The following is a 123,016-nucleotide window of genomic DNA, read 5'->3' as shown; positions in this document are numbered from 1 at the left end:
AGAAACATAACTATGAGTCTATAAACCTCAACATCTATATAAGATATTTGATATGTCTATATATTTGATATTTGATGTGATATATCTATATATGATATTTGATATGTCTATATATTTGATATTTGATGTGATATATCTATATATGATATTAGATATATCTATATATTTGATATTTGGTATGACATATCTATATATGATATTTGATATATCTATATATTTGATATTTGGTATGACATATCTACATATGATATTTGATATATCTATATATTTGATATTTGGTATGACATATCTACATATGATATTTGATATATCTATATATTTGATATTTGATGTGATATATCTATATATGATATTTGATATATCTATATATTTGATATTTGATGTGATATATCTATATATGATATTTGATATATTTGATATTTGACATGACATATCTATATATGATATTTGATATATCTATATATTTGATATTTGGTATGATATATCTATATATGATATTTGCCTTTTAATGGTGAGAGCCAACCATGGCATTACTCATCCGTCACAATTCCATGAAAACAGCCGGGCTTAGATACGGCCCAGTGGCTGATTTTCCAACAGTCATCTGAAATCTTCATGGAAACCCAGAGGAGCATCCCTGAGCTGCACAGGGGTGCAGGGATGGATGCAGGGATGCATGTAGGGATGCAAGGATGGATGCAGGGATGCAGGCAGAGGCACAGGGTGCAGGGGTGGTTGCAGGGATGGATGCAGTGATAGATGCAGGGATGCAGGGATGGATGCAGGGATGCAGGCAGAGGCACAGGGGTGCAGGGATGGATGCAGGGATGGGTGTAGGAATGCAAGGATGGATGTAGGGATGCAGACAGGGGCACAGGGTGCAGGGATGGTTGCAGGAATGGATGCAGCGATGCATGTAGGGATGCAGGGATGCAGGGATGCAGGCAGAGGCACAGGGTGCAGGGATGGATGCAGGGATGCAGGCAGAGGCACAGGGTGCAGGGATGGATGCAGAGATGCATGTAGGGATGCAAGGATGCAGACAGGGGCACAGGGTGCAGGGATGGATGCAGCGATGCATGTAGGTATGCAGGGATGCATGTAGGGATGCAGGGAGGGGCACAGGGATGCAGGGATGGATGCAGTGATGGTTGCAGGGATGGATGCAGGGATGCAGGCAGGGGCACAGGGATGCAGGGATGGATGCAGTGATGGTTGCAGGGATGCAGGCAGGGGACAGGGGTGCATGGATGGATGTGATTTGAAACGATTTGAAGAGGTTTGAAGTGGTTTGAAACAGTCTGAAGTGATTCGAAGCTATTTGCAGCAGTTTGAAGCGATTTGAAGCAATCTGAAGTGCTCTGAAGCGGCTTGAAGGGATTTGAAGAGATTTTAAGCCGTTTGAAGTGGTTTGAAGTGACTTAAAGTGATTTTAAGAGGTTTCAAGTGATTTGAAGCGATTTTACAGCAGTTTGAGGTAATCTGAAGCGGTTTGAAGTGACTTGAAACAGTTTGAAGTGGTTTGGAGCAACTTGAAGCACTTTTAAATAGTTTTAAGGGATTTGAAGCAACTTAAAGCGGTTCGAAGCAGTTTTAAGCGGTTCGAAGCAACTTGAAGAGGTTTCAAGCAATTTGAAGCGACTTGACATGGTTTGAAGCGACTGGAAGCGGTTCAAAGTGGTTTGAAGTGGTTTGAGGCAGTTTGAAGTGGTTCGAAGCGGTTTTAAGCAGTTCGAAGTGGTTTGAAGTGGTTCGAAGCGGTTCGAAGCAATTCGAAGCAGTTTGAAGCGGATCGAAGCAGTTTGAAGCGGTTTGAAGTGGTTTGAAGCGGTTTGAAGTGGCTCAAAGCAGTTCAAAGTGGTTCGAAGCAGTTCAAAGTGGTTTGAAGCGGCTCAAAGCAGTTCGAAGTGGTTTGAAGCAGTTCGAAGCGGTTTGAAGCGGCTCAAAGCGGGCGAACCCGGCGGCGCTCGCCGCGCCCCCTGCCGGCGGCTCGGCGGGGTGGCGGGGGGCGTGTGCAGGCCGCGGGACTACAGCTCCCATGCGGCGCCGCGGCGGCGCCGCGCGCGCGCAGTGCGGCATCCCCCCCCCCGCCCCCCGTGCGCGCCGCAGGCCGGGGCGGCCGCCCCGGCCCATCATGTAGGTGCAGCCGCGCCGGCCCCGCGCCAGCCGCGCAGGGACCCCCCCCCCCCCCGCCCCGGCCCCGCCCGGCCCGGCCCGGCGCGGCGCGGCGCGGCGCGGCCCGGCGCGCCCCGAGCCCCGCGCCGCCCAGGCGGGAGCGCGCGCGGCGTTCCGGGGGGGGGCAGCGCGCGGCTCGCATCTCTTTTGTGTGGGTGCGCGTCGGGCGGCTCGCCCCGCGGCGGGGCCGCGCGCCGGGGACGGCTCTTTGTGCGCGCGCCCTGCCCCCAGCCCGCCGGGGGACAATGGCTCAGCCCCGAGGTGAGAGCGCGGCGCGCGTGCACGCGAGCGCGCGCCTGCAGCCGCGGGTGGGTGCGCGCGCGCGCGCGGCCGCGCGGGCAAGGGCTCCGCGGGCGCGCGTGCAACTCGGAGGGCGCGCGGGTGCGCGCGCGGCCGCGCGTGCAAGCGCGCCTGCAGCCGCGCGTGCACGGGTGCGGGTGCACGCGCGGGTGCATGTGCACGCACGGTTGCACGCGCGTGCACGGGTGGGGGTGCACGCGCGGGTGCATGTGCACGCACGGTTGCACGCGCGTGCACGGGTGCGGGTGCACGCGCGTGTGCGGGTGCACGGCGCGTTTGCACGCCCGCCTCGCGCGGGGGTCGCCGCTCCCGGTGCCGGTGCCGCTGCCGGTGCCGCTCCCGGTGCCGCTCCCGGCGCCGGTGCCGGTGCCGCTCCCGGTGCCGCTCCCGGCGCCGGTGCCGGTGCCGCTCCCGGTGCCGCTCCCGGTGCCGGTGCCGGTGCCGCTGCCGGAGCCGGTGCCGGTGCCGCTGCCGCTCCCGGTGCCGCTCCCGGTGCCGCTGCCGCCGCGTTTCCCGCTCGCTGGCGGGACACGCAGCCTCTCCCGGGATGAGCGAGCCCCTCGGCTGCCTTTGGCACGGCCCGGGACGAGCGGGGGGTGTTGGAGGAGCAGCTGCAGCCGGGGCTCGGCGCGGGGTTAAAGCAAACTTTTAAACAAGTCCGCGAGGGAGATGAAAGGTGAAACTGGAGTGGAGTTAGCAGGAATTAAATATATACCTATGTTTCCATGGGAAAGTATTGTTCTCGTGCCAGCGCTGAGATCATTTTCCACCCGTTTCTCTCCCCCCCCCCCCTTTCTCTTTTAATATTTGGTAACTTTTGGTCAGAGGCAGCGGTGGGGTTTGTCACACCAGCACGCCCCGAGCGTGCAAAAAGGCAGGAATGGAGCGTTTGGGAAGTGCAGGAGTTGGGTGTTTGGGAGCTGCAGAAAGGCAGGAATGGAGCATTTGGGAAGTGCAGGAGTTGGGTGTTTGGGAGCTGCAGAAAGGCAGGAATGGAGCATTTTGGAACTGCAAGAACGGGAGCTGCAGGAATGGAGCATTCAGGAGCTGCAGAAGGGCAGGAGTTGAGAATTTAGGAGTTGCAAAAGGGCACGAATGATGCATTTTGGAGCTGCAGGGATTGTGCATTTTGGAGCTGCAGGGATTGTGCATTTTGGAGCTGCAGAAGTTGAGCCTTTAGGAGTTGCCAAAGGACGGAAATTGGGCGTTTTGGAGCTGCAGGAGTTGAGAATTTCAGAGTTGCAAAAGGACAGGAATTGGGCATTTTGGAGCTGCAGGAATTGAGCACTTTAGAGCTGCAGAAGTTGAGAATTTTGGAGTTACAAAAGGGCTGGAGTTGGGCATTTGAGAGCTGCAGGAATTGAGGATTTTGGAACTGCAGAAGTTGAGAGTTTAGGAGTTGCAAAAGGGCAGGAATTATGCATTTTTGGAGCTGCAGAAAGTCAGGAATGAGGTGTTTAAGAGCTGCAGGACTGGAGCATTTAGGAGCTGCAGAAGGGCAGAAATTAATAATTTAGTTGCAAAAGGGCAAAATTTGAGCATTACGGAGCTGCAAAAGGGCAGGAATTGGGCATTTTGGAGCTGCAGAAGTTGAGAATTGAGCTGCAAAAGGGCAGAAATGCATTTGGAGCTGCAGGAGTTGAGGATTTAGGAGCTGCAAAAGGGCAGGAATGATGCATTTGGAGCTGCAGAAGTTGAGAATTTAGAAGTTGCAAAAGGGCAGGAATGATGCATTTGGAGCTGCAGGAGTTGAGGATTTAGGAGCTGCAAAAGGGCAGGAATGATGCATTTGGAGCTGCAGGAGTTGAGGATTTAGGAGCTGCAAAAGGGCAGGAATGATGCATTTGGAGCTGCAGAAGTTGAGAATTGAGGAGCTGCAAAAGGGCAGGAATGATGCATTTGGAGCTGCAGGAGTTGAGAATTGAGGAGCTGCAAAAGGGCAGGAATGATGCATTTGGAGCTGCAGGAGTTGAGAATTTAGAAGTTGCAAAAGGGCAGGAATGATGCATTTGGAGCTGCAGAAGCTGAGAACTTAGGAGTTGCAAAAGGGCAGGAATGATGCATTTGGAGCTGCAGAAGCTGAGAACTTAGGAGTTGCAAAAGGGCAGGAGTTGAGTATTTTGGAGCTGCAGGAGTTGAGAATTTAGAAGTTGCAAAAGGGCAGGAATTGGGTATTTTGGAGCTGCAGGAGTTGAGAATTTAGAAGTTGCAAAAGGGCAGGAATTGGGTATTTTGGAGCTGCAGGAGTTGAGAATTTCGGAGTTGCACTCTGAGCGTTTAAGAGCGGCAGAAGGGCAGGAGTTGAGCGCTGAGGAGCAGTGGGAGGGGGTTTGGGAAGGGGACAGCAGTGATTTATTTCTGCCAGCGTGCTGGTGATGGCAAAGAGCGCTGGCTCTTTGCTTTTTAACTCGCTGCTTCTTCCAGAGTGGCTCTGCCTTGTGCCCTTGCAAGGGCGGGTGGGGGGGCAGGCTGGGAGGGGGTGGAGAATTTAATATTGCAAAAATGCTGCGGGAATGCAACAGCCCCTGCAAGAGCAGGCGGGGAGAGCTTTAAGGAGGAGTAGCTGCGGCCATTCATTGTGAAAATCCATGCCCCGTGTCAGCGAGAGGCCACACAGATGCAGCTTTTGGAGCTTTTGGAAGTGCTTGGATTGGATGTTGCAGCTTGGCTCTCCCTGCATCCTGCAGCCCTCGCACATATTTGGGATTTTGGGGGTGAAAGGCAGCGCGTGGCCCGGCAGGAGCAGGTCCCAAAGTGGCTTTGGAGCTCGTGTTGTGTTTAGTTATTTATTTATTTATTCAAACTAAGCCTTCCACAGTGATCCTTGCAAGGGAGGACGTTGGGAAGGAGGTGCCTGCACAGCTCTTGCCACACAGTTTTCCTTTGTAAAAGAAAAATGTAAAGTTGTTGTATAATTTATTCCTAATTTGGGTTTGCTGCAGTCATCTTTTCCAGCCGAGCAGGGAATTGTAAAAGTTTCCGATGCAAAGAGCCAAGGAAGTTTGATAATGCAGGATTGAACCCGGTGATACCCAGAGCATTCTGCCACTGCCAGGAGGGTCCTTGGGGGGACATGGGGGTCCCCAAAAACCCTCGGGGTGGCAGAGGCTGAGCGTGCAGAGGTGGTGACAGGCAGGGACCTGTGCTGGTGGCCCTGCAGGGGTGCTGAGTGTCCCCCAGCACAGCCTTCTGCGTCCTCCCCAGTACCAGGAAAAAGGGAGGATGGAAGTAGCCAACCCACAAAACATGATCTCAATGAATGGCATCATTCTTGACTCCCTTTGCCGTCCTCCTCGCTCTCTGCAGCACCAGTGCCTGCATTCCTGGCACAGATAACTTTTCCAAGCTCAGCTGTTCAGGCCCAGCTTTTGCTCAGGAAGGGGTTTCAGCTCCGGGGTTTGCAGCAGAGGTGTCGTTCTTTGGGATAATCTGAGTTTTGGGATCGGGTTCTTTGGGATAATCTGAGTTTTAGGATTGGGTTCTTTGGGATAATCTGAATTTTGGTGTCAGGTTCTTTGGGATAATCTGAGTTTTGGGATCAGGTTCTTTGGGATAATCTGAGTTTTGGGATCAGGTCCTTTGGGATAGTCTGAGTTTTGGGATTGGCTTTCATGTGTTGCACAGGAGGTTCCTCGGCAGCTCTGGAAATTACAGCCCAGAGCCACAGCCAGCTGCTGAGCCCTCTCCCTGCTTTGAATCCTTTCCAGAGTTGTTCTGAGAATTTGCCAGAGATTATTTTTTTGATGCAGCGTGTCAGGGGGACATGTGAGCAGCAGAGTTGTTCTTACTCCCTGCAAGGAATCCCACCTGGTTCAGGGAGAACCTACCTGTGCTATGCAAAAAAATGGGGGGAGGGATCTGCTTCCTGCACAGTCTATAAAGGTTAAAACTCCCCGTGGAATTCAGAAACAGCACTTTTCTTCTGGCCCTTTTTGCAGCAGGAGTGAGCAGATGCCTCCAGCATTGTGCTCAGGGAATTGTAAAATTCTGAGCCACCTTACCTGTCCCTGATGGGCTCCCTGAGGGTCCACCCAAATACAAAACTCACCTGAAGTCAAAGACCCCCCTGCAGTTCACCCTGTGCTTGTTCATTCCCCCTTTCAAGATGCAGACTGGTATTTTTTTGCTGGATGTAGCAACCCATAGCAAATGAGCTTTTCCTGAGCACAGCAGGTTCCTGCAGCGTGATCCTCACCTTCAGAGATGGGGCTGCTCTGGCCAGGAGGGCCTTGATGTTGATGGGAACTCAAAAGTTGAATCCTTGCCCAAAATCCAGCCCATTTGGCTGTCATGACTAATAGGATATTATTTTGGAAGAGGAGTGGGGGGGAAAAAAAAGAGGAAGTCCATATTCATTTCAAGCCAAGCACAGTTTGAGGCTGTAAATCTGGACTCTGGTGACAGCAGATGTATTCAAAAGTCTCCCATATTCCTTGCAACAGGGGCAATTATTCCCTGGCAAAGCCCACATGGGAGAAAACACCTGCAAATATGCAAATTTCTCCATTGAATTAAGAAAAGGGAAGGGGGAGCAGTACCCATGAGAGCACTGATTCATAAATACATTGAAATGATATTTAAACTAAGCATTGCTGCCTGTTGATCTCACACCTAAAGCTCAGGCTCTTGTTTCAAATACAGTTTTCAGTGCTCCAGCTGCAAAGGGAAGCTGAGATTATGAGCAGCACATCCCACGTGATGCTGGCTGAGCATGCACCCTATGGACTTTGACCAAAGGCCCTGCACCTAGTCCAAATACCACAGTTTTATGTGAAACACTCATGTTTTCCCCAGCCAGAAGTCTCAGTGGAGCAGCTGTAAAGCTGCAGTATTCCTTGTTGTTGACTTTTTTGCAGCCCTAGGTAGGTGGCAGGTTGTTGCTGGTGTAGGATTAACCTGCAAGCAGCTCCTGTGGGTTGTGCAATGTGCATTTTGCCTCATCAGCACCACCTCAGCTTCTCCCCACTCACACACTCCCATGGCACAGGCACTTGGCAAGGGCACAGCCAGCAAAGCCGTGGCACGGTCAGCCAGGTGCAAGCCTAGCAAAGCCTGGACTAGCAGCAAATTTCAGCTCAAGTCGTTGATTTATTTTTAATTACTTCTTTTTTTTTTTTTTAAGGGTGCCCTGTTGAATTAGTTTAGGAGCTGTGCTGCAGTGCTGGAGGTGCCTGTGTGCCTGCTTTGGGTTAAGAGGGGGCAAATGTTTATAAAGAGGTTTAAAAGCCTCGTGCAATGCCAGGCTGGAGGAATCACCCACCTTGGGAAGGGGAGAATGTGATTGGGGCTGGAGATGAACCAAAGCTGTGCCCAAGTGAGCCAGGAGAGCTGAGACACCTGGGTGAGCCCCTGCTCTGCCCTGTCCCCATGTCCCAACAGGTCCCAGCATGTCCCAACACCACTGCTCAGGCCAGCAGCTCTCTGCTGCTAGCCAGCACATATTTAATATTTAAAAGCTCCAACTAGGAGCAATTCTAGCAATAAAAGTGCTAAGTTGCAGGAAGGAGGGAGCAGAGAGCTGAGTGCTGCTGCCAGGCTCCTCAGTGCCACCCCGAGTAAATCACCAAAACCTCGGGGCTTCCTTAGGGCTGAATTCCCTCCCCTGACGCATCCACAAGCTGCTAAGGTGAAGCAAATGATGCTCCATGAAAACCACAGGAGTAATTTGGAGAGATGAGACACTTCATGTGGAACGTGGTTACAGCAGGTTTGCAGATTCTGGGTCCCCTCATTGAAAATACACAAGGTGACTAAAAAGTTGCCTTTTCCCCCCAAACAGTGCCTGTGTTGGTTGTCACTTGGGCTTTTTCTCTTTCTGAAAAGAGCTGTGACAGCACCTCTAGAAGCCTCTCCGAAAAGGATTGAAAGCCAACACACCTGACAAAAGCTGGGAAAAGAAGAATAGTGTGGGAGTTTTGTTAGCACAGGAGTGGGGATGCTTTCCCAGCCCTCTGCAAATGCAGAGGCCCAGAGCTCCTTAGCCTGGTCATTGTGATGGTTCCCAGCCCTGCCCCAAGGGACTCACCCCATGAACTGGCATTCCTGATGCTGCTCCAGAGGCAGAGCTCTGCCCTTCCCCGGGAGTGAAGGCACAGGTCAGGTCACAGCTGTGATGGCAGCGGTGGCACAGCAATTCTGGCTAAGAATTACTCACCAGGAGTCCCTTCCTGCTGTCACTCACGTTTTGGGGGACCATTTTGGGGTGCATTTCCAAGTTGGCAGCATCATTAGATGAAATGTTGAGTCAGCCTCCAGTGGCCAGAGAAATTGCAGGAGTGTTCTTTTGGTTTGAGACGTGGACAGGGCTATAATTAAAAAAAAGCAAAATCTCTTTCATTACCTGTGGAGTTCCTCAGCTCCCTTCCTTAGGGCCTGTCTGGGAATAGTTTAAGGGATTAGCATTATCAGCTCGAGCAGTGTTAGCAGGGAAGCAGATCCAGGAGGCTGGAGCTGTGCCATGGCAGATATTATGGTCTGTGGTGGCCAAGTGGTGAAGGCCGTTGGGTGCAATCTCCATATCTGCTCATTGCGCAAAAAGTTCGGGGTTTTTTGGTTTTTCTTTTTTTTGCTTTTGTCTTCCAAATCCACAGTATTCTGCACATGACAAGTGTGAATGGAAAACTGCCTCCTGCTCAGTGGCCTTGGCTCAGTGAAGAGCAGTTTGGAGAGGGGAGGTGTGAGGCTGTTGCTTGTAGGGCTTTCTCTTGCCTCAAAGCCAGAATTAAACCCATCTTCCAATGTCCCCATCCTTTTAAACTGGGCATTCCAAACGCTGAGGGTTCATCCCATCAGGACAGTCTCTGGGGTGCTGAGGCATTTCTGAGTCCTCTTTCCTTTGGACATGGTGCAGAGGGATGCTGAACATCCTCTGTGGGAGCTCCAGGAAGCCTCTCGTGCATCGCTGGTGCCGTCAAAGCTGTGGCAAATCCCCCTGGATCTGCATCCCATCCTCAAGCAGGAGCTTGGATTTGGAGGGGCAGGGTCAGAGATGGCATCAGGGAAGGCTCAGGGGTAGGAGCTGCTCTGGCTGCATCCCCCAGTTGCTGTTGGAGCAGTGCCTGTGGCTTTTTGGGCTGCAAAATCTGAGTCCTGTGAAGCCAAATGCAAACAGCCTCTGCAGCTGGGGTAGGGTTTCAGATCTGTAAGAGAAAAAGCATTTATTTTTCCCCTACTCGAGCAGGAAAACTTCAGAGAGCTGAGCTGATCCAGTTTCTTGCTGGTACTGTTTTGTTAGCCTACTTAGCCTGCAATTTTATCATCAAGGCTGGGTTGTCTTTGCCTGAACCCAGGCAGCTCAAAAATCGTGAGAAGAACTGAAGCCACTTTCACTGCATTCAGATGAAAACAGTGGGGGGAAAAAAAAGGAAAAAAAAAGAAAAAACCCAGCAGAAGTTGCAGATGAGATGCCAAAGATAAGGCAGCAATAGGAAATCAGTGCAGGAGTCAACACTTGACTGTGTCTGCAAGAAGAGGCCTTCAATGAAGGCTGAATCAGCACGGACTTGGGAGCTGCTTTTGAAGGAGCATCTTCTTCTAAACAAAAATATGTAATTGCACTCAATGCAAAATGCTCCTCGGTGCCAAATGGCCTCAGAGCATCGCGTGGCTGCTCTGTGCCAGTCCCAGGCGTGGTGGTTTTTGTGCCTGTGCTCACCCTGCCGTGGGGGCTGATCCCCCACTGCCTCACTCCTGGGCTTTCAGCAGGGCTTATTCCACACTCAGGCAAGAAGTTATAAAAATTACAGCTTCTCTCCGTGGTGTCATTCCTCTTAGGAGTGTTTATTGCTTCTCCAGTAGTTCAAGGTCGGATACAGAAAATGACTCAAAAGTCTTTTGTTGCTTTGAGAGCACTAAGGTGATGGAAGGCCCAATCCAGCAAGACAAACCTTCCCAGAGAACCAAAAGGGAAAGGAGAAAGACTATTTTAAAGGCAAACTCAGCATTGATTCCTGACATTTTAAAGTAGGTTTGGATTAGATATTAAGACAAAATTATTTCCTGTGAGGGTGGTGAGGCACAGGGTGCCCAGGGAAGCTGTGGCTGCCCCACCCCTGGAAGTGTCCAAGGCCAGGTTGGATGGGGCTTGGAGCAACGTGGGACAGTGGAAGGTGTCCCTGCCTGTGGAATGAGATGAGCTTTAAGGTCACTTCCAACCCAACCCATTCCACGACTGGGTGATTTTTCCCTGGATTTGCTCCGCTCTCTCTGCTCTCACATCTTTGGTGTGCAGCAGCCCCAGGCAGAGCCCGCTGCAGTCGCTGCCTCGAGTCCCTGCACGTAGGAGGGGAAACAATCCCTGCCACAATCCCTGCCAAAGCAGGGCACACGAGCTCAGAAGGTCCTTTTGGCAGCAGCTCTGCCTGCAGGCTTTGTGCAGCACCAGGCACAGCCCTGGGCACGGCTCCTTCTCGCAGGCACCTCTCCAGCACTGGAGTTAGAGCCACACTTCCCAGCCTGGATTCCAGCACAGCCCCTTTTTCCTAGGGCTGCTTTAATTGCCTGCAATTAGGGTCTCCAGTGCTGCAAAAGTATGAAGAAATAAAACCCAGCCTGGCTCTGTAAGGGCTGGGATTGATTTCTCCTCTCAACCAGCTGATGCTGTGACCTTTCAGAAAGGAACTGTCAGCCTGTGACTCTGGGGTTTGTGCATGTGGCTGCCCAGGGTTGAAGCACAAATATGGGATATTCATTGTAGTTTTATCCAAGGAGAGGAGCACCTGTAGGAGCTGAGAGCAGCTCAAGGAAGAGACTTTACATGCTGTCATCAAAATGCCAAAACCCCTTTGGGCTAAGCTATATCTTAAGTAGCTTTGTTTAAGCACTTGACAAAAACGCCTGGAGCAGAAGTCCAAGGCACAGCACGGGGCTCTGGCGGCCCTGAGGGTGCAGGGGGTCACCCCAAGCCCTGCAGAAGGAGGTCAGGGTCTGGCCAGCTGGGTGCCAGAGGTGCAGACACAGCTCTCACCGTGATTTCCTTGCAGCTTTGGCAGCAGCAGCAGCAGGACAGGGAAACTGCTGCAGCCAAATCTGAGCACCACTGAGGTTTGGGATGGGGAGAGGAGGATAAATCCTGCAGTCAGTCCCCCCTTGCAGGTTTGCTTCTCTGAAGAGAAAGATGCTGCTGGTTAATGCAGAAGTTCCCTCCCAAGCAGACCTTGGTACTTAACTGTGTTAATTAAATGCTTTCAAAAACCCACAAGATTGACCTTCACTGCTTGCCCACAGATTTTTCTCTCATTTAACAAGCAGAAGGTTGTCAGAGTAGCCTATTAAAGGAGAAGAAAGGCAGTGCTCTAATACTGTTGGGTTTTGACCTGTGACAAAGTGCTTTTCTGCTTTTTAACTCCTAAAAGATGAAAACCACAATCCCTTAACAACCTACCAGGAGAAACCAGGCTGAGACAAGGAGTTCTTGGCTGAAATAAGGCATAAAATCTGATAAAATAGTGAACAAAGTTAAAATCTAAGTTTTTTAGGTATCTATGGAATATGCCAAGACAACCATCATATCTACAGGTCCTTGTGCAGCCGGAGGCTGCTGCTCTGTGACATGGAATTGTCCTTTGGGAGAGACTCTCTAAAGAAAAACAAAGGCAAATAACACAGACTCTGACTTCCTTACCTTTCCCAAGGACACCAGCAATTTGCTCATTGCTAATAAAACTTTGGAACATACCTACAGAAACCTTGGATGCCTGCCAAGCAATCAGTTTTATAAATTAACCAAAAGAGCAGATCGTGCGTTGCAGGGAAGGACATCCCACATCCCAAGGCAGCCCCTGACAGCAGCATCAGAGCTGGAGGGAGAGCCCAAAATAGCCCCTGGCAGCTGGGGAGGGTGACACAGATGCTGCATTCAGAGGTGATGAGAAACAAGTTGCTTTCTGGAGACGAGAAATGAACAAATTCTTCACTGAAAGAGTGATTGGGCACTGGAATCACCTGCCCAGGGAGGTGGTGGGGTCAGTGTCCCTGGACGTGCACTCAATGCCATGGTTTAGTTGATGGGGAGGTGTTGGATCATGGCTTGGACTCGATGATCTCAAAGGGCTTTTCCAGCCTGGTTCATTCTGTGGTTCTGTGGAGTGAGACGGGCTGAAGTGGCAGTGTTTGGCAGAGAGGAGGAGCCCAGGGCTTGCACCTCTGCAGGTCCCTGTGGGGTGACAGCAAGGGAATGTGCCCTGGCAATGTCCCCTTGCTCAGAGCCACCTGAGCTGGGCAGCACCTCAGGCTTCCTCCCAGCATGACTTCAGCTCCATTCATGTCATCAGGCAGCTTCCTTTAGAGCCAGGCATGCCTTTTTTTTTTTCCTTTCTTTTTTTTTTCCTTCCCCTCAAAAACATTTGGTACTTCCCCCGCAAGAAATCAGGAGCTTTCTGTCTGATAAGGGGCTGGAACAGCTTCCTGCAGTAGGAGAGAATTTCTCCTCTGGCTCTTCCTGCAGAGAGCCAGAACAATGCCAGTGCTTCCAGCCTCGCTTTACCTCGGATAATCTCATTTAGGGTCCATCCTGTGCGAGCATCTCCTGCCAAGGGGGGCTCCTTTTCCAGCAGTTTGCTTTAAAAAGGGTTTTAAAAAAGCTTTTAAAATGGCATTGCCACAGCAGAAAGGCAGGAGCAGTGCTGAGGTTCACTCAGGGCTGATGCAGAGCAGGGCCCTGTTTGGAACAGTAGGGGCTGAAGAATTTTTTTAGTTTCCCTTAACAGAGAGGCTAAATAGGATTTTTTTTTTTCATGTCTTCAGGCTGAAAGGGTACGTGGTAAACTCAGAACATCTGAGTCCTTTTGCAGGACTCAGTGGGACTGAATGTGCTTGGTTGGGGTTGAGCACACACATAAAAGAATTTACAAGGTTGGGATGTATTTTGTCCTGGTTGCTAAGTGGGATGGACATTATGGATCTGTGTTGGTAATTTATGTTATCCTGCTTATCTTGGTTCCTTTTTTCTCCCTGATTCTGCTTTCCTTTTTTCCCAATTCTGCTTATCTGCTTGTGGAAAGCAGTATCCTTTTTGGGAGTGTGTGAGTAAAACTACAGCCTCAAACCTCTCATGGGGAGTTCTGTGGAGGCTTTGGCAGAAAGGCTCATAAAGGGAGGTTTGTATTTTCAGCTTCTGCTTTAGAAGGCTGGGTGGAGAGATGTGTCCTGACGGGCTTTGATCCATGTGGACATATGTAGCGAGAAAATAATCTGCCCACTTGTGTCACTTTATAGGGAGGACAAGACTTGCTGTCACAAGTCTGTCACCGTGCTGTGCTGTCATGGATTTCTTCAGTGTGTTTTCCAAATTGAGATAAAATTGCGTGATAAAACCTGGGGAAAGGCTTTTGTTCTTTATAAATGGCTTGTGTTCTTTATATGCCAGACAAGCAAATGTGTGTTCCTCAGCCTGGAGGAGGAGGAGATCTCAGCACTTCCAGCTTCTTCCCTGGGTACAGCTCCAGCCTCTGCTCCCTGTGACAGGGACAGGCCATGCTGGGGCTGTGTCAGTGGGGTTGGGGTGGATTTTAGGAACAGGTTCTTCCCCCAGAGGGTGCTGGGCACTGCCCAGGCTCCCCAGCGAATGGGCACAGCCCTGAGGCTGCCAGAGGTCCAGGAGTGTTTGGACAGTGATCTCAGGGATGCCCAGGGTGGGATTTTTGGGGTGTCTGTGCAGGGCCAGGAACTGGACAGGATAACCCTGATGGGTCTCTTCCAGCTCAGGTTGTTTTTAGGATTTGAGGGCATTTGAGATGGTGTGCTGGGAGGAGTGGAAGGGAGGCTTGGGCCACCTGTGAAGTCAAGTTGCTGGGTGGAAAAACAGTTAAGGAGGTGTCTGGCAGGTCGTGCTCTCTGACCTCTGACTTAAACAGGTTTGAACTTGAAAGAGCTTCCCTGGAAGCTGCATCCACCTTGCCCTGCACAGCCTGGAGCTCCTGGAGTCTCCCTCGTGTGCCAGCCGGCACTGCTTGGGCGTTGGCAGCACCCAGACCTGGTGGTGGTGGTGGTGGGGCAGCACCCAGAGCTGGTGGTGGTAGTGGTGGGGCAGCACCCAGAGCTGCTGGTGGTGGTGGGGCAGCACCCAGACCTGGTGGTGGTGGTGGGGCAGCACCCAGACCTGGTGGTGGTGGTGGTGGGGCAGCACCCAGACCTGGTGGTGGTAGTGGTGGGGCAGCACCCAGAGCTGGTGGTGGTGGTGGGGCAGCACCCAGACCTGGTGGTGGTGGGGCAGCACCCAGACCTTGTGGTGGTGGTGGGGCAGCACCCAGAGCTGGTGGTGGTGGTGGGGCAGCACCCAGAGCTGGTGGTGGTGGTGGTGGGGCAGCTCCAGTCCTTGTCTTTCCGTGCCCTGGTGGCTGCTGGCAGTGCCATGAACAGGAGGGCAGTCCTTGCCAGGAGCTGCCTGTGCTGGGGCAGTGCCCAGAGCTGCGGGGCTGGCACACAGAGGGGACACAGTTTTGGTTTTCCTGCAGTTCCCGTGGCTTCCCCCTGGCAGTGGTGTTCCTGGGTGGTTTTAAAGTAGGACCTCCACGTTTGCTGGAGGCATTGCCAGCAGAGGGAGCAGGAGTTGGTTCTTCCCCTCTGCACTGGTCAGAACTATAAAAAACCATCTTTAATAACCGAGATATAAAAATCAGCAAGTCAGCTCTTGCATCGTTGAAGAATAGCAAGAGAGCTGTGTGATGGTGTGGCACAAAGGCAGGATAATCAAAGCCTTGACCTTCACGTGTTGAAACTTAATCACAATATTTGGCTGAACCTTTGCCACAATTCCCAATGACAAAATGCAAGGAAGCAGATCCTTTCCTACCATGCTGGTGTTGTGGTGTTCCTCTCAGGAAGGAAAACTCTGGGCAGAGTTGCCGCCCAATTTCTGACCTGCACCTGGGTTAACACAGCCCTTCTGTTCATCAGGGCCTTCTGGAGAAGGTGAAGATGCTCGATAAAGAAATGGCTTGTGGCACATTCCTCTGTTTCCATGGGTATTCCCATTTGGCTCTAAAAGTTATTGATATTTAATAACTCAGAGAATGACCAAATCAATGGGCAGTTTTCTCCCATTTTATCCCAAAGTATCTTTACTCGTGAGCAGAAAATTTTAACCTCCAAGTTTTACATGCAGAGCATCAGCAGGAGATGTGTGCTGGCAGTGCAGTTGAAATGTCCAAATTTACAGTGTGCTGAACAAACCCAATCTGTGCTTGGTAAAACAAGGCTCCCGAGGCTGCCTGGAGCCCCTGGTAGCAGAAATAAAACTGTACCTCACATTGGCCTGGTTGGATTTTATTCCAGCCTGCTGTGAGGGTGATGGCACCAGGACAGGGATCCCACAGGGAGGGTGCTCAGTGAGCAAAAGCAGCTCTGGGGGGGAATGGGGCTGCAATAGGGGTGGGAAGCAGGAGCTGGAGCAGAAATCTCTGTGCATGCTCTTCTGGGGACAGTGCCACCCTGAGCTCCCCAGGCGAGCCCTCCCTGACCCAGTCACTCCCTTGTGATATCCAAGCCCTGCTTCTCCCAGGTTTAATCCTCCTGACCCCTTTAGGCTCAGCACTTGCCCACGGGGCTTTGCCAGTGGGTGCCACGAGGCAGCATGGGGAGGGTGGTGGTGAGGAGCCACTCTGTCCTTTTTGGGGCTGAAAGCTGTAACCAGGTGCTGCAGCTAAGCCAGGAATCTGGCACTGCCTTTCCAGCCCTGGTCCTGCTCAGCCTGGCACTTAGGCCAGCCTGAAGGGGAGCATGAGCTCAGGCTGAGCTTTGATCTGAGCAGCAGCCAGGCCCAGAGCCCTCCCAGGTGTGCCTGCAGCACAGCAGGTGCCAGTGTCACCTTGCTTTTCCAAAGCCCTTTGCATTTCCCCGTGCTGGCAGCACAGCTGGCAGCTCCAGGAGGCCCTGGCTCCTCGGGAAGTGGCGCTGGCACTGCCAGGCTGGCTGCCCTGCAGCCAGGGCAGAGGCAGGAGCTGGGCTGTGTGCTCAGGGGAGATGCAGCTCTGCTGCAGAGCTCCCACTGGGCTGCCTCAAAACCCCTGTGCAAGATGTGCTGGGAGGAAATCCCAGCTGCACCGAGCACGTTAAAAACCTGAAAAGCAATATTGGAATTGGAGAGAGAGCTTGGGCAAAAATGCGTCTGTGGGGTGTCTGATACAAGTGCATCCTGTCACCCTGAGAAAATTGGGGTTTGAGGCTCCACGTGGCAGTGGGGAAAGGAGTTGAACTTGATAATATGGGTCCCTTTCAACTCAGGATATTTATAATTTATAATTTATAATTTATAATGAGGTGGATGCTTCACTGTTGGGAGCAGTGAGTTTGGGAAGTGCAGAAGTGTCTGTAGCTGGGCTGGGCCTCATGGATTTAAGGCAAATCCTGCTCTTCTTGTGGCTGAGGCAGATGGAGCACCTGCTTTTGTGTTAAATATAGGACAGTTGCTGCTGCCTGCTGGGGATTTGTGTGGGAAGTTGGCTGGAACCCTGTGGTCACTCACGGTGGTGTTCAGGGGGGAAATCTTGGTGGGTAAGGGGAAATAAAAAAGTAAGTGCAGTACTGGGATGATGCCCAGCTTGTGGATGAACCCTCAGCATCCTCTTAGCCCACATCCTGGTCTGGGAGCTTATCCCCTCATCCATGGGGCTATGGGGAGCACCCACTGGCATGGCAGGGTCCCCTGGGAGACTTTTTAGGGTGCTGCTGCTACTGCCCTGGGGAGCAGAGCCCTTTTCCTGCTGCCAGAGGGGCAGAGCCAGGCACAAAGGCTTGGGTGAGCAGGAATATTTGGGAGGCTCTTGGCCCTCTGTGCTGCTTTGGCACTGCTGGCAGGTGTGGGAGGTGTCCGTGTCCCTGTGCCCGGGCAGAGCCCAGCCCCTGCTCTGCCCACCTCCTCCCCATGCCACCTCCTGCTCTGCCACGGCCAGGTGCTCTTTGGCACGGGGAAAACAGACATGGAGATAGAGCAGTGAAAGCAGCCTCGTCCTCCAAATCCTCCTGCACAAAAGCCCTTTTGTTCCCAGGGTGAATTCCAAGAGCTTTTCTCCACTTTTGATTCCAGCAAACTCCCACTGCAAGAAGACAGGCGAGGGCTGAAAACAAAGTGGCAGCAAAATGAAAAGTTCCTTGTAAAAAAACCCTGGCCAGAGCTGGAGGCTCTTTTCTAACAGCTTCCCTGGCCTGCATCTCCTGTGGATTTCCTGATTTGAGATAAGCAGCGAAGAAAGCAGGCTCTGGGATGGGGAGGCAGGGAAGCCAGTGGGCCTTGGCAGAGGGAAAACGGGGGTGTGATTTATGATTTGTGGTGTGCTGCTGAGTGGGGGAGTGCCTGCCCCATGCACTCACTCCCAGAGCTCCAGTGCTGGGATTTCTCATGATACAGGGGAAGGGGAGAGGCCACGAGGCTCCAGTGGCCTCTGTTCCTCCGTGGGATCTCCATCACTCTCACATCTTTCCCAGAGCAGCAGGAGGATGTGGCCATCCACTGCTGGGAGCCACAAGGGATGCAGCCAGCTCCAGTGACCACGAGGAGCAGAAAACCAAGTCCTTTAGGAGGGCACCCCTTGGACCCCTGTAGGATTTCCCTGAGCCTTGCCTTTGTTTCTTGCAGCTTCCCTGTCGTGCAGCTGTGAGTGATTTTTGGGATTTGAGGGCGTTTTAGATGGTGTGCTGGGAGGAGTGGAAGGGAGGCTTGGGCCACGTGTGAAGTCAAGTTGCTGGGTGGAAAACCAGTTAATCAGAGGAAGGTGAGAAGGAGTAAGAGGCTTTGGTCCTGATGCCTGTCAGGCTGTTGGATGGGAGGGTGCATGGACAGGGCATGGAATTCTGCATTTCGTGGGCTGCATCCTTTGGCAGCTGCTGAAATCCTCATCCATGGAAGTCCCTTGCTCTGGTGGATGTGCCTCAGAGCCCACAGCAGCAGAGGTGGTTTTGCATTAATTCCTCACTCACTGCACACACCAGGCAGAGGGGACACACAGGCAAGGCTTGTGCAACTCAGGGAGTTGGTGGGATCCTTGTGGGTCCCTTCCAGCGGGGATGTTTGTGATTCTCCATGTCACCCATGGCCATGGATGGGGTTATTAGGGCTGAAATTTGCATGTGCATGTCCTGGTGCTCCATCCCTTGCACCACCACCTCCTCCCATCTTCATCCCATGGATCTGAGGCACTGCCTGTTCCTCCCAGAGCCTCCTGCAGCCGGGGTGAATCAGGAGAGAGCTGAGCATTCCCACTTGCAGCCAGCTGGGAGAGGGTGTGTGGGATCCCCGAGGTGCTGCTGGGGTCAGCTGGGCCAGCCTTGCCCCAGGTGGGTGGAATTCCCTGGGATCAGGTGCTGCTCCTGCAGGCTGCTGCTGCCACTGTGTGCACAGAGCTGCTGCCGTTTGGGGGGAGCTGTGCCCTTTCCCCCAGGCCATCAGAGTGGGAGCAGCTGGACGCACACGCCAGGTGGGCTCAGCCGAAGTGTTGTAAGAGGGATTTGAATATTCCCATCTCCCGTGGCCTGTGCTGAAAGCTGGAGGCAGGCAAAGCACTCCTATCCCCCATCAGCGCCTAAGGGACGATGGATTTGGGGCTGCTCGGCATGGCAGCTGCTGTCTGGAGGGAAGCTGGCTGATGCCCAGGCTGCCTGCCAGGGCAGGGTGTCAGGGCAGGGCTCTGTCTGGCCTTGTCACATCTGCAGATGCCAGCGTGGTGCTGGCAGCAGCTCAGCAGGAGCAGGACGGGAGCCCACACTGCTCCCTGCACAGACTGGAAGTGACGCCGTGTCTGGGCTGGGAAGGGACGTTAACTGGGAAAGGGACTTTAACTGGGAAAGGGACTTTAACTGGGAAATGGACATTAACTGGGAAAGGGACATTAACTGGGAAGGGACTTTAACTGGGAAGGGACTTTAACTGGGAAAGGGACATTAACTGGGAAAGGGACATTAACTGGGAAGGGACTTTAACTGGGAAAGGGACTTTAACTGGGAAATGGGCATTAACTGGGAAAGGGACATTAACTGGGAAGGGACATTAACTGGGAAAGGGACATTAACTGGGAAGGGACTTTAACTGGGAAGGGACATTAACTGGGAAAGGGACATTAACTGGGAAGGGACTTTAACTGGGAAAGGGACTTTAACTGGGAAGGAACTTTAACTGGGAAGGGACTTTAACTGGGAAAGGGACATTAACTGGGAAAGGGACATTAACTGGGAAGGGACTTTAACTGGGAAGGGACTTTAACTGGGAAAGGGACGTTAACTGGAAAGAGACGTTAGCCTGGAAGGGACATAGTCTGGTGAAGCTGATTGTTGTCACCTTCCCATTAGCATCAGGAGAGAGCATGTGGCTGCTCTTTGCTGATGTGTGAGCGTCGAAATGGGCACTGAGGGCCCTGTTTCCTCTCATGTTGGTTTTCCTGCAGGAATGGGGTAGAGGAAATGGGGCAGAGCCCAGTTGGGAAGTGGAATCCATGGTGCTGGGATGTCCAGGCCAGTGTGGGAGCCCGTGAAACAGCTCAGTGAGGTGTCCATGACTTCCCCAGGACACAGAGGATCCTAAACACCCATACCTGTAGGATCATCTCCATCAGACAACCAGCCTTCATCTCCACACTGGCCCTGGGTGCTGGTGTCCCACAAAACCTGCTGGATGGTTGCTCCAGCCTGTGATTATCCCAGTGCTCCCTGCAGGGGGGCTCAGGTCTCTTTGGTGGGGGGTTCCAAAATTGCCCCAAAGCTGTATCAGCTGCCTGTCCTCTCCCCAGGGTCCCTGCAGCCCCCATCCAGGGCATGGCTCAGCACAGGATCCCACGTCTGATCTCTATCAAAAGTGTCTCTTCCGCTTTGCACTCAGCAGGTCTGAACTCCTCTGAGATTTGGGAGTGCACTCTTACCAGGGGGACAGGCAGACTCTCGTAACCAAAATGTGCAGATAAACAAGAAAAAATTGCATCCTCTGGTTTCAGTATTGTCATGAGTAACCCGGCAGCCTGCAGCCCTTTTGCAGGGTGTGTTAAGAGGAAAATGGGCAGAATAAGAGAGATTAGCAGGAAATTACCTTCAAAATTGAATTACTGAAACACAGAGCTTGCTGAAAGGCGGGCAAATAGGTCCTGATATTTGCGGAGTTTGGTGACATTTCTGTCCATGTCTGCACCGCAGGGTCCACAGATTAAATCTGCTGGAGTCCGTATTGCAGAGCTCTCTGCTCTGCCTTGTTCCAGCCTTTTCTTCTGGTGCTGTTCAGAGCTGCTCCTGCTGGAGGCCGGGCTGAGGCAGGCACGAAGCCCTGACCTTGTGATTTTACCTGGCAGCAAAGCTGCAGATCTTTGTCTCGGCGGCGTTGGTGCCTCAGCAGGGCTGGCCTGCGTCAGCCGCCGGCGGTCGGGAGCGCGGCTCCGGCAGCAGAGCCGGGCCTGGGACACAAATAACCCTGGCATTGCTCAAGCCTGCCCCAGTTCACCGGGTGCACCTCACAGCTCCCTGCACAGCCCTGCTATTTTGGTTTGGAGCCTCTCCTGCCCTGTGTTTATTACAGGTTGCAGGGTTGAGTCAGAGCAGCGAGTTCAGCCCTGTGACAGAGAAACCCCGGGGCAAGCACTGGTGCTGGGGCACGGCTGGGTGCTGGGGACATGGAGAGGTGCTGGGGACATGGAGAGGTGCTGGGGACATGGCTGGGTGCTGGGGACATGGAGAGGTGCTGGGGACATGGAGAGGTGCTGGGGACATGGCTGGGTGCTGGGGACATGGAGAGGTGCTGGGGACATGGCTGGGTGCTGGGGACATGGAGAGGTACTGGGGACATGGCTGGGTGCTGGGGACATGGAGAGGTGCTGGGGACATGGAGAGGTGCTGGGGACATGGCTGGGTGCTGGGGACATGGAGAGGTGCTGGGGACATGGCTGGGTGCTGGGACATGGCTGGGTGCTGGGGCATGGCTGGGTGCTGGGGACATGGAGGGGTTTTGGGGACATGGCTGGGTGCTGGGGCATGGCTGGGTGCTGAGGACAAGGATGGGTGCTGGGGACATGGAGAGGTGCTGGGGACATGGCTGGGTGCTGGGGACATGGCTGGGTGTTAGGGACATGGCTGGGTGCTGGGGCACGGCTGGGTGTTCGGGTACAGCTGGGTTTTGGGGACATGGCTGGGTGCTGGGGACATCGCTGGGTGTTGGGGACATGGCTGGGTGCTGGGGACATGGCTGGGTGCTGGGGACAAGGATGGGTGCTGGGGACATGGCTGGGTGTTAGGGACATGGCTGGGTGCTGGGGACATGGCTGGGTGCTGGGGACAAGGATGGGTGCTGGGGACATCGCTGGGTGCTGGGGACATGGATGGGTGCTGGGACATGGCTGGGTGCTGGGGACATGGAGGGGTGTTGGGGTACCTCTGGGTGCTGGGGCACAGACAGGGGCTGGGACACATCTGGGTACTAGAGCACATCTGGGTGCTGGGGCACATCTGGATATTGGTGCACATCTGGGTGCTGGGGCACATCTGGGTGCTGGGGCACATCTGGGTGCTGGTGCACAGACAGGGGCTGGTGCACAGACAGGGGCTGGGGCACATCTGGGTGCTGGGGCACATCCGGGCGCTGGGGCACATCTGGGTGCTTGGGCACATCTGGATGCTGGGGCACATCTGGACGCTGGGGCACAGACGGGCTGGGCATGGCACCCTCGGGACAGGACAGTCACTTCCATCCCCACCATTCCCATGCGGGTGCTGATGGTGCCGTGGCGAGTTTGGGATCAGCTGGTGCCTGGTCACTGGGGCAGCTGTGCCCAGGCCATGCCAGGCTGTGCTCTTCTCTTCAGGAGCCCTGGGAATTTGGATGGGATGCCGGTGCAGCATCGTCTGCTCCTGAGGTGTGCCGGTGTTTCAGGGTTTCCTGCTGTGCTCTCCTTCTGGTACACATTGGAAAAATTCACCACAGCCATAAAAATGCTCTCGCCTTTCCTGCTGCCTGACCCAAAACACGACTCCTGGGGTACAGAAAGGAAAATAAATAATGATTTAATTCAGACACTAAGGTGTGAGTTGCAGTGTGGGCACCGTGGCGCCGTGGTGTGCTCCAAGCTGGATGTGCCAGAGGCCACCAGCTGTGCCAGCAGCTCCATGGCATCCAAAGCAGAGGAGGAAAGGCTGGAGCTGGGAGCCACCTCGCCTCAGGACCGGGGCAGGCTCAGCTCCGTTCCCCAGGCAGCCCAGGAATGTTGTTAAGGAAACACATCTCAAGTTGGCCGTTTCCAAGGAGTTGTTGCAAAGAGCCATGAGGCAAGACACAGATAAAGGACGTGTGGGGAATGTCCCTGTCCTGCACAGAGGACACGCCACCATCCCTGGAGCATCTCCATTTGCTTCCAGCAGATCCAGTTGCAGTGATGGAAGAGCAGCCAGTGGCCCTTGGCCATTTACTGGCAGGGCTGAGGAGAGAGCAGCTCCCTCAGGTTTCAAGGAGAGAAATAAAGCACAAATCCACCTCATCCCATCCCTTGGCCTTTGATTGAAACTTCTACAGCTTTTAAACATCTCTTGCATATTAAATTCTTTTTGTGGCTTAATGAGGGCTCCTAAACCACATTTCCAGACCCACTTTTCCACGTTGTTGGTGCTTACATGAAGACCTGGCTTTTGGCTTTCTCCAGAAATTAGGGCTTGGCTAAAGCTCTGTGTTTACAAACTGGATGGTGAGCACAGCTCAGCCACTCACCCAGCCTGTCCCTGGCACAAAGGAGATTTAAACACCTTTACCATAATGTTGCCAAGGCACACAACCCAACCACGGGGGCAGAAGTGCTGGGAGAACTTCCCTTGAGCCTCCCCACCACAGTCACCACTGTCACCAGCACCTGTCACCTGCTGCTCCATCCCACAGGCATTTAAATCCAAAATCCATTGCCTGGTTCCACACTTGGACTGCCCAAAGGGCAAATTTCAAAATGTTTTCATTTGGAGCCTGTGGGAGGAAGGTGGATGTAGGAATGTGCCCCCTGTTAACGGAGTAAACAAGTTCCCCTTTGTCTCCTTCAAAAGGACAAAAGCCCAGAAGTTTCTCTCCTCATTTTGGTTAAAAGACACCTCATAGGACCTTGGGGACTTCACCTCAAACTTAAGGACACCCAATAGGGCAGCAGCCAAAAAGCCCCACCTGAGCAATTCCCTAGAAAAAGAAGAGGAAAAAGAAGTGAATCGCTTTTGTGAAGTGTTTCAGCAGGAGCAAGAACTTCTTGCCCTGGCTCAGTTTTTCTCTGTAAAGAGCTTTTTTTTTTTGCCTTTTATTAAAACTGTTCTGCTTCCAACACTGTCACAGGAGCCGTCCTGCTGCTTTTATGCCACCTGAGGTAGCTGAGCTACCAAGGGTGTGATGTTTGTCTCTGAGGGCTTATGAGACCTGGCTGGAATAGACAGAACATTAGGTGGTGGTGCAGGAATCACTGTGGAGATGCCACATGGGGATGTGGCCACCAGGGTTTTGTACTACAAAACCCACCAGAAGTGGCTGCTTGAGGAATGTACCCCCATTTGTGTTCTCCTTGAGGGCTTGCTTTCCATTCCAGCTGGAGTGGAGCCAGAAGGAGTCCTGGTGCAGCTCCAGCAGCACGGCTTCTCCTCAGGCCCACTCATTGAGAATAGACTTTGTTATCTCTGTGTATTTGAATTTTTCAGCTCGGCAGGGAGCCCCGGGCTGTGCTCTCGGGTGTTGTTTAGTCTGGAGTGGGCAGTGTTTGACCGTGGGGACACCAGCAATGCTCCTCTCACACTGGGCTGGGGTGTCCCCACGTGTGGGGGAAGAATTTAATTCCTTGGGGTAGAGACCTGGGCAGAATAAAAGGCTTCAGACCTTGAGCACTGAGCAGTGGTGACGAGCTGGTGCTGAGGCAGATGACAGGACATCCCCAGCCCTCAGGCTGTGCCAGGATGGTTTGTGTAACAGCCATAACAATTCACAAATAGAACTTAGGAACCCATGAGACCATTTGTAATACTTGTTAAAAATGGGCTTTTTTCACTTCTTTGGTCATTTTTGGTCATTCTGTCAAAATATTTTTAAACACAAGGTTGCTACACCTACAGCAGCAGTTGCTCCAGGTGACCCTGCTGTGCCCTAGGTGCTGCTTTATCAGTGTTTGTGCCCAGGAGGGTTAATGAGTGAATTTCTCAGAGATTTGGGTATTTCCAGGTGTCCTGCAAGGCTTAAAGTTCTCTCTTACAGCATCAAACCCAGCATTGTTGGTGAAATGTGGGCTGGAGCAGAGCTGTGGGTAAAAGAAGCCCTTTGCACTTGCACACCAAGGCTTTGCAGGAAGAACTCTCTCCTGCTCAGCATCTCCAGGGTGGCTGGGACACAAAAGAAATATTCTTAATTCCTTGGTTTTGCCAGAACCATCTGGGTTGGGAGTTTTGCACCTGAGCCATGGCCAGGTGCAAAGTGGCACTTCAGGGTCAGGCCAGACTTTGGTTGTGGAGCCTTGGGAGCTGCCCACGAGCTGCCAAAATTCACTTTTCTTCCATGGAAACCCATGAAACATTCCCATTTTGCCCTCATTTTAGGGGTGGGAGTTTGCTCACACAGAGACTACAGCTGATGGGGGAAAACCAGATCATTTAGCTTTCAAAACCTTCCAAGAAATCAGACCAAAAATCCTTGGGAGAGACAGGAATCGTAAAGGAACCGCTTTTATCTCCTAAAAAATGGGAGAAAGAGGCATTTCCTGCCTGTGAAATTTTACCAGCAAGTTATAAGCCTAAGAGTGTTATTTGAAAGGAAATGTTGCTGCATGGCTATTGAACACATTTTTAATAATAAATTGTGGTGAAGACAGAACTAGTTAATATCCTTTAAAGGAAATAGGAGCTTTTTGTGGCAAGGAACCATTTATTTTGGATTAAATAATAAAAAGTTTTTAACTGCAGTGAAAAGTCTGGAGACTGGGATTTTCCTTCAGAAGCCGAAGTTTTTTTTCTGTTGCAGCCCATGTGGGCAGCAAATTCCTCTGTCATCCCTTTCTTTGTTATTCTCTGTTCTTTTCACTGTGAAACGTTGAAGTTTCCTTTTTCAGTATTGATATTTAACTAATTGAAGGGGGTGAACAGCATCCATCCCTGTGCTCTGTCGGTGGGAAGAGGTTAAGGAGCCCCTTGGAAGTGTGCTTCCCTCCCCTCCCTCAGGAATTGGGTTTAAGACCTTCACAGGGAAGTGTTCCATGTGTGTTCATTGAGTCAGGGTTTCTTTTTCCTGTTCCAGTTTTGCTCTCGGGCTTGGTTTGGTTCTTGGGCTGGTCCAGGCCCTGCAGGAGCACTCGGGGTCGGTGCTGGGGCACGGGATCTTCGAGGGATGCTGCAGCCAACTGCTGCCATTAGAACCCGAAAATCAGGGAATCACTGAGGGTGGAAAAGCTCTCCAAGCCCATTGAATCCAAACATTAACCCAGCACTTCCAAGCCCACCACTGAACCACGTCCCCGCGTGCCCACATCTGTCGAACCCTGCAGGGATGGTGATGCCACCACTGCCCTGGCCTTCTCCCAATGCCTGGCCACCCTTTTGGTGAAGAAACTCCTCCTAATTTCTAATCTGAACCTCTCCAGGGACAACTTGAGGCTGTTTCCTCTCATCCTGAGGGGGAACTTGCAAGAAAGGCTTTGTAAAAGGTGGCACTTCTTTAGCACCTATTGGTTCAGTATTTACTATGTTGGTTTTTTTGGTTTTTTTTTTCTAAAAGAAAGTAGATTTAAGCTTCTCCTTAATGTCACAAATATCCTGGAAGTTTTGTTTATCAAAACTGGGTTCTGGAGATGTCTCTCAGCATCACTCCGAACCAGGCTTGCTTTTTTCTCTCAGTTATTCTTAAAACTTGGCTTTTGAGTCAAGTGCTTGTGGATGTCTCCATGTGCCAGATTGCAGGGAGAGCTCTCAAATGAGCTTGTGCTCGAAGGCTCAGGGACCAGCAAGGCTCCAGGGGTTGTTTACCCAGAAAATTCATGGGTTTTTGGGTGCTGGGGAGCAGATGCACCATCCCATCTGCTGAGCCACCAGCAGAGCCTTCTGCAAAGGGAGCCACATTTAGACTTTGAGCTGTGTGTGGTGCTTCACTGGGGCTTTCCTTATTGCAAATCCCAAGGGATTGCAGGAAAACCCCTCTGCACTGGTGGGTTGTGCCCCCGGCTGGAGCCCTGTGCTGTTATTTCGGTGTCTGAAGCACCTGGAGCATGTGTGGATATCTGGTACCTGCCATGGGTGGCTTTTGTCTTTCAGTCCCTGAGATGGGGACTCCTTTATTGAATCACCTGCTTTTCTCAGATTTGCAATCTCCAAAAGCTCAGTTTCTGTGTCAGATGGGGCTGGAAGGGGCCACAAGCAACGCAGACCAGCAGATAAACACACACGGTGGTTTTGTCCAGGAAACAAAGCTAAAAAAAGTAATGATTCATAAAAACACTGTGGAAAATACTGGTTTTCTGGTGCATGGAACAGGTACCATCCAATTTTGTGTGCTATTAAGCTGCCCCCACATTTGGAGCTCCTGTGCAGATGATTTTAATACGGCGTCATCTCCCCGAGCCGACGTCTGCTCTGGCAAACTGGGGGATTTTATTTTGACAGAGAGACACTTGCTTGGCAGTTCCTATTGAACAGAGCTGATCTTGAGGCTTCCAAATACTCTTTTCCTTTTAAAAAAAAAAGCCTTTTAAGTGTGTTTGTGTTTGGGGAAAAAGTCAATCTTGTGAGCTGGCCGGTTGAATTCTGGAGTGAAGGGGGATCCTAGTTCCTGCATCCCACTGCTGGGGTGGTTCTGCTGCTTATTTTGGTTCCAGAGCAGTGCTGTGCTCAGGATTGCTGATGCTTCCTGCAAACCACTCACAGACCTTGGCCCCAGAGGCTTGGAGAGGCGAGTGCTTTGCATGTTGGAACAAAAGGAGCTCAGAAATTTGGCCTGATCCAGTTAAAAGCCATGAAATCGCCTGATTTCAGCCCAGGATTCATTAAATAACCATAAAGTCAGCACATCCCCCCACCATCCACACACCTCTGGGTGCTGCAGGTGCAAGTCCTGGCCGTGGCAATTCCCATTTCCCATCCCTCCTCCTGGTGCCATCATGAAATCCATGTCTTATTCAAGCTACTGTTGTTGCTTTCTGCTTTCTTGAAAAGAAAACCCCAAAGAATGTTAAACCCTGCCTGTGCTTTGGCAGCTCGGAGGCACGGACAGATTGTGCTTCAAAAAAATGGCAAAGTTTCAAAATATTGTGTTCTGTGAAGAAGAGACTAGGAAAATAAACTCCCCAAGATGCAGATTTTATTTCCCTGGGAGGAAAGGCTTTTAATGTTTATTTGGGTTTGGCGTTTTGCTCCCTGCCTCTGCTGACACCGCTCGTGAGCCACGATAAGGTTCAACGCTGCACAGCCTGTTCTGGGCCCAGTTCAAGTCAGCTTCATTCCCAGTAGGTTCATTTTCTCCCTCCCACAGCAGGTTCCTGAGCCTCGGGGACAGCACACGGGGTGGTGCAAGCAAAGCCACGAAGGACAACATGGAAAAAAGGGAAGAACAGAGCAAATTAGTGCCTGTTTCTTGCTTGATTTGGGTTGTGCCAGTGTGACTGCAGCAGAGTGAATCCTCTGGAGGAGCTGCTGAGTGTTCACAGGGACAGTTGAGCCCTAAAAGAATCAGTTCCTCCATAGGCAATTTGGTGGATTTTTGTGTCTTCTTTTCCACGTGCAAAGTCAGTTTGAAGATGCTTTTCCTGTGCCTGTCGCATTTCCTTGAGGATGCAGAGAGGTGGCAGGGATGGCAGCTTGGAAAATGCCAGAGGAGCAGGGAATTTCTTTGCCTGCCCTGCCAGATCTGTATTTTTGAAATTCCTTTTTTTGGGTGACGTGCCAACATCCAGAACAGCTCTCCCCATTAACATCCTGTCAGAACCCAGAATGTCCCTTGGACACTCGTGGATGTTCCGGGCCCAGGTCAGAAGCATTTGAGACCCTGGAATGCAGCCACAGACCCCTGTGGCTTTGGACCTGATCCATGGAACAATTTACCAACCTTGCAGGAAGAACAAGGAATCACAAAAGTTTAGATATTATAGTAGAAGTAGTCACAAAGTGAATGGAAGAGTTTTTGAGTGCTGTACAGGGGGGTTTTAGGCCTTGTACAGAGGGGTCTGAGTTTTGTACATGGGGGTCAGAAGTTCTAAGATGCAGGGACTTGGGTGTGCCCTGTCCTCTTTCCTTCTCCTTCCTAACCTCCATGTTCTTGGTGATGTTGGCACTCACAGATTGGTTTAGAGTAGAAAGTCACTGTTCAATACAGGTGATGGGCATTGGGTAAAACCATAAACATCTAACACGTAATGTGTGATATAAAAGAGGGCACCAGCCCCCTGGGAGTCAGTGTGTGCCCTTGCCTGACTGCTGAACGGACCGCAGCAGTTCAGGGAGAAATCTTTTAGATAACACACAATAAACTACCTTGAGACCGGACGACTGAAGACTACTGAGCCTTTCTTTGAAGACACGGGTTGGAGGAGAGACTTTTCTACCTTTTGGGGTCACCCCAATGTGGGATTGAGCCCTGTCAACATCCCACAGATCTGAGGTGCACTTGGCACAGCTTGGGCAGGAAGGGGGATCTGGAACATCCAGCACAGCAGGGCTTGCTCCTCACTTCTGCCTCCTGGATACAACCAAAAAACTGGGAGGAAAAGGGTCAAAGAGCAGCTCTGCTCCCTGGAGGAATTCCTCCACTGGGTTTTAGAATCGTTTTTGCTTCCTTACACACCAGCTTTTACTTTTTGGGAAAACTCAGAGCTGTTCTTTGTGCTCTCCATGACCTTGCTGCTTTTATTTTGCTTTTCCTGTGTGAGCTAGGGAGCTCCTGGGAGCAGAGAATTGGCTTTTTTTTTTATTTTTATTTTTTTTTCCCTGTGTGCGTTAGCAGCTCTGTTGATTTCTAATCCCAGCAGCGAGTGTGCACAGGGGTTTCCAATAAATGCTCTTCCCACGAGGTGTCAGCTGGGTTGTTGCAGCCTGCCCCATCCTTTGTCAAAAGGAGAGAGCATGATCCCATCTTTTGGAGCAGATGAAGAAAAAAAAAAACCATACTAAAAAAAGCACCAAAAAAACACTAAAAATGAAAAAAAAACCTAACCCACCAAAACCCCAAACCCAAACAAACAAAAAAAAAATCTTTTAAAAACCCCAAACAAAAACAAAACAAAACAACTCAACAACAGCAACAAAACAACCCAAAACCAAAATCTCTTTAAAAATTGCTAATCTGAATTGATTAATTGATTAATAAATGTAATTTTCCATCCTGGGTGCCTGCCCTTTGATCCAGCACCCCTCTGGCACTGGGATGCACAGGCATCTATTGATGTGTCAAAATGAAAAACAAATTCAGACATGTACAGGTGAAGTTGGAGAGAGAGGGTTGGGAACTGAGAGTAAAACTCCTGCTTAAAAGAAAGAGTAATTCACATAAGTTGTTAGATTAAAAATGCTGAATACCTCAATGAGATGCAGAGAGTAAAACTCCTGCTTAAAAGAAAGAGTAATTCACATAAATTGTTAGATTAAAAATGCTGAATACCTCAATGAGATGCAGAGAGTAAAACTCCTGCTTAAAAGAGAGAGTAATTCATATAAATTGTTAGATTAAAAATGCTGAATACCTCAATGAGATGCAGAGAGTAAAACTCCTGCTTAAAAGAGAGAATAATTCATATAAATTGTTTGATTAAAATGCTGAATACCTCAATAAGAGGTATTTTTGGGGGGTGGACCAGGGATTTTATTACCCAGCCAAGCAGGCAGATGTTTCCCTTGGGGCTTGGTGACATGAGTGATGTTTCCAGGTTATTTTCTCCATGAATTGGAGCCCCCGTGCTGAAATGGGGCTGGGGCTGTGCAGTCATAAAAAGGTTCTTGTGTTTCTCTGCTCTGCCTGGCTCTCGTGGCTGCTGCTTTGGACCCCCTTTCCAGGAGAGCTGCCTCACATCTTGAGCTGCCTCCAGCTCAGAAAAGCTTGGCTGGTCAGTGGGAATAGAAACAAATGGCTTTGAAGCCTGCAAACTTGAATTCTGCTTTATTTTTGCTGGGTTTGCATAGCTTTAGTGACCAGGAGATGAAACGTGCAGTTAAACAGAATCACAATCTGCACTTTCAGATGCAATTTTAAGAAGATGTTTCATCCTGCCAGGGTTTGAAGTTCTGTATCTGGAATGGTTTTAAATCTGAGAAATGTTTGAAGCGATCCCATGGGGGTAGGAGGAGAAATACTCTCCCTTTGCATGTTCTCGTGGCCTGCCTTTGCCAGAGCTCTTGCCTGCTTTCTGGACCGAGCTGGCAGGCAGAGCTCGCAGGTTTTAATGAAACCTTGCTGAACAAAGGCACTTTATGTTTGAACTCTGTGCCCTGAGTCTGCCCCACCAGCCTGGCTGGGCATTTCTGTTAAATGAGGTCAACAAATATAGGCAAGCTGTGTTTTGCAAATTAACCCCAAACAAATCATAACAAACAACAGCAACCAAAAAAGTGCCTTTCTTTAACTCTGCCTCTTTCTTGTTTCGCAGGCAAGAAGAGAAACCCTGGGCTGAAAATTCCTAAAGAAGCTTTTGAGCAACCACAGACGAGCTCCACGTAAGTCTGCAGACACTGAGGCAGAATGAAAAGCAAACCACGAAGCCCAGCTGCCTTCCAGCCTTGGCTGGCACCTGGCAGTGCCCAAGGCCAGGCTGGATGGGGCTTGGAGCACCCTGGGATAGTGGAAGGTGCCCCTGCCCGTGGCAGGGAGTGGAATTAAATGATATTTAATGTCCCTTCCAACCCAAACCATTGTGGGATTCTGTGATAATTTCTCAGCCCTTGCATTTCCCAGGGGGACTCAGCCCCATCTGAGATGCATCGTTCAGTCTCATGTGCAGTAAAAGATAAAAAGATAAAGACCAGAAGAAAAAGATTAAAAAAGAAAAAGTTAAAAACCAGAATGGGCCCCCAGTTTCGACTGGTGTGGCACTTTGGCCACCAGTTTGAGTAGCAGGCATTTGGTCAAGGCACAAAACCTCATCCCTTTCCCGGCCTCCTCAGCCTTGCAGAAGGATTCTCTCTGCTTTTAAGGCCCTTTGTGCAACTGCAGCCTGCTTGGCTTTCTTTGCTTCTGTGGGTTGAGTGTTTTTAGCCTGTCAACCTGTGCTGTGTGACTGAGGTGATGATTTACAGCAGGTTTGGATGTTCCTGCCCATTTAACCCATTTTTCCTGCAGGCTGGCAGAGATTTGGTGCTTGATTTCACAGTGAATCCCTCTGGGATCCTGCAGGGGCAGGCTGGGTGTGAGAAATGCCAATTCCAGTGGCTTTTCCCCTTTTTTGGGGGCGACTTTGTGGATCTGTTGATCCAGCAAAGCCAGGAGGCTGCTCAGGGCTGCAGTGAAGGTGTGAGGGGATGCTTTGGGGGCTGAATTTAGACACTGAGGGAAAATTGATCTTTGTAGGGAATATTTCAAATCTTTTCCCTTTTCTTTCATGCAGGCCACCCAGAGATCTGGACTCCAAAGCCTGCATCTCTATTGGTGAGGAGGTAAGACTGAGAGACCTCTGGGACCAGAGACCATCCTGGGCTGGCTGCTTGTGGCATTCACTTCAACCCCCCCAAAAAGGGCGGAGAATTAAATGCCAGCTGTTACAATTAACACAGTCCATTTCACCCAAAAGAAAAAGCAGTTGCTGGAGGAATAAAAGCTGAGAAGATCCAACCTGGGAGCTCAGGAGGGCTTGTGAGCCACATGCAGCCATAAATATCCAAGTGGCACCTGGTGCTGGTGCTCCTGCAGCCAGGGCTGTGTGGGTGGGAACTCAGAGTGGCCCCGTGGCCAGCTGGAGCTGCTGCTTGGCACTGCCCTGCTGAACGTGCCCCCAGCACCCACCCTTTGCCTCCCCTGGCACGTGGGCTCCCTTCATATTTTCCACCGTGGAAATTCCTTCCTTGCTGCACTAAGGTGCAGCTAATCCCCTGGAAATAACCATTATCAAGCAAGGAGCTTGCTAACAGAGTTGTTTTACTCTGCTCTGCAGCTCCTTTGCTGATTTAAAGCCTTCACCCCAAAGTGTTTCTCTTTGCTGATATTGAAGGTCATCTCCTCAGGAGCTGAACTCAGGGTGGATGTTCCTGCCCTGGAAGCAAATCATCCTGACAGCATGGAAACCAGTCCACCTGGATTAAATAAAAAATATCAGGGAGAAAAACAAACCCAGGGACAGTTGTTTTGATAGGGGAAAAAGGCAGAGCAGAATTCAAAAAAACTCTTTAAAACAGTAAATGTAAGAGGTGCAAAAGATAGGCCTTGGTGTCAGTGAGGTAATTTGTGCAGTGAAATGCTAATCCAGCAGTGGTTTGAAATGCCTGATTTTGGTGGCTTTGCTTTCATTTTGGATTTTGTGTTTGGAGCAGGGGCTGGGAGTTGGAATCATGGTGCAGCAGGGAGGCAGAGCAAATGCCTGCTCCAAGAAAATCACCTGTCCCCTGCAGTCCCAGGGGTGAGGGAAGGCCCCAGGGCTCCCAAAGGCTCCAGGAGCAGTGAGGCCAGGCTGGATGGTGCAGAGGGAACCCCGCTCACAGCCCCAGAGCAGGGAACCCCACTCACATCCCCAAAGGGAACCCCACTCACATCCCCTAAAGGGAACCCCACTCACAGCCCCAGAGCAGGGAACCCCACTCACAGCCCCAGAGGAGGGAACCCCGCTCATAGCCCCAGAGGAGGGAACCCTGCTCACAGCCCCAGAGGAGGGAACCCCGCTCACAGCCCCAGAGGAGGGAACCCCACTCACATCCCCAAAGGGAACCCCACTCACAGCCCCTAAAGGGAAACCCCACTCACATCCCCAAAGGGAACCCCACTCACAGCCCCAGAGGGAACCCCACTCACAGCCCCAGAGGGAAGGCCCCACTCACATCCCCTAAAGGGAACCCCACTCACAGCCCCAGAGCAGGGGAACCCCGCTCACAGCCCCAGAGGAGGGAACCCCACTCACAGCCCCTAAAGGGGAACCCCACTCACATCCCCAAAGGGAACCCCACTCACATCCCCAGAGGAGGGAACCCCACTCACATCCCCAAAGGGAACCCCACTCACAGCCCCAGAGGAGGGAACCCCGCTCACATCCCCAGAGGAGGGAACCCCACTCACAGCCCCAGAGGAGGGAACCCCACTCACATCCCCAGAGGAGGGAACCCCACTCACAGCCCCTAAAGGGAACCCCACTCACATCCCCAGAGGAGGGAACCCCGCTCACAGCCCCAGAGGAGGGAACCCCGCTCATAGCCCCAGAGGAGGGAACCCCGCTCACAGCCCCAGAGGAGGGAACCCCACTCACATCCCCAGAGGAGGGAACCCCACTCACAGCCCCTAAAGGGAACCCCACTCACATCCCCAGAGGAGGGAACCCCGCTCACAGCCCCAGAGGAGGGAACCCCGCTCACATCCCCAAAGGGAACCCCGCTCACAGCCCCAGAGGAGGGAACCCCGCTCACATCCCCAAAGGGAACCCCGCTCACAGCCCCAGAGGAGGGCAGCCCCGCTCACAGCCCCAGGGCTCCGGCTGTTCTCCGGGCACAGATCTGTGCTGCCTCCCAGGGACTGGCACGCCTGGTTTTGCATTCCCCCAGGCTCTGTGACCTGTTCATCCGGCCAGGTTCCTTTAGGATGGGCACCAGCATTCCCACACTCCCCCAGTCCCGAGGAGAAGCCACTTTCCCTCCTGTCCCTTTAAACCCTGCTGCTCCTTTGAGGAGAACGCTCCATTTTTGGAGAGGCTCCTGGTGAACAGGTCAGGCACTCAGAGATGCCCAGATCTCTGCTGGCATTCCAAAATGTTGGTCAGGGCTCCTTGTGCACATTCCAGAGTGGGTCCCTGCTCTCTGTGGCATCCCCAGCTGGCTCCCTGCAGGCTGCAGGGATTTTTATGCTGTGCCAGCAAAAAGCCATGTGGGGTTTTTCCCTGGGAATCAGCTCATCCTCACCCACTGCTGGATGATTGACTGATTGATGGGGCTGTGCTTGCAGCAGGCAGAGTGGCGAGGCAGGCTTGAAACATCCAAAAATTATTATTATTATTATTATTATTATTATTGTTATTGTTATTATTAGTCATCATTATTATTAGAGTGGCTGCACAATATTGTGTCAGAAAGGAGAAAGGCAGGGATGCAGGGTCCATAGAAATTCATCCCTTGTGTAAAGGTAGGAGAAAATGATGATGGACAAAATAAATCCTCCCTGATTTAAAAATTCAGCTGGTATTTGGCCCATCTGCAGGTCAGGAGAAATAAGCTTTTAAATACCTGGCGATGTTTCCATGATTGTTTGGGAGGAGATGAGGATGGAAAGAAGATAAATTGAAGTAAGACTGAAGGTGATTCCCTGGGGAGAAGCTGCTGTGGTGTTTTCCATCCCAGCCCTCACAGGAGGGAGAGCTCAAAGAGCTGCCAGCTGAAGGTGGCTGGGAGGGACAAGACAAGAGCATGGAGTGACAGGACAAGGGGAAATAGCTTCAAAAGGAGAAAGAGTAGGGTTACACTGATAGCACAGAACCACAGAATCACAGAATGATGAGGTTGGAAGAGACCTCTAAGATCATCAAGTCCAACCCATGCCCTAACACCTCAACCAGACTACAGCACCGAGTGCCATGTCCAGTCTTTATTTAAACACATCCAGAGATGGTGACTCCACCACCTCCCTGGGAAGATAATTCCAGTGCTTTATTATTCTTTCGGTGAAAAATCTTTTCCTAATATCCAACCTGTACCTTCCCTGACGTAGCTTGAGACTGTGACCTCTTTAGGACACAGGATATGAGGATATTGGGAGGAAATTCTCCTCTGGGAGGGTGGCAGGCCCTGGCACGGGCGCCCAGAGCAGCTGGGGCTGCCCCTGGATCCCTGGCAGTGCCCAAGGCCAGGCTGGATGGGGCTGGGAGCAGCTGGGACAGTGGGAGCTGGCCCTGCCATGGCAGGAGGATGAAATGAGGAGGATGAAATGAGCTCTGTGGTCAGCGTGGGGCTGGCTGGCCCTCCTTGCATGAGATTTTCAATGTATATATAAAAATTTTTAAAAATTATATATATATATATATATATATATATATATATATACACATATACATATATATACACACACATATATATATATAATTTTAATTTTATAATTTTAATTATTTTCATTTTATTTTTATTTATTTATATAAAATATATATGTGATATATATATAGTTTATCTATTAAATATATGATTTGAGAGATATAAATATCATGCAAATATAAATGTAAAATATGTATAGATGTGTAAATACATATATAAATTATATATGTTGAATGCAATTTATATTTATCATATTGTTATTTATATAATATATAAGTAATATATAGTATATAATTTATCTGTTAAATATTATATTATTCAAATATAAATATAGAATAAATAAATATAAATATAAAATTATATATAAAATATCCATAAATTACATAACTATATTGAATATTATTTATTTTTATTACTTTATTATTTATGGAATATATATGTAATATATATTATATTATTAATCTATTAAATATTATATTATTTAAAATATATAAATATGGAAAAATCATTATCAATATAAAATTAAATATATAAATATATAAATATATATATATAAACTATATTTATATTTATATTTATATTTATATAAATATTTCTATTTGAACTACAATTTATAGTTCAAATAATATATAATATACTGTAATATATAGTTCAAATAATTCAAATAATACAGAATATTATTTAAATTTTTATTATTTATATCATATATATGTAATATATATGATATAATTTATCTATGAAGTATTATGTCATTTAAAATATATAACTATAGAATAAAGAACTATAAAATTCTATATATAATAATATACATAGAATATAGAAATTATATAACTACATGGAATATCATTTATCATTCATTCTTTTATTCTTTCTATCATATATAGATAATTTTTATATATAGCTAAACTCCCAAGGCTGGGGGTTTATCCCAGATGGGGAGGGGATGCACGGGGGGGAGGATGTGCCAGGCAGGGCTGCACTGGGGGGCTGCAGGGCTGCAATTTGGGGCACAGCGTGGGGGGGGCAGCAGGGCTGCAATTGGGGGGCAGCAGGGGTGCAATTGGGGGGCAGCAGGGGTGCAATTGGGGAGCAGCAGGGGTGCAATTGGGGAGCAGCAGGGGTGCAATTGGGGAGCAGCAGGGCTGCAATTGGGGGGCAGAAGGGCTGCACTTGGGGGACACCAGGGCTGCATTTGGGGGGCAGCAGGGGTGCAATTGGGGGGCAGCAGGGGTGCACTTGGGGGGCAGCAGGGCTGCAATTGGGGAGCAGCAGGGGTGCAATTGGGGGGCAGAAGGGCTGCACTTGGGGGGCAGCAGGGGTGCAATTGGGGGGCAGCAGGGCTGCACTTGGGGGGCACCAGGGCTGCAACTGGGGGACACAGCACAGCACGTGGGGAGCAGCAGGGCTGCAATTGGGGAGCAGCAGGGCTGCACTTGGGGGGCAGCAGGGGTGCAATTGGGGGGCAGCAGGGGTGCAATTGGGGAGCAGCAGGGCTGCACTTGGGGGGCAGCAGGGGTGCAATTGGGGGGCAGCAGGGGTGCAATTGGGGAGCAGCAGGGGTGCAATTGGGGGACACAGCACAGCACATGGGGGGCAGGCAGCAGGGCTGCACTTGGGGGTCAGTGGGGCAGCAGGTGGGGGACACAGCACAGCACGTGGGGGGCACCAGGGCTGCATTTGGGGGTCAGCAGGGGTGCACCTGGGGAGCAGCAGGGGTGCAATTGGGGGACACAGCACAGCACGTGGGGAGCAGCAGGGCTGCATTTGGGGACAGTGGGGGTGCATGTGGTGGGCACAGCACACGGGGGGCAGCACGGCTGCAGGTGGGGGACACAGCACAGCACACGGGGGGCAGTGGGGCTGCAGGTGGGGGACACAGCACAGCGCACAGGGGGCAGCACGGCTGCAGGTGGGGGACACAGCACAGCACACGGCGGGCAGGCAGCACGGCTGCAATTGGGGGTCAGCGGGGCTGCAGGTGGGGGACACAGCACGTGGGGGTCAGCGGGGCTGCAGGTGGGGGACACAGCACAGCTCAGCTCAGCACACACACCCAGGGGCCGCTGCTGTCTTTTGTCCCCCAGAACTTTGAGGTGAAGGCCGATGACCTGGAGCCCATCTCCGAGCTGGGACGAGGTGCGTACGGGGTGGTGGAGAAGATGCGGCACATGCCCAGCGGGCAGATCATGGCAGTGAAGGTAGAGTGAGCCTCGGGGGCTTCTGTCCTTTCTGGGGTGCTGGGCACACTTGCAATCCCCCTTGTTCCTTTCCTGACATTTGCTGCTTTCCTCATCCTCTTTGCACACAGGGAGATTTGGGTGGTTTAACCAAGAAAATGGGGGAGTTTTTAAAGCGGGGTGCTCCAGCATTGTAGTGCATCAATCACATTGTTCACCTTTATCCACAATATTCCTCTTTGCCTAGGATTCAATACATCATCATTTTTTAAATACACACATACATATAAAGTTACATGTTTTTGACATATTTTTAATATATCTACATATAATTCTACATATTTTTTTTTCTGCTGTAGCCCCTCAGATTCACTTCATAATTATAAAGAAGAATAGATCCAATTGCACAAGAGACTCTTCTTCATCTGGGACTTTTTCAGTCTCCTTGGAACAGGAAGTTTTTGTTGGGATTTTCACGTTTTGCCTGCCACAGTGGGATCTTGACTCATGGCAGGCTTGTAGATACTATCATGAAAAGTTTTCATAACAACAGCTTAGACTCATAAATTTGGAGATAAGGGAAATGGTCATGGGAAAAACTGTAGTTTGGGAAGGACCAGTTTTTGCTTGGCTGAATTTTAGTTTCCTTTCAGAGTAAGAGAAAAAGATCTGGAAGCTCTGAGCAGACTCTTTGCTCCTCAGCTGTGGGTAGATTTTGCTGTGGGTAATGGCTGGGCCAGGTCCCAGCACCTCTGTGCTCTGCATTTGGTGTTTTTGTTTGCTCTGGTGTTCACCAAACTGCCAAAGGCCTCTCTGGGGGCGATGGAAGATCTCAGCTGCGCGTGGCAGGAGCATTCAGGCTCCCTGTGATGCTGAGCAGTTTGATTTGTCCCATAACTGCTCAGGTGGCTTTGGCCAGGAGCCTGCAAGGTGTGTGTGACCTGTGTGTGCCCTGCTGCGGTGTTTGGCAGCCGAGGGTCTCCAGGTATTTCACATCAAGGACATCTCCTTCTGGGGGGCTGGGAAATGCCCCTTGTCCAAAGCCATGGGGAGCCCACGGGCTCTGGAGGCCTCTCTTGTGCCCAAAACCTGCTGATGGAACAGAAGTGCACTCCAAAAATCCCAGCTTTCCACCAGCCCGGAATTTGATTTCCTGCTCCCTTCTCCTCTCCAAGCCACTTCTTTCTTTTGGCTCTTGCATAAAGAGTGGTGTTTGCAGGGAAGAGCAAAACCACCAGTGGTGAGAAAACCCCTGGGTGCTCCTGCACCAAAGCTTAGAATTAAACCCAGGATTTGATCTGAGACCTTGGAAAAGGCTTCCAAACTTAAGTGCTAGAGGTGAGAATGTGGATTTATAGTTTAAGGCAGAGACATGTTAAGTTAAGAAGAAGAAAGTTTAGAGTTTTAGAGTTTAAGATATAGAAAAAATAAAAGTAGTTACAAAGGTGAACAAGGAGTTCAGAATGCACTACTGTAGGTTTGTGTGTCATAATGTGATTGGCTAAGAAAGCTCACACTGCAGCATGAGTCTGTAAGACAAAATATTTAAGGATTGGGTCAAAAACATAAATATCCTTGTAAATATCCCAAGGGTGCTGGGCTGGGGATGTGGCTGTGACAAAGGTGGTGACAAAGGGGTGGTGTGGAAACCCAGGGCACCAGGATATTTCTCTGTCTGCTCTGGGGTGTCCTGACCCCCAGGGGAGCACTGACTTTGACCCTCATTCATGCAGAAAACTTCCAAAGCCTCGAGGTAAACTAAAGACCAAAAAAGTGTGAAATAGATTGTAGAGATTGTAGAGAGTAGTGTAGTATGCCACATGGGTGAGAAATTTAGGTTTTAGGATTTTTAGGATGTTGTAGATGGGTTCAAGATGGAGGATATAGGGTGTTGTCTTGAGTTCCCTTCTTCTTTCTTCCTCTTTCTTCTTGGGTTTAGGTGGTATCTTGAAATTGGGTAGAAAAATCCACATTGCAGGTCTTTAGGGGACAGTTATTGGGTTAGAAAGGAAAATAATTTATGTGTCACTTCTTAATTGGGTGGCTTAGTTTTTGATTAGACTTAAAAGGCCTTGCGACACGAGGTCGTTGGCCATTTTTTTGCTGCTTTTCCTGCACGCAGAGTCTGGTGCAGACAGCGTGCTGAAGTTTTGATAAGATAACAATAAACAGAAGCTGAAGACAGAAAAAGTCCAATGTGTCTCTGGTTCCTGACACAGAACTGCTCCAGGAGGGGCTCCCCTGCCAGGGGAGCCCCCAGGGAGTTGCCCAACTTGGGGCCCGCAAACTCACAGGGTGGCACGAGGGGTGTGGGAGGGTCCAGGTGTGGTGCCAAGGCCTGGGGCAGCACCTGACCCGCTCTGTCTTGCAGCGGATCCGAGCCACGGTGAACAGCCAGGAGCAGAAGAGGCTGTTGATGGATCTGGATATCTCCATGAGGACGGTGGATTGTCCCTTCACCGTCACCTTTTACGGGGCACTCTTCCGAGAGGTGAGGCTTCCTGGGGCTCAGTTCCCACTCCTGCACGTCCTGCAGGTGCCAGGGATCTCATCTCCACCCGGGCACGGAGGTTTGCTCAGTCCTGGCCTAAGGGGGTGTCACTTACTGTGGCTGGGAGTGTGGGACAGCCTGGCCACAGCCTGGTCCCACAGTGTTAAAATTGCCCTGGCTTGGTTTCATCCGTGTGGAGGAAAAGTGTGGAAAGCTCTGGAAAGGTAGATTTATTGAAGAGCTGAACTTTTCCTGGCTGGGCATTGGGAGCCTCAGTTCCTGATAACTTTCTGGGCTCCTAAATCTCCATGGCTCTGCTTTGGGAAGAGTACACCCTAAATGGTAGGGAATGTGCACAGCACTGAATTCCAGAGCAGGGAAAAGAGAGCCCAGGACAGCTCTGAGTGGGTTTTTAAAAAAAAGGAAGGGAAGGGAAGGGAAGGGAAGGGAAGGGAAGGGAAGGGAAGGGAAGGGAAGGGAAGGGAAGGGAAGGGAAGGGAAGGGAAGGGAAGGGAAGGGAAGGGAAGGGAAGGGAAGGGAAGGGAAGGGAAGGGAAGGGAAGGGAAGGGAAGGGAAGGGAAGGGAAGGGAAGGGAAGGGAGAAAGGAGGAAGGGGAGAGGAGAGAAGAGAGGAGAGGAGAGGAGAGAGGAGAGGAGAGGAGAGGAGAGGAGAGGAGAGGAGAGGAGAGGAGAGGAGAGGAGAGGAGAGGAGAGGAGAGGAGAGGAGAGGAGAGGAGAGGAGAGGAGAGGAGAGATGTTTTGTTCAAATATCTGGGTATCTGCTTGCATTACTCTCCAGGGAGATGTGTGGATTTGCATGGAGCTGATGGATACCTCACTGGACAAATTCTACAAACATGTCATTGACAAAGGCCTGACGATTCCCGAGGACATCCTGGGGAAAATCGCAATCTCTGTGAGTAGCAGCAGGGTGAGGGGGGAGGGAAAGGGGTTTCTCTTCTAAGCCAGGTCCTGCCTGACCTGAGCTCCCTGCTCTGTGTGCAGCAGGAAGAGGGTGGTCCATGTGCCAGCCCATGTGGCCATTCCCATGTCTGGTCTGAAGTGATGTTTGTAAGCCATGCATGTGCCCATGCATACACATGATGGAGAGCTGGCCCAGTGTGAGATGTGGGGAGGCTCCTGCAGCTCCTTTCCCTTCTCATCGGGGTCCTGGAGCCCCCAGGAAGATCCCTGGGTACCCACCAACACCTCAGGCTGCTGGCAGGGTGCAGGACTCAGGGGGGATGTGGTTTTCCTGCCCTCCTGGTGGCTCTGGGGGTGAAGCCAGCCATCATTTTTTCTTCCTCATGGTGCTGCCAGCTGTGATTGACTCTGGATTTGTCGTTTCAGATTGTAAAAGCACTAGAACATCTCCACAGTAAGCTCTCCGTGATCCACCGAGGTGAGTGCCAGGCACACACTGCCCTGCTCTCAGCCTGGCAAGGGCTCCCAAAATACCTGAGATAAAGTGAGCCTTTGACAGCAGAAACACTCCCCAGCATCTCATGACTTGTAGCAAAACCCAGGCAGAGGAGGTGGCTGCTGTTTGCTCCTGAAAATCTACTGCTCCCAGTGTTTCCCTGAAGGGGAGGAGAAGGGGCTGGCAGAGGAAGGAAGGGCTGTTTCCCTAAACCCTAAACCCATGGTCTGCTTCATCACCTGGCTGAAATTCAGGCTTTTCCCTGTTTCTCCTTGGAAAGCTTTGGAGCAGGCTGTGCCCAGGTTTGTCCCCCAGCTCCATGGCTCTGTGCTGATGTGCAGTGACAGGGGATGTTGGAACCCTGGCTGCTGAGAATTTGAGGCTTTCTGTGCTGCCAGGCACTGACCCTCAGGAGAACACTGCATTGACCTGAGGCCATGGAGAAGCTTCCAAAATGGAATGATGGAACTGGGATTGTGGGTGTGGAGTCTGAATAGAAGTGTGTAAAATCACAGGCTGAAAAACCCAGAATTTAAGGTTTTAGAATATAGTAATATATATAAAGTTTTAGATATATAAAGTGTGAAAGTTTTACATATAAAACTCCACAAGGGATCTCCCTGCCAGCCTCTTCCTCCTGCACTGCTCCAGCCATCCTCACCCATTCCATGAGCTTCCCTGAGCACCAGTGCAGCAGAGCAGTCTGACACCTAAAGCAGCCTCAGATGAAATCATGAATTCCCTCCTTAAACTCTTCTGATGTTTACCCCTCTGGAGGATCTCAGAGCTGCTGTGAACACAGAAACAAATCTGCAGTTGCTGCTTGACACCTATATTTTTAAAGGGTCATTTTCAATTTGTCCTGAGGAGGAAGGAGCCCTCCCTGGAGGGTGTAAGTGCCTGGGAAGCAGCAGAGTTCAGCTGGAGCAGGAGTGGCACTGGCTGTATTCTTCCTGTGCCTGGGGCTTGAGTTTCTGCCTTCTGTATCACTTACAGGACATGGGAAGCCCTTCTTGGCTGCTGGGTTTCTGTGTGTACTGGTTTGATTGCCACTGAAAATTGTCTTATTTCAGTGTAGTGACAGATGGGTGAGAGGATTTTGGATGCCTGATTGCAGAATGCTGATTAGAGAGCAGATGTTAACGAGCTGTAAACCCACAGTTCTAATAAGCAGGACTCAAACACAGCTTCTGGCATCCTTCAAAGGGTGTTTCAGCTCTTCGATTTAATTCTTTATCATGTGGAGACAGAGGATTTTCAGGAAGTGACCTGTTGTTTCTGGGTGGCAGCAGGGAAAGGATTGCTCCCTTTGGAGCATCCCAGAGAAAGCAGGGTCACCTGTGCTGGAATTCCATTTGGGATTAGCCTCAGAGAGCAATTCCCTGCTCTGCAGGAGAACACCTCTCCTGGGTATCACCTCCTGGCACCACTGGGGGCCTTAATTCCCCTTTCTGCTGGGGATTGTAGCTGCCCTCACGAGCCTGATGAACACACCAGGGATTTGTAGAGCCACCATGGGAAGAGAGCAATCTGGCAGTAATAGAGAGATGAGACTCTGGCCTGATTTCCATGGGGTGTGCAGCTCCCACTCTCCTGCTGCTGCTCATGCTGCAGTCAGGTTTTGTATCCTTAAAATCAGAGTTTCTGAACCTCTGATCCTTGTCTCAGTTTACTGCTCTCTCCTTCCCCTGCAGCCCTTTCACCCTTTCCTGCCCCACATCCTTCCCCCACGGGTTTTTCCTTTTGCTGGCATGACTCCAGACCCACGGGGCCTTGCCAGAGCTCCTGCCCTTTGCAGACACCCCATAGAATCACCCCACAGAACCACCCCATGGAATGACCCCACAGAATCACCCACAGAATCACCCCACAGAATCACCCCATGGAATCACCCACAGAATCACCCCATGGAACCACCCCATGGAATCACCCACAGAATCACCCCATGGAATCACCCACAGAATCACCCCATAGAACCACCCCATGGAATGACCCCACAGAATCACCCACAGAATCACCCCACAGAATCACCCCATGGAATCACCCCATGGAATCACCCACAGAATCACCCCATAGAACCACCCCATGGAATCACCCACAGAATCACCCCATGGAACCACCCCATGGAATGACCCCACGGAATCACCCCATGGAATCACCCACAGAATCACCCCATAGAACCACCCCATGGAATCACCCCATGGAATCACCCACAGAATCACCCCATGGAATCACCCCATAGAACCACCCCACAGAACCACCCCATGGAATGACCCCACGGAATCACCCCATGGAATCACCCACAGAATCACCCCATGGAATCACCCACAGAATCACCCCATGGAATCACCCACAGAATCACCCTATGGAATCACCCCATGGAATCACCCCATGGAACCACCCCATGGAATATCCCCATAGAACCACCCCAAAAATCACCCCATAGAACCACCCCATGGAATCACCCCCTAGAACCACCCCACAGAACCACCCCACAGAATCACCCATAGAATGACCCCACAGAACCACCCCATGGAATGACCCCACAGAATCACCCCATAGAATGACCCCACAGAATCACCCCATAGAATGACACCACAGAATCACCCCATAGAATGACACCACAGAATCACCCCATAGAACCACCCCACAGAATCACCCACAGAATCACCCCACAGAATCACCCACAGAATGACACCACAGAATCACCCCATAGAATGACACCACAGAATTGCCCCATAGAACCACCCCATAGAACCACCCCACAGAATCACCCACAGAATCACCCACAGAACCACCCCACAGGATGACTCCAGCCCCGCGGCGCTGCTCCCCGTGAGCTCCCTGATGTCCGTGGCCATTCCCTGAGCAGTGGGGTGTGATGGTGGCGTGCAGAGTTGCCTCCTGCTCCCCTAAAGCAGGGAGGGGAGCGTGTGAGTGGAGGGACCGTGGCAGGACACACGGCAGGCCCCTGAGGCTGTCACCTGAACGCGCCGCGGCCAGCGGGCTTTTGGCACGCCTGGAGCGCCGGGCTCTGCTGGGCTCCTTGTGCCCTCTGCTGCTAGAACCTCCTGTGGCTGCTTGTGGCTTGGCCCAGGCACCCCCAGGTGACAGTGACTGTGGTCTGTGTTCCTTCTTGCAGATGTAAAGCCCTCTAACGTGTTGATCAATACGCAGGGGCAGGTGAAAATGTGCGATTTTGGGATTAGCGGTTACCTCGTTGACTCTGTTGCTAAAACCATGGATGCAGGATGCAAACCCTACATGGCTGTAAGTTGAGAAGCTGCGTGGGGAGCAGCCAGAGGAACGTGAGCCCGGGGGGAAGGATCAGCCTCCAGCACCTATCCTGGGGATTCGTTTGGGCAGCCCTGAAGTGAAGGGATACAATCCCCTTGGGAGGGGAGGCAGATCTCATGGCTCAGGTCACATCTCCTGGGCACGGTTCCTGCTGCCTTCTCGCCTGCCTGTGCCCTTGGGGAAGGCTCTGGAATTGCTCTGGAATTGCTCCCCATTGCCTGTTTGCCTTTTGCCCCGTGGGGACAGTCTTCTTAGCATGGGGAGGAAAACCACGGAGGAACTGGGTGCCTCGGGCTGCTCCTGGGAGCTGCTGTGCAGAATTCACCCTCCGTGGAGCACTTGACCAGGGTGAAAACTGTCCTGGAGAGCTGGGGCTTGTCAGCCCCTTTGTGCCAGCTGTGCCAGGTCAGCCCACCAGCCCAGCCCCTGGTGCAGGTGCCACGTGTTTCTGGTGACCCATTTCACTGCCTGCCCTTCTGGTGAGGATGGGGAGCCAGCACAGCCAGGAGGGCCAGGTGCTGGTGTGGGCTAAGGGGTGATGTGCTGCCACCCTGAGAGACCCACCCTGGGCGTGGGCAGGGCACTGGGGGCATCCCTGCTCCTCACCCACCTTTGTCTCTGTTGGCAGCCTGAGAGAATTAACCCGGAGCTGAACCAGAAGGGGTACAGCGTCAAATCCGACATCTGGAGCCTGGGCATCACCATGGTAGGGTCACCTGGGGGCTGCCAGGGCTGTCACCTGGGGATCACCATGGTAGGGTCACCTGGGGGCTGCCAGGGCTGTCACCTGGGGATCACCGTGGTAGGGTCACCTGGGGGCTGCCAGGGCTGTCACCTGGGGATCACCGTGGTAGGGTCACCTGGGGGCTGCCAGGGCCACCAGGGGGGCTCGCTGTGCCTCATGGGTTCATTCTCCTCCCCACAGCGATACTGGTGGCACGGGGTGGGAAGGGGAAGAGCTCAGGAAGGTGCCCCAGGGTTGGAGGGAAGGAGGAGGGAGCTGCTTTGTCAGCTCCTGGCTGCTGTGGGATGTGGAGGCTGCAGCTGCCGGGAGATGGCAGCATGGGCTAAGGCATGATGGAGTCCCTGCACAGAAAGTCTTCCCAGCACTCAGCCATTCACAGAGGCCCCCTCGGGAGAGCAGGGACGGGGGCGGCTCCCAGGCAGTGTTTTGGGGGAACCCATCTGCTCCCAGAGTGGTTCCACAGCACTGTTACCCAGTGCAGGGTGGGGCTGGCTTGAGCTGCCAGCCTTGCCCAGGGGATCCTGGCACGGGGGTGACAGGGATTGCCTGTGCAGCTGGCTGGGCTCCTCCAGCCTCTCCTGTTTGCTGGGGCAGGAGAAGCAATATGCTGTGGCCAGGTGGGGTGAGGAAATCGTAGAATCCCACAATGGTTTGGGTTGGAAGGGGCCTTAAAGACCATTTTATTCCACCCTCTGCCATGGCAGGGACACCTTCCACTGTCCCAGGCTGCTCCAAGCCCTGTCCAGCCTGGCTTTGGACATTTCCAGGCATCCAGAGGCAGCCACAGCTGCTCTGGGCACCCTGTGCCTCACCACCCTCACAGGGAGCAATTCCCTCCTAATATCTAATTGATATTTCTCCTCTTTTAGTTGAAAACCAATCCCCCTTGTTCCATCACTGTTTGCCCATGTGAAAAAATCACTCTCCCTCCTTTCTGGAGTGCCCTTTTAGGCACTGCAAGGGGCTCTAAGATCTCCTTGGAATGTTCCCATCTCCAGGCTGAACAACCCCATTTGTGTGGAGCCTACACAAACACAGCCCGGGCGGGCACGCAGCCATCCCAAATCCGTAGGGTGGGCGGGCTGTGGGGTGTCCCCCCACTCCTGAGGCGTGGGCTCTGTGTCTGCAGATCGAGCTGGCCATCCTGCGCTTCCCCTACGACTCCTGGGGCACGCCCTTCCAGCAGCTCAAGCAGGTGGTGGAGGAGCCGTCGCCGCAGCTCCCAGCAGAGAGGTTCTCAGCAGAGTTCGTCGATTTTACCTCGCAATGGTAAAATTCCCTCTTTTTCCTCTCTTTCCCTGGCCCCGCTCACCCTCACCACGTCTCCACAGGCAGCTCTCAACCCTAATTTTGGGCAGAATGTTCTCTGGAAGGGCTGGGCTCTCTGTGCCCTCACTGGGCGCTGCGCTGCCTGGCACACAGCGGTGCTGGTGGCAGCTGTGGGGTCTGTCTGAGGAGCAGGCTGGGCTGTTTGAGGGGATTTAGGAGGCTCCTGGCCCTGATTGCCCCCGTGCCAGCAGCACAGGGCAGCTGTGAGCAGGTGCAGCCAGGCATGGTCCTGAGTCTGGAAGGGCAGCAGGGAATGGAATGGCTGCATCCTGTCTCAGGGGATGTCACAGCACATGTCACAGTGGAGACAGCCACAAAACACAGAGCATCACTGTGCAATTTCAGAAAGCTTCAGCCCATACAGAATAACACCATTCCAGGAGGCTGCAAGCATCTGCTCCTCTTGTTCTTTACCCAAACATTTACACCCCTCATGTCCGTGCATTACACCTGTGTGCCCTCTGCTCCCAGCACACCTGGGCACTCCATGGCTCATTGCTGTCAGTGCTGCTCACCTGCTTCTCACAGCTGGAACCACTGGGGATGAGGCTGGGCCACAGCCCCAGTGCCAGTGACACAAACTGTGTGCCACACAGCCCCAGGGACACAAACTGTGTGCCACACACAGCCCCAGTGCCAGGGACACAAACTGTGTGCCACACACAGCCCCAGTGCCAGTGACACAAACTGTGTGCCACACACAGCCCCAGGGACACAAACTGTGTGCCACACACAGCCCAGTGACACAAACTGTGTGCCACACACAGCCCCACCCAGTGACCAAACTGTGTGCCACACACAGCCCCAGGGACACAAACTGTGTGCCACACACAGCCCAGTGACACAAACTGTGTGCCACACACAGCCCAGTGACACAAACTGTGTGCCACACACAGCCCCAGGGACACAAACTGTGTGCCACACACAGCCCAGTGACACAAACTGTGTGCCACACACAGCCCCAGTGACCAAACTGTGTGCCACACACAGCCCAGTGACACAAACTGTGTGCCACACACAGCCCCAGGGACACAAACTGTGTGCCACACACAGCCCCAGTGCCAGTGACACAAACTGTGTGCCACACACAGCCCCAGTGACACAAACTGTGTGCCACACACAGCCCCAGTGACACAAACTGTGTGCCACACACAGCCCAGTGACACAAACTGTGTGCCACACAGCCCCAGTGACCAAACTGTGTGCCACACACAGCCCCAGTGCCAGTGACACAAACTGTGTGCCACACACAGCCCCAGTGACACAAACTGTGTGCCACACACAGCCCAGTGACACAAACTGTGTGCCACACACAGCCCCAGTGACACAAACTGTGTGCCACACACAGCCCAGTGACACAAACTGTGTGCCACACACAGCCCAGTGACACAAACTGTGTGCCACACACAGCCCCAGTGACACAAACTGTGTGCCACACACAGCCCCAGGGACACAAACTGTGTGCCACACACAGCTCCAGGGACACAAACTGTGTGCCACACACAGCCCCAGTGACACAAACTGTGTGCCACACAGCCCCAGGGACACAAACTGTGTGCCACACACAGCCCCAGGGACACAAACTGTGTGCCACACACAGCCCAGTGACCAAACTGTGTGCCACACACAGCCCCAGGGACACAAACTGTGTGCCACACAGCCCCAGGGACACAAACTGTGTGCCACACACAGCCCCAGTGACACAAACTGTGTGCCACACACAGCCCCAGTGACACAAACTGTGTGCCACACACAGCCCCAGTGCCAGTGACACAAACTGTGTGCCACACACAGCCCCAGTGACACAAACTGTGCCACACAGCCCCAGGGACACAAACTGTGTGCCACACACAGCCCCAGTGCCAGTGACACAAACTGTGTGCCACACACAGCCCCAGGGACACAAACTGTGTGCCACACACAGCCCCAGTGACACAAACTGTGTGCCACACACAGCCCCAGGGACACAAACTGTGTGCCACACACAGCCCCAGTGCCAGTGACACAAACTGTGTGCCACACACAGCCCCAGTGACACAAACTGTGCCACACAGCCCCAGGGACACAAACTGTGTGCCACACACAGCCCCAGTGACACAAACTGTGTGCCACACACAGCCCCAGTGACACAAACTGTGTGCCACACACAGCCCCAGTGCCAGTGACACAAACTGTGTGCCACACACAGCCCCAGTGCCAGTGACACAAACTGTGTGCCACACACAGCCCCAGGGACACAAACTGTGTGCCACACACAGCCCCAGGGACACAAACTGTGTGCCACACACAGCCCCAGGGACACAAACTGTGTGCCACACACAGCCCCAGTGACACAAACTGTGTGCCACACACAGCCCCAGTGACACAAACTGTGTGCCACACACAGCCCCAGTGCCAGTGACACAAACTGTGTGCCACACACAGCCCCAGTGCCAGTGACACAAACCGTGTGCCACACACAGCCCCAGGGACACAAACTGTGTGCCTACAGGGGGACACAGCTCTGCGGGCAGGTTTTGCCCCGTGGTGGCCCCCTCTGCCCGGTGTCTGCCCCTCTCCTGGGGGTGCTGCTCTGCTTTCCCTGGGCCTGGGAGCTGGAGGCAGCCGGAGCATTTGGCTGTGCTGTAGGAAAAGGGCTGGAGCAGCCCCGCTGCTGTCTGCAGGCTGCACAGAGAGCTCAGGCAGCCCCTGCCCTTGCTGTGGCTCCCTCCAGCTTCCCTGCAGGATTGGGTGCTCCAGGCAGGCACTGCAGTGCCACCTGCCTGCCTGCCAAGCTGGCAGGTGGCAGCTGGCTCTGCGTGGTGGCCACAAAGGATGGCACATGGACAAACAGAGAAATGTGAGACTGTTCTCGAGCTGCCAGCAACGGGGCCGGGGCTCTGCCGTGCCCCAGGAAGGGGATTGTCAGCTGCTCCTGCCTGGGGACTCTCAGTACCCATGTTTAGATTCTTCAGAGTCTTGTTCAAACATGTTTTCATGTCCCTGTGCTCCAGCTGCTCAGCTCCTGACCCACGCTGGGGAATACCCACCATGCCCACTGTGCCCTGGGTCTGGGAGAGGTGGGAGCTGCCTTGGAAAAACCCTCTCACAAGATGCCCCCCGTTCTTGCCAAGCCCACGCTGAGGTTTTGGAGCAGCTGCTGTTCCTGCAAACGGTGCTGCTGGCTTTGCTATTTCCCTGCTTGTGCCAGGCAGGCTGTTCCTCTCTGGGGGATTTGCTTTTCCAAGCCCGGTGTCTTGCAGCTCAGGCTGTGGCTGCTTTAGGAGTTACATCCACAGCCACTCTGGGGAGCACGTGGTGATTCCTGTCTTTGCAAATCCTGTCCTCCAGCGTCACTGAAGATCCCTCACTGCCAGCAGAGTGGCATGGACTTGGAATGGTGAACTTTGCACCAGTTTTGTAGAAAGGACTTGGAATGGTGAAGTTTGCACCAGTTTTGTGTTATTAGGGTCTGGGAATGCCTTCTGACACTGACCCAGGTCATATCCACTCTGTATCAGGCTTAGGACTGTGTTTATCCATCTGCTGCCTGAAGTCTGATCACCTGTAGGCACTGCAGGAAGGTCCCTGGGATATCTGAGTCAGGATCAGATCCCAATATAACTCTTCATTCCTGAAAATTTGCATCAATTTTGGTAACTTATCACCAGATTTCCTGCTATTAGTAACCTGGGGATGAATTAGTTTTGTAGAGGGTCTAAATTAAGAGAATTACACCAAATCTGGACACGGCTAACCTTCAAATTCACCTTGTCATCTTGGCTGGGGCTGCTCCTGAGCTGGGAGGATGTGACACATCCCGTACCTTTGGGCCGGCGATATTGGCACGTATGGGCCCCGGGTTCCTCTGTTCATTCACAACATGACACTGAACACGAGCCCTCTACACACAGCAAGCAGGAAATATCTATTCAGTGTGTGTCCTCTGCTTCCTCTGGGCCCCAGCAAATCCCAGCAGAGGTTCTCACTTTTGTTTTGCTCAGTGTGACACCTTTTCCCCGCCACCGCCGCGTACGTGTGTGAAGATCTTTTCAAGTTGCTCCAAGTGTCTTTCCCCTAAATACACTGCCAGGAAGTGAGTAGAGATTACGTCCTGTCTTTTAAAAGGCTATTTTCTGCTGGAGGGAAACCAAAATAACTTCCAGCTACAACCCTCCAGGGCCATCTGTTGTAGGAGAGGAGAAAAAAAGGATGTCCCATGGAACCGTCCCTGCTGATAACAGCACGGTGATAAACAAACAGTTGGGCACGTGCTCTGCAGCCACTCAGTCACTGCTCCCAGGCAGAGCTTGGAGGCTGAATCCCTTCCCTGAGTCACTGGCCTGTTGGAGAGCACCCAGACTCCCAGTTGTACCTGGCCCCCAGCAAGAGGCAGTGTTTTAAGTGGTGTTTTTGGTAGCTCCAGATCTCTTGGTGGACCTTGAACTCTTGTACCCAGCACCGTTGGCTGTCCCTGTCCTCAAGGCCTAAATTGTTTCCTCAGCTTGGAGGAGTAGCTGAATTTATTCTGCAGAGTCTTTAAACCTTGCTTTTGTCATGGTGTAATTTCATGGCCTTACTTAAATTGCAGACAGAATGTAAATTCTGATAGCTTTCTTCTTTTTTTTTTTTTTCCCAATTAAAGCTTGAAGAAGAATTCCAAAGAACGGCCAACATACCCAGAGCTTATGGTGAGTGTGGCTGCATCAAGCAGTGTGTTCAGAGCTGGAAAGGGTCACAGTGAGGTGCTGAAGGCAGAGATTCCAGTAGTGGTGGTGTTTTGGGCTGCTTTGCATCTCTTTTTTCATACCAGATGGGAGAACTGTGACACTTCAGAGTCCTGGGAGGGTGGCTGCAGAGCAGAGATGCTCTTTGAAATCTCAGCCAGGTGCTTTTCCACCTTTTTTGGAAATCAAGGGAGAAAATACATGTTAAAGCAGGTCATGGACAAGAATGAGGCTGTGAAGAATCAGTGAGGCTCAAATCCTCCTCTGGGGTTTGTGTGATCACTTCAAACACCTCAGTGTGCCACAGGTGCTCCACAAGAGCTGCAGGAGCCCAGTGGCCAGCTGGGCTTTGCTGCCCTGGGGCTTTGGAGAGGAGGATTTTTGGACAGAGTAACTCCTGGATGCTGGGGACAGGGATGAGTCTGTGACTAATAATCCCAGTTATTGAATTTCATCTGCTGCCTAGAGACTGTTTACGGGGAGGGATAACTGAGGAGTAACTAAGGAGGAAAATGCCAATAAAGGTTGGTGACAGGGGAAATGCAGGGCACTGGTCTGTGCCCAGCCAGAGTTCTGGCTGCAGCTGGCAAGAACAGATTTTTCTGCTTGGGCTCCACAGCTTCATGGCCTCCTCCTCTCTCCTGACTTTCTGGTATTGATCCTGGTGCTCCTAAAAGCTGGCAAAAAGCAGGAGAGCTCAGGAAATTGGTGTCTCACTCCTGCAGGCATTTAATCCTTTTTTACTCTCACACAATTCACAGCTTTCTAAAGGCAGGAAGATGCCTACATTTGTTATTTCTGAAGATCCTGACCCTGCATTCCCACCCCTGTCCAGTCTCAGTGTCAAGATCACCTGGATTAAGGGTGGAAACTGCTGAGGGATTTCTTTAGGCACTCATATTCCCTACCCCACAATTTTTGGGATATACATTCTGTCATCAGAGGGTCAGACCCATCACCACCTCACACCTTCTGCTCAGAGGTGAGAAGGTGCAGGTTTAAGGTGATTTTTACCTGCAAGTCATGCTGGAAATCCACGACCCTGAGTTGTAAGCAGTGAATAATTCCCGTGGCATTTGGTGCTGGGCCCTGTAATGCAATTAAACTATAAATAGATCTGATTGACACACAGCTTGCCCCAAGACTGGTTTCAAACAAAGGGAGGCCTGAGATTTATGGCTTTTTTTAAAAAAACTTCATTTTTTGGGGTGGTATATTATTGAATAAATCCATCTGTATATTTTAAGCAAACTTCAAAACTTTGCCAAATGGCCTTTTATCAAAAAAGGTTCAGCGAAGCAGCTCCGTCTGCTGCAGCATTAATACCCATTGGCAAGGGAGTGCATTTCTATTGAATTAGCTTCTTGGATCACCCCTGCAGAGTATCTCAATGCTGTGGTATTTTATGGCTGACATGGATGTTGTGAGGTCCTGTGGTTGAGGGTTGCTGTTTTGTTGGGGTTTTTTCCTCTCTCTTACAGCATTAAGTTGCAGTGCTGGATTGGACTTGTCATTTAGACCAAGACTGCTCCCTTGCTTTCCTGTGGAATTGAGGTTTCTCATGGAAAATATGACTCTGTGCTATCTTGAGCATCAGGAAAGCTGATAGGGGTGCTTCATTTCATTTAAAAACCCCCTTCCCCAGGTGAAGTGGAGCATGAAACTACTGCAGGAGCAGTGGCCTGCACACTCTGCCTGGCACGGGGCTCTGTGCCAGGCTCGGGGCTTGGCTTCCCCGGGGCATGGGGCTGGAGGGCATTGCTGCCACCCCTGCCACCCCATTTTTGGGTGCTTCCAGGCTGTGGTAGCTGTGCTTTGGGTGTCACTTCAGTGGGGTGTGAAAGCAGGGACATCATGCTGGGATAATAACAAGACATTGGGGTCACCTTGGAGTTATTCAGGACACTTCAATTCCTGTGCCTGTCTGACCTAGGGAGACCTGAAGTTTTGTCTGGATCTTTGCCTCAACCCATTCCAGCCCTGTTTCCCACATAATTGTGCTTCCTCTTCCTTACTGGTGTGTCTTTGGATCGCTTCCCAGCCACTCTGAGCTGCCTCATCTTATTCCCTGGGTGACTTTCCACTCAAACCCACCTTGAAAAATCTCTTTTCTTTGCTCTTCTTCTCCCTCCACTTGGCCACTGCCAAGAAACAGCCAACGCTCAGGAACTGAGGTGAGGGGCAGCTTTGAGAAACCCTGGAAACTCCAAATGACCTTTAAAAATCCAGCTTGAAATGAGAGGGTTGGAAATCAAACCCTTGTACAGAGCAGAGATCACTGTGAGCCCTGCAGGGCCCTGGCTGCCTTTTGGTTCCCTCTGACACCCTCCATACAAATAAATCCAATTATCTGCCAGGACAGTGGGTGTCAAGCAGGGTTTTGGGGGTTTTCAGGTGGGGTCTCAGCTTGGTGTTTTGCTGAGCCAACCTAACTGAATTGCAGGTCCTGGTGGAGAGAGGTTTTGTTGCTGTGGGGTGGATTTGGTTGTGTTTCTCCTCCTCACCCGTATTTTTCCGTTCATGCTGAAATGTCAGCAGGGTTTTCTGGCAGGCTGTCTCCCCATGTTGGTCAGGATGAAGTAGCTAAACACACAAGTGGGGATGGTTTTCCAGTTGGGATGGCTTTCCTGTGTGGTGGCTGGGGTGAAGGAGCCTCTCCTGCTGCGAGGAGGGGCAGTTCAGGGAAGAAATGAGACTCAGGAGTCACCAGAGGGTAAATACACAGACAGAGCTGAGGGAAAAGCACTGCAGTCAGCAAGGCTTTCCCTGCTCTAGCTGGAGCGTGTGGGATGGGTAACCATGGCCTGGGGGGTGTTTTGGGGCAGATGGAGAGGGTTTTCTAAGCTTTCCCCTTGCCCCAGAGCTGCCCACTCATCCCTGCCAGCCAGGGCAGGGTTTGGGGGGAATCCAGGGCAGCATCACAACTTCATGGAGCAGCCCTTGTGCTCCCCGACTTGCCTGAGCTGTAAAAACCCAATATTATGATGCTAAGGAGAAAACCTTCTTCACTGTCGAGAGGATTGTCTGAAAAGCCTTTTTTGCTCAGCGTGGCGAATAATAAACTTTGCTGGTTTTTTCTCTCTTTGCTTTCCCAGCAACATCCTTTCTTCACCCTGCACGAATCCAAAGAGACAGACGTCGCCTCTTTTGTCAAGCTCATCCTGGGAGACTGAGAACTGGACTTGTGGAAGAATTGCCCTTCTGTGGACTGGTGGGTGCAGGGGAGGGGCGCGTGGCAGGACTTGTCATGGAAGCACCAACAGAAAGTCGCCGTGTTTTGTTTTGTTTTGTTCTGTTTTGATTCTGAGAAACCCCCGCCTCGCCCGAGTTTTTTTAAAGGGTTCTTTGGTATCCATAGTGACATAGAACGAGCTGGTTAGTGGAATGAATTTTAATAAGGTTGGTAACCTTCAAACAAAAAGCAAAACAACAACAAAAAAAATGTTTTTTGAAAGAGTGATTTACATATTTAATGACAGTCAAGGTTCCTCTTCCTAACTTGCTCCTCATCCCCCTTCCCTTCCCCTTGAACCAGAATTTGCTTTGTCATGGTAATAGGTGCTATGGTAGTTATGAAGTTGTATGTAGATTTATATTTTGTCCCTTCCATTATTTTAATATTTATGTTAAGTGCTTGATGGAATAGATTTCTGTTTTATATGAGGATGAGTGCGTGGTGATGATGATGATGATGATGATGATGATGATGATGATGATGATGCAAAATGAGGCCACAGCAAGCAGCACTTGTAGGGCTTTGCTGGCGAAAAGGTGTCCGAGGAGAGGAGAGAGGAGAGGAGAAGTGTCCCTGTTGTGGAATACATTTAATGTGCATCATAAAAGGAATTGATAAGACTTGCAGCTCAGCTGCTCGAGCTGTGGCAGGGAGGGAGGCCCCGGTGTCCCCTGTGGTCACCTCTTCTCCGGACACCACGCTCCGAGTCTGGCCTCGGGCTGGGCCAGCCCTGTCCCACCCCCTGCCCTGCTGGAGAGGCAGGCTGGGAGCTCTGGGAGTCACTGGGACAGTGTCTGGGACAGTGTCTGGGACAAAAGGCCCAGGGGAAGGAGGTTGTCAGAGAAGTTGCACAAAGAGGAGGAGGCTGCCCTGGTCAGTGCCCGCCTGCCCAGCAGCGTTGCAGTGCCCGAGGCTCCCTTGGGCTGGGGATGAGCTGCTTTGGGCCTCAACAGGAGCTCCTCTCTCCTTCTCGGGGTGAGACAGCATCACAGGATGCACGGCCTGGCACCTGTGAAAAATGGGATGCTTTAGTGCTGGTTTCCAGGGCTCGTGGCACTGCCTTGGCAGCGATCCCTCCGTGCTTGCCCACAGAGTCTGGGAGTGCCAGCGCTCCCAGGAGCCCGTGCTGGGATTGGGCTGTGTCCAGCTCCCAGGAGCCCATGTGGACTGGGCTGTGTCCAGCCCCAGCTGGGATGCTGCAGGCAGCCAGCAGCACCGGGCTCTGCCGTGGGCTGCAGGTGGGAGCTGCAGCCTGGGAAACCACGCAGGGACAACACAGCCCACCCTGCCCAGGGGCTCCTCGCTGCTGGCTGGCTCCTTGGGGACAAGCTGCAAGCCAGGGACAGGAGAAGGGAGCTGGTGAGGTGGGAGAGGAGCTGGAGATCCTTCTGCCCTCGGGTCAGTCACTGTCTGGAGCAGGGGGCACTGTGAGTGTTGCTGAGCCCAGAGTGAGGCCGCTGGTTTGAGCCACACCTGCCCAGCTGCCTGAGCTCCTCTGCCTTTGCCCGTGGCTCCTTCCCCCAGCCCTGCAACGGGGCCTGCCTGTGCATTCTGGGGAGGCTGCACAAGTGCCTCGTGCCCCTGCACACGCTTCCATCCCCACCCCTCACTTGGGCACAGCCCCTCGGAGCCAGCTCTGACCAGAAACACCCTGCTCTGCAGTGCTGGACCTGTGCAGGTGTCACTGAACCCTGCTCTGCAGTGCTGGACCTGTGCAGGTGTCACTGAACCTGTGCACAATGTCATGGAACTCTGCTCTGCAATGCTGAACCTGTGCACAATGTCACTGAACCTGTGCACAATGTCACTGAACCTGTGCAGGTGTCACTGAACCTGTGCAGGTGTCACTGAACCTCTGCAGGTGTCACTGGACCTGTGCAGGTGTCACTGGACCTTTGCAGGTGTCACTGGACCTGTGCAGGTGTCACTGGACCTGTGCAGGTGTCACTGAACCTCTGCAGGTGTCACTGGACCTCTGCAGGTGTCACTGAGCCTGTGCAGGTGTCACTGGACCTGTGCAGGTGTCACTGAACCTCTGCAGGTGTCACTGGACCTGTGCAGGTGTCACTGAGCCTGTGCAGGTGTCAATGGACCTGTGCAGGTGTCACTGGACCTCTGCACAATGTCACTGAACCTCTGCAGGTGTCACTGGACCTTTGCAGGTGTCACTGGACCTTTGCAGGTGTCACTGGACCTCTGCACAATGTCACTGAGCCTGTGCAGGTGTCACTGAGCCTGTGCAGGTGTCACTGGACCTCTGCAGGTGTCACTGAACCTCTGCAGGTGTCACTGAACCTCTGCACAATGTCACTGAGCCTGTGCAGGTGTCACTGGCCCTCTGCAGGTGTCACTGGACCTGTGCAGGTGTCACTGGCCCTCTGCAGGTGTCACTGGACCTGTGCAGGTGTCACTGGCCCTCTGCAGGTGTCACTGGACCTCTGCAGGTGTCACTGGCCCTCTGCAGGTGTCACTGGACCTCTGCAGGTGTCACTGGCCCTCTGCAGGTGTCACTGAGCCTGTGCAGGTGTCACTGGACCTCTGCAGGTGTCACTGAGCCTGTGCAGGTGTCACTGGCCCTGCTCTGCCAGGTGAGCAGCTCCAGACTCTGCTGGTGCAGGTTGGAACAGTCTGAGCGGATTCTGGGAAGGGATGCCCTGGAAGGGGAGGGCAGTGCTCAGAGCAGGGCTGTGGGGTGGTGGCACCCCGGTGCTGGGGACATGCCAACACTTCAAAGAGGCGCACAAAGACACCGCCAGTGCCTGGGCTGCCACTGTCACTGCCACCACAGGCTGGCTGTGAGCCTGGGGTGCTGCAGCTCTGCCCCGGGCTGGCAGTGACAGACAGGGGAGCATTTGTGGGGTTTCTCAGTCCTTGTGCCCTCAGCTCACAGGCGCTCACAGAGGAATCAGGGTGTGTTTCACAGCTCCTGCAGGCTTTGGGGAGGAGGTTCCCCTTGCTCAGCCCTGCCCCAGGAGCCTGGCCAGCCCTCGGGGAAGGACAAGCTCCATGTCTCACCCTGTGCCGAGGGGAACCTTTCAGGTTACATTTTGTGGCGGGTGAAACACGAGGATGTTTTACTTCACAGTGTAATTTTAAGAGGCCTCGCATGGCTCATGATCTGCCCTCTCATATTCCATGGGGTGTGTGTGTGTGTGTGTTTTCTCTCTCTCACTTTCTCAGAGTCACAGAGCTGTTTTGATTGATTGTCCTCAGCTGCAGCTGAAAGTCCAGCCAGCCAGTTTATAGACTTGGTTCCAGCATCAATTCTCACTTTGAAAAACATGACATTTAAAACCACCCTTTGGTTTTCCTACATATGGATCTGATGCTTTTGTTCAAGATTGTTTTTGCTGCTTTTCCCCTGCAATATAAGTCTCATTTGGACACCGCATCTCCTTGACCTCAGAGCACCTTCATTTCAGTGCCATTGTAATTGACAGGTTGAATTTATGAGATTCTGTCAAAGCTCAGTATTAATAGCAGATATTAATGTCACCAGTGTTTTCCAATAGAGAATGAATGGCAGTGCTGTCTGCAGCTAGGAACCCTCTAAAAGGATTCCTCCACACAGGCCTTGCTTTTCTGCTTTCTGCTCTACTCCCTTTGTTTTAATGACATTGCAATAGGGCACGCAGCAAATCCCTCCCCTTCCCTGCTCCTTCTCCATGACTTTGTCCCTGTTACAGCTGTTTGTGTCAGCCCAGAGTAAGTGTGGAGCTGTCTGAGCGTGAGGATGGGAAGTGCTGTGAGAGTGCTGAGGGGAGCTGTGGCAGCTGTGGGGCTGTCCCTGCATCCCTCGTGGTGGCCACAAAGCTTGCCCTGACCCAGGAATTTCTTAGAGAGAAGCCTGATCTTGGTGGCTTCAGCTCTGGGAGGAGAGCCAGGGACTCCTGTGTGCCTCAAAGCGCTGCAGACCTGCAGGATGAGAGTCAGGCTCTTCTCTGTGCTGTTTAATTGTCACCTCTGTGAAGATGAAAAGTCTTCGGTTGCTGCTCAGATCTTTTGTTTGGCCAGACAGGCTCTGGGAAACCTTTCCTGACAGGCTGGCCCCCTGAACAGCCCAGGTGATGAGGATTAGGGATGTTCTTCACAAAGGTTTTCTGTGTTCACACAGCACAGGGCTTGGGATTGCCCCAAACTGGGATTTTTAGGGAAGCAGGTCTCAAATGCCATAAACTTGAAAGAACCCCAAAGCCAGGGAGCAGAGAGAGAGCAAAGCTGCTGGGAGCTCAGCACTGGGCTTGAACTGGACCAGCTGTGGGTGGGTTTGCAGGGCAGGGAGGGCCTCTCCAGGCTGCCACAAGTTATCAGGAGGCACAGCCCACCCCCAGGGATCTCCAGGTGTGATGTCCACCCTCCTCTTCCCCGCCACTGTACAGCCCCTGCAATCTCCAGGATGCTGGAGGCCTTGCCATGGCTGGAGCTCTGAAGTGTCACTGGTAGCAAAGGTGTTTTCTGGGTCCCCAGGAGCCCTTTGAACCCTTAAATCTGAAAGAGGAGTTGGAGGGCGTTTTCTGGTTGCTGTTTTTAAACACCAGGTTCATGCTGCTGCACTGGGTGCAATGCCCATCTTTCCTGGAGTTCCTCCAGGTGTACAAACCTTGACACAGATATCTCTGTACTGTATTTCTCTGGTTTTCCCTGACTTTTGATGAGTTTACTGGTGACAAAGAGGCAACTCTGACTTGTTAAAGAGGTGAAACTTCATTTCTGGAGGCAGGTGTGTGACGCAGGAGGCAGTTGGTGGGTCCCTACTTGAAAAAAATCTCTAAAAAAATCTCAATTCTCAACCCTGCTGTTGAGCAGTGCTGCTGGGTCAGTGCTGCTGCACCTTGCCCAGGTGGGAAGGGGCTGCCAGGGGCTGAGGGCACAGCCTCAGCTGGGATTTCTCCATGCTTGCTGCCAGCCAGGTGTGTACCTGCACATTTCCCTTCTTCCCTACATGTTCTGGAAGAGGAAATCCTGCTTGGTCAACACAACATTGCTTCAGTGGCTGGTCTGGTGTGGTTCAGACAAGGTTCCCACCAGCTCCTGTGTTTAATAATCTTTTTTATTCAAAACAACCCCCAAACCCCTCTCTCAGAAAAGCCAGCCAAGATGCTCCTTTTTTTTTTTTCCTTTCCATCTTGTTCCTGTTAGAGGAACTCTGGGAGCCTGTCTTGGTGCTTTCACTCTTTCACATGCCAAAGATCCCTCTTAGTTATGCTCCTGCCAAACCAGATCTTATAGCCTTGCCTCTGAAACCATCCACTTCCCTGCTCCTTGGGGTTCCTTTTGTTGCTGTTGCTTTTTCATTGAATTTCCTCGTGTTTATTGACGTGTCTATTGTTGAGCTTCCTGGACACATGCAGCTCTCTTTTTTGGGATACAGGGAAAGACAAATAGTTGCCTTCACTTCTGTGCCCCTGCTGTTGGGGAAATACTGTCAGTGATGTGATTGCTACAGAAGGGATGGGTCTCATGTAGAGCTGGGGTCATGGAGGGTGTAAACTGGCACTGCTCCATTGCCTTGGCTGGAGGAAGGCCAGTTTTGTCCAGCTGAGAATCTGTCCTTAGTGTCTAAACAGTTATTACACACTAATAAAGATTAATGATCATAAATCCCCACGGATTAGACATAAAATGGCAAGTTTTGCTCATTAATCTTTATTGCCATATTATGGTTGTTGATGTTAGAGCAGGCTCCCCTCTCTGCAGAGCTGAGGGGGATGAGCCTGGGGAGAGGAAGGGTGGACAGAACACACAGAACACACCAGATGTCCACATTTTACACTCTGTGCCATGCCCCCAGGCTCCTTGTTTCCTTGAAAGCCCTTAAGCAGCAGCAGAGGATGGATCCCAGAGCTTCGCCTGCTCCTCTGGCCTCTGCCTGGGCTATCAAACCCAGATTGTTTCTGGTGAGAAGGGATCAGATCTCCTCGTTAATATTTCAGCTCAGCCTTTGCCTGGGCAGATGGAGAATGTGAAATTTGCCCTGTGCTCTGCAGAGCTGGGAGATTCACCCCTGGATCATGGCTGGAGGAGTGACAGCTCTGTTGAAAGCTGAAAGAGCTCTGCTCCTTCACGTAACCCCACTTCATAAAACCAGCGGCTTTTTGTAATAAATAGGGCCAGAAAAAGATGCATCTCACTTTTGAGGTGTTTGCAGAAAAAGCTGCATCTCACTTTTGAGGTGTTTGCAGATGAATAAACACAGCCAGGAGCTGGTGGTGCCAGTGCTGCAGGCACAAAGTCCATTGCTGGATAAATGGAAAGGACTCTGAGAGTGCAGTGAACTTCAAGGGTGGATTTAATGGCATGGGGACAAAATGAGTGCTCTGATGGGCAGCTGGTGTCAGCCCACGCTGCCAGGGAGCAGCGGGAGAGGCAGGACACAGCCTGAGAGCAGCCTGGCTGCCCTTTCCCTCCCCACATCTTCCTTCAGGCCCAGATTTGTGGGCGCTGGGTCCCACTCATCCCCAGTTCCAGCAAGGGGAGCAAAAATCTAAAACCCAAAAGAAACCCACAGGGAAAAACCTGCAGGTGACCCAAGGCACTCTGCTGCTGCTGCGTGGCCTTAAAAAAAGGGAAAAGCCTGGGAGAGGCCTCTGGAACTGAGAGAGAAGAGGGGAAACTTTCAAGGTGGTCTCCAACCAGCTTAATGCTGGAAATACCCCGTTTTCAGGCCAGCAGGAGGAGGGAATTGACCAGGGACAGCCAGGGAGCAGCTGGGGCTGCAGGATGGCTGTGATGTGTCCTTCAGAGCAGCCCTGGGATGCTGGAGAGCTCTCAGCCTCCGTGGACACCTGACATCCTGGGCACCTTCATATTTTTATTTTCATGTCAAAATATTTCTCATCTTTTGCTTTTCATGGGATTTTACTGGCAGCTAGTGGGAAAGGGAAGGGGCCTGCAGTCCATGGAGTGCTTTGGGGGAGGAAGGAGCTGCCCTGTCCTCTCCAGTTCCCTGCTCCCTAATTCCAGGGCTGGGAATTAGCTGCACGGCCGCCCTCCAAGAGCTCATCCCTTCGTTTGCTGCCGTTCCACTGCAATTCCCTTTGGGAATGCTGGGCAGCTCTGGAGCTGCAGCAGCCCTGCTCCACGGTGGCTCAGCCAGGATGAGCCACAATCCCTTCCCTGGGAGCCTCCTGGTTTTTGAAGGATGGGGCGAGCGTCCAGCGGCCACGAGGTTCTGCGGGGATAAGCCGGGAAAAGCTTGGAAGTGGAGATGGAAATCTCAAAAGATCAGACGTCTTTCGGCCATTTCCAAAGCTATCTGGTGTTAGCCAGACCTGAAAAACCTTCCTAGAAGTTTTATTTCGGGGTATTTTGATCTGTTACTTTCGCTTTTGGGCTTAGCTAAATCCAGGAAACTCGCAGTGGTGTAATTTTTGAATCAAGACTAAACACACCCCAAGTATTCCTGAAGGGATCAGGAAAGCTGCTGCTTGGTTTATCTTCCAGGAATAATTCAGGCCAGCCCGGGCTTGAATTCAGTCTGGTTTTGCCCCTAGATAATGATTCTTTTTGAGGAAATAATGAGAGCAGGCCAAAAGGCTGTGACCTGACACACCAAACCGTTCCAGGAGGAGGATGGGGATAAATGCTGCAGTGAGAGGGGCCAGTGTCTGGAGGCTGGAAGAGCAGCCTGGAGTATCCATGGCCTCCAAAAACTCACATAGACACATTTTCCCCAGGAACTGTGGGATGGAGGTGTTGGATTCTGCATATCTTGGGATTTTTCCCTCTAGGAGAGAACATTCAGCCATGTCGGAGTGTCCCAGAACACCCAAAAGCCTTCAGCATTTTCATGGGGTTTTCTTTTTCTTCAGGATGGATACTGTGAAAAGTCAGGAAGGGCCAGGTGTCCTTCATTTGTTCAGCCAGGGTGAAGAAATTTGGATTAAGTACCTGATAAAAGCCAGAAAAAGGTGTGTTTAAAGATAAATCCCAGTCTCTGCCAGAGCTGTTGAGCCAGGATCGAATTTTCCCAAATCCAGGTACAGCTGCAGAGCTCTCCATCCACTTTTAGCCCAAATTTAGTCACAAATCCTGCATAAACACCTACAGCATGGACTGTGCCTTCTGAGGGGCTTCTTGCAGGCTGGGGCTCAAAATCCAATATCCCCCAACCCAGGATTTGGCTCTGAATATTCCCTTTAAAATCCATGTGTAAAGTGAATTTCCAGGGCTTGGCCGCTGTTTTTATTTTGGTGAATCGAGTGGTTTGTGCTTGGTGAGAGCTGTCCCTGTGCCAAGGGCTGCTGGAAATAGTCACAACATCCAAAAGAGCTGGAATTCTGCATTTTTTAATAGCAGTACAACGAGGGGAAGCTGCTAAATAGAGCTTCTTGTAAGCTGGAAATGTGTTGGAGTAAAATTTGTCATTTCTTGTAGGGGAAAAAAACCCCCTAAACAACTCTCTAAAATTGTCCAAAATCTTCAGTTTAAGGATTTACAGTTTTATTGGCAAAGATCCATGTTTACCATCAATATATGGGATTTCTAGACTTTATGTCTTAAGGTGTGAAGTCTGCTTTTTCTCGAGATGCTGGGAACCTGTAACAAAAATATTTCTACATAATTTTGGCTAGGAAAAAAATCCCCAAACACCAAAATATGAGCAAAAAAAAAAGGAAAAGCACCCAGATCCCAGTGGTCTCTGGTGTTGAAGAGGGCACATGAACCTTTTAGGAAGGGGAAGACTTTCCAACCTGCTGTAATTCAAGACCTTATTTTACTTTATTTTTAGGATGTTTTTTACAGTAACATCATTTGGCTGCTTAACTGTGAAAGTCTCTGCTTTTCCATCCCTGTGGAAGGCTGATTATTCTTTCTCATGCTCTTCGTATTTATTATTTATCCCTTTCTGGTACTATCCAAGAGGTGCTGAACGTATCTCCCAGCCTGCCCTTGAGCCATGTGGAATCCCTGTGGCATCTCCTAACAGCTGGGATGGCAGTAGACAGCTAATTATGATTTTAAATTAAATTTATAGCAACTTAGATTTGTATTTTTTTAGTGTCCTGGTTTGCTCTAGAATTAGGGATGGGGATAAGCAATTTTGTTTTTTTTTTAAATTATAATTTTTTTGAGTTTTCTTTTAACATCTTGGGGGCTTCTGAAGAAACCTGCTCACTTTTATGTTTTTAGGAGGGAAGCATGAGATGGGTTTCTTGTTCCTTTGAGAGGGGATTGAGTAGTTTCAGGGTTCAGTTTACAACCACCCTGAATTCTGAGAAAACAACCCCTTTCCACCTGGAAATTAAAATCTGGTTGGTGACAAACTCGGTTTGTCCAAGGCTCTTGTGAGGCTTTTCTCTATCAGATTTCCATGGAGTTTGCTGAGCCCTGGGTGGTCAGGATTGGCCAAGGCAGGGCTGGGGACAGCCAGGTGTCACCTCTGGGGATGGAGGACACGTGTCCTGCAGAAATAATGGAGGAACTCATCTGCAGCTTCTTGCTCTCTAGGGGATGTTGAGGGGAATCCCCTAAGTGTGGGAGAGAATCAGGACTGGGGGGCTCAAAACCAATCAGATTTTGTTCTTTTTATTCCCTTTTTCCCCTTGGAAGGGTCCTTCAAAAGCTTCCCCAGCCTTTCTGATAAAGAATAACAGAATCAGAGAACCACAGAGTCATTTAGGGTAGAAAAACCTTTAAAATCATCGAGTCCAACCAAAAACTCAGCACTGCCAAGGCCACCACCAACCCATGTCCCCAAGTGCCACATCCACACATTTTAAGCCCTTCCAGGGAGGGGGACTCAAGCCCTTCCCTGGGCAGCCTGGGCGCTGTGGTGCAGCTGTTTTCAGACAGCTCACACTGCTTTTCTGGTTTGTTTTCTTTCCCCAACATATAAGAAATGTTGGGTAGCAGAATGTGGAATTGATTAGAAGTTCATAAAGCAGGGACCTCAGAAGGATGTGGGTATAAATGCTTTTCAGGCATCCGAGGTGAACTTTAAATGGAGCTTTGGCCCTCATTTGCTTTCTGCTTTTCAAAAACCATTTATGAGAAAGTGGAGCTGTCAAAGCCATGCATGAACTTTGCCTTCTTGCAAATAACTTGTCTCAAAGTAAATTGTCCAAATGCACAAGAAACTTGTCTCAAAGTAAATCCAGTAGCTCTACAAAGCTGGAAATACGTGCATTAGAGGGTGTGAGGTGTGTGTGTGTGTGTTTGTGAGCACGTGTTGTGCTTGGGGGGAGTGCAGGGAGTAACTCAACCATTTTGAGATTTACAAAAACACAATGCAAGTGCTTTTGGGAAAAAAAAAAAGGCAGCGTAAAATATTTATTTCTTGGCAGAAGTACATCAGACCACATCTCCCATCCTTCTTTTAATTGCTTGGTGTTTGTTTGTGTTGTGTCAGGCTTTGCTGGTTTCCTCTGCAGGGCTCTGTCACCTCACACAACCCCTCTCTCAGCCAGGGCACAGGGCAGCTCCAGCTCCTCGGGAGAGCCCTGGGGTGTAAGCAGGGCAGCAAAGGCAGAGTTGTGGTGTTGGGTTAAAGGCAGCACAGTGCAAAGTGGGTGATTCTCAGTTTTCAGCCCTGTCGAGGGAACTCTTTCCTCGTGAGAATCCAAACCACCACAGGCTGAGGCAGCACCCCGAATCACAGCCTTGGGGAGGGTGGGATGGCCAGACAGAGCAGCTTGGAGGGTGTTGGGTGGCACTGACGTGGGTGTGAGGTGGCACTGGGTGGTTGGCAGTGTCCTGTGGGCTTTGCCCAGGGTTTGGAGCTGCCCCGTGCAGGGTGGGCGCTCCGAGCTCCCGTTCCCAGCCAGGTGCAGGCACTGCCAAGTCCCATCAGTCACACTCTGCCAAGCTCCCAGGCTTGTCCCCGTGCTCCAGAGCCCTTCCGTGCTCACCTGGCTGCCCACCTGCACAGCTGCACGTCCCCTCCCCCTGGCTCCACCTGCAACACTTCCCTGTGCTGTCTTCACCCATCTCAGTGCTGTTCCTCGTGCTCTGGGGGTGAGCAGGAGCAGCAGAGTGGCAGTAGTGTGTGTGTGTAACGTTTGAGAGGCTTTTACTCCATGTTGTTGTTTTAATGAGATGCTTTTAGGATCCCTGCTGAACTGGTATCCTTTAACCTTCACTGCCACAGATACTTTCTCCCCACCCTCTTCACTTCAATCAGATTGGCAAAATACATTTGACTTGAAAACAAAAAAAAACCCAAACAACCCCAAACACTGCTGATGGGAAAAGTTACTCCTCTTTACTGTGCTTTGATTTGATTTCTCAGGATACTCAGAGGTTTTTCACTGCTGCTGAGAGGGGACAGTACACCTTTTTGGAGACTTCAACCACTGTAACAGTTTTCCAGATGTGTGTGTGCGTGTGCGTGTGTGTAACCCAGCACTGTGCGTGCGTGTGTTCTGCTGAATATCGTGTGCATCTCTGAAATGCTTCAAACAACTGCCTGGAAGTCAAAAACCAACCACCTCTTTCCAGTCATATGTTTGCCGTGACTTTTCATAACCACACTTGAAACTAGTGGTCTTGGATGGAAAAATTCAAAGAGCAGGGCATCTTTATAGCAATGGTATGTCAGTCGAATTACGGAAAATGTACACAAAAATAAATAAATGAAATTTAAAAGTAACATGCTCTCAGCCTACCTGTGTTTCCCTCAGTGGAAGTGCTACCAGTTGAGTCGGGACACGCTTTGGGCTGCTTTTGCCATTCCTATGGGTGGTTTTTGGGGATCATCTTACTCCCAACAGCTTATCGTACATTACTGAAAGCTCGGGAACGCTCAAGCTGCTCGACAGGGATAATTATCAGCCCTGCTGCCGCTGGTTTCCCTTTCCCTGCTCGGGCTGGCGGGAGCAGGCGCAGCCACATCCCGTCCAGCCCACATCAAAGGCACGGCCCGGAGGGACGGCAGCAGCGGCTTCCTGCCCCCAACCCTCCCAAAAATCAGCTTTTCCAGGGGTTCAAGGGGACACAGCCCCGTGCCCAGCCTCGCTCCGGGGCTGGGCTCCTGGGTTGGAGGCTCAGCACTCCTGGCGGTGTGGCCGAAGGGTTGGCTGCAGCTGCTGGGCTGCAGAACAGATGTGCTGCTTTGCTGTGTTTCCCCAGCTCCTGCATTCCCTGCCAGCCCCATCCCTGTTACCTGCCTTTCTTTCCAGGGTGACTCTCAGGCCGTGCTTTGGTCCTGATGCAAGGCCAGCATTCACCCTGAGTTCATTGTCTGAGCCAAACCGCTTTGCTGGAGTGAAGTGTGTTGGGCTGGTCGTGCTGAAACATGAATCGCTGCTTCCCTCCTCCTCGTGTAAATAAAATTATCCTTCCATTTATGTTAGAACTGCAGAAAACAATATCCCAGCTCCCTCTGCTGATCCTGCAGTCCCAGTGAGGGCGAGAGCACTGGCTACAGAGCTGACATGCTGCACAGTGAACTCCAGAGAGCCAGCCTGGTTAATAAAAAGCTTTGAGGGGCACAAGTTTTAAATGCAGCTTTGTAATGCAATTATTTGGGTTGATGAAATGGCAGATCCTGTTCCCCTGCCTCTCCTGCCTGTTTCATGTATGAAATTATGAATTATGAATCCCTGCGCTGTCACAACTAATGTCACATGGAAGCGAGGAAGAGAACAGGAAAAGTTGAGGTGTAAGGAAGATCAATGTTTGTCACCTGGAAGAAGCACAGAGGCCTGGGCTGAACGCTTTGGGATTGCAGCAGGAATATTACAACCCAGCAGTGGGAATGCTGGTGATGAAGAGATTGCCATAAAAATGTCTGAAGGGAAGAGCTGCAAGAGGCACAGACCCATTTCTGAGAATCCTAAACTGAACAGCTGCTGAACTTCTCCCTGCACTGCACGTGCGTGTGTGTTCTGTTTAAAAGGAAGAAATTAAGAGCCATATTTTTATTTTATCAAATCAAATTACCCCTGTATGCTCAGAATATTTATGCATCACTGCTTTTTTTTTTTTATTAGGGCTTTATCTCACTGTAATCAATTCCAAATACTAACCTATTTTTATCGCTGTAATGCAGCAGTAATTTATAAGATGTAGACGGAACGCATACGAGATGCCAAAAGCAATTTTATGGAGCCTCTTTTGTTGTCATCTACAATGCATCAGCTCTTGCCTTCAGCCTCCCATCAATTTTAAAAGCCCCAAGATGGAAAAAAAAAATTAAAAAAAATAAAAAGGAGCAAGTACAGCAAAGCAGCTGCCAAGGCCTGGAATAGCCTGAGATCCGTGTGCACCTTTGGGATGGAGGTTGATTGAACACGGCACAATAATGAAAACCGTGCTGAGCTTTGTAATGCAATTATCTGGGTTGAAAATGGCAGATCCTGTTTCCTCTGCCTCCCCTGCCTGTTCCATGTATGAAATTGTGAAGTAATTCCTGCGTTATCCCAACTAACATCACAGGGAAGGGAGGAAAAGAATAGGGAAAGTTGAGGTGTGAGGAAGAGAAGAGGGAAAGTTGGGTCCTTGGGGCTGAACAGAACTGCCCTTCTTTCCAGGGAAGTATAGGTTGGATATCAGGAAAAAGTTTTTCACGGAAAGAGTGATAAAGTTCTGGAATGGTCTGGGGAGGTGGTGGAGTCACCATCCCTGGGTGTGTTTAAAACAAGCCTGGATGTGGCACTGGGTGCCAGGGTTCAGTTGAGGTGTTGGGGATGGGTTGGACTTGATGATCTTTAAGGTCTCTTCCAACCTGGTGATTCTGTGATCTTCTCTTTTCTCCTCTCCTTTGGGAGCCCTCCTGGATGGGCAGTAATATTGGCATCCAAAGTGCAAATATGCCAGTGAGCATTCCAGAATCCTCATCCCAATTCCCACACCAACCAGCTGCCTTTGAGCAGCTTCCACCAAGCTCTTATGCCCCTGAGGGGCACCTGCAACAGGAGCACCCATGGGTGTGTTCATGGTTGAGGTTCTCCAAGTCTCCAGTCAAGATCTTGCCCATCAGACATCGCTGCTGCTCTCCCAAGTTTTCCTGGTGTTACCACTCCAGCACACTTTTGGTTCCAGTTCTGGCTCTCTGGTGCTGGGAGTGATGGTGAAATCAATATAATCGTGATTGGACAAGTGGGAATGGCTTCAGACTCACAGAGAGCAGGGTTAGATGGGATATTAGGAAGGAATTCTTCCCTGTGAGGTGATGAGACCCTGGCACAGGGTGCCCAGAGAAGCTGTGGCTGCCCCTGGATCCCTGGAAGTATCCAAGGCCAGGCTGGACAGGGCTTGGAGCCACATGGGATAGTGGAAGGTGTCCCTGGACTGGATGATCTTTAAGGTCCCTCCTAACCCAAACCATTCTGTGAGTTTATAAATCTGTGAAGATATTGCAACGTTTTTGAAGCATACGCTGCATCCAAAGATGATGCAGTTTATTGATGTTAAACACACAGATGTTTAATTCTGTTTCATTTACTTGCTGAATCCCACTAACAGACAATTGGAGGAACCTTCAGACTAAAAGCATATCCCATTTAATACCCAGTGATTGCTTTGAAGGCAATCATATAAATAGGTCTCTTTCAATAGACTTCTATTAACCACAGGCACTGAAAATAAATGGAGGAACATTATAGAGCATTGACAAATTATTGATGGCAAACATTACCAAGCCACCTTTTTTGTTTGCCTACCCCTTTCATATTGGAGGGCTTTTGGGAAATAACAATCAAAGCAGCCCCTCCTGGAGGAATCATTACTAAAGCATTTTGCATGCAGATTACTTCAGGCCTCAGCACCGCGCTCGGCTGGGTCAGGAGAGGAAGGCCAAGATTTGCTGATTGAGATCAGATGGCTGGTGGCGAGAAGGAATCTAGATGACTTAACTGGAGGGATTAGACTCAAGTCTTTTGGCTTCCACTTGGCTGTTTTATAAACTGCACAGTCGGGCCGCGTTCCCCTCGGCGTGTGTGCGCGGCGCGCGGGGCGGCTCGGGGCACCAGCCAGTGGCTCAGCGCTGGCAGGGCAGCCCTGCTGGGTGAGAAAGGCAAAGGCAGTGCAGGTGGAAGCTAAAATTAGCTCCTGGAGCTCCAGCCCTCGCACCTCCAGCCAGGCTGAGCCCACAGCGCTCTCCAACCCCGCCGCGGTTTGGTGGGTGATGCCGCGGGGCAGAGCCGCTGTTCCCAGAGCTCCAGCTGCTGTTCCCAGAGCTCCAGCTGCTGTTCCCAGAGCTCCAGCCCCATTTCCCTGCCCTCCCCATGGCCTCTGAGGTACCCAAAAACGAGCAATGTTCCCACAGCTGGCGCTAGGCTGCAGGGTGAGGAGCCATCAGAGGGTTTTGTTACTGGCAGTTTGAAGCCTCACCCATTGGATGCGTCCCCATGGGAGCAGATGGAGCTTTCTCCTTTCTCTCAGAGCCTAACCTTTAATTTTACAAGGCTGATTGAAACCGAGAGTGGAAATAAAAAGTCAGAGCTGCTCTGTTTTCCTTCCCCTCCCTTCCATTATCTTCTTTCTTTTCCATCCATCCTCTTTTCACATGCCTCTCGGATTGCGTCCCCCTGGTTTCCCAGTTATTTATTGACCCAGACCTAATTCCTTATTTCCAGAAATGTGTCATGAATCCTGCCTTTGAGTCATTTGCTTTTTGCTTTCCAGGCTCATCTCTTTGACCACGTTTTCCTGTGAAAGATAAGGATATAGGGTTTGTGGAGTAATCGCAGCAGGATGCCTGGGTTTCATTCATGGATCTGTTGCCACTGGCTCATTATGGAAAATTAGGAGAGTTATTTCACCTTTCAGTGCCTCACCTCGGTGTCACCATCTGTAAAACAAGGCTCATAATTGTTATCTCTTCCTCGCAGGAGAACTGGGGAGCTTCACTAATGGCCATCTGCTAAATGCTCTCAGAGCCTCACATGAACATTTCTACTGAAGTGCAAATTATTATTAGAAACCAGGGATTGTTACTGGATTGATATCAAATCATTGTCGACAGCTTCTCTGCAGGGAAAACTTAGGCACAGCCAACAAGAACAAGCTGCATGTTTTGAAGTTGTGCAGTTGATTATGTTGGCTTTCATCTTCTGGTAAGAGGATCCTCTGCCATCTGAACTCTCTGATCTCTGGGAACACAACTCATCCAATCAATCTGGAGGAAAATAAACCTCCGCAGACAAAAACATTAAGTATCCACCTGAGATCAGATGAAGATGGAAGATGTTAATTAATTCCCAGCCCTTAACTCTTGCATAGCCAGAGCTTCCCTGGCCCACCAGGCAGTGCTGGAGGGGAGCACAGGACACATCCATGGCCCATCCCAGGTTTGCAGAATCTCCTGGGCTCAGTTTTAATTGGAAACACGCAAATATTTAACAATTAAATTGATGCCACTGAAGGCTCCTATGGACAGTCTGGGGGTCACGTGCTGATTTCGTGGTCCACTCGGAGATTCCAGGTGCCAGCACAGATTCCAGCTGTGGCTCCTTCCCAGCTGTGGTGGTTTAACCCCAGCCCCAGCAGCTTGGCCCCACAGAGAACCAGACTGAGAACCAGAGGGCTAAAACTGAGAAAACTCTTGGGCTGAGATCAAAACAGATTAATAATTACAGCAAAAGCCACACATGCAAGCAAAGCAGAACAAGGAATTAATTCCCCACTTCCCATGGCAGGCAGGGGCTCAGCCATCCCCAGGACAGCAGGGAGGACAAAGGCCATCACTCCAAACGTCCTCCCCTTCCTCCTCCTCCTCTATCCCCTGAGCCTGACACTGGATGGCCTGGGATGTCCCTGGGGTCACTTGGGGTCAGCTGTCCTGGCTGCATCCCTTCCCAGCTCCTTGTGCCCCCCAGCCTCCTCACTGGAGGGGTGAGGAGCAGAAAAAGCCTTGACTGTGCAAGCACAGCTCAACAATAACAAAAACATCTCCAGGTTATCAGCCCTGTGTTCAGCACAAAGCCAAAACACAGCCCCTTCCCCGACCCCATTGTTAATTCCCCTTCCCTGACCCCATTGTTGTGTTGTTCCCCCAGGAGCAAGAATCCAGACTTGCAGCTCTCCCTCCTTCCTCAAGGAAGATTAGGCAGAGTAAAACTCAGATTAATTAATTAGGTGATGATGTATAACATTCCTGAGTGTTTTAGAGATTGCAGTGTCCACACAGTGGCCACTGGGAAGAAAATCAACTCCATCCCAGTCAGAACCAGTCCAGCAAGGAGCCATCCTGGGCTGAAGGACATCCCTGCACCTCTGCTGGGCCTGACCCAGCGAGTTTCCTCCTTGCTCAGCCTCAGTGCTGGCAGCTGATGGGTTTAGTTGAACCTGGAGATGATATTTAGGACATGCAGACACAGAACCCCCCAGGACCCCTCTGGGGTGTGCCCCATGTGCCCTGGAAGCTCCACTGGAAGTATTGCAGGGTGTTGGTTACGGTATCACAGCGGGGAGTTCTGCAGTTCTTCACTAACAAGGCACAAAATGGCCAACAATCTCTTGCTACAAGGTCTTTTAAGGATAAACTGTCCAATTAAGAAATGACATCTAAATTATTTTCACTTTTAGCCCAATAACTAATCACTTGAAGCCCGCAATGCCAACTTTTCCGTCCAGTTACACAAAACCACCCAAACCCATGGAGAAGAAGGAAGAAGAAGGTGAAGAAGAAGGAAGAGGAAGGTGAAGAAGAGGTGAGAAGATAAAGAAGGCCCAGCCTCCACTCTAAAACCTCCATCTTGCTTTATATCTATTACTGCATTCTAAACCCCCAAACTCTGAGTTTCCCCCCCTGTGATATCACACACTTCTATTCAAACTCCACCCCCACAATCCCAGTTCCATCATTCCATTTTGGAAGCTTCTCCACGGCCTCAGGTCAATGCAGTGTTCTCCTGGGGCTCAGTGCCTGGCAGCACAGAAAGCCTCAAATTCTCAGCAGCCAGGGTTCCAACAATAGGGAACCTCTGTCTTCAGGCAGAGTGGCCTCCCACCCTTTTAGTGCCTGGCCTCATCTGCGTTTTCCCGGCGCTGGGGATGGGGAGGGAGGATGGCTGGAGGCTACAACCCATCACGGGGCATTCAGTAGGGATGAAGATCGCTACTGACAGCAGAAATGGGGCTGGGGGCGATCACCGGGGCTGGGCTGTGAGGAGCAGAGAGCTCAGCCCTGCTGCGACACCAGAACTGACAATTTCCAACTGGAGAGGTTTAGGAACAGCCCGGGGTCTTCCCCCACTGACACCATTATGTGCCATTAGGGCCACTGAGTTATTTGGCAGGGTTTAAGTAAAATATATGTGGTTTAATGATGCTGCAGTCCAAAATCATCATTGGTGCTGCAATCACACAACCAAAGCTACACTGAGGGGAAATGGGTGATTTTTTTGGGATCTGCCAGGGGAATATCAGCATGGAAAAGGGATGACACAGAGATTTTGGGATCTGCCAGGGGAATATCAGCATGGAAAATGGATGACACTGAGATTTTGGGATCTGCCAGGGGAATATCAGCATGGAAAATGGATGACACTGAGATTTTGGGATCTGCCAGGGGAATATCAGCATGGAAAACGGGTGACTTTGGGATTTTGGGAGCTGTGAAAATGGGTGACTTTTTTGGGATCTGCTGAGGGAATATCAGCATGGAAAATGGGTGAGGCTGAGATTTTGGGAGATGATAGGGGAATATCAGCATGGAAAATGGATGACACTGGGATTTGAGGAGCTGCCAGAGGAATATCAACATGGAAAATGGATGACACTGAGATTTTGGAAGCTGCCAGGGGATTATCACCATCCCTGCACTGCACTGGGTCTCTGGAGAGAGGACTTGGTTCTCCCCAGCAGTGCAGAGCTTGTTGAAAATGGAAAAAAAAACCAAAAAAAACCAGTAATTTTTTTTTTTATTAAAAAAGGATAATAACCTCTTGTGTTAAATCTGTGAAAATCAGTCCTCTACATTTAAAAATGGGCTTGTAAAAGCATATGTGCCTTTTGGCTATTTCCTAGAATATATAGCTTTGGTCACATGGCTCTCATTAAGACACCAGAAAATGTTGTAAACTGGCATTTATAAGCTTGCCATAGGAAATTTCTGTATTTTTATTTTGAATTTATAATCCTACTCCAAGATTTGCTGAAAGATATAAAACTTTACTTGAGGTTTTGGAAAGGGAATGATGTCTGAACAAAACAGTCTCCTTTTGGTAAAAACTCCCATCTGTTCAAGTTCTGACGTGTTCTTCAGGCAAATAAGATTTTTTTTTCCTACATGTATTAAAAAAACCAACAAAGCAGATCTGGCTAAGAGCATAGTCACTGATACTTTAACTGTTAATGTTTCCTAACATTGCATTTTTTAAGGTAAAATTACTTAAAATACAAATAAACACACTCCCATCTCTGCAGAGCTGAGGAGGCTACTGTGGATCCCTGGGTGAATTTAACACTGAAAACAGGGAAGTTTTGGTCTCAAAATAAAAAGGAATATTAAAATCAAGGGAGATTTTAACCCCATTTTTTTACACCGAGGTTTGAATAACACCACCCCAGCTTGTAAATAACATCACCAGATGGAAACGTCCCTGTTTCCCCCGAGCCCACATCTCTGGACACAGATCAAAATTAGAAATCAAATAAACTAATTAACTCCTACAACGATGAAACGAGGGTTGATGCCCATCATCCCTGGAAATCCGAGGGATTTGGAAGCAGCAGGTTGTAAGAGCAGGGCTGATTCCAGCAGCTCTTTCCCAAGCAGGCTGCAGGTGGCAATACATTTATTCCTGATGGTGCCTGTCCCTGAAAGCCCCGGCTCTCGAAGAAGGAATCCATGGGCAGGGAAATCTGACTGCAGGGAAGGGGTCAGGAGTGTCGGAACCCTGGCTGCTGAGAATTTGAGATTTCTGTGCTGCCAGGCACTGACCCCCAGGAGAACACTGCATTTTACCTGAGGCCGTGGAGAAGGCTTCCAAAATGAAATGATAGAACTAGAATTATAAGTGTGTAGTTTAAATAGAAGCGTGCAATACCACATAGTAGGAAACATAGAGTTTAAGCTTTTAGAATAGTTATATATATATAGCTATAATACAAATATATATAAAGCAAGATAGGAATTTTCAGGCAGAAGCTGGTCCTCCTTCTTCACCTTATTCTTCATAAGTTTAGACAGTATTATGTAATTAGATAAAAAAGTCCGCATTGCAAGCCACAAGTAGTTAGTTATTAAATTAAAATAATAATTATTAAAAGAACAATTATTAAAATAATAATAATTTGTGTCATTTCTTAATTAGACAATTCATCCTTAAAAACCTTGTGGAGAGAGAGATACAGCTCCATTTTTAGTTTGTTAGAGTGAAGTGCTGTAGAACTCACCATTTGTGAAACTCTAATGTAGATAAAAACTAATAAACATCTAAGTCTGAACAAGAAATACCCTCTAGCACATTTAATCCCAACCCTGACCAAAAAACAAACAAACAAAAAACCAAAACAAAAAACCCTCAACATCAAGGAGGAGATCAGGTGGGTTTCCTCTGTGGGAAGGGCTCCTTTCTCCGTGTCACCCTCCCAGCCTGTCCCCAGCCAGGAGCTGAGCGGAGAAATCAGCTGGGAGATGGGCAAAATATATCCTGAAAGTGGAAAAAAAAATGAAATGAGGCGTTTTAATTCCCCTTCCCTGACCCCATTGTTGTGTTGTTCCCCCAGGAGCAAGAATCCAGACTTGCAGCTCTCCCTCCTTCCTCAAGGAAGATTAGGCAGAGTAAAACTCAGATTAATTAATTAGGTGATGATTTATAACATTCCTGAGTGTTTTAGAGATTGCAGTGTCCACACAGCAATCCCACTCCTGTGGGTGCTCCAGCAGGGCTTTCTCACAGCTAAAGGCATCTCTGAGGGGGTTTTCCGCTGGGGTTTTGCTGCTCAGACCTTTTTAATCAGCATTTTTAATCCCGGGACATGGAGGGGGCAGCCTGGCAGAACAGCCTGGGAATACTGGAGAGGAGAAAAATCCCTTTCCGTGTGGAGAAATGCTTCTGAAAATGGGGCAGCTCTGCCAGGAGGGCAGGAGAAGGCTCTGATGTCACCCAGGAGCTCGGGCAGAGCAGGGATTTCTCCTGGCTGAGCCACAGGGGTCTGTCTGGAGGTACAAAATGAGGTTGGGAAAGGCTCAGGCTCCACGGGTTCTTCACATCGGCTCAGAGGAGAGACTGGTGCTTTCTGCTTTTTTTGTGTAGGCTCTGAATCTTTAATTTCTCCTCTGGAAAATGGCCCTAATTTGCTCTGCTGTGGGAACAGGATTATTATTAAATGGTCGCAGGGAGTGAGTGCTTTAGAATAATATTGCAGAGCACTCGCTGTGCTCTCACTCAGGAGCACCAACAACAGCTTGGTCAGCCCTGAGTGATGCCACTGGTAATTCCCCAGGTGGAGCCTGCACAAGAGGGCCAAAAAGGCCCTTTCTGGCAGGAAAGAATGCCATGTTTCACTGAAAAAACAATGGTGTTTTCACCCTTGGGGAAGCTGCCCAGTGACACAACTCTGGATGTATCACAGCACCTGGAAATATTAATGAGAGTCTTCCCTGCATGCTGAGGCCTCTCTCTGCTTTCTCCACCTCACCCTGAGCTTTTTTTGGGGGGGTTTCCATCACCCCTAAGCAATGATCTGCCCTCATAGACCCAGCTGAGTTGGAAGAGACCTTAAAGATCACCCAGTTCCACCCACACCTTCCACCATCCCAGGCTGCTCCAAGCCTGTCCAGCCTGGCCTTGGACACTCCCAGGGGTGCAGGGGCAGCCACAGCTGCTCTGGGAAATCCATCCAGCCCCTCCTCACCCTCCCAGCGAGGAATTCCTCCCCAATATCCCATCTAACCCTACTCTCTGCGGGTCTGAAGCCATTCCCTTTGTCCTGCCACTCCTCACTCTTGCCCTGCATCCTTCTGAGCGCGAATCCTGCTCGTTAACACCAGGATTTTAATCAGGGTCTGAAACCTGCTTGTTAACACCAGGATTTTAATCAGGGTCTGAAACCTGCTCGTTAACACCAGGATTTTAACCAGGGTCTGGGTGGTGGATAGGCAGGACACCTCAACAGCCTCTGACCTTCCTTTGGGAGCTTCCAAACTGAAGAACAATCCGTGGGGTGAGCAGCTGGGGATGGTGATTTCCTTGGAAGGTATTTCTGTGCTGCCACCAGGAGGATGGAGGGGACAGACCCAAACCCAAAATGTGGGTGCTGCCTCTCTTCCCTGATCCCATCCCAGGGAGCAAAAGGGCAAATCCAGCAATACCTCTGGCTTATCAGTGACAGGACAAATTGATACCAGACTTTTATGAGGGTGGGGAAACGTCTCTCCATAAAAAGAATCTAAATTTACCATCGTGTTAACAATTCTGTAAGAGTTTTTGGCAACTCCTAATGGAAATTTCAGGAGCAGATGGAAATATTTGGAAACGTATAGAACACATGAGCCTGCAACATCCATTTTTATTTTCTCATTGGGAGTGTGGAGTGGTTTCAGGTTGCCTTTAGATTTTTTTTTCCTTTCTTTCTTCTGGATGCTAAGAAAAGCAAGAGGGGAAGCAGGAGATGATGGATATAGGCAGGATGGGGACTTTTTTTTTGGTGCTGCTCTGTTGATTCCCCTGTGTGGTCTGTGGCAGATTCGAGGGAATGGCACCAGCACGAACAACCTGGTCCCAGCTTATCTGGGAGCTGGGCAGGAATGGAAGGGCACCTGTGAGGTCCGAGGAGCCAATCCACCTTTTCCAGGTTAATTTGAGGTGGATTGCCTGTATCCACCTCCCAGGCAGCACGTGGGGTTTAATTAATGAGTGTAAAAACAGCCTCGGTGTTCTCTGATGGATGATAATATCATGGATTACTCCTGATGTCCAAGGGCACAGCCTCCCTCAGAGAGGAAAATCCCCGGACAGCACTGAAAAAGTGGATCAAATATTTCCAATCCCTGTTGCCCACAAGGCAAGAAAAGCTTTTGCATTTTAGATGTTATAACCCATCCTAGAGCAGGGAGTTTGGTGCTGCAGGAGGGGAATGAATAACAGTAATGGACACACACAGAAGCTGAGGGAAAAAAGCTCCCAGCTGCCAAATCTCTGGACCTCTGCTGATCAGGAATAATCAGGAATAAAGGAATTTTTCCATTTCTCTGCTGTCTGAGCAGCACAAGGGCCAATGCATGGCCTTCACTGCTGCTCTGCTCTGGTGGCTCAGGGTTTTGTGTGGGGAACTCATCTGGAAACCGAGGCGTTTCCCGAGGTGTTTACATTGTCCCGCTTCCACCGGATCTCAGCGGCTCTTGGAACATCCATCCCTAAAGCCTTTAATTAGGAGAGACTTCTGGGGCTGGTGGTCGAGGCTTTTATTGTGCTTGGAAAGGGCCAGAGCAGAGGCCCCTGGGCCAGCAGCAGCTCCGACAGCGATCCCAGCGCTCCGGGATGGGGATGGGGCAGGAAAGGGAGCAGCCCGAGGAAACGGAGCTGGGTGATGACAGAGGGGCTTCTCTCACAGCCACCCGAGCAGCCCACGGGGACAAGGAGCCTGCAGCCCCCCAGTGCTGTCGTGCAGAGCTTCCCCTGCACCTCGTCGGGAACCACGGCCTTGCCTGGCGCCGCTGGCACCCCTGAGCCCTGCAGGGACAGGCAGCAGCTCGCTGCCACTGCCCAGGTCATCCCTGGTGCCTTAGGGTTCTGCCTTTTCTATTTTTCATCTATTTGTAATCCTGCAGTTCTTCAGTGTGTAACTCTAAACTCCATGTACAGTGTGAGCTGCTGCTTCCCCATTTTGGGCAGACACAACAATTCCTCTCCAGGCCTGGCAATCAAGGACACCTCACTGCCTCAGGCCCCCAGAGATGGAAACAAAAGTGAGATGGGGACAGCAAACTTGGGGTCAATGACTTCATTAGCTGAAGCTGTAATTGGAAGATTAACCCCCAGTGTTCAAATGGACCAAACTTATAAAAGTGTGAAAACCTGTGACCCATCATCCATTTTGGGTGGGCTTTGTCTGCCCTAAATATACCTGAAGGCCTTTCAATAAATATACCTGCTTTTTATTCCCTTAACTTTGTTTGGCCTCCATTTTTAGGTAGCCCAAAAAGGCACCATCCCTGCTGGCCCATGCCTCCTCTGTGCTCCAGTTAAACACTCAGCCTGTCCCCTCTCTGCTTTCCCTGCTCAAACCCTTTTTCCGTAGCGGGATTAACACGAGGGGTTCGGGTTCAGTTTCCCTGCCTGTTGGCTGTGAGACAGGAGCACGTCAGCCCAGACCTGCAGAAGTCGTTCAGGTCCTAAATCCTCTCGGTTGTGGTCCTTTCCAGAGGTTTCTGTGGCACAGGAGCACGGGCTGGGGAGTGTGGCAGGCTCGTGCCCCTCCCAGCACTGCGGTGACACTGGTTTGGTCCTGTCACCTTTTCCTTGGCCCAGAGGCCATGGGTTCTGAGCCACAGCATCTTCAGGATGTCATTTCTCCCTGGAAAAGGCACCTTGTGAAACACCCAGGAAGCGTTTGGAGTGATTAACCACGCACTCTTCCTTCCTCATTTCGCTGTGATCCCATGCGTGACAGGGAAGCTGTTGGGATAACTCCTTTTTTTATTGACTAGTAGTGAATAATTGGGTTAGAATACCTGATAATTATTCAGAACACACTTGCAACTGCTCCGAGGCAGGTTGGAACCACATGCTCGCACAACTTCACCAGATGCTGTGTACTTCTGTTTGCCCCAAATCATTAAAAAACCCAAATTCCAATTTTTAAAATTCAAACCAGATATTTTATCAGATATAAAAACTGAAATTAATAAAATTCTATGGGTTAAGAATAACGTGGCCCATGAAACCATCTGATGGTAAACATATTAAAAAAACTTCTGTTTTCTTTGCAGGCCACTTTTTATCTCTGTAACACTTGATGTGAAACCACTTGAAGATAAATGTGAAACCAACCCAAATTTATTTTATTTGCAAGCGTGAGGCACCCAGGTAGGACATTAATAATAAAAATCAGTTGGGTTCTTAAAAATTAATTATTTTTTAGTCAGCCAAGGAAGGGGAGTTATTCATAGTGCAGGCAAACGTCTTGCCTGGACCTGTGACTCAGGAGCTGTGACTCTTCTCTTCCTGCTGTCCTTCCTCTGAGCTGCTTCACCTTTCTGTCCAGACCTTCCTGGATGAGATTTTATCAGCCAAGATTGTTCCCATCCAGCTCTGTGAACATGGAGCGAGGGCTGTGGATGGCCAGAGTGGGGCTGGGGGAGCTTCCACCCTTGGCCACCATCACTGAGAAGATGCTGGGGAAATAAAACACCTCTGAGCTAAGGGGGAGCCGAAGGAGCTGAACTGGAGGGGCCTCAGATGCCAAAATGAGACAAAAAAAGGGAGTTTTCTTACCCTGTGGCCCATGTGGGCTGGACCAGCTCTTGATCTCTGATCCCTCTGTCCTGTGTTTTATTAAATCCATTCCTAGAGCTGCATCAAGTCCCTCCAGTGCAGCTGTAGCTCTCCAGCCTTTTCCTCTCTCCACTTTGGTCTTCTCCTGTCAGCACAAATACTCCAAGGCAGAGGGGACAAGTGGTGTTGGAAAACAGACAAATGAGAAAAAAAAAAAAAACCCAAAACACAAATTTCCCCTTTCCTTGGATGTCTGGAAAACTCTGACCTGCTGGGGGGGATGGAGGGAGGTTAAACACCCTCCAGGTAGTAGGGTAAGATGAGCCTCCCCAGGCTGGGGAAAATGATGCTGGGTGCTGAGTGTTTGACAAAAAACTGGCTCGAGTTACACCAAATTGTTTCCTCATCATCAGTCAAAATTACCCTTCCCTTCCTCCTCCTCCTCTTCCTCCTCTCCCTCCTGAAATGCAAGAAGATGAAAAGAAGAAGGGAGGGGGACAAGAGGAGGGGAGCAGGACAGCTCAGGAAGTTGGCTTGTGGAGCTCTGACCACTCCAATGCCTGCCCTGTTCATCCTGCAGGGGTGGGGGGATTTGGGAAGAGCTGGAGCTGAAGCCGTGCTGAGGATTCACACCTGGCCTTTGCAGGGGGGATTTTTCTTTTCCCTGCTCCAGTGCATGCCTGAGTGCTTCCCTCACAAAGCCCAGCTGGGGTGAAATGCAAAATTCAGCTTTGCCTCCTGTCGCTCGTGCTGCAGGCTCTGCCCAGGGATCGCCGTGGCTGCTGCTAACTCACGTCAAGATCTACAGGAATAACCATGGAAAATACTTGGCATGGCTCAGCCCCCCACAGAACACAATTAAATATATCTCACTATTATGCTTTGTCTAAAATTATAGCCCCTTAAATACCTCTCATGCCTCTCACAGCTGGTGGGTCTAAATTTAGGGGTTCCCTGTGAGTGGTGTGGCGGGATCACACACTCTTGTGGGAGGGGACTCTCAGGTCAGCCTGTGGCCACAACATTTTGCTTTCCCAAATCCCTCTGTGAACTTCCACAGCTGTTTGAAGGCCCCTCAACTGTGCAGGTGTTGCACAGCCACTGGCACAGCTGGGAATGGGATTGTGGTTCCCACTCATCCCAACACCTGCCCACCCATCCCACCAGCCCTGGGCACAGCTCTGCCCCTGCCCAGCAGCCCCAGGGAAGGAAAGGGCTCTTTCAACTCCTCATTTCCCAGTGGGACTTTATTTTTCTTTCCACCACCTCTTGACCTTGGATGTGGAAATAACGTCCAGAGAGCTGAGAAAGTTCTCAGCATCTTCTTTCCTTCCTGCAGACATCAAAAGGGGATTGTGGGCTCCATCACAGATTACATCACGGCTGGTTTTGATCCTCTCAGCAGAGGAGACATAAATCTTCTTCCTCTTTCTTTCTCTGTTTGGGTGTCGATTCTTTCCTGTGTTCTGAAGTTTCTCAGGAGAAAATATAAACGGGTTTCATAAGCTGATTTTCTGCCCACAGATTTTTACCTTGGTGATTCTCATCATTGCTGCTGGGTGGAAAAAGGCTTGACAGGGTTTGGAAAGGACCAGAGCCGGGTGCTGGACCAGAAGGGACAGCAGGAGTTTTAACAGCCCTGATTCAGTAAAACCCCAGCTGTGCTGCTGTGGTGGGGAGAAGCTTCCAGCAGTTTGGTAATGCTGGTGTCAACTTCTCAGCATGGCCAGGCTCCCCAAATAATCCCTGTCATGGACATCCCTGGCATTAACTGGGGAAGCCTCACTAAGACTGGAAATGCAGGGGAAAAAAATCAGTATTTCTGATTCTACTGCAAGGAGTGAGTCTGGGCACCCCATTCCCACAGAGCTCCCAGTTCATCTGTGGGGTTTCTTCCAAAATCTGCTGGGTGATGGAGCAGAAATGGGAGCCTGGGGTCTTCTCAGGTGAGGATCACCTGGCCAAGGAGTGTTTAAAGTACCCAAAATCTTACACCTCTACCTGGGAGCTCCTTTCCCAGAGGGGTCTGCTCCTACCCTGCCTGCCCCACGTTCCTCGTTCAGGGCTTCCTTCCCATCCCTGATGGAGGTTGGAGGAGGGAGGAAGGTAAAAAAGGTGAATTACACAGACCAGGAGTGAACAGGGCCAGATCGGCAGCTGCTGCAGCGTTTCTTGAGCTGCTCCTGGAGCAAGGGAACATCACCTGTGTCCCCAGCAGCTTCACCTCCCGTGTCTCATCCTCTGTGTGAGTGACTCCTGCCTGGACAGGCTACACTGGGACAATACTGATGGGTTTGTGATGTCTTTTTAACCTGCTGGAGAAGCTACTAAATATATTCCACAGAGGAATTTCTCTTTTCCCATGTGCGTGTCTGAGAACTCGCTCTGCAGGCAGCACAGGGGTGTGAGCCCGGTCACCATCACCACCACCATCATCATCATCATCATCATCATCATCATCATCAAATCACAGAGTCACTGGGCTGGGAAAAGGTATTTCAGATTATTGTGTCTAACCACTCACCCAGCACTGCCAAGGCCACCACTAAACCCTGTCCCCAAGTGCCACATCCACACATTTCTTAAACATCCAGGCATGGTGACCCCAGCACCGCCCTCCATCCGTGCCCAGAGCTGTCGTGCAGGCTCAGCTCGGCCTCCAGCCCAGGTGTCCAGGCAGAGAACACACAAACTGCACGCAGCAACCCCCTGGGGACACCTGGGAGCACGTCCCCTGTCACAGCTCCCTGCCACAGCTCTGTGTCACAGCTCCCATCCCTGTGCAGGACACCAGGGAGGTGACACACAGCCTGGCATCACCCACGGCAGCCCTTCCCTGGCTGCTTTCAACCTCTGTAATGCAGAAATTTCAGTGATTTACAGCCAGGAGTGTGGAAAAGAAAAAAAAAAAAAAACCATGGGAATGGGGCGGGGGGGAGGGAAGGTCATTCCAGTTTCTTCCTGCTTGCAGCTTTCGGATACAGGATATGGCTGAATGGCAGCCTCCATGCTGCATTTATTTTTAAGCCACTGATAGCTTGTGGAGTGACCTCGCCGTGCAGCAGCAACATCAGCCAAGGAGCTGTTTTTTTCCGGCCCTTCGACGTCAGATTGCTTCCTTTGACACCTCTGAGAGCCAAAAAATGGGAAGCATTCTCTTCCCAAGGTGACTTTATTTTTTCCCCTTGTGATAGTGCTGCTGGGGCTCGCTCTCAGGCTCGGGGCTGTTGAGGTGTGGATGGCACTGCCCTGGGGACACAGCCCCTGGGGACAGCTGGAGGTCACTGCTTTAGGGCAGAGGTGCCTAAATTATCTGATCCTTAGGAAAAAAAATGCCTTGGCTGGAGCCAGAGTTGGGGCAACTTGACCTCCTGTTAAAAGAATCTGGAATGCACTTGTGGTTTTTTTTCCTTTTTATTTTTCCTTTTCAGGGCAGCTGGGGCTTTCCAGGATATCCCAGCTCCCATCTCCATAACCTGTTTACTGAAATCTTAGATTTAGTTTCCCAAGCTCATTCACAACTTAGTGCAAACAACTGAGCACTGCTCAAGGATCTGAACACCAGGAAAATTTTTCACCCCCATTTTTGAAAGCATTTTAAGGACCCTCACACAGAAATAACACTAAAATCTCCCAGGGTTTATTTGTGACTCCAGCAAATTTCTTGCCTAATTTTGCCCATTCCTAAACCACGGCTTTGCATTGAGTTCCTGATTGCACCCCACGTTATCAGTGTGGGAGATGTCTCTGTCCATTCCTCCACTGCAGACTGGAAGAGAGGATTTTATTTTAAAATAAAGATGGAATTGGTTCAGCTCAGGGTGCAGGTGCAGGTCCCAATTGCAGCTTCTTTTTTCAGAACCTCTGTGAGCAACCTGGTCTAGTGGGAAGCACCCCTGCCCTGGAACAAGATGAGCTTTAAATGTCTTCCAACCCAAACCATACCATGATGATTCCACCAGAAAATTCCTTGGAATTCAACAGGAAGAACTTGCATGGAGGACACCATCATGTGGGTAAATGAAGCTGCCCAGTGCTGCTCTGCACAAACCTCCAGGGCTGTTATGGGGCTGGAAAAAGGGGACACCCCCAGGCTGGGACGTGCTGGGTCCCCATCCCCAGCTCTGCTTTGTCTGTGTCCTGCCTCCAATGCCTCAAAGCCACGAAAGTCTGCCTGACAGGGATCCTTCAAAGGCTCTTATTCCTGCGTCACTCACCATGGAGAGGGCACTGGGGCTCAGATAGGGATTTCTGAGCTCAGAAATGTCAGGAGGAAGCGATGGACTCGGAGGAAATTCTTGCGACGGTCTCGGAGGAAGTGGGAGATGTGAAAATACACGATGTATTTTCCTCCCACAAGCTGCGCGCTCTGTTTTTATTATCATAAACCTGGGCCCGGAGGATGTCAGCTTGTTTATTTATTTGTTTAAATGAGGTTTCGCTCCTTGTTCAAACATTCCCATGTTGGCAGCTGCTGCTCTGCCAGGCCCTGTCCTCCCCTCCTGTAACCAGGGACGTGCTAGCCCAGGCAGCATCTCCAGCAATTGGGAGGTGCTGAAGGTGGGGGAAATTTTTGGGTATCCCCCCCAGGGCATCATTGGACCCCCCTGGGATGGTGACACCACCATGTCCTCGTGTGTGTCACTGCAGACTCCCTGGGCTCACGCCTCCTCTCTAAACTCTTGGAGCATAATCAGGAATATCCCATTTTTTGGCCTGTCCCCCTGAGCCAGTTCTTCCACTACAAAGTCTCCTTCCTTGCCACCCCCACTGTGCAGAGCAGCTCCTGCAGGTGTGTGCTGGAGATTGGTGCCACCAGCACCCACTTTTCTGTCGTTTTGAGGTGTTGTCTGCAATAACTGCTCTGAAAAATCCCACTGCCCGCTTGGATCCTGAGGACTTTCCAAGGGCTGCCCAGGCAGTGTTGGATTTTGTGGTGGTGATGGCCCCTTCCACCTTGAGCTCCCTCAACACTTGGGGCTGTTTCCAGGGATTCTGAAGGATTCCAGGAGCCCACATGGACCCAAATAACACGGTGGTCAACCCAGGTCCTGCTCTCCCCACCAGGGAGGTGAGGGGGGCTTTATTTACCACCTCACATTGGTCAGCCCAAGACCCTTGGCTGGGGGGCTTCTCCCCTGGACAAGGGGCTTGTCCCCCTGGCTGATCCTGGCCTCTCCCACGGGGTCACTCTGCCAGGAAGCTGCTCTCGCCCCGGGGAGCCACGGGAGATGCACCTGGGAGGAGAAGCACTTTGCTGGAGGAAGAAAACAGGATCTCACATATAAACAACATCCTCAATGGCTCAGCAAGTGAGTTGCTCTTTCCAGAGCCTGTTTTCAAGCTGCTGTTGTGTCCCCATGGCCCCTCCAGCTACAAAGTGAAATTAAACCAAGTAGGAGCCACCAGAGCCCCCGGGATGGGGCTGTCCCACTGCTTCTTCCAACCATCCATCCCCGGATGGACCCAGCAAGGGCAATTGCTGCAGAGGTGGAGGGTAAGAATAACTCCTGCCTCCTTTCCAGGAGATGTCTGGGGCTGGAATGTACCTGTAGGATGGGAATTCCACCTTCCAAACCGTTCATGATTAATCCAAAGCTTATCTGGGGCTGAAATAAGCACATTGGACAGAGCATCTCTTGGGACAAAGCTGGGGCTTTGCCACAGACTCACTTGTGCTCCTTCCAGAGGATTCCTCACCAGGAAGAGAGTTTTTCTGGATTTTGCATCCAGGTGGTAGGATCTCCACATTTCTGGAATGCATTCTCTGGTATTCTGGGCTCCTTGGTCATAGCACCAAGCAGAGCACCCCACACAGACCTGAATTTTGACTAATTCAAAAAACAAAAGCAGATAACTTTTATTTTTCATCATTTATTCCTTCCTCCTCCCCACAAAGCTCAGATAACTGAGGACAGCATTGTGGCAGCCAATGAGTCCCAATCAAAGCTGCTTCCCCAAGGGATCCCACTGGACAAAATTGGACATGGGACATCCCAAAGGGTTAAACTGCTGCCCAGCACAGGAAGCCTGCAGGCAGAGCCAGATTCCTGGGAAGGAAACATTCTGTTTGTGGTGGGAGAGAAGGTGAGCGAAGCGTTGCCGCGACTCGTGAGCAGAGCAGAGGTCAGCGGCGTATCCTGCTGCAAACTTCCTGAGCAACCTCCGAGGAGAAAACAACAACCCCGGCGTGGCATGGCACGGGATGGGACGTGGCGGGTTTGTTTTTCACTCTGATCACCTTGGACCTACTTTGTCACCCTGGCTGGTGGCTGCACACTCTGTCCTGCCCCAGCTCCAGCTCCTCCTGCTGTCCCAGCGCTGGATCCTGGTTTTTTTTTTTATGCTTCTCTGGTGTGACTGGTTGTGGTTTTATGTCCTGGATTGGAGTAGAGTGGCAGAACTGGAGAGGAGGGAAGAAAATGAACCTTTCAGGTTCTTTGAGAGCTCAAGAGGAGCACAGCAGCCCCACAACAGCTCAACAGAAGGAAAATCCACCAAAACTTCCTGTATTGTCTGTTTTTGCTTCTGAATCTCAGGACATGGAGCAGAAGGCTGAGGGATAATTGTGAGAATGCTCGAGGAAAACACCAGTGGGACTCAAAGTGCCTCCTTTCCTACCCCAGCCAGAAAAAGGGAGCAAAAGCTGGGACAAAAGTCCCCAAAAAGGGAGCAAAAGTTCCTCTGCTGCTTCATCCATCCCTGATTTGCATTAAAATGAAGGTTTTTACAGTTGGATGCTCTTGCAAAGAAAAAAAAAATCAAGGTAGAAAATGCCCAGTATTTTATGCCAGAAATTGTGTTTAGATAGAAATAGCTCAGAAAAGCTGAAGTGTGATGTAAATATTCATTTTTCAATACTCATAAAATGTGAGAAATCATTTTGTTCAATCCAGTTTTTCTGTGTGCTTCTTTAGCAAATATTTGGAAGAAAGACGAGGGTCCTGGAGTTAGAAATTTTCTTTTTGAGGTCACAGATCCAACACTCAAATAGGGCCAGCTCAGATCTCCCTTTGGGCATCTGCTCATTGCTGTGGGAGGAACACACCTGATGGGATTTTAGTGGTGGTTGAGATGCTGGGATGTGCAGTGACACTGCCAGGGTGTGTCCTCCTGTCCCCCGGGTCCTCCTGCCCCTTCCTTTCTTCCACCTTTCCTGGGAGGCTGGGAAAGCCCTGAGGTTGCCCAGAGCAGCTGTGGCTGCCCCTGGATCCCTGGAATGTCCAAGGCCAGGTTGGGCAGGGCTTGGAGCACTCTGGGACAGTGGAAGGTGTCCCTGCCCATAGCAGGAGGTGGCACAAGATATTTTTTAAGATCTCTTCTGACCCAAACCATTCCATGATTCTGTGATCCCATAGACCATCCTGTGGATGATCTAAGATGGAAAGTCCAAGGATCCCAGGCCCAGCTGCTCTTAAAGAGGCTCAAAGAGACTTCCAGGCTTCTCAACACCCACTGACACCCCAGGGATGGCCAAATCCAGACTGAACCAAATTGTAATTCCTTCTTTTCCCTTCCCTTGGGATGTGGCCACAAGACCTGTCCCTGGGCCACCACCATGGCACTTCCTGTGCCCAAGGGTTGGACAGGGACAAGCTCTGGAGCCCAGGGATGGCAGCAGTGTCACCCCTGGAGCACCACAGCTTGGTTTTGCTTAATTGGAATCTGATGATCCCGGGGTGGTTACATAAAATGCCATTAGGATGCGGTCGGCATTGTTGCACGGAAATGTTTTCCATTATATTTTGCTGTCAGCAAATGCTGGTGTGAAACCAGTTTGCAGCCCTCATGTGGCCACCACGAGGAGGTGGAGTTTCCCTCCAGGAGGATTTGTTATCCTGGTCACCCGGATCTTTCCTGTGGGCAGTGGGATGGATAATTTTGTTCTGGAAAGGACAATCCCACAGGTCTAGGGGGTCCACAGGACCCACCGAGGCTTTCCTGACGAGTGCCCCCAGCTCCTCTCATCCATGAGTGCTGCTTGTTGACTCTTCCAGTCGTATTTTTCTCACCATTTCTGGAAGGATAAAGTGCTGAGTCACAGGAAACAACTTCCAGTTGTATTTTCCACACCATTTCTGTGAGGATAAAGTGCTGAGTCACAGGATCCAAGGAATCCTGAGCAGAAGAGCCGCAAGGGACTCCTGTTTGTTAAGATGTCTGGGATGCTTCCTATTAAATAATAACAAAACGCTGTAATAATAACTTGGCAGCTCTCCGCCCCCGGCCAGGCTGATGCTCAAAGTGAGTTTGCCTTCCTAAAATTCCTTTAAGTGTCTCGACAAGTTGCAGGGGAGGAAGGAAGGACACTTCACTCCCAACTTTTCCCTGATGGAGTTCTTTTAGTGAGTCTTGAGAAGATGGGGAGGAGGAGAAATTCCTCTTTGAGTCGTGTTCCTGGCAGTGGCCATGGTTGGTGCACAGTGGATTTGAGGATAAAGCAGGGACAGGTCGTGGATCCCAAAGATCTGGCATGTGCAGACATGGGGTAGTGGCTTTTTTCACTTCGTGGGGAAGGATTAAAAACCACCCTGTGTTTGAAAATCAAAAGCAAAAACTGCTGTCAGCATCTACTTTCCACCTCAATTTCTGGATCTCACTTAACAGTCTTCAGCTATTTTAACTTATATATAATTATAGATCAGTTTTACTTTATACATCGTTTAAAAACCTTAAGTTTGCATGGGCATATCTTGTGGATGTTATTGGCTTTTCACTGTGAATTAAAGAAATTTGCCTGCTGGGTTTATCAGAGCAGCTCTCCTGGCCTGGGTGGCACCAGCTGTCCCTGCACACAAGGCTGGCTCTTCACAACTCTCCATGGCTGGGAAATCTTCCCAAAATGCTACAGATTTTCCCCCTGAATGTAGGCTGTCTGGAAGTTGAACCAAATAAAAGACTGTGCTGACCATGAGGTTTGGTTTTGTTATTTTTAATGAGAAATGCCTTACAGAGGGTTTGTTAAAATGCTTTGCAGGAGTTACTGCTTCACTTTGGAAATCCTCAGAACAATCTGATCTGAAATTCCAGAATTTCAGTCCATATTTGCTATGTATTCTGCATTTCTGCTTTCCCTCCATTTGCTCCTTAAATGTCAGGGATTTTCATGCTCCCCTTGAGGTCACCTATGTTAGTGGCACATGGATCTCCCCTCTAACAGGAAAACAGGAGAGGCTGGCTTGGCTCATCCCTGTGCAGTGAAGGCTCTAAAGATGTAAAAGAACATCAGGATGAACTACAAATAATGGGAGGATCTGGAAACTGTAGGAGAAGGCAAAACGGACCCTGGGTGCAGTGGGGAAGTTTTTTAAACATCAGAGCAAGAGGGGCTGGAAGAACCTTCACCCACATAAGAGGAAACTCAACCAAATGTTAAAGGTAGAGCTGAATCCCTTTGGGAATGTGTGTGTGCAGTGGGATGGGGTGTAGGGACACAGTGCCCCTGTGCATGCCTAGCTTCACAGCTGGCCCAGAAATGGTTCTAAAACCAAAAAATAAACAAATACAATAATTTACTCTGTCCTAAACTGGGTTGCAATATGGTAAAAGGCAATTTACCACTGATTTAATGTGATTAGGATATTTTTTTCCCTGTGAGCTCGTGCCTGTCTTTTTATAATATCTGCAGGATCATTGTGGAGTCCTGAGTCAGGAAAAGAGCTCCCCTCAATCCTTCTCCTTGCTTTGACTTCAGAGTGATCCATGCATGTGCTTAACATTAAGGTTCTGCTTCCAGGCTGTCCTGAATAATAGGCTCGAGTGTATTTTGAGAACTCATTTTTACTTTTTATTACAATAATAACTTCTGCAGTGACATCAATTCCAACAGGGAGCCCTGAGGAATAGCATCCCCTTCCAAATGGTTTTCCTCTTTACACTGGAATTAGAGCACATATGAGCAGAGCAGCCCATTACAAGACAAAGCACTTTCCAGAAGGTGAATTTTTCTCAGCCTCACAACAGTTCCTTTATAGTCAAAGATGAATTCTCTTACTGAGCTCTGCTCCTGCAAATTGCAGTCAAATGGACCATTAATGAAGGAAAGTAAATTCCTGCTAAGGAATTGCTTGTGAAGGGTGCAGCTCTTGGAGGTGCTGAGCTCATGGAGCTTGGGTTGGCCTTTCTTTCCTTCTTTTCTTTTTAGATTTCCCACTGGAATTGCATGAGATGATGTGTTTGCAAAGCTGTCCTGCTGCCATTCTGACAGGATATTGCACTGCTCCCAGAGCAGAACCACCACAGGCACTGCACCTGGGATTGTGCTGAGCAGCCACTCCAGGGGGTGTGGAGATGTCTCAGAATTCCCTCTGTGCTTCATGGGAATTGAAATCCAAGCCCTAAATAGCACTGACACTATAAACCCTACCCACCAGCCTTGATGGGAGAGAGGAACAACCCCAGGCAAGGCCATAAAATCAAGGAAGGTGGAAAACAACTGGAACTCCAAGGAAAATGCTGAGGCAATGCCTCAGGCACAGGGTGGGATTGTTGGGGTGTCTGTGCAGGGCCAGGAGTTGGACTTGTGGGTCCATTCCAGCTCAGGATATTCTGGAATCCTATGGAACAGATCCATCCTCTGTTACTCCTGGAGTTGGTTGTGGGATGGGATGAGTGGTGGCTCCCCTGGTGTGTGAGGAAGAGGAGAGAAGGACCTCATCCAACCAGGATTGCTCCTCTGGCATCCCTTCAGCTCTGCATGTTCACATTCCTGAAAATTCCTCTTGATCCATGGCAGCTTTTAAACCAAATTTGCTTTTTGTTTTGTTTTGTTTTGATTTGATTTGTTTTGTTTTGTTTTTTGGTTTTTTTGGGGGTTTTGTTTTGGTTTTTTTTAGGAAAAAGATTACTTTCAGTGTAATCTAATAGGGAAAAATCAAACATTTACTTTCAGGCTGATGTTTTATCTCCCAGCTCTCAGTGTTCTGACAACCTGAGCCATGTCTGCTCTGCAAGAAGGAGGTGATAAACTCAGCTTACTCACACTCCCCTCTCAGCGTCTTCATGATGACAAAATTTCCACTTAAAACCAAGCTGCAGAAAGCAAAATAAAATTCAGACTCAGCTCATTTTATCTGTGCTTTAAAAAAGAAACAACAACCCCCAAAAAAGCCAGTTAAAAAAAAAAAAAAAAAAAAAAAAAACAACAACCAAAAACCACAGCAATGGGAGAAATGAGCAATATCTGCCAAATAAAATCAGTCACTTGCTGCTCACATTAGTTAGGAGGAGAATAAACTTTTAGATGGGCACACAGGGAAACAGCTCCCCAAGGGTAATTGGAAAAAAATGAGTCAAGATTCCTGCTGGAACTTGAACTGTGCTGTGATTTCCTGGGAAACTGCACCTTGCTGCTGGTTAGTACCTGGTACCTGGAAATCTGGAGTTATTTAAACCAATTTTTTACTGCAATCTACACAAGAGATGGAGCTGATGCCTCAGGTTTCAGCTTTTCTATTTTTCACATTCTGAGCTGCTTTAGTGTGTGGGTCTGGGCTTCATATGAGGGGATGCTGAGCTCTCTGCACAGAGCAGGGAGACAAAACAATTCCTTCTCCAGCTGGGCACCAAGGACAAATGATCCAAACCTCAGGCCCAAGAGCACAAACAACGTGGGCTGGAGAGAGAAAAACAAGCAGGATGGGACTGCATGGGCTGGAGCTGGAATGGGACAATGAACTCCAATGTGCCAATGGAGCAGAACTTGTAAAAGTGAGAGCCCCCAGGAGCGCTCGTGCATTTTGGGACCATTTTGGTTCATCTTGGGTGCAGCCCTGGCTGGGCTCTTGTGCTGCCCAAGGTGGATCCATGGAGGAGATCCTTTTAATGAATCCCTGCTTTATTCTTTAGCTCTGTCCAGCCTCTGCTCTAGGTCAACCTTCACAAGGCATCCGAGTGATTGAGCTGGTTTGGGTGTGAGTGCAATGGTTTGTGTCATTTCTCCTGTTTTTAGGATCCCACCTGGGCACGTGGTGCCCGAGGCCAAGCAGGAGATGCTGGGACTCACCTGAGGAGCCCATGGTGGTGCTGGAGCACCTTTCCTGCCAAACTTTTCCTCTTTCCCCAACATCAGGGAGACTTCTGGGCTGGAGAGAGCAGAGCAGTGATCTCTGGAGCACCTGTGAGTCCCCAGCAGTGTTGAGTGCTGGGGAGGAGAAGCAGTTTGTGGTGAGTAGCTCACAGAATTCCCAAGGAATTTGCTCATGCAAATTGTGCTTTGCAACACCAACTTCTGGGGAGTTTTTCACGGTGATGGTTTCACAGGGAGGCTGTCATTGCAGAAGCTCTGCCAAATTTTCCCCTGGAGTTTTTCTCTTTTTGTTGTATCTCTCAGTACCTTTGGGATTTCTGAGAATCTTTGGGATTTTATCCCAGAAAACAAAGGGATAAAATCTTCAAAGGGACCTCTCTGCAATTCTATGCACTTCCCAACCCCTCCGAAAGATGCAGTTGCATAAACTCAGGTTTAGATTCAACATTTAGCAAATAAATTACATTTCCCAACCTTCTGAACTCTCCTGGAGACTTAAAAGGAGTTTAAGGAGTTAAAGGGAGTTAAAGGGAGGCAGCATCCTCCAGTGCATCTCCCTGGCTCCTCCAGCATTCCCAGTCCACGCTGGAGACCCCAAAGCCATCAGGATCCCATAATCACTGTTCCCATTCTCCGTGTGGTATCCGAGCCCACCTCCAGGGAATTTTCTAGATACCCACCTCCCATGGCAGCTGGGGGCTCCTGGGGGCTCCCACATTGCTTTTCCCAGTGGAAATTCCCCTCGTTTCCACCTCCAGGACCCCTTTTTGAGAGCCCAAGGATCTTTCCCCCCCACCTCCTGCTTGTTGCTTTGTGTATTTTGGCAGGTGCCTGCTGCTTCTACAATGGAGAAGCTTTTGTGCCTCTCCAGACAAATTCTTTGTAGGTGCAACTCCAGAAAAACCTTTGATGTGCTGGGCTGAGAGGTCACCCAAGGAATGTCCATGTTTGTCATCAGGGATTGGGCCAAGTCCTACTCACCTCCCAAAATAACGCCTTTGAAGTCGGGAGAAACGCTTCACAGGCACAAAATTTTGGGAAATTTTGGAACATGAAGGTAAATTTCACATCATGACCTTTTATTCTTTTTCTTCTTAATTTATTGTTTCACGGAAGTCTTTCCTCCCTCCTTTTCCCCCCACTTTTTGCCTGAATTTGACACTGATGTTGGTCAGGCAAAACGTCAAACACCCAATAATCACTGGAAATCTGGTCCAGGAGAGTTCAAAGGGCTGGGAAATGTAATTTCTTTGCTAAATGTTGTATCTAAACCTGAGTTTATGCAACTGCATCTTTCAGGGGGGGTTGGGAAGGTGCTGACAACACGGCTTTGTTTTCTGGGATAAAATCCCAAAGATACTGAGAAATACAACAAAGAGAGAAAAAGTCCTGGGGAAAATTTGGCAGAACCTCTGCAAAGACAGCACCAGATGCCCCCAAAGAGGAAATTACAACATGTGGCAGCTGTGGTTTTTTGGTTAAGCAACTTTTTCTCAAAGTTCAAAGCATCTGGGGAAAGTAACTGCTAACAGGGTGAGACAGATTTATGGAGCCCACACATGGCAATATTTTGGTATAAAATTAGTAAAAAATGATTAAATCCCCGAGATGAAGAGATTAATTCCTCCGAGTTTGCATTCTTTGAAGAGCAATCATATTTTGACTTTGTCAATTGGAAGAACTGAGTAATTTCTTGGATTAACTGATCACAAGAGTTGTAATCCATAATAAAAGTCCAGGCAAAGCTGCCAGGCTTTGTTTCTCAAAGGATTTGGGTAATGAGTTGATTTGGCATTAACTGAATGCATCCCAGACTGCAGCCCCATGCCCTGGATCTAAAGGGGGGATTCAGGAAGATGAGGCACTTCATCAAAGCCTTCAACATCTTTTTCTAATATGGGGGAAACGATTGTTTATATGAGTTGCTGGATTGGTCAGTTTGGGAGAAAGGTTTTGTATAAATCTCTGGTGCATGGCATGATCACTGCCTGGACTTAGGTAGCCAGGCTCCAATGTGATATAAATATATCAGAACATATATAAAACCCTAGAAATGTCCTTTCTAGCCACAAAAAGGACAATTTGCAGCAGTTCCCACTGCAGGTTTGTGTTTATTCTCTCTTTTTACAGCACTTCTGTGGTTTTATCCTTTGTGTTTCAGTGAGAGCCAGAAGAGACCCTGACCATCTGCTGCCAGACTCAGGGCTTTAAATGCTTTGTGTAGAGCTAATAAAGCCCTAAATTAAATTCCTAAATGAAGTTAATGCTCCTGGAGCTCGGGGAGGCTGTGGGTACCTGCAGGGATGGCAGCACGAGGGTTTCCCTGCTGGTTCCCTCCCTTTGCAGCATCTCCTGCTCCTCCAGTGCTGGCACGTGCTGCGAGCCAGATCAGGGAAATGATGCTCCTCAAAATTAAACCAAATGTTCTTTTGCTGCTGGGCTCTTTCTGAGCCAGCTCCATCCCCAGGCTGCTCGGTGGTGCAATCTCCAGCTGTGCTGGCACAGAGGAAGCCTGGCTCGGGGTGCTGGGAGCTGAGCAGAGGGCTCAGGACCAGCCCTGAGCACTCCAGAGTGTGAAATCATGGTCAGGAGAAGCTCCAGAGGTTTGGGGTTTACTGTCTTTCACCTCCCTCCATGTCTGCACCGAGTGCACGGGGTGACACTGTAACAGGAATTATTAAATCAATTTAAACCCTCCTGGATCCTTCTCCAATCCCTGTGTTCCAGCAGGGACCTCTGCACAGAACAGCCAGCTCATCACAAGAACTTTCTTTCAGATCTTCCAGGAAGCTTTGGCTTTTCACCCCAAAACCTTTGGTGGGCCTGGCCCACGCTCTCATACTGAATTAACCCTTCTGCTGATGGGGCAGGGCAAAAATCCTGCAGGTACCCCAGAAAGGGGAGGGATGAGGAGAGGCTGAATGTGCTTTTTAACCCTTTCCTCCTTCTGACCTGCCTGTCTTGGTATGTAGTGGCCATCTCTGGTATGTAGTGGTCATCACTGGTGTGAAGTGGCCATCACTGGTATATAGTGGCCATCTCCAGTATGTAGTGGCCATCACTGGTGTGAAGTGGCCATCACTGCTATATAGTAGTGGCCATCACTGGTGTGTACTGTCCATTCCTGCGGTGTCTTGGCCATCTCTGGAGTGTAGTGACCATCCCTGATCTTTAGTGACCACCCCTGACATGCAGCGGTCATTTCTGATGTGCAGTGGTCATCCCTGCAGTGCACTGGCCATCCCTGCAGTGCAGTGGCCACCCTGGGATCATCCCACCACCATGCTCCGCACACACCTGTGGCCAGGGACACTCTGCTCCCCCATCCCAGGGGTACACAGGTGTTCCCACATGGAAATGGCACTTCCAGGAGGCAGGAGAGGCCAGAGGAAGCCGTAGTCACGCGAGCTGCCTGTGGTTTGAGGAGCAAGTGCCAACATCTCTCACTCTCACTGTCCCAGCATTGCTCCCAGCATTGCTCCCAGGGCAACCTGATCTGCCTTTAATCTGCTCTGACCACAGGACAAATGGTTTGAATAAAACCCTGCCTGACTGACTCACTCCGCTCTGGCTTTTGGGGGATGCGCTGAGGAGCGATGGTTTGCTCTGCCTGAGTGACAAAATCAATGTAAGAGAAACGTTTTTGTTGTGTAGCAACTAAGAAAAAAGAAAGGAAAAAAAAAAGAAAAAGAGACAAAGAGAAATTCAGGTGGGATGTTTGTGCGTGATGAAAGGAAAATTAAGGGAAAGAGAGAAGTGACTTTTCTTGGAAGAGCAGGTAAAAGTAGGAACAGATAAACACAGGGAGGGTGAGAGCTCTGCTTTAGCAGCTGAGCTGTTTTCTGGGAGCAGGTAAACATCCATGGGTTCACTGGGGCCCTTCCTCAGCCTGGGCAAGGAGAGGCAGGCCCTGAGCAAGGACAGCATTCCAGGAAAGAGGAGAACCAAGAGAAATGCCCCGTGCTCTTGGTGGCAGAGCTGGTTGCAGTTTCCAGTGGCATTTGGGTCACAGGGGACGTGGAGCTCTTTGTGGAGGCCATGGATTGGGCACAGGGATCAGAGGCAGTCCCTGCCCCTGCCTGGGCTGTGGTTTGCAGTAAAACATGCTGGGAGCCCCTGCTCTGACTCTTCCCCATCACCACATCTTGTCCAGGCCTTGTTGTCATCAAAAATCCCCCTCAGAGCTGTGCAGTCAGCTTGGCTGGGGACTCCAAGCGCTTCCATCTCATCACCTTGATCCTCGTGGGAATGTGGGAATCTGAGCTCCACTGAAGGCTCTGAGGGGATGAAATCCTGGCAGATTTCACACAGCACAAGCCACACTGCCCACGGGACAAGCTCTGCCTTTTTGCCCTCTTTCCTTTTTAATGAGAACACTTCTAATGATTTTTGGGGAGCTTGAGGTAACTTCCAACTCTCAGTGAGAATAACAAGAAATTCCCACTGATTTTTTTGGGGGTGTAGGAGAGTTTTCATATCCAGCAATACTTCTGCAGGGAAGGATTTGCCATGTGGAGCATCCCTGCCTGTGATTATACCTTGTGGAAATGATCTCCTGACCTTTGCTGGTCTGGCAGCTCTGCACATCCTCCCTGATTCCCTGCAAAAGCCATCAGGGTGTGGAGCTTGAGATCCCATCACCATTTTCTCAGGACAAGTGGTTGCACAGTATTTTTAGGGTCATTTCTGTGTTGATTTTTATCAAAATGCTGTTCAGGATACATTCCTAATGCCCAGAGATCCACTGAAAATTTGGAATATTGGTGCCTTTACAGCAAGCAGTGCAAGGAGAAGAATGTTCCTTTTGATGCTGATCAGTTGTGAGCATGTCTGGGCCCTTTTGGAGCTGATTCCATGACTTTTCCTTTAAAAATCAGAAAAGTGCTTTCCCAGCATTTCAAATGTCATGAGACACAGCCTTTTTGGTGGGAAAGAAAAAGACAAATGGGAAAAACATGGTGTTTTTTCACTCTCTGAAAGAAGTCATAGCCACAAAAAATGGACAGTGTGTGCAGAATTGAAATGCTCAACTCCAACCCCACAACATTTGCAGCTCCAGTTTGAAGAAAGAGGCTCTCCCTGGTTTTTCATCTCTTTCTCATTTGTAGCCCACCCTTTGCAGACACGGGACACACTTATGGACTTGTCTTCTGTGGTGTTTTGGGGTCATAAACAAAACAAAGTCAGCAAAGATCACGAGATCCCCACGTACTTCCCTTGATTGTCTCTGATTACGTTGTTGAAGGTGAGTCAGTGTTTATCGATATAAAAATGTAAGGAACAATGCAGGATCAGAGCTCTGTGTTTTCCCATGTGCTCATTGTCCCGTCACTTGCTGTAAAATCCCTGGGATGGACAATTAATGAGGGGACACCTGGTTTTTTGGCAGAACCTGGCTTTTATTTTTAAATTCTAAGTATTTTTAAGTATTCTCTGAAAGTGGCTGCAAAGGCAGGAAAACAAACCCTGCCCTCACGGGTGGGAGAGGCGAGATATTTGCTGGGCAGAGGCAGTGCTGGTGTTGCAGATGCAAAAAATCCAGGCTGGCTGCAAGGAAGGACTGAACTGAGACTTCTTCTGTGTTTTATCTGCAGTCCAGGAGTGTGGATTTGGGACACCCCTCCCCACGGAGCTGTTACAAGGGGGATACCAATGTTTCCTTACCCTATAAAACAGGAAATATCCCACCACGATGCTCAGTGCAGTACTGAAGCATTTCTTGTGTGTCTGCAGGGCTTATTTTTTCCATCTCTTCATTATTTCCTCACTCATTGACGGCTCCAGTAGCCCGAGACACTGAAATCTTGCAGCCAGATTTCTAATTTGAGAACCTCTTTGCTGTTACTACAAGACCAGCCGGGCTCTGAACAACTCCCCTTTCCTCTGCTGCTCCTCAGAGCTCCTGGAAGCAGAAGTTCTGTTTTGCAAGATGTTTACACTCAGCAAACACAGGGGGAAATGGTCATTTGCAAAGCAGCTTTGGCCAGAAAGCAGCAACAGCCACACCAGTGAATCCAAAAATAGCTGGAGGAGCGAGCAGAGGGAAGGAGAAGTGGTGAAGTCTCGAAATTTGTCACCCAGTGGGAAAAACAAACTCTCTGCCCACGTCTTGTTTTCTGCCTGGCAGGCAGACAGACAGTCCCAGCTCCAAGGGGTGAATTACAGGAGAATTGCAGAGCTAAAAGGTGACATTCACTCTGTTTTGGAGCAATTCAGTGTCACGTGTAACCTGGGAACGCCATCAGCTCTGAGGAGTGAGCAATCCATGCATGAGGACAGAAGGGGCAAAGGCTGTGGGTGGGACCTGTCAGTTTTGGGTTCTTCCTTTAATTCTGAGTTACCTCCCAGCCCAAGGACTCGGGAGTGATCCCACAGCTTCTTTGGGGGTGGTTTGTTTGGTTTTTTTGTTGTTGTTTTGGCAGGCAGTGTAGCCGTGAAAGCTGAACCCAGGCAGAGCAGAAAGCACAAATTCCCCCTGCTCCTCACAGATGGATCCACCAGCCCTCCCCTCATTCCCATGTGTGAAAAACATGTTTATTCTCTTGTGAAAATTTTAAAAGTTTCATAAAGGATAACAGGAGACACGGATTATAGAGTAAAGGTTATTACAGCCAGGTGCATTTTGGCATTTAGCCAAGACCACACCATTATCTTCGGAGATACCCTTAAACATTTTTCCTTTTACATCAGCCTGTTGCATATTCATAGATTCTTATGTATAGTAAACGTTTTTGTTTTTTTTTTTTTAAACTAATTTATGTATTCTAAGAACTGTTTATTATGGTTCTTCTTTGGGTCTGCTTTTGTAGAGTACGTGTATTTTTCAGATGTGGTTTTAGGTTTTTTTTATTATCACTTTTAGTTTTGGACCCAGCCCACACTGTCTTCAGCTGTTGTCAGTTGTAGATCTGTAGTAGGTGTCTCGTCATATGTTTATTGGATGTTATCTCATCCAAGCAGGTATTTCAACACAAGTGTACTTTTATCAGCTATTTTACTATTATGTCTAAGCTTAATTACCAACAGAAATAAAAACTATATCTTTATAACAAAGTTACTTTAACACCACATTGAGAGGAATGACGGATTTGTCTTTACAAACCAGCTATGGGTCTGCTGCTAGATAAAACCAGCACTGAGAGATAAAAGAAACAGTGGGAAAGATTCCACTGATTGATGAATGGAAAATATATTTGCCTTTACAAACAAACTGTAGGTTTGCTGATAAATGAAATTGGACATTGAAAGATGAAAGAAACAATGAGGAAAATCCCTAAATTCCATAAGAATTAAAAGTTAAAAGGGAGGGTGATACATTAGGGGGAAATCTTTGGTTTTGGGCATATCGAGAAGTCTGCACCTCTCAAGTACCTCAGGCAATGGGGAAAGAGAGAAGGGAAATGTGGCTGGGAAATTGGGATAAAAAGGAGGCTGTGTCCTCCAGAAATTGAAGAGAGCCCAGGGGAATGCCCCATAGCCTCTCCCATTATTGGAATAAAGTAAAAGGACCCCACTGTCTCCTTTTTGGACATAAACCTCTGGTGTTTGTGGATTCATTCACCTGACACATTGGATCCAGTGGGAATGGGGGTTGAGGACCCTCAGCAGTGTCCAGAGGAGCCTTTCTGCCACCTCAGGTTGTAATTTGCACCCCTGACTCCAGGCCTGCAGTGCAGACCTGATGGAAGCTGCTCACCCCCAAATCCCACATCCCTGGAGAGGATCCCTGCTGGGCTGGAGATGAGCAGAATTTGTCATAAATTTGGATGCCCTCCACAGAAACACTTCTACAGTGTTATAAATACATATTAGAATATTGGCTTTTCACAAATATTAAAATAAATTTTATATGTGTTCTCAAGACAATTAATCCACAAACATCAGAGGTTTATGTCCAAAAAAGAGACAGAGGAGTCCTGTAACTTCATTCGAATAATGGGAGAGGCCATGGGGCATTCCCCTGGGCTCTCTCCAATTTCTGGGGGACGCAGCCTCCTTTTTATCCCAATTTCCCAGCCACATTTCCCTTCTCTCTTTCCCCATTGCCTGAGGTACTTGAAAGGCCTCGGGGTCCGGGTGTCGAGGTGACCCCGGGAGTGTAAAATCCTCATTTCCCAGCCGTGCAGCCAAAGGAGGAGTCGGAATGCGCAGGGTCGGCTTCTCAAGGTTGTTTATTTTTCCTGATCTATAACATTCCTTCTCTGCCCTGCTGAGCTCTGTCCAGCAGGTCGGCCATGGCATTCTGTCTGTCCTCAGGGCGGTATTCACATTTTATATCAAAAATTATGTGTACTATGTTTACAATATTTTGCCAATATCTATCATCTATGTTAGAGAGTGAATCTCTACCTTAAACCAAGAGAAAAGTGTCACCATCACAGCAACACATGGAGGACAAGGAGAAGGAGAAGGAGGTCAGGACACGCCCAAATCCCTCCATCTTGTCCCCTCAAACCCCATTCTAAAAACCCCAAAATTCCACTTTTTCACCCTGTGTTAACTCAACTACCACACTACTCAAACCCTTGTGGTTTGTAATTCCTCACACAAAGTTGGCAGCTTTTTCCATGGGCTAAAATCGAAGTCACAGGTGTTTTGGACTTCATGCCAAGGTCCCCGAGCCCCCTGCCAGGGTCTCGAGACAGCCAGGGCAGCCAGAGGGATGTCCTGGACTCCCACAGAGAGGTACAGACTTCCCAGAATGCCTGATACCAGAGATTTCCCTCTAATGCATAACCCTCCCTTTTAACTTTTAATTCTTACAGAATTTATGTTTTTTTCCTCATTGTTTCTTTCATCTTTCAATATCCAATTCCATTTATCAGCAAACCTACAGTTTGTTTGCAAAGGCAAATATATTTTTTTCCATTCATCAATCAGTGGAATCCTTCCCATTGTTTCTTTTATCTCTCAGTGCTGGTTTTATCCACCAGCAGACCCACAGCTGGTTTGTAAAGACAAATCCGTCACTCCTCTCAAATGCAAGAGGGTCTGGTGATGATGATGATGATGACCATGGGTATAAGGTGAGAAGCAGGTTGGTCTCACCTCAGTGGAACCTCACGAGATATTTGGGGTTCTTGGCATCATTCAGGACTCGGGGGTCCTGCTGGAGCCCCCAGGCCTGGAAAACAAGAGGCACCTCTTGGTGGAAACATTTTAATTTCAGATTAATCCCCATAAAAGAGGGAATCCCAAAAAAATACCCATTTCTTGCTATTCTTTTGGCCAGCCTGCTAGGTGTGCGGCGTTCCCAGAGCCGTATTTTCCACACATGGATAATGTGCTTTCTTTTTTCACATACAGAGATGTCTTAAGTGCAGAAATCCTGGTGCAGCTGTGACATCAGATGGCTATAGGTGACATTATGATGCCATGCAGAACATGACATCACCAGAATTCATCAGCACCACGTCTCACCAGACACAGCAGCGAGCTTATTTTTTGTAGAATTATCCTCAGCTTAAAAAAAAAAAAAAAAAAAAACAAACAAACCAGAAAATATGGGCCACAGCAGCAGAATAATCTCAAAACAGGATGTTCTTGAAGTTTCCATCGAAGATCAGCTGCTTTTTAATTAGTCACCAGAGGGACAGAGAAGAAAGTAATTATGAGAACATCATAAAAATGCAAACACTGTGGCCCAGTTTTATGATGGCAGCACCTTTCTGTGGATGCAAGAGTGAGCCTAGATTGGCTAATGAATGGAAAGTCTTGGGATTTTTCTTGAACAGCTCACCAAGAGTCATCTGCAGTTATAAAATCAACCATTTCCTTTGGAAAAAGAATGGAAATATTTGACAAAAATACTGTCAAGATTGGTTGTTTGGGTTTGTTTTGTTTTATTTTGTTTTTAAATATATCCAGCAATAATCAGGATGTGCAGTTTTTTGAAAGAGAAATCCTAAATCAAGATGGCATTATTGAAAATCGTTGGTACTCTCAGCATTTTATGATGCCTGAAATCTTCTTTCCAGCTGCTTTTGTTTGCTGGTTCTGCCTTTTAAAAGGATTCTGTGATTCCATGGGTGATTAAGGCAGATAATGAGCTCCACTCAAGTTTGTGCTCCGGGAAATAAGAAGAGGAGCAGGGGAGGTGCCCGAGGCGTTTTAGACCAACTATTTAAGCTGGTTTCTCATTTAGATTTCTTCAGTTTTGGAAATCCAGGCTGACCTCTCTCAGGCCTGACTTTCAGAAATGCTCTTGGAAAATGAAGGTGCTGAGGACTCCTTTAAATAACTTAAAATTATTTCTTGTCGGGCACAAAATTCAAATTGTAACTCCCCATTATTTACCAGCCTGAATGAACTGATAATTTAATGTTTTTCTGATGAAGTGTTGAAAACTATTGTGCTTTTTGTTTGTTTGTTTTGTAATTTTGAGGGAAAATACATTAAAATAATCGAGTAAGAAGAAAAAACATTGCTGAAACATGTTTCTCCTTTCTTTTTAAAGCTGTGAGGGGGCTGACACCTATTTATGGAATCATTCAAAAATGTGGAATGCGGCAAACCCTCCTCAACCCAACTACACAGAAGTGGCAGCTCTGTGGCAGCTCTTGAGGCCACAGCTGAATAAATTAGCCCAAAATAACAATTCCCAAATATTTCCCTCTCAGGATTCAGTCCCACAGAGGGAAAAAGGTTGCAAGAGAGGAGATAACAGAAGGGTGCTGCAAAGGCAGCCCCAAACTCCGAGGTGATTGGGATAATCCCGAATCAAAGGGATTCCCCGGAGGTCTGGGGTGGATTTGAAGAGGTTGAGGTGTTCAGGGATGAGGGATTGAGGGATGGGATGTGGGGCTGAGGGATGGGATTTTAAACCCACCCCTGGGTGTGTTTAAAACAAGCCTGGATGTGGCACTGGGTGCCAGGGTTCAGTTGAGGTGTTGGGGCTGGGCTGGACTCGATGATCTTGAAGGTCTCTTCCAACCTGGTCACTCTGTGAATTCTGGGCTGTGGGGCTGAGGATGAACCCTCAGCAGTGGGGCAAGGATGTGGGGTTGATGGATGGGATGTGGGGCTCAAGGATGGGATGTGGGGTTGATGGATGGGATGTGGGGCTCAAGGATGGGATGTGGGGTTGATGGATGGGATGTGGGGCTGAGGGATGGGATGTGGGGCTGAGGATGAACCCTCAGCAGTGGGGCAGGGGGATGAGCTGTGTGTGTTTGGGGTGCAGGGGCTCAGCCTGAGCACGACTCTGCCAAAAACAAGAAGGAATTTCATCAACTACCCTGGAGTTATGGAAACTCTCTCTGCAGAGGGACCCGGGGAGCAGCAGTGTCCCTGGGGAGCCCATCTGTGTCCCATAGAGAGACAGATCCCTGAAGGTGCTCAGGACTCCTTGAAGCAAACTAAAATTATGTCTTCTTGGGCACAAAGCTCAAAATTGCAATTCCCGTGAGTTATCCACATCCACACAGCTCCATCCGAGGGGAGAGAGCTTCGCCCTGGGAGAATTCCACGGGGAAAGAACCAGCCCAGATGGAAGTTTCACTGGAAGGTTTCCAGTCTGAGGCTAAAGCTCGCTCCTGCCCACGCGGGAGAAGCCTCAGATTCACAGCTGGTTGTGTTTCCCCAGAAATAAACCAGGGATGCTGGGCAGGGCTGCAGAGAAGGTGCATGGGAGCTCATCCCATGCAGCCCCACAGCTCCAAGGTTCTCCAAAGCACCCCTTGGAAATTGGATTTATTGGGAAAATACGATTTTTGTTTGTGTTTCTCAAAGGCAAAAGGGGGAATCTGGGATCTGCTTTCTCTGCCTGAGCTCCGACCTCACTGAGACTTAAACAAAAGGGCAAGGAGGCCATGGCAGAGTGAGAGAGGCCTTCAGTTTGCGAGGGGCTGGTACGGTTTTATCGGATTACAATAAAGGCTGTGGTTTGATTCCCGGCACTGCTGGCAGGGCTGGGAATCACAACCACAGATTGCAGCAAAAAGCTTCCAAATTCCCGTTTTCCAGCCAGGCACGGGCAGGTCCTGCAGGCTCCAGGTCTCTGTTGGCATTGCTTGGCCAGGTGAGGATCCAGCCTCGGCTGCTCAGACCTTTTCACCTGGGAGGAGGCAGCAGGAGCAAGGTCATGCCCCATCATCAATTTAATTATTCAGCAAGGGTTTAAAAATAAGCTTCCTTCATCATTATGCCTTCAGACCATAACTTTTCAGCTCAGGAGCTTCTTTCCTTCCTCCCAGACTCCTCCCAGCAGCCATTGCTACAGGGAGAAACAAAGCAAATTATGGCAAACAAATTTTCCCCTTCCATGGAAAAACCTTGTTGGGTTTGGGGTTTTTTTTCAGGCTTAAATTTCCTTTGGGAAATAATTTTATTAATATAACACATTTTCTTTCAGCCCAGGGAGTGTTGGTATTTTGTGTGCCAGAGGGAGCAGGTCCAAAGGAGGCATTTAACCCTTTAAATAAGCAGCAATGAGAAGCCAAAGGGAATGAAATTAAATATTTTATTCTTCCCTGTGAGGTTGATGTGGCCCTGGCACAGAGAAGTTGTGGCTGACCCAGCCCTGAAGTGTCCAAAGTCAGGTTGGATGCAGCTTGGAGCAACCTGGGATAGTGGGAGGTGGTGGAATGAGATGAATTTTGAGGTCTCTTCCAACCCAAACCATTACATGATTCTATTAATGCCCTTGAAAAGTTGTTGTAATTGTAATGGGTCTCCTTTGGAGGGAATTCCCTTCTCCTTGAGCTGAGTCACAAATGTCTGACAGGCTGGTGAAGGATCCCATCCATAATGAGATAAGTCCATAAACTTTGTTTATTCCTTCATCATTTGCCATCGTTGCCTGCAAGTCTGAAGGAATCTGGTGGGAAAAGGAAGCAAAGCAAATGTGCCACTCTTTATCAATTTACCCTTCATAAAACAGCACCTGGGGCTTTGAATCCAAGCTGGGACTCTGATAAAAAATGTGATGGTGGGTCCTTCAGCAGGACTATGAAAGATGAGGCCGGGTTCTCCCTGTTGAGTCCTTCAAGGCCAACGCAGCCTCCAGCCCTTTGTTACAAACCAGAGTCTGTGCAAAGCTCCGAAATCACGTTTTCCACAGAAACACTCCAGAAAATGCTTTCTTGTAGATAAAACCATTTATTTTCATTATGGCTCTCGAACTTTCCCTTCTATCATACAATATAATGTATTTATTATAAAAAAATATAACAAAACAAAAAAATTCAAAACAAAATCCATCTCGAACAGGAAACTCTAAACATTTTGTTCTGAAATAGTCAAAACAGAATATTTTGACATTGTCAGAATTTTTCCCCTCAGGTTCTGTTCCAAAACAAAATTCCAGAGGAAAAAAAAAAAAACCAACATTAAATTATATTTAACTTCTACCTCAGCCTTGCAGATTCCAACAGAATAGTGGATTTTTTTGCAGGAACTTTTGCAGTCAGCACTTCCACAAAACCATGCAGAACAAATGACCAGGTATTTTGGTTTGATGGGTGCTTTTATGGCTTTGTATGTAAATAAGTTGAATAGTAATTAATCAGATTAGAAACCTTGCTAAAGTCAGTTTGCATTTTAATTCAGCTCCTGCTGAAGCAGGAAAATAGATGCAGTGGGTGATCAGATTAATATTAATGAGCATAATTACCTCTCTGCTCCAAGGATGGCATCCTGGTAATGGCAATATCCTTGTTAACCAAGGAAGGTCATGGAACTGATTTACACCTGTGTGGAGATGCAGCGGAATTTACGGAAAATTAATGAAATGCTGACGTTGAATTCCAACGTGAAAACACCCACATATATTTTTATTTTTTCCTCAATGAGGAGTGATGCTTGAGACGCTGGTCAGCACCTGAAGGTGGCCCTGAAAGGACCTGCAAAGTCTGCAAAGCTTTTCCAGGAATGGCTCCATGAGCTGTCTCCTATTACTGCACACATTTGGGTTGGAAACCGAGCTTTGCCAGAGGCAGGCTCACAATATTGCACAAAATTCCACCCAATGAGTGGCAGGCTATAAGAAAAACAATATTGATATATTTTCCCCCCAATTTGTGGTTTCTTTTGTCCACAGAGTGTTTTTTGTCTCGCAATGACGTCAAAGCAAAAATTCTCTTGCAAAATGACAACTGGAAAATAACCCTGAGAAGATATTGGATTTCCTACCTAGTAATTAACTAACTCAGCTTTAATGGAACCTATTATATATTTTACCAAGTCTACAGAAGATTAGCAAAACAAAAGTATTATTTTCCTTTTATTGATTGCAGTGCTTGAGGCAGAGGCAGCTTAAGACTTCACAAGGAAGTGTTTTGTGCTCCTAAAGTATCCCTAAGCTCCAGCATCATCCTTATGGGAGGTGACAAGGACCACACCATGTGTCACACACAGGGGATGCCCCAGGGCAGGGACAATGACCATGACACAGTTTGGTGACAGGGATCTCATCCTTCACAACAGCAATTCACTTTTTTCTAGGAGAAATAATCCCACATTTCCCAACTCTGTCCATTGCCTGTGGACAGACCCTTGGCTGTTTTTCCTGTTTCATGCTTCCCAAAAAGGGCTGCCAGCCAGTGGTCAGCAGGAGTTGGGACCTGCTGCATCCCAGAATACCAAAGGAGATGCTGAGGCAGGGATGCCATGGGAAGATACCCATCTTTAGGACAGGGTGACCCAAAGAGATGCTCTCCCACAGTTCCTTGTACTTTTATGTTAATTACTCCAGTTATTATGTTAATAACCCCAGTTACATCATCCCTTTTCTCCTCCCCAGTTCTGGAAGGTTCCCCACTCCTGCTTTCCCTCATGGTCTCCATTCCCTACCTATAGGGACTGTAGGACCAGACATGATTATTTGCAGACACTTTTCTGCTGATAGCTCCTCCCCTGGATCCCAGCTGGTTGTTATCCTATAACCCCGCTGCTACACTACAACACAAAATAACTCACACACAAGACATTAAATGTAAAAGAAGAAAAGAACTAAAAGAAAAATTTTATTTTCTAACTCTGTAATATATAAGATTTTAAAAGTGACAGTGGATTGGAGGGTGAAATTGCCACCTCTCCAACCACACTGGTTAAACTAACAGTCCATCAATTCTCTCCACTCACAATAAAGAATACCAAAAAATCATTGTTTATATGAACAATATATAAAAAACTACAGTAAAAATACATAAACATCAGGAAGCATAAAAATTTTTAAAATAACTTTAAAATTCTCTGAAAAACAAAAACAACACCCCACCTCTGCTCCCTTTACCCACTGGCCTCCAATGCTCCGCCTCCCCCGCCCCCTGTAAACCCATATAACCCTCCTGTGTCACTGGTTCTTTGTTCCTGGACCCTTCAGTGTGTAGGTGCAATAAACCACAGCTGGAACTCCACACCAAGAGCCCGTCCTGCTCTTTTCTCCATTGACCTGCTCTCACCATCAGCAGCGTGAGCTTCGGGTGCACCCTGAGCTATCCATCCCTTTCCAGAGCAAGATGCTCTGGGGAAGGCTGTGGCCTTGGCAGCTCCTGCCAAAGGGACCTTTCTCAGGGTCTGTAGTGTTGGGATGACCCAAGATTGTAAAAGTCCTCGTTTCCCAGCCTGTGCAGCCAAAGAAGGAGTCGGAATGCGCAGGGTCGGCTTCTCAAGGTTGTTTATTTTTCCTGATCTATAACATTCCTTCTCTGCCCTGCTGAGCTCTGTCCAGCAGGTCGGCCATGGCATTCTGTCTGTCCTCAGGGCGGTATTCACATTTTATATCAAAAATTATGTGTACTATGTTTACAATATTTTGCCAATATCTATCATCTATGTTAGAGAGTGAATCTCTACCTTAAACTAAGAGAAAAGTGTCACCATCATAGCAAGACATGGAGGGCAAGGAGAAGAAGAAGAAGGCCAGGACATGCCCAAATCCCTCCATCTTGTCCCCCTGAACCACATTCTAAAAACCCCAAAAGTCCACTTTTTCACCCTGTGTTAACTACCACACTACTCAATCCCTTGTGGTTTGCAATTCCTCACACAAAGTTGGCAGCTTTTTCCATGGGCTAAAATCGAAGTCACAGGTGTTTTTGACTTCATGCCAAGGTCTCCAAGCCCCCTGCCAGGGTCTCGAGACACCAGGGCAGCCAGAGGGATGTCCTGGATTCCCACAGACCTTGACAAGCCCTGTCCCCACATGTGAGAATGGAGCTGTGGCCACCAGAACTCAGTAAATGGTTCAGGTCACTCCGCCCGTGGCAGGGGGTGGAACAAGATGATTTGTAGGGTTCCCTCCAGCCCATTCCATGTCTCCATGATGAAGAACAGTATCGGGGGGCATTCCATCTGGAAAAGGGACGGCTCCTCTCCACAAGTGTTGAGTGACACCTTCAAACCTGTTCCTTTCCAGCTGACCAGGGAGAAGTGCACTCAGATTTCGAGGGAGAGGAAACATAAAGTGTTTCCTCATCCAACCTGGTGCTATCTCTTTAGTAGGCAGGCCCCTCTCACTCTCTACAATAATTTCCCATTGTGTAGAATCAAACTTCGTCTTCAATTCTTCCCCTCCATTCTAATAATAACAAGGAGACGTTGGGAGTGTGGCTTCCCAAGTGATTCATGAACTAAACGCTGTTGATTGGGACTTCACACCAAAGGTAGGCAGCAATTTGGCTTTATTTGTCAGAGATAACAGTTCTTTTGCATTGGGCTGTAGGACTGGGACACGATTATTTGCAGACACTTTTCTGCTGATAGCAATGAAGAGATGAGACAAAGTAATGGGTTGGGGCAGAACTCATTAAAAGTGAGTCAGAACAATGGGCTTTCCCAGCCTTTAATTCCTTAGATTCATCTGGATCTTTCCATCTCCACATCCTCCAGCCACTGGAGACTAAAACAACAATGGGCTGAGGGCGGCAAGAAAAGCCAGGCAATTATTTCACTTGGTTAGGAATTTAATGAAATTCTCCCTATCGGAGGTAGATAACGGCACCAGGAGTAAATTGGGTCGTTGAGGCTCTGAGGTGGGAGCCCAAAACGGGAGAAGATCAGTGAGTAACTGCTCCCCTGTGGGCACTGGCACTGGTTTTAGGAGGAGCCCTAAATTCAAACACTGATACACCTTGAAGGGTCTATCAACATCTGCCTACAGGTGCTTGGGGTGCCCACAATTCACCTAAAAACAGACTTAGACAATTGTCTGGGCCTTACATTCAGCTGGTGCAGGTTCTTTTAATGTCACCTGGATTGCTTTGCATGTCTGACAGGCCCTGTTTTTTTCTATTGGCCCTGCAAGTGCAAAAAGGCTGCTGCAATAGCCAATTCTTTCTCTTCTGAGGTTTACTTTATCATCTTTGTCTCATTACTGCCCATCATTTCTTACAGGGTCTTCAAAAGATAAAAGTAGAAGGGTGTGGGAAGGGAGGGGAAAGAAAGGGAAAAAACCTTTTCTAGAAAAAAAGAGCAAATAATTCATTGAACGGCACAGGTTTTATTATTTATGCACCATACTTGGGAATACTAACATGTGAGCTGAGAAGAGAGAGAAATTAAAATAGAGATGTCTCTGTTGTCAAGGGGAAAAATCCCTCAGCACCTCATTTCTTTCCCACCTCAGCCATGCCCTAGGGAGGAGGGTGCCCAGAAAAGCAGAGCCAGATCAGCAAATCCAGGCTGAGGGGACGGTGGCATTGGCTGTGCCACTGCTGTCACTTCTGCTGCAGGGCTGGGATGGTGTGGCACAGGGATGGTGTGGCACAGGGATGGTGTGGCACAGGTGCCAGTGGCAGACATGGTCATAGCTCCACCCAGCTCAGCCTTGCATAGTGGGAGCTGAAAATACCAATTCTGCCTTTCAAGAGCTTTTTCCTGGTGTAACTCTCCAATTCTCTCTCGTGACAAACATTATGAGAGCCATTAACAATTAACACTTCTGTCAGTGCAGAGTTTCAGGCACCCTTTCCTGGGACACATCCCTTGAGTTCCCACATTCTCACATTTCCAGGTGTCAGAGCTCCATTTGTGCCTCAGATTTTGCCATATCTGAAGCTACCCTGGACAAAGCAGCCAGTCCAGCCCTGAGACCCAGGGAAACACCTCCAGCTTTTATCAATTCAATCAAAGTGTTGACCACAGCAAGTTTCCAAGGGTTTTTACACTCCTGTCTGAGCCAGACCTTTTTTCCTTTTTTTTTTTTCATTTTTTTTCCCTGCAGTTAATAAGAATTTTTTTTTTCCTTAATAATTTAGCTGAGGTCCCATGGACAGAAGAATTTTGTCCCCCCTGCAATTGCAGCCTGTACTTACCTGCACTTAGGGGTTACTCAGTGATATTCACTGAGGGAAGGGAAGATGATGAAGACCTGCAAACCTTGAATGTTCAGTGAACAGCTGTGTCCTTTATAGAGAATGAAATTCACAATTTCGCTGTTTTAGCATCCTCTCCATTTTCCATCTTTACTTGTTGAAATTCACACCTGAGTCCTAACATTGGGAACACTCACACCCAGGCAGAGATCTTGAAGAGGACACACTCTGGAGGTGTTTGAGGGATGGCTTTGACCTGGGAATAACACCCACCCTTCTGGGATCAAGGACAAGCAGGGGTGATGATGCCCCAAAAGCCCACAGCCCCAGCTGCAGGTTGCACACACACAGCCCAGCAAAGAGGGGGATTTTTTTTTTCTCTCTGTTATTTCTTGCAGGTGAATTCCTCAGCCATCTGCAGAGAATTTTCCCTTCATGGCCAGGAGCATGTGGCCCAAGGCTTGGTGGGGGTGTGGGTTTAACTCCCCCCTTTCTCCCCCAGGCTGAACAAAACCTTTGATTGAGAGATCAACTCTGGGCTTTGCAAGAAAAGCAATTTTGGGGCATGTGAGTGAGTGTGTGTGTGTGTGTGTGTGTGTGTGTGTGTGTGTGTGTGTTTCTCTTTTCTTTCCATCATACTAATGAAATTTGCAGACATGGAGAGGAAACTGAGAGTTATTTATAGGAGTGAGAGGAATGTGAGGCCTAATTGTGCTTAGTCTATTGCTAAGGATGTAATCTGTTTGCTATTACCCTTCCCAGTCCTGCACACAGGTCCTGGGGAGGTTAAGTGGAACACAGACATCTGATGAAGAGAAAGTATCAGGTGGAGGTGTTTGCAAGCTTTGAGAACAAGCGAGACAAGGAGGCAGAGGCATTTTTAGGGTTAATTAAGTTGGGAAATTAGGATTTGTTAAAATGTTTTTTTTTCCCCTAGTTACTTTTTCCCAGTTTCAAGGTTTCTGTGTCCCTGCCCATGATGTGCTGGGGTTACCTGCAGTGGGTGCATGCACAGGGTGAGGGTTTAGGAGCTGTGGCTTTGCCCTTCCCTCCTTTGCCCACCGCACCAATCATCCCAGCTCTGGAAGGCTGATGGTAAAGGGCTGAAATGTTCTGTAGGAACAGAGCTGTTGAATCCTTTCCACATTGTTTTACACAGAGACCTCTCCAGCTGGCCCCTAACCCCAGAGCAGCCCTGCTGCACACTTCCCACTGCCTCAGGAGCCACTCTGCTGCCCACAGGCCCCTCCGTGTGCCCTTTGCTGTCCCAGATGTGAGAAATAATACTCACCTCTAAAAATTATAAAGGTTTATTAAAACCTTATCAAAAATGCAACAGAAGACTGAATAGAGGAAATATTATAGCGCTGGGAGCAGAGGATTTTTCCCACCATGTGCTCATCCACACAATGGAGGTTTTGCCTTTTAACCCTTTATCCCCTCCCAAAATCTTGTCAATCAACCCCTTCTTTGCTGTCCAGTGGTGAAGATCACTTTGATTGGAGGCCAGCTGTTGCTCTCCCAAATGTCCCAAACCCAGGCCACCCCATAATAACAATGTAAGGAGCGGAGGGTAAAACAGAACTATAAATCTATAAAATTCCTCTTAACATATACATAATATTTGCCTTTTAATTGTGAGAGTCAACCATGGCGTTACTCATCTGTCACACAGACATGGGGGACAAATGGGACCAGGGCCAGGGGCACAGGGACCCCTCTGTGGGGCAGCCCCAGGGTAAAGCTGAGCCTAGAGCTGGGCTGAGCAAGGGGACCTGAGCTGCTGAGCTAAGCCTCATTCCTCGTGGAAAAAGAGGAAAAGTCAGACGTGCAACCTGATAGAGCTGCTAATATCTGCCAGGCAGGAGTGCAGCACTCACAGCTCGGGAGTGAGCTGCTCTCTGCTGCTTATCACCATCCACTTGTGCTGGAATATTCCATTCTTACAGGTTTGGAGAGGCTCTGAAGGATCCTGTCACCTCTCCTGGGTCAAGCTTCCTCAGCTTTCCAGACAAACACTTTTGCTGGGATGTTTTGCCAAATGCCATGGTGACTCAGCCTTGTCACTCCTCTTCACTGGAACAGCAACACTGGGAGGGAAAAACAAATGGTATTTACTGCCATGCCCAAAATGGGCTTTGACACTGCCAGCAGGATTTGGGAAGACAGAAATAGAGGAGTGATTATGGAGTGCATTGCAATTGAGAGACAGCCCGCAGGATCCTCCTCCAGAGGAGGACTGGCTCCATCCAGGCTGCCTGCCCTGCACGAGATGGATGCAAAGCTGCTGGAGAGCTGCGAGGGATGCAGGATTCTGCTCCCAGCTGGGCTCACCAACCGGTCTGCCCCCTGCCAAAGGGATTCAGGGACAATCAGTGGTAGCAAATCCAAGGCAGGCATGAAGAGCTGCAAGATTTTTTCTCTTTGGCTGGTGACCCCCCAGCCTGCCCAGCACACACCCAGGGCTGGGACCATCCCCTGCTGTGTTCCCTGCAAGCAAATATAGAAGAAGAAGGAAAAAGGCTTAAGATATTCAGTGGCAGGTGACATTTTGGGCTGAGTCACTGAGAGATGTTCCCTGTGCATCTCCATTGGAATAATCCTTCTCCAGCTTGCTGGCATTTCCCTTCAGGCCCTGCTCCTAACTCTCAAATAAATTGACTTTATTCAGTGGGAGAATAAAGAACTGTCCTGGTTACCACATTTCTGCTAGGCCACCAAGGAAACACTGGTTTAGGGTGTGACATTTGGGGTTTTTGTAGGATAAATAGGAGGAAATGCCAGGCAGGTGATCTGCAGCCAGGCCTGCAAGCCCTCCTCCACTGAGAGTAAAACATGGGATGCCAGTTGGCCACTGGCCAGTGATTTGGCCACTGACCAACTGGCTGACACTCCTGCCTTCCATACTTTCCTCCTGAACCCGATGGGAGGGAATTTTACAGCAACAATGAGTTTATTCCTGGGGTAAACAGCAGAAATTGGAGGGCAATTGCAGCAGGGAGTTCTCTTCCTGCTCCAGCGCGAGGAACCCCCTGCCTGCCAACTGGATGTCAGCCCTCCAAATGTGAGGCCAGTTGGCAGCTGCTGTGCATTTGTCCCTCTCGGGGCTGGCAGAGGGATGTTGGGAAGTGTGGGAAGGGGGATCCCATCAGCCCATCCCTCAGCAGGGCGAGGTGCAGGCCCAGCAGCGAGGTGATGCTGTAGATGGGACATGGCTCAGGCAGGGTGAGCTGTGCTGGGAGGCAGAGAACCAGCGGGGTCAAAAGGGAACAACGACAGCGACGTCCCTGCCTTGGAGAAACAGCATCTTCACTTGGATTTCAGCTGCACATGTCAGAAAAAAGGCAAGTCTGAAATCAGAAATTCAGCCTGGGCAATCTGCTCTGTATCGTGTGCTGAACTGGCTCAGGGAGAGGCAAGAGCTGGCAAGAAGCTTTTGTTTAATTTCTCTTCTTTGGGGGTCTTTTTTTTTTTTTTTTTTGTAATCAATTATAAATCAAATCCTTTTATCCGTCTTCTGCTGCTAACAAAGGCTCTGCAGTGCCAGGATGTTGTGTTTGTGTCATTATTTGAGCATTGTTTGGATGTGGGTGTGATGTCAAAGGGTGTCATTGGCTGCCTGAAATCCCAGGCCAGGTTATGGCTGCTCACAGCTACAAACATGCAGGCTTTGAACTTCAGCTTGCTGGCTTTCCCAGCATCCTTCTTATTAATAAGCCCTCAGGAATTAATAATTCAAAAGTCTTTCCTCCTGCTGCAGCGTTCTGACACCAGTGAGCGTGGCTGTGGTGCTGTAGATAACAATGGTAAAATATTCACAATTTAATATCCTCGTTCTCTCCCAGCAGCGAGGCAGAGGCATCCCAGGCTCCCAGCTTTAAAACTCAGCTTAGCTCAGCTTAGACAGCCTCCCCCTGCTTTGGGTGCCTGAGCTCAGAGGTGGCTCACGGGGTTTGTCCCCATTGTGGCAAGGCCACCATGCAAAAAACAAACAAATTCTCTCTCATTTCCATCCACTGCTGGAAGTCTGCAGGAAAAATGGGAATTAGGATAAATGCAGGATTGGGTTTGCATTTCCTTTCTGCTCACTCTGTATCCTGGTTTGGCCACACTCACACCAAAAGACACAAGTCCCACCAACACCTGGAGGGAATTGTGATGAAGGAAGTCCCTGTAATGACCAAGCAAGAAGAAAATCTCTTGGAAATCTGTCAGCTGATGGACATTTGGGAATAGGAATGCAAACACAGCACTGGGATTGAGAGAGGAGTGACCAGCTGCACACTTAGCTCCCCACACAGACCTGCCCAGTGGGTGAATAAATCCCAGAGAGGACCAAGAAGAACTTCCTCCAGGACAAAAGAGCAGCCCATTCTTCCCATGGACACTGGGAATGCTCTGTCATGGCCCCAGTTCCATCCATGGACACTGGGAATGCTCTGTCATGGCCCCGATTCCATCCATGGACACTGGGAATGCTCTGTCATGGCCCCGATTCCATCCATGGACACTGGGAATGCTCTGTCATGGCCCCAATTCCATCCATGGACACTGGGAATGCTCTGTCATGGCCCCGATTCCATCCATGGACACTGGGAATGCTCTGTCATGGCCCCAATTCCATCCATGGACACTGGGAATGCTCTGTCATGGCCCCAATTCCATCCATGGACACTGGGAATGCTCTGTCATGGCCCCAGTTCCATCCATGGACACTGGGAATGCTGTGTTACAGCACATGCAGGAGCCTTGCCCTTAGAAATGCACAGGCTATTCCAAGAACTTTCATGAAAACAGCAACAACAGCAAAAAACGATGTAGCAAAGACGAAGCAGAGGTCAGAGGGTGAGCTGAGAGGAGGCTTTGCTGTCCCTAAATCCACTCAGGAAGAGCTTCATGGCAAACTCCTCCCAGTGCTTTAGGTCCTGCCTCGTCTCCTTTGGCTGCTTGGTGAGAAATGTTAATTTTCCATATGTTATTCTGTCCACAACTATGGATATTCACAATACATTGACAACATAGAAAGAAAAAAAAATTGTTTAGTTAGAAAGTACCAAAATAAGAAGTGTCTCTTTGTTTCAGATGAGACACCTAAACTGCAATCAACAACTTCTCTTGAGTCAGAAACCATGAATCATCCTCTGAAATCAGATCACATTCAAGACTTTTCATGGTATTGCTGAGGAATTTCAGATATTTCCATTGGGAATAGAGTTATTTCTTTAATCACCCCAAGGTTAGTTTGTTTAGTCCTATTTTTTTCTTGCACAATGAAGGTTGCCCAAAGGTAAGGAATGCTGTGATCTAAAAGTGGAGTGGAAAAAAAATTGTGAGATCAGGACAATATTTAGAGACCAAAGTGAAGTGGAGACACAAATTGGACTATTTTATCCTGGCAGAAAGTTCATAAAGGCTTATGACCATCTTGTTAAATATTACACAAAAATAGATCAAGTCACTGATAGAAGCTTTCTCCAACCAGCTGTACATGAAACAACAGAGATATGGATTAGAACATGGGTTTCACGAGTTTTCTCTGTTCTCAGGGAGAATAATAAGTGTCAGGAGGGCTGGGATGGATTTCAGAAAAGGTTCTTCCCCCAGAGGGTGCTGGGCACTGCCCAGGCTCCCAGGGAATGGGCACGGCCCCGAGGCTGCCAGAGCTCCAGGAGCGTTTGGGGTGGGATTGTTGGGGTGTCTGTGCAGGGCCAGGAGCTGGATCAATGATCCTGTGGGTCCTCCCAGCTCAGGATATTCCATCATTCTCTGTCTCTGTTAATTCTGTGTCACCTCTTTGCTCTAAGACACAGCAGCAAGCACCCAGCTCCTCCAGCGCCCACAGCAGGGATTGTGGGGAGAGGAGCCTGTGCCAGCTCCCAGCCCACCCTGCAGAGCCATTCCAGAGCCACCCCGGATCATCCCCGCTCTGCCCGTGGCTGCAGGGAATGGCAGGAGCATCCAGAGGGTGATTCACCCCATCGGGGCATGAATCACCCTCTGACACAGCCAGCTCCCACCGCCCGTGACTCCAGAGGCTTTGCAACGGGCTTTAAATAGTTATTCAAATTTAAATTGACGAACTTGGGTGAAATCAGTCCCAAACAGGGGCATTTGCTATCCATTAAGCATGTCCCATCACTGCTTTCTTTGGGAATATCCTTCAAGTCATGACGTATATTTAGGCAGAATCTTCCCTGCTGCTTGGATGATGGTGGGAATTTTCTCAAGTGTAATTTTTTGGGTTAAATCAAGCATTTGGCCAATCTCACTGAGTCAGCAGCTCTGAGCAACAGCAGAAAGTGTAGCTCCAAGTGCAGGGGTAGAAATTTTGATGCAGAGGGTGAATAATACATGGAAGTGAAAAGTATCCCGCTATTTTCACCTCCTGCTTTTCCAAGGGAGAGGAGAGGGAGAGAAGGCGCTCACTGAAAATCCTGAGTTAGATTTTTAATAACACAGATTTCTCCCCCACTTTTCTCCCCTCCTTTCCCTTCACATAGTGAGAAACTTCCCGAGGTTGCCAATGGCACTAAAACAGCCCGTCCACTTTCAGAATTTCAGTCACCTCTTAAACACTTAGAGGCTGAATTGAGTGAAAACCCGTTTTCAGAAGAGTTTCCAAGGAAGTAGAAAGTTTCCACACCCTGAATCTTGCTCTCAAAGAAGTGGAAACTGGCTGGTGGCTGCCAGCAGTCTGAATAGTTGTATCATGGGCTGCTGAATGCTTTATTCTGTCATAAAAGACACGAACATGCTTGGTGCTCCACTAAAACACACAGATACCCTTTGAGAAGTGTAGCTGCACAATATATGACTTGTGAATTCTTCTCTCCTTGCATTTTCTTGGCATAACGTTGCTCTTCAGCTGCCTCGTACCAAATAAATTCTGATGAAATTGCACAGCTTGTGTTTTGCAAAATTCAAGCATTGCAATAACAGCGAGAAAAAGAGAGAGGAATGTGCCTTGTACTAAAGACACCTGGTTGAGAAAATCTGTAGCCCCAACTGTTTGGGAATGACTAATCAGGAACCACATGCTATGTGAACTTTTACTGATCTTACCTATTTATGGCTTAAAATGTAAAGCCTGGACTCCACAGAGTGCTACAGAGCAAAATAAATGATCAACAAGATACTGAGACTCTGCATTGGAGATCACAGATTTGGAGGCTCAAATTTGAAATAAATTTGGGGCATTTTAGGGGTGCTGACCCTTCCCACTCTGCAGTGAGGAGGGTGAGATTTGTGCCCAAGTTTTCCCTTTTGCTTTGTGTGTGAGGACCCAAATGGGGAGCAATGAGTGACCATTTGGAGGATTAATTCCCCAGCTGGCCGAGCTGTTCATCCCTGGGTAGATTTTATTATTCACTGGGTCGCTTTTCCCAGCTTGCAGCTCAAAGGGTGTTGAGTAGCAAATGCTGGCAAAAGGTCTTTTCTGGCTGGAGGTCCACGGTGAAAGGACACTGGAGAGCTCAGAGTTGGATTTGGCTTTCTGCAGTTCCCCAAGACCTGACCATACCAAAAGGAACTGTACAATAAAAAAAAAATTAGAGTTTAAAAAGCCTTTCCTTGCTGTTCACCCGTTCAGCTTTGAGCAAGATTTGCTGCTTACAATATTCCAATGAATGGCTGCTTTAATGCAAGGGTAAAGGTAATAAAGGAAAAGACAACACTAAATTTTAAAATGCATCCTCATTCAGTGCTTCAAGTCTGTGAAAAAGCTCTGGACTCAGAGGTTCCACTTAGGGTGGGATATTGTTGTGTTCCCACTGTTTGACCCTGCTTGATGATCCTACATTTATATAATAACATAAAACTACATTTATCAACCCATTCAACCACCTCCTGTCAAGGATTTTATTTAGTTTCCAGTTTAGTGAAGAGTGTAAATAATAACAAGGCTGTCCAAGGTTTGAGAATGAAGTTGCTTAGGGGTGCTGGTTAAAACACTGGAGAGTGTTCCATGATATTTTGGGATCATCTGTGCTCAACACTGATATTTGCTGCCAAAGTCTTGTTATCATTTTGGTACAGCATGGTAAAGTTGAATTAAATTTTTCTAATTAAATTATTGTTATGTAAAAGCTCTTTGCTTTCCATTGCCTTTCATATTATACAATAGAAAGCAGGTATTATATAAAGCAACCAATCAAAGAAAACAAATCCCCTTTCCAGAAAATCCTTCTCCTTCTAAAGTGTGATCAAATGCTAAAAGCTTTTGTAATGAGCAAATAAACTTTGTGAACGAGATTTATTTCTCTACAAACTAACATATTTTCCATTTCAGTCCAGAAAAAAAACATCATCACCTTTTCCTGTTGATAAATTTCAGGATCAAATTGCCAAGTCATGGGTGGGTTAGGAAAATCTTGTTTGTAATCAAAGGCTTGGCCAACTTCCTACATTTTTTACATTTTAATTATACACTGCATTGGCATCCTGCTATAAAGACATTACTTTGAGGAAACTCCCAACTATTTACATGACTAAGAACTTAATTGAATCAAGAATGTTTGCTCTTTCTTCTCTCTCTTTTTTTTTTTTTTTAATTTTAAAAAAGAGCCATCATTCCCATTCCTTGCTGTGGAAAACATTCCTTTGCTCCTGCTGGATTTTGGTAGCAAACACAAACAAGACTTTTGTCCTCAAGCAGCATTTGAGATATGTGGTCTGATGTCTCAGGATCTCTGTCTTTCAAGGAAATATTAATTACTGCTGCCAAATGAGGTTAACAATTCCTATAAACCCCACGTAGGTGCCCAAGTTTTGAGGTTTTCCACGGGCTGGAAGGGCTCGGATAAGGTTTGGTGCCTCCTTAGGAGCATCAATTCCCTCTAACCCTGCACATCTGGACTGGGGATCACCTCAGTATAACAAATTCGTTGGGGAAAAGTGATCTCAGATCACCTTTCCCAAGTGGCCATGTGGAAGCAGAAGAAAAAATGGATCTAATTTTGGTCCATGAGGAGCATCAGGCAAACCCAGAGCTGTTCTGAGCGAGGCCATGGATGATGGATGGATGATGGGTGATGGATGGATGGATGGATGGATGATGGGTGATGGATGGATGGATGGATGGATGATGGATGGATGGATGGATGGATGGATGGATGATGGATGGATGGATGATGGATGGATGGATGGATGGATGGATGATGGATGGATGATGGATGGATGGATGGATGGATGGATGGGTGATGGATGATGGATGGATGGATGGATGGATGGATGGATGATGGATGGATGGATGAGGGATGGATGGATGGATGGATGGATGGATGGATGGATGGATGGATGGATGATGGATGGGTGATGGATGATGGATGGATGGATGGATGATGGATGGATGGATGGATGGATGGATGGATGGATGGATGGATGATGGATGGATGGATGGATGATGGATGGGTGATGGATGATGGATGGATGATGGATGGATGGATGGATGATGGATGGATGGATGGATGGATGGATGATGGATGGATGGATGGATGATGGATGGATGGATGGATGGATGGATGGATGATGGATGGATGGATGGATGGATGGATGGATGATGGATGGATGGATGGATGATGGATAGATGGATGGATGGTTCCATGGATGGATGGTTCCATGGATGGATGGAAGTAGAACCTCTGCCTCATGCTTATCACACAGACCCAGCAGTGGCTTGAATGAGAAGAGTGACCTGCCCAGAATGCACGGTCCATGTAACTTAAATCTTAAGAAGTAACAAAAAATCAAATTGTAAGGTGCTCCAAACCTGTGTTTCCAAGCATTCCAAAAGGAGCTGACAACACCAGCTCCTTTGAGCAGGGTGCAGTGAAAATTATATGTCTGCCTAAGAAAAAGAGCTGTAAGGGCTTTTCTCTTCTCCCCATTAGGAGACAAATTCAATTTCTGGTAATTACAGCTGTGCCTCCCTTTTTCAAGCTGTTTCAGTGGGTTCAGCACACTTCTCATTAGTGCTGAGAAACTCAAAATGAAAGGTACTGTTGAATTGGAAAATATTATTATTACAGTAAAAGTCACAAGGAATTGGATTTGCACAAAACTATAAAGCAAAACACACTGAGATGATTCATTATGCATCACATGGAGAAAGACGTAATGTTGTTAATATGGGAGAACAGATGTGTCTATGTATTTTAAGTATCTCTTTTCCTTTTCTCTGATGAAAAGTTGGTTTTTTTTTATCCAAACAAGAAAGAAGAAAGAAAAAAAAAAGAATGAAAGCCAACCTGATCTTGATTACTGGTACTATTGAGACAGTTCACTGGGAAATGAAAGCAGTCACTGCTGTTGCCATTAATCTCATTTTATGTTAGTTTGGCTTTTACTGCAGAAAGTAAAAACTCTTGGGTTTTCTTTCCTCCCTGGTCCCATATGTGAGTTAAAGCAAAGCTGACAAGCAAGTCCTTGACATAACCTCACGCAGGCTGTGGTTAGGAGCTCTCGAGCAGACACAGCCCAGATGTGATTTCCTCACTTTATTCAAATTAATTGGGCTCAAATTAAAAAGGCAGCTCTTTGTTTTGGTTTGGTTTAAAGAGACAATGCTGGGAGGCAGTAGTCCCCTCGTTATCTCTGGTTTTTCGTGGTACAGTTGTTTGGATGTGGGTGTGAAAGAAAGTTCATCCTTTTTCCATTCTGTCACACCTCAAAGCATTTGGTGCAGGGACCCAAAAGCTGCTGCTGAGTTGAAGGACAATCCCCTGGGATTTCACTGTGGCTGCACTCCCACCTTGCCTTTGAGACCGAGGCCACTTTGTCACCGTCCAACAGATAAATCCTCCATCCTGAGGGGCTGAGCTCCCTCCTGCAGACACGACATACTTTAATATCCTTTATTGCACAGAGCAGGGGAAGGCACATCTATAGAATTTATGTAATGATCCTTCTGGATTTTAAAATGATACATTTATACAATGGAGGTGCTCCTTAGGAATCCCAGAGCACTTGTTTGAAATGCACAGGATTTTTTCTGTCTGTGTTGCACTAGGGACTGCCTCCTCTATTTACTAAGGAGCAGTGTAGCCTCTTTATTTCTGCTTTTAGTATCTAAGTTAAAGATGAAAATTCAATATATTAAAGAGAATGCTGAGCAGTAAATGGGTGAAGAAGCCATGTGGGGCAAAGGGATCTGGTTCTAGAAATGGTCTACAGGAGCAAAATCAATTGCAGAGTCTGACCTTGCAAAGGAAAAACACTGGAAAACATAAAACATCCTCTTGGCTTGAGAAACCTCCCATGGCACTGCTTGGTGACCCTCATGATTGCTGTCATTAATTAAGGACTATTTTATAAGCACCCAAAGACTTCCTAGGTCGGAGCCACTGTCAGAAGTGATGAGTTTTTAATGGCAACCAGCACGCTTGAAAAATTCCCATATTGTGGAGGCAGACACATCCCTGGGGAGCTGAGTGCCTGCCCTCTCCTGGCTCAGATTTTGGGGTTAATTGGGGCAGCAGAGAGCTCGGAGTCCCCACAGCAGGGTGCAAACATCTCTGTGCTCGGGTTGATGTTTGGTTTCAGAGCCCTGCAAACAGAGCAGGGCAAGGTTTAGCTCTTACAAATCACATTAAACCAGGGGACACATTTTATTATTTGGCAGCAAGTTTATCTTCTGTGCTGAAACTGAGCCCGAAACAAGATTCCCACTCGGGTTAGTTTGCTCACTGGGAAGTGCAGATAGAAAAGGGAGGATGCTGCAAATGAAAAGTCTGTTTAGGCCACATAATCTCCTTCATTAAAGTATCAGTGATGCTGGATAAGGCTTACTCGGGAACCTATTAATGGAAACACATCTGCTGCGTTCATAATAATAAAAGACTGGCTGTAAAGTGATTAATTGCTGTTAACAGAAGCGGGTCCAGCTTTGGGAAGGCAAATATGTGGCACATTTGGATGTGCACAGAAGGCTTTGCACAGATGAGCACAGCTCTTGCTAAGCTCAGCTTGCAGCCCTGCAAGGACAGCTCAAAGGCTTGGGCTGGGTCAGGTCGGGCCACCTCACCTCTGGCTGGAAATCCCACCTTGCCCAGGCTTCCCCAAGTTAGGAACTAACTGGAAAAAGAGTATCACTGCCTTTTTTTCTGGTTCAAATGCATTTTATTAGCAGTGCTTGTATTACGGTGGTCACAAGGGACCCTAATCAAAGTGGGGCCCTCCTGGGTTAGACATTGTCCAGGCCCAGAACATAAACCAGCTCTTCCTTTTAGGAACTGAAAAGCTTGCAGATAACCAGAGCTTGGGAAGGGAAAACCAGACACGGAGTGGGGAAATGCCACCACCTGCCTGGAGTTTCAGAAGACAACTGAGAGCTTCTAGGTCTTGGGTTTGGATTTCAGGCCCTTCTTCAGGACTGGGGAATGATGGATGAGATCCTCAGAGCCCTCAGCACAGTCACAGCTCCTGGTGCCTGCACAGGGCTGGGGGAGCCTTG

The 123,016-nt window shown here is 49.3% G+C and overlaps 1 protein-coding gene across 5 annotated transcripts; it reads left to right on the top strand.

The window, feature by feature from the left end:
• The first annotated feature begins 2,291 nt into the window (after positions 1 to 2,291).
• Positions 2,292 to 89,161, top strand: MAP2K6 (mitogen-activated protein kinase kinase 6). Of its 5 annotated transcripts, none has more exons than XR_011005319.1 (14): positions 2,292 to 2,436; positions 30,999 to 31,065; positions 31,953 to 32,001; positions 37,644 to 37,757; positions 40,108 to 40,227; positions 41,026 to 41,142; positions 41,577 to 41,628; positions 44,789 to 44,916; positions 45,572 to 45,649; positions 46,818 to 46,957; positions 51,642 to 51,687; positions 54,819 to 54,934; positions 79,782 to 79,878; positions 89,016 to 89,161. XR_011005319.1 is itself a non-coding variant. In XM_068209989.1 (13 exons), exons 1-12 carry the CDS (start codon positions 2,421 to 2,423, stop codon positions 54,894 to 54,896), a joined length of 1,005 nt encoding a protein of 334 aa, XP_068066090.1. In that variant the 5' UTR covers positions 2,292 to 2,420; the 3' UTR covers positions 54,897 to 54,934; positions 70,732 to 71,542. The 5 variants fall into 5 exon arrangements, 3 of the variants coding, with proteins under 3 accessions (XP_068066090.1, XP_068066089.1, XP_068066091.1); XR_011005320.1 differs by lacking the exon at positions 89,016 to 89,161 and adding an exon at positions 81,043 to 81,164; XM_068209989.1 differs by lacking the exons at positions 79,782 to 79,878; positions 89,016 to 89,161 and adding an exon at positions 70,732 to 71,542.
• Positions 89,162 to 123,016: the final 33,855 nt, after the last annotated feature.

The sequence above is a fragment of the Anomalospiza imberbis genome, chromosome 19 (genome assembly GCF_031753505.1).
Source record: "Anomalospiza imberbis isolate Cuckoo-Finch-1a 21T00152 chromosome 19, ASM3175350v1, whole genome shotgun sequence".
Lineage (NCBI taxonomy): Eukaryota > Metazoa > Chordata > Aves > Passeriformes > Viduidae > Anomalospiza > Anomalospiza imberbis.
This window is presented reverse-complemented; position numbering and strand designations above follow the sequence as displayed.

Coding starts and splice junctions, on each gene's coding strand:
- MAP2K6 (XM_068209989.1), top strand. Junction 40,228..41,025: donor ACGGGGCACTCTTCCGAGAG/GTGAGGCTTCCT, acceptor ATTACTCTCCAG/GGAGATGTGTGGATTTGCAT. Junction 41,629..44,788: donor GCTCTCCGTGATCCACCGAG/GTGAGTGCCAGG, acceptor TCCTTCTTGCAG/ATGTAAAGCCCTCTAACGTG.